Source organism: Stegostoma tigrinum, chromosome 24, assembly GCF_030684315.1.
Source record: "Stegostoma tigrinum isolate sSteTig4 chromosome 24, sSteTig4.hap1, whole genome shotgun sequence".
Taxonomy (NCBI): Eukaryota; Metazoa; Chordata; class Chondrichthyes; order Orectolobiformes; family Stegostomatidae; genus Stegostoma; species Stegostoma tigrinum.
In genome coordinates, this window is record NC_081377.1 from 6844974 (window position 1) to 6976404 (window position 131431).

The following is a 131431-nucleotide window of genomic DNA, read 5'->3' on the forward strand; positions in this document are numbered from 1 at the left end:
TGCAAAAAAATGGCTGTCTCACCTCCCAAATTAGTGGGGACAATATTTCAAGAAGTACTTCATAGGCTGTAGCACTTTGTCATCATCGAAAGGTCATAAAAGCAAGGTTTTTGTTTCTCGTTTGAATCATTATTACGTTATTTCTCCCTCGGCTTTCCAGTTTTGCAAAGCAGCATTCCATCAGGAAATGTCTTCAGGGATTGTAGGAGCTGCAGATGCTGGAGAATCTGCGATAACGAGAGCTGCATGCGTTCATCAAGCTCTCGTGATCTCACCTTCGATCAGAAAATATTTCTTTTCTTAGGCTTTAACACAGCTCCCCCAAACCTGTCCTACCTGTTTGTGTGGGTGCTGCCCTCCCCCAGGCATATTCTGACTCAGGTTACTTGGTGGTTTTAAGAGTACAGGCACCTCTGGAGCCCGACTTAAATGCTCGCCTTGATTTTGAGTTGTGCACTTTTAAATGTGCTGCTTTGAAGTTGTTCCTCAGCTGGTCCAGTGGAAGTGTATCGCAGAGCAGCAAGCATGGGTATGAGCCATTCAGTTTAACGACTGCACTATCTATTTCAGCTACTCTGTTCTAGTGGGGTTACAGTAAAACAATTCCCGGCTAGTGCTGCTGTAACATGATTACCATGTACACATTAAACTCCAACCTGGTTACTAGTGCGTTATTTTATCAATTCTTTTGTGGTGGAAAATTGTAAACTGTTCAAACGTTTGTTGGCGTGTAGTGGCTTCACTGGTTATTCAATAGATACTAAATGCCCTGGTTTACCAGACTTAAAGAGGCTCGAGTTTGTGGAGGTTAGGTTGTGCTGTTCAATATAATGCAAGGATTAGACGCAATCCCCGTGAATGGACAATGAGAGCTGAATAGTTTGGAGGGGGATCTGTCCGAGGTAGGTTACAACTCTGTACAGAGAGTATCTAGCACAAGTTGTTTGCCCCTGCTGTGACCTATGAGAACTTGTTATGAAGGATAAGAGGGACTGGATAAATATGAACTGATCAGAGAGTCTGTTTGTGTTTGTAAACAGTAAAATAATGCCTCATGAGACTAGCTGAGTATTTTTTTGTGTGGAGATAACTAACGTGCTGTGGGGCAGTGTCTCTCAATGTTATGTAGGAAATTCCAGAAAGCTTTCATTTAAAGTTCCACCTTAGTTCCACCCTTTTCGAATAGCTTGCCTGCTACCAATGCCTAAAGAATGCAGAATCGCCTTTTGGGATATGATTAGTTCTGCTATAATGCGTGTTTCATAACGCGATTGATGATTAGTGGACACTGTTTAATGCAAACTTTCTGCTGTACAGATATAGTGACATTTTGTAACAATTTCCCTGTAACATAATTTTCTATGATGATTTTCTATAGTGTGAGGTCGCTACAAAGAACACAACTACTGTGTTATAGGAGAACTGTACGGAGATGATTATTTAAAATAATGTTCAGGTACATAATTCTTTGACGTTTGCATCACAGGTAGACAGTGTGGTCAATAGATTGTTTAGCACACTTGCCTTCAGAGCTCAGATCTTTAGGAGTTGGGACATCAGGTTGAGGTTGTACATGACGTTGCTGAGGCCTCTTCTGGAACACTGTGTCTAATTCTGGATATCAGAAGGATATTAGTAAGCTGGAGAGGGTTCAGAAAAGATTTATCAGGATGTTGCGGGAATCGAGGACTTGAGATTAAAAATACACTGGAAATACTTGGACATTTTTCACTGGAGCCTAGGAGGTTGAGGGGTGACCTTAGTGCAGTTTGTAAAATGATAAGGAAAATGACAAGTGTCTTTTTCCCAGGGTGAGAGAGTTCAAAATCTAAAGGGGCACACTTTTAAGGTGAGAGGAGAAAGATTTTAAAATGACATGAGGGACAATTTTTTTTACACTGAGAGTGATTTGTGCCTACAATGAACTGCCAGAGGATGCAGATACAGTTACCACATTTAACAGACTCATGGACAAGCACTTGAATGGGAAAGATTGGGAGGGATGTTGACCAAGTGCAGGAAAATGGGACAAGATCAGTTGGGAAATGTGTTCGGCATGGATTATTTGAACCGAACGGTCTGTTTCCATGCTGTATGACTCTATGGCTAAACCAGTCAAGAAGGGTGTTTAATAAGCTGACCTATCTTGATAAAACCTCATCTCAAAGAATTCTGACTAAAGTAAAGAGAATCATGAATATCAAGTTTTATTTTTGTTCTTTGTGAATCACTGTTACTTTTGGATGCATTTAAGGAAGAGAATATCCCTCAGATGCAGGATTAATCAGTTATATATTCCAACCTATCTCTGTGAGAGCATTAGTAGGAATTGTAGCTCTGGATGAGAATGTGACTCAGGGGCCACTCACTAACTGATTATTCAAATTCTGTTGGAGCAGTTTCGATACATATTTATTTTGAGTTTGATTTCTGTGACAGATTAATTTTGTTTTTCTACAGTCATGTAAACATATTTAAAAAGCAAGCAATGTAAATGAAATGAAATTCCACTTGGAATTTTCCTAAAGGACAATAAAGTAAGAAGTGAAAATGAGCAGAAACTGTTAACAAAAATGAAAGGATGTGGAATTGGAGGCAACATGTTTCAGAAGATTAACCGAAGTTGCAGAATGGGTAACTCCTCAGATTGGCAAGTTACAGCCAGAGATGTGTACTCAGTGTTACATTATACTTCTGAATGAATCCGCTGAAGGAATAGAGAGCTAGGAGACTAAACCTGTAGACAATAATAAGGTAAGGTTGCATGGCATACAATATTGGCAAGAACCGGAAGTTACAAAAATGATTAAGATAGATTGTTACAGAGATCGCAGGAACTGCAGATGCTGGAGAATCTGAGATAACACGGTGTGGAGCTGGATGAACACAGCAGGCCAAGCAGCATCTCAGGAGCACAAAAGCTGATGTTTCAGCCTTGCTGCTCCTCTGATGCTGCTTGGCCTGCTGTGTTCATCCAGCTCCACACCTTGTTATCTAAGATAGATTGTTGTTTGACAAGACAATCCAACTTATGGGCTTAGATGCAAATGCAGAATTCTAAACACAGACAGGTCAGCTGCGATTATATTGGATGACGGAGAAGGCTTGAGGGGCAGAATGACATACCCCCAATCCTGTTTGACAGGTTCATGTGGAAGTGAATGGGCAAAATGTGAATTTGGCCACTTATGGACCCAGAAAAGCTCAGGTCCTTTTCTAACTGATGAGGTAGTACCAACTGTGGATGAACAGCAGACCCAGAAAGCTAGTGAACAGATACAAAAACAAATTGCTGACTGGGATGTTGGCCTTCATTTCGAGCAGTTGGAATGAAAAGGGGAGATAGGAAAAGTTTGATCAGATCCCACTTAGATTATTTCGATCAGTTCGGGCCACTGCATGTTGGAAGGGAGACAGTGGTTTCAGATGGGGTCTTGTGTATCATTATCAGAATATTCACTAACAGAGCTACATCAGTCCTGTGCTTCTTGTATTGTATGTGAAAGATTCAGCAGAGATATCCTTGAGATATTTAACTTGATTAAAGGATCTGATACATGAGATCGAGAGAAATGATTTCCTTTTGTGGAAATTCTTAGATCAGGTGCCATGAGAAGGTGTCATAGAGCAAGAAAACAGGGCCCTTGGCTCAACTTGTCCAAGAAGATCATGTTTGCCAGATTGAACCAGCCGCAGTTGCCTGTGTGTGACCCATATCCCTCTAAACCTTTCTTATTCATGTACCTGAGATAACAAGGTGTAGAGCTGGATGAACACAGCAGGCCAAGCAGCATCAGGAAGGCTGATGTTTCGGGCCCAGACCCTTTCTCAGAAAAGGGGGAGGAGAAGGGGTTTCTGAAATAAATAGGCAGAAAGGGGGAAGCGGATCGAAGAGGGATAAGGCATAGATAGGTGGGGTGGAGACAGACAAGTCAAAGAGGCAGGTGTGGAGCAAGGTGAGTGTAGGTGGGGAGGTAGGGAGGGGTAGGTCAGTCCAGGGAGGATGGACAGGCCAAGGGGGCGGGTTGAGGCTAGTAGGTAGGAGACAGGTGTGAGGCTTGAGGTGGGAGGAGGGGATAGGTGGGAGGAAGGGCAGGTTAGGGAGGCGGGGGCAAACTGGGCTGGTTTTGGGATGCGTAGGGGGAGGGGAGATTTTGAAGCTTGTGAAGTCCACATTGATACCATTGGGCTGCAGGGTTCCCAAGCAGAATATGAGTTGCTGTTCCTGCAACTTCGGGTGGCATCATTATGGCACTGCAGGAGGCCCAGGATGGACATGTCGTCTCAGGAATGGGAGGAGGAGTTGCAATGGTTCGCGACTGGGAGGTGCAGATGTTTAGTGCGAACTGAGTGGAATTGTTCTGCAAAGCAGTCCCCAAGCCTTCGCTTGGTTTCCCTCATGTAGAGGAGGCCACACCAGGAACAGTGGATGCAGCATACCACATTAGCAGATGTGCAGGTGAACTATTATCTCTTATTCATGTGCCTGCCTGTTACTCTTGGAATCAGATTAAAGTTGTTAGGAGTGGGAGTGGCTGAGTGTAGAGGACTGGCCAGGAAGCACAACTGTACCCAAAGGCCTGATGGAAATCTGCAACATTCAATCACCACAAAACCTCTTGAGGCTGTGAGACCCATTGAAAATGTAAAAATAGAAATTGTTGGAATTTTCTTTGACTGGACTTTGGAATGAAAGCAAGTAGTAGAAGTTAATATACAGAGCAGCTCTGACCAAACTAAACAAGAGAATGTGCTTGGAGGGCTAAATGGCCTCCTCTTGTGCATAGTTTCCTGTTAGGAAACATTGGAAAAGTTGGACGGGGATTACAATGACTGACCAACATAATTACATGTTCTCAAATTACAAAAAGAGTCAGAAGGCAGGTGACTGATGGGGACAGTGTCAGTCGCCCCAATCTTGTTAGTTGGATTTGATCTGATTTTTGATTTTGATTTTGATTTATGGTTGTTCCACGTACTGAGATACGGTGAGAAGAGTTGTATCGTGTACTAACCAGACAAATCATTCTTTACATTAGTATGTCAGGGTAATAGAACAGAATTCAGAATTACAGCTGCAGAGAAAGATCAACATTAACATTTGAGGGGTCCGTTCATAAATCTGATAACAGCAGGGAAGATACTGCTCACGATTCTATTGGTGCTTGTTTTTAAACTTTTGTGTCTCCTGCCCAATGGAAGAGGGTGGAAGAGAGTGTAATCGGGGAGGGGTCTTTGATTATGTTGTCTGCTTTCCTGAGGCAGCGGGAAGTGTAGACGCAGCCAATGGAAGGAAGATAACAAAGTGTGGAGCTAGATGAACACAGCAGGCTGAGCAGCATCTCAGGAGCACAAGAGCTGATGTTTCGGGAGGGAGGTTGATTTGTGGAATGGGCTGGGCTGTGTTCACAACTCTCTGCACATTCTTTCAGTCTTGAGCAGAGCAGTTGCCATACCAAGTGCGATGCATCCAGATACTGGTGCATTTATAAAAATTGTTAAGACTTGGTTGTTGAGAAATTTCCCAGGTTTTAAAGGGGCTGATAAAGATTGGGAAGAGTTTTAATGAAGTAACTGAACGGAGATTGTTTCCACTGATGGTAGGATGGAATATAAGAGTGATATTGTGCAAAGTTGCACCCAGGGTGCAGGTTGATCTAATGACCATTGAGGCTCAGTCACCAGCTTTCTGCATTTGTTCTCTTCCTAACTGCTCCTGTTCCTGCTTTGTCGCCCTTAGTGGAAATGATCGCTGTGAGCGGCTTTCAGAGCCAGGAGTATGATGAGCTGAGTCTTGAGGTTGGGGACATCATAAAGAATTCTAAGTGCTCAGAAGATGATGGCTGGTGGGAAGGAGAGCTGAATGGGAGAAGGGGCCGGTTCCCAAGGATATTCGTCAAGGTACGTGATATTCCAAAGAATAAATGACACAGCGGCTGGGGCCTGAACATGATGTAGGGAATGGTGAGTGCTTCTGATCCTGAGCTTGGAGGCCTGGGTTCAAGTCCCAAACTTCATCAGAGCTGTGTATTCCTGAACAAGTTGGCAAGAAATATTTCTCTGATATCGGGACAAATAAGCCAATGTCAAAATTAAAGTGAAAACTAAGCGTCGTGGAATGCCAGGAATCTGAATTGAAAACAGGAAGTGCTGGAGAAAACAAGCAGGCCTGGTAGCTTTCGGGGATATTGTTTCAAGTCCAACAAAACCCTTTTTTCAGAAGCTAAACGCTTGGATTGCATCATCTAGGTTTGAGTTGGCCAAATAAGTAGATATTACAAGAACCTAAAGAGTTCTTGAATTATCCGAGAAAAAAAATCAATTTGAAGAGAATATCCTGGGAAACAGGCTCATTCTCTGAAAGGAAGACTCTAAATCTAAAGATGGCTTGAATAAAACTTGACAGCTTTGAATTGTAAGTGTCTTTTGAACTGTCACTTTTTCTATTGACCCGTGGCCTCCTCCTTCCCTCTTGTCTGAAGGGGCTGGGTGCTTTGTGATGCCAGTCCCCAGTAAGTGGCCAATGAGCCCTCCATGCAAGTGGACATGTGATCTCAGGCAAGCTACTTAACTGTGTCTGTGACATCCAATGCCTTTTCCCGAATTCCACACACAGGTCTAAATGTCCCTCTTGGAACGGGCAGTTGACGGAATTCAGAGCAGGTACAGGACAAGTGTCAACTCCTTAACACGTCGCAGACTGTTACTACAGCAACTGCCCTTGCTGATTGTCAAGGCTTAGACCTGGTGCAAAGCTGGTCAGTAAAGGTTCAGGATCACAGTAAACCCTTACCTAATGTCCCCTGAATTGTGACAGATTTGAAGGGAGACTTCCATATCTTTGTCGGATTCAGAATACCAAGCTTGGTTAATATTGGAGCATAACCAATTTCATTAAATTAGTTCGTAGAGTGACAAGGAATCAGACAATTAAGCTTTGAGCCATTGAATACCCTGTCCACAATAGCAAGGAAGATGATTAGAAACCATTAAATATTATTTGCTGGTGGTTTGTAATAGAATCCCAGAGCAGCGAAGGAGGCCATTCTGCTCATTGCACCATGCTGGCTCTTTTAAAGAGCAGTTGAATGCATGTCACTCCTCTGCTCTTTTCCCAAAGCAAAGGATACTTTATTTATTTGGTCATGGGATATATGCAATGCTGCACTTATTGTCCATCCCAAAATGCCCAGGTGAAGGTGGTGGTGAGCTGTCTCTTGAATGGCTGCAGTCCATGTGCTGAGCGTAGACCCACAATGCTGTTAGGGATAGAAATCCAGGATTTTGACCCAGTGACAATGAAGGAACGATGACAAATTTCTCAGGGAAGATAGTTGTGCATTGGAGAGGAACCAGAGGTGCCAGCGGTGTGCCCATGCATCTGCTGTGTTACCCTCTGTCTGGTAGAGCTTTGGAATAGGAAGATGCTGTCGAGGGAGATGTGGTGAACTTCTCCCTTTCATGCCATTTCTTGAATTCTCCATTTGCAAGTTATTCTTTAATCTTGAGACAGCACATTCCAAATCATAGCAAAATGCTGAGTTTAAAAAAATTATTTCGGTTTCACTCAGAGTTAGTAAGAACTGCCGATGCTGGGGTCAGATACAATTCAGTGTGGAGCTGAATGAACACAGCAGGCCAGGCAACATCAGAGGAGCAGGAAAGCTGGCACTTTGGGTTGGGAGCGGGTTCACTCCAGTTTTGGTGTCATTCACCATACTGTTGTATTTCTTAGTGTACTGACCTTCCTGCCAATGGAGACAGTTCATCCTTATAACTTCTACATAACCTCATGCCTTCCTGCCCCCAACCCGTCATCAACCTATTCCCTCACGCACCTACCACACCAAACCCCTCATCCTCCTACCATCCACTCTCTCACTCTCCTACACCCCTCACCCATCTATTTCCCTACTCCCACACCCCACCCTTCTCTCAGATTAGGCCAGGCGTGAAAAGCAACAGCTAGTGTTGAGGAAAAGTGTGTGTGTGATTCTACAGCCATCCACCCCACACCTGTCTGTATGGTACCCTGGCTGGACCAGACTGCTTCAGCTGGGAGATGGCTTATCCCATGAACCCACAGGGAGGGATCGTCCTGAAGGTCACACCTGCGCCTGATCAGGGCCTGAAACAGAGTCTCTCTCCCCACTCAACCAATCGGAGCCTTGTCTTATTTGAGGAGTTCCATTGGCTCCACTGCTCCCCCTGTGGCCTACATGTCAAGATGGCTGATTTACGATGAGCTTGAAGTTTATTCCCATTCTGGTTAGACCAATTCAGGAACACCGCGCTCAGCTTCTGGCTACTGTTCCTCAGGAATGGCATTCTGGAGTGGATGCAGCACAGGTTTACCAAGACAATACCAAGACTAAAAGAGTTAAATTTTGAAGAAGGCTTTAATGAATTAGACATATCCTCCCTTGAGTATAGAAGATTAAGGATAATTTAAATAAGATTCCATAGTAATTAAAGGGTTTGATCAGATCAAAAAGAAAATTATTTCCTCTTGAGGAAGTGACCAAGACAAGGGCAATATTCTTAAAACTATATTTAGGCCTTTCAAGGTGTTTCAGCAACTGCTCCTTAACACAAAAGGAAATCAGAATACTCTTCATCTAAAGCTTTTTTAAAAATAGTTCATTCACAGGATGAGGCCATCGATGGCTAGGCCAGCACTAATTGCCTATCTCTAATTACCCAGAGGGCTTTGGGTCTGGAGTCACATTGAGGCCAGACAAGGCAAGGATAGCAGTTCCCATCCCTAAAAGACATTAGTGAACCAGATGGGTTTTGTTTCAAAGATTGACCATAGATTCATGATCATTATTAGACGCTTAATTCCAGATTTTTATTGAATTTCCTCCATCTGCTGCAGTAGAATTTGAACCTAGGCCCCAGAACATTACCCAGGTCTTTAGATTAACACTCAAGTGATAATGCAACTAGGCCATTGCTTCCTCAATTGAAGTGGATAATTGAAAAGTCCAAAACTGAGCTGGCTGGATTTTCAGTAAGCAAGGGTATTAGGGATTATAGTACTAATGCAGGAGGAAGGAGTTTAAATACAGAGCAGCCTTGGTCAAATTTGACAGCAGAACAGCTTGGAAAAGCTGAATCACCTCCTTTTATTGATGTCACACAGAAGGAAGACATTTGATCTTTCCTGTCCATTCTGGGAGAACGAATCAGCTAATCCCAAGCAGCAGCTCTTTGTTCATAACCCTAGATATTTTCCTCACTTCAGCCGATTCTCAAAATACCTTTGAAATTCAGATTGATTTGGGTAGTACATTCTAGAGAGTGAACATTTACTGTGTAAGAGCAGTTTCTCTTCGTGTCACGGTTGGTTCTTTCACCAGCTAACTTATATTTGGTGTCCTCTTTTTCTCACCCCTTCCATCAATGAACCTTCAACAACCCTAGCAAATCACCTCTCAACCTTTCCTACTCTAAGGGAAATAGACCCACGTTCTCCGATTTAGCCATGTAATGGAATTCCTCATTCATGGCTCTGTTCTTGAAAATAACCTCTCTAAGGTTTAAATACTTCTCTAAGGCTTACAAAGGGTTAAGAGACCTCTACCAGGCTGTTAACTTTCTCTGATTCCCATCCTTCCTAAAGTGCACTGTTTGCAATGGACGGAATCGTCCAGCTGAGGTTGGTGCTGGTATTGCAATGAGTTGAGGGAGGTAATAAATTCTCAGGAGACAACAGAGTTCGAGACACATGGTAATTTATTCATGCATTTCACTGGTACAATACAGGACTACCCAGGACCTGGCCTCAATGTGAGGGCCCAATCACCCCCTTAATCTTCAGCTCAAATTGGAAGAAAAGTCAATGATGTTCTAATTTTTAAATACAATTACACTGCCTTTTGAATATTTTTCTTGTAACATTAACATAGTGGCACATACTCCCCCCTCCCCTTATATACATAATGCTGGGTTCTTCAAATATGTTTCTGTTTCCAGTACATCATTCAAGTAGTATTCTTGCTGCTGTGATGTGGATGGGCCCTTTTGGTGTGTTGGAAACTGAACTCTCCATGGTTATTTGTGACCTTTTATCTCTCAACTGTATCTGCTATTTGACTGTAACAGAGTCTTCTTTGAGATTTCCCACTATTCCAACTCTCTTAGCTGTTCTGCTTGATAAGAGGAAGGGAGACCCCTCTCTATTACTCCAAACTAGTTTTAACCTTTCCTTTCTAATGTTTTGGGTATCTTTCTATAACACTTTGGAATCTATATCAACGATTATCTTGAAGAATCTTAATTAAAATCAACTTGCAGTGCTATAACTGATTGATTAGAAAAACCTATGAGAAATAACTAATTAGTAAGAAATGTTCTTATCTTTAGGGTAGCAAAGAATGTTGCACATTCAATCTTACTTAAACAGACAGCTTAACATAATGTTCCTTGCATTTGAATGCTATGACTGTATTTACAAAATGAGTCTTTTTAACCGCTTTCCCAACCTGCTCAACTACATTCATTACTTTCCATTCACTCAGCTGGGCCTAGGTTCCCGTGGTGTTTCGTACCATCTTCCTCAAAGATTGAAGTATTTCCAAGTTTTGTTCCACGGGCAAATTTTAAAACTATGCCCTGTGTGCACAAATCCAAGGATAATTGACAAATACCAAAAAGCTCCAAACCTTGTGATACTCCACTGAATGTCTTCCGCTGGTTCAAAAACAAATTGTTCACTAATTCTCTGGGTTTCCTGTCAATGTCTTTCAACTTCATATCCATGCTGCCTTAGCACCAGCTGTCCCATTGACTTCAGCCTATGCAACAAGCCAGTTATGTGATACTTGAACAAACACCAATTGGAAGACCGTGTACACCACATCTTCTCCAGTGCCCTTGGGGAGCTGGTTTCACTCAGTTGGCTGGATGGGTAAACAGAGTGAGCCAACCATGTCAGTTCCATACCAGCTGAAGTAAACATGAAGGGTTTTCATTCTCAACATCTCCCTTCACCTGAGGTATGGTGAAATCCCCACCAGTCATCTCTTTTTGATGTGCGAGCAGCCCTATGGTCTGGTAAGACAATGTGATACAGTGCAATTATCTTGATTGACTCTTCCTGTTACCTCACCAAAACTAACCTAACTGTTTTGATTAAACATGATTTGTCTTGAACAACTTTATGGCAATATTCCTAATTAAACCATGTTTGTCCCAGTGCCTGCTAATTTTGTCCCAAAGTAGATTCTTCCAGCATTGAGGTTGAACTATTTATCATTGCTGGTTTTATTCTTTCGTGGACCATCACTCATGTTTTCAGTTGATAGTCCTCAGGCATCATTCTTGTATCTGAGAATGACTGTAAGATCATAGCAAATCATAGAACCTCTACAGTACGGAAACAGGCCATTTGGCCCAACAAGTACCTCCTAAAAGCATCCCACCGAGACCCATTCACCTACCCCTGTATTTCCCATGTCGAACCCACCTAACCCAAGTATCCCTGGGCACGATGGGAAATTTAGCACGGCCAATCTGTCCAACCTACACACCTTTGGACTGTGGGAGGAAACTCAAACAGACATGGGGAAAATGTGCAAACTCCACACAGTCACCTGAAGCTGGAGTTGAACCTGGGTCCCTGGCGCTGTGAGCCACCGTGCCACCCAATGTTTTTATCCTCACATCTCTCAATATCCTTAGATCTGGGTAAGTGATCAACTTGAAGTCTTTTTAAGACCTCTGCTTCATTTCTGACCCATTCCGTATCACAACTTTGCCAACATCTTCTTTAATAAAGACAGATATACCACATGTTTTAGGTCCTTAATTAGCTCCAAACTTTATTTTACTGTTTGAATGCCTATAGATTCCCTTTCATGCTAAATGCCAGGGTCTCCTCACACTCTCTTTTTGCCTCCTTCCTCTCTAAACTTTGCCTGGATTTCAATTTATTACTCTTAAACTGACATCCATCACAAGCACCAATTTTCTGCATCATCCTGCGAGCTATCTCTCTTGTCATTCAGGGACCTCTGCCTGTGATTCCCGACCTTTTTCAGAGGCCAGCCCACTGTTACCTTACAGAGATATTGGGAACTGCAGATGCTGGAGAATCCAAGACAACAAAATGTGAGGCTGGATGAACACAGCAGGCCAAGCAGCATCTCAGGAGCACAAAAGCTGACGTTTCGGGCCTAGACCCTTCATCAGAGAGGGGGATGGGGTGAGGGTTCTGGAATAAATAGGGAGAGAGGGGGAGGCGGACCGAAGATGGAGAGAAAAGAAGATAGGTGGAGAGAGTATAGGTGGGGAGGTAGGGAGGGGATAGGTCAGTCCAAGGAAGATGGACGGGTCAAGGAGGTGGGATGAGGTTAGTAGGTAGATGGGGGTGCGGCTTGGGGTGGGAGGAAGGGATGGGTGAGAGGAAGAACAGGTTAGGGAGGCAGAGGCAGGTTGGACTGGTTGGACTAGGCCCGAAACGTCAGCTTTTGTGCTCCTGAGATGCTGCTTGGCCTGCTGTGTTCATCCAGCCTCACATTTTGTTGTCACTGTTACCTTACAATTTACCTGGGACAGATCAGCTCTTGTGACTTTTGAGCAGACAATGACATACTTCCAGTGCAACTAAGATTTGGACCCAGATACTCTAGTTCACAGATGGGGATATTGACACAAGAGCCCTACAGATCTGCCCTTAAGCTCCTGAAACTGCCCCTCTTTCATTGAAATATTGTTACTCCTGATCACTCCTTGTCCCTTTCAGTAGGTCATATAAACTTTATGATCACAAAGGAGGCAAACATAGTAAAATCATTTACATCTGTGCCTACAGATACATCTGTCTGCTCCCCTAACTATCCAATCCCCCGTCACTAATGTTCTTCCAATCTTCCTTGGACGCTTGTATTGCTGAGCCAGTTGTGGTGCCATAGGCCTGATATTAACTGCATTCCCCATCGCTCTCAGCAGCGTGCTCAGCTAGTTGCAGAGTGAGAGGCCCTTAGGAGACTCCTAAACTGCCTTCCAGGGCCTTCTGTACTGTCTGGCACTCACCCATTCTCTCTGCCTGCCAACACACCCTTTGCTGCAGCCTGGCCACATTCTGAAATTCCCTGTAGCTCTCAGCCATTCCGTCTAAGTGGCTAAATGGCACTAACTGTGACTCAAACTGTGAAAGCTTGAACCCTGACCTGCTGCAGCTGGTGATGCTTTCCACACAGGAGAACTGTCCTGGAGTTTTGACACACTACAGGGTGAACACTCCATGAGACAGGGGCTCCTACAACCTCTTCACTTATTAGACCAGAAATAAAATCGAAACTTATCAAAGGCAGCTTTTCATCTAATAACAACTTCCCTTGCAGGAAGCTAATGTTTGTGTTTTGTTTACATCCCAGTCTCGCACTGCTGTTCCGCTCTGAGCTCCTTCATAGAAATGGAGAAATAGGAGGTGTGTATGCCATTGAAGGCTTTGAGCCAGCTCTACCATTCAATATGCTCATGGCTGATCATTCAACTCAATCCCCTCTTCCTGCTTTCCCCCATATCCTTTGATCCCTTTACCCTTAAGAAGCATACCTGATACTTTCATGAAAACATTCAATGTTGTCGTCTCAACTGCTTTCAGTGGTTGAGAATTCCACAGGTACATCATTCTCTGGGTGTAGAAATTTCTTCTTATCTCCGTTGAAATGGCCTTCCTAACATCCTTAGGCTGTGAGCCCCTGGTTCTGACTCCCCATTCATCAGGAATGCCATCCCTATGTTTACATTGCCTCACCCCGGTAGAATTTTACAGGTTTCTATGAGAGCCTCCTCATTCTTCTAAACCCCAGTGAACATAGTTCGAACTAATCCACTCTCTTTTTCATACATCAGTCCTTCTTCAGATTTGTGCTTCTTACTTCTCAGCAGTTCAAGCACACGATCACCTTGCTAGCTGTTGTCCCATGAAGTCAAACAGCCTGAGACTCAACTTGACTGATTTGCCTGTGGTGTCACTATATGTGATTAGTGGAGCTAGCACAATATTTCAATTAGACATGAATTTGTGATCCTTCTGTTTACAGGTGCTTTGTCACAAAACCACATGCACTGATAAATTCCAAACTCAGACTGCTTGATTTTTTTGTTGGATCATGCTGTGTATGATTGGCCCAAATTAATGGCCATGTGTGTGCATGCACACACACACACACACACACACACACACACACACACACACACACACACACACACACACACACACACAAGCACACATGCACACACATACACGCAAATACACACACACGCACAGATACACACACATACACACGCACACACAAACACGCATGCACACATGCACACACACACACACACACACCCGCAGATAAGCACACATATACACACACACACACACGCACGCATAGCCACACACACATGTATACACACACACACATGCACACACATACACGCACAAACACACGTATACACACACACACGTATACACACACACACACATATACACACACACACACACACACACACACGTATACACGCACACACACAAAAACACCACCTTGATTCTGGCCATTCCATCTTGGGGGTTTCAATCTGTGGGTCTCACTCTCACAGAATAGGCTACTGTTACCAAACCTCCACCATTGTCTTGAGCTCTCCAGGAACCAAAGATAATTCTCGGTGGTGAGCAGCTTGGGAGAAAAAGGTTAGAAATATTACAACAGATGATATGTTTTTATTTCCTGTCCCTTTGCATACTTCGATTGAGTGTGAAACAATATGGCAGTTGGAGGGGGAAACAAGGGCTGCAGGAAGGTGTTTGTGGGGAGGAAATCTGGTCATCAAACCTCCAGCAATGTATCCAACCAGAATGGTAATCTATGTGAAATAACTCCACAGAGGCCGGTATCCCATCCGCAAGTCAGCCTTTATTTACCGGTGCATAGTACTTGACACAGCTTCAGCTCCCTCAGGGCCAGCTCTCAGGGTGAACAGAACCTCTGACACTAAGGCTGGGCCATTTTGACTGGGTGCCCACCAGGACCAAGAATATTGAGCCCATGAAGAGCCTGCGTAGTCCTAACAGAGTCCAGGATTTACTCAACCATTCCCATGGATGTGGGGGAGCTGCTAGTGGTAATTTTTGTCCATGTTGGCACTCTGGGCACTGCTCCACCATTGCAGCTATATTTACATCCAGTCCTGGCCACCAGGCATAACTTCTCACCCACATCTCCATTTTGGAAACTCCTGGACGGACCTGGTGGATTCAGCCAGTGGCCGGCAGCACCCTTTATTCAGGACAATCACTCCTGCTCCCCACAATAATATGCCATCCTCAACCATCACCCGGTCCGTCCAGGTCCAGAAAGGTTTCATTCTGGTTGTGATGGCCCTCTGGTTTCCCCCGTCACCACCAGCCGTTTCACTTTGGCCAGGACGGGATCACTCAGCCTTCAAAGTTTGATGTTGTCCACTGCGACTGGAAGTGTGTTCGGGAAATTTAAAATCATTATGGATTCTTCCTGTGGTGATATCACCAGGAGGGTGTATCTGCCAGCAGGAGATGGCTCAATGCGTCTGCATTTGCCACTTTGCCTCCTGGATGGTGTTCCAACTTGTTATCATACACACTTAGTATTCAAGCCCACTGCTGAATTCAGCCTGAAGCTATGAATGCCACTGACTTGTCCTCTTTATGTAAACCTGGCAGGGATTTGTGGTCCATTATTATTATAAGTTTACTTCTGTAAAGAACATAGAACATAGAACAGTACAGCACAGAACAGGCTCTTCAGCCCACAATGTTGTGCCGACCATTGATCCTCATGTATGCACCCTCAAATTTCTGTGACTATATGCATGTCCAGCAGTCTCTTAAATAACCCCAATGACCTTGCTTCCACAACTGCTGCTGGCAACGCATTCCATGCTCTCACAACTCTCTGTGTAAAGAACCCGCCTCTGACATCCCCTCTATACTTTCCTCCAACCAGCTTAAAACTATGACCCCTCGTGCTAGCCATTTCTGCCCTGGGAAATAGTCTCTGGCTATCAACTCTATCTATGCCTCTCATTATCTTGTATACCTCAATTAGGTCCCCTCTCCTCCTCCTTTTCTCCAGATATTGGTGAAACTTCTTGACTCCAAATATGATCGCCAAACCTTCCTTCTCTATCTGAGTCTATTATTTTCTGCATTAGCCCAACTCCTGGATGTATATGTTGCTGGGTATTCCTCTCCATTGGACTACCTAAACACTAATACTATCCCGATGCCATACGGAGAGGCATTGACATACAATGATCGCTTGGGATCATAGTGTGCCAACACCTCAGAGGACAGTAGCTGTTTCTTCACTTCCTTGAAAGCTATTGCTTGGTTACGTGACCATTTCCAAGTCTGACCCTTTTTTTTTAATTGAGAAGAGTTGATAAAAAAGTGCCAGGATGGAGGCCAGGTTATGTATGAGCTTTCCGTAATAATTCATCAGCCCAAGGAATGACCTAATCTCCAGGACTGATGTGGGGCCCAGGCACCTTTTGATTGCTCTCATTTTATCTTCCAATGGGTGTAATCCAGTCTTGTCGACTCTGCAGCCAATGTAGATCACTTGGGGTGCATGGAACACATCTTCCCCTTTTCAGGCTAATACCTGTCCACCTGGGAGAAATATCTAAGGACTATGAGCAAGTTCTCTCAATGTTCCTTATTGGTTTTCCCTGTTATTAGCACATCATCCAGATAAATAGCGACCTGGGGTAGACCTTGTAAAATGTTCTCCATGCTCTGCTGAAAAATGGCACAGGCTGACAATGCCCCAAATGGGACCCTGTTTTACTGGTACAATCCCTTCGGGATATTAATTGGAGCATGCTCCTGGGAATCCACACTCCACCACAACTGCAAGTACACCTGGCTCATGCCCAGCTTCATAAAGGACAGCCCCCCTGCCAGCTTTACGTATGAATCCTCTGTGTGAGGGATTGGGTATTTGTCCAGCAGTTTACCTATTGTGTAAAACTCCCCCAAAAGGCGAACTGAGCCATCAGACTCACAACTGGTATGAGCGGTGGTGCCCATTCTGCAAACTGCACTGGTTTGAAGATTCCTTCGCTTTCCATCCTTCTGATCTCTACCTCTACCTTTGCCAGTAAAGCAGGCCTTGCAGAATCACAGCATTGCTTCCTGGTCAACACACTAGGTGGCTTTGGCTCCTTTGTTAGTCTCTACACCTTCCTGATAAACTTGCAGGTACTTAATTAGAACTTCACTCAGGCCACCATTTTCTAAGCTAAATATGTTAAGCCAATCTTGGTGAATCTTTCGCAACCAATTTCACCCTGTTTGGCTTGGGCCCGGGTCTTTTACTACAGTCATTGGTAACTGAACCAGCTGCTTCTCTTTAGAAATTGGAACTGAAGTTGTACCCCTAATCAGCAAAGGTTCCCTGGTGTAGGTTCGGTCTAGTTGAGTTATTGTGCAGACTTAAGGGTTGAAGTCCAGAATGAATTCTGTTAAAAACTGGCTCTGCGATCATTGAAATGGCCACACCAGTATCGATCCCCATTAGAATCAGGAGACTATTTAGCCAGATGTTCATGTTGATTGGTTCTAGTTTGGATGTCGCTAAGCAATTTCACTGTTCCAACCCAGATGTAGGTGGATTTTCCAGGGTGTGCACACTCTTGGATACTGCCTAGGAATTCTTTTACTTAATTTAGGTCTAATGGGACTCTTTTTCTGTCTCGATACTACATTTCGGCAACAACTACAATGGTTTGCCAGCCCGGATTCTGAAGAAAGTTTTAACCATTTGGCCAAGGCTTGACTTTGTTTTGGGGTTTTGCTGTGGGCTGACTCAGAGTCCTTCTGATCAGAATATGTCCTGAGAGAAGCTGTGCAATTGCTTTCACTCAAATAGTGTTCCGCAAGCTCAGTCAGCCTGGCGAGGATATCCACTTCTGTTAGAATGCCCTACAACTCATACACCTCATGCGCTGCATTTTCCAATCATAAAGCCAGTTATTGTGCTTGTTTGAAGTCCAACTAGGCTTCAGCTAGTAGGCGCTTTTGCTTGGTTATATCATTAATCTCACTCTCATCACCACTGAAATAACTCCACTGAGGTTTGTATCCTGTCACTAAGTCTTCTTTTATTTACACATGGAAAGTCTTTGTCACTGATCCAGCTCCCTCAGAGCCAGCTCTCAGTGTGAGCAGAACCTCTGACGCTCCAGGTTATATCTGTCAGCCAGGGCTCCCTGATTGGGCCAGATTAACAGTCCCACTCTGGGAACTCATATTCTCTGAGGACCACCTGGTTGACCTCATGACAATCACTGCATCAAGTACAGCTTGGTCATTAGCAGATTTTAGTCGGTTTGTATTTGTTTATTAATGGGATGGTGGACACTACTGGTTGGGTCAGCATTTATTGCCCATCCTTAAATACCCTTGAGGAGATGGTGTTGAGCTGCCTTCTTGAACCAGTGCAGTCCATTTGAGACATTCAGAGAAGGAAACTGCCATCCTTAACTGGTCTGGCCTACATGTGACTCCAGACCCACAGCAATGTGGTTGATTCTTAACTGCCCTCTGGGCAATTAAGGCAAAAATGCTGGCCTGGTTGGCGATACCCTCATCCTGTGAATGAGTAGAAGAAAGTTCTGCTGCACTTGTCCTTTGAGGTGGGAGTGTCAGTATGTTTGGAACATGCCTTTGAAGGTGCTGTGATGAATTGCTGCATTGCACCTTGTAGTTGGAGCTCTCGTGGCTGCCACTGTGCTATGCTGGGACTGTTGGTAGATGAGGTGCCAACCAATATGGCGCGTTGTGTTGGATGATGTTAAGCTTCTGTCTGAAGGGTTTCAGATGCTGGATGTGTGTGCACGAGGCATCATATTTTATGTGCAGTCAGTCAACCCAGTTATTTCTCTTGGAGTCAATGCATTGTGAATGTAATTCAATGATGCAAAAGACTGGAGAACTTTAAATCTAAGCAAGATGTGCATAAAATGAACTGTTTCATGTTTCCAATAAGGACTTTTTTTTTGCCAATTTAATATGCAATTTGCTGGATCGAACCCTGGCTTCGAAACAGGTCCCAACCTCAGTCAGAATTCTGAGATTCTGGTGGTTGTATTTGCTCAGAGAGCCTCTTCAAACTGCACGCATATTCTTAGCCACAGTTTAACTCTCTTCCTATCGCAGAACATTTAATTTACCAGGAAACTATCGCTCATTCCACCATTAAATGCATCAGCAAAGCTTTCTGTTTAAGTCATTTTCAATGGTTTTAGGTCAAGTTGCACTCAGGTAGAGGACATGACAACATTCTCCAATAGGCTTCCCAAAGCTGATAATCGAATGTTTCTGTTGTCTTAGTGAATCTTCACCTGGTGAAGATTCTTAAACTCAACAAGGAATACATTTTTAATGAAACGAGAAAAACAAGAAACAGTTACATTGAATTATAGTGAATGATGGTCATCATAAAGACATTCACACCCACCAGCAAATAATGTGTACCATCTACACAATGGTCCACAGGAATTCCCTAGCCTTCTTTCAACAGTAGCCATGTTTTGTACCACCAGAATCATACAGCCCCTCAGGTGTGGGGGGCAGGCCTTTCAGCCCAACACCAACCTTCCAAAGAACATCCCACCTAGCCCTACCCCTCTACCCACACATTTCCCATGGCAAACCCACTCAGCCTGCATATCCCTGGATAGGAGCACAAAAGCTGACGTTTCGGGCCTAGACCCTTCATCAGAGAGGGGGATGGGGAGAGGGTTCTGAAATAAATGGGGAGAGGGGGTGGTGGACTGAAGATGGATAGAGGAGAAGATAGGTGGAGAGGAGAGTATAGATGAGGAGGTGGGGAGGGGATAGGTCAGTCAGGGGAGGACAGACAGGTCAAGGAGGCAGGATAATGTTGGTAGGTGGGAAATGGAGGTGCGGCTTGAGGTGGACCACCTCAAGCCGCACCTCCATTTCCCACCTACCAACCTCATCCCACCTCCTTGACTTGTCCGTCTTCCCCGGACTGACCTATCCCCTCCCTACCTCCCCACCTATACTCTCCTCTCCACCTATCTTCTTTTCTCTCCATCTTCGGTCCGCCTCCCCCTCTCTCCCTATTTATTCCAGAACCCTCTCCCCATCCCCCTCTCTGATGAAGGGTCTAGGCCCGAAACGTCAGCTTTTGTGCTCCTGAGATGCTGCTTGGCCTGCTGTGTTCATCCAGCTTCACACTTTGTTATCACTACCACTTTCTCACGGGTAATTAAAGATGGGCAATAAATACTGGTGTTGCCAGTGATGTCCACATCCTATAGCCAAATTTAGAAAAGATTTGTAAATATTGGTACCCTCCGCTGCACGCTAATTACTTACCAGTGGAGACTTTTGTGGTAAAAGTGGGAGTTGGAAACATGCAATTACTATATTCAGAATATCAGCAACTGAGAGTGTTCAGTACGAACCGAAGCTTGTGTTTTACAGGAAGTGGCATCTCAAGCTGTTGAATGTGAAAACTATACACGGCCTCGTTCTATCCGCAGAAGTAAGTACCGTCTCTTATTCAGGGTTTAACCGCAAGTTCCGAGAAGCCATCCATTATGAGTTGGTGAGATTGCCTGACAGAGGAGCAGGGGTGGGTTATACAATCTTTCGAGCGAGCTCCAGCATTTACGAGGATCAAAGCTAACATTGATCACAACACAACCTTCCTGCCTTTCCCCCCATCAGCTGGGCCAAAATCCTTGAACTCCTTCCTAACGGCACTGTGAGTGTGCTCATGCCCTATACAGCATTAACAAGGCAGTTTATCACCACTTTCTGAAACAGTGATATCCCATTAATACATTTGCAAATTTGAAAGCCTTTTTGAAAATTCAAAAACTTAAACATCCTTAAATCTTAATAATAGATAAAATTTCCATATCATTAGACACAATGGAGAAGTTACATTTTCGTGACAACTGTCAGATCCTTATGCCAATTTGACCTTGTAGCAAACTCCACATAGCTCAATGAAAAGCAGTTCCAAAAGAAGATCTTTCAGTGAAAGACTTTATAGAATGCTATAAACTGTTTTGAGAAAAAATGAAGTTATCAAGTCACAGAGTCATAAGGTATGGAAGCAGACCCTTCGGCCCAACTTGTACATGCTGACCAGATATCCTAAATTAATCTAATTCCATTTGCCAGCATTTGACCCATATCCCTCTAGCCCCTTCCTGTTATATACCCATCTGGGTGCGTTTTAAATGTTGTAATTGTACCCACCTCCACCACTTCCTCTGCCAGCTCATTCCATACACACACTGCCCTCTCAATAAAAATATTGCCCCTGAGGTCCCTTTGAAATCCTTCCCCTCTCACCTTAAACCTATCCCCTCTAGTTTTGGACTCCCCACCAAAGAAAAAAGACCTTGGCTATTCACTCTATCCATGCCCCTCATGATTTTATAAACCTCTGTAAGGTCAGCCCTCAGTCTCCGACACTCCAGGGAAAATAGCCCCAGCCTATTCAGCATCTCCCTATGGCTCAAACACTCCAACCCTGGCAACATCCTTGTAAATCTTTTCTGAATTCTTTCAAGTTTAACAATATACTTCCTTTAGCAGGGAGATCAGATTTAAGTGCAGTATTCCAAAAGTGGTCTGAACAATGTCCTAGACAACCATAATATGACCTACCACCTCCTATGGTCAATGCACTGACCATTAAAGGCAAGCATACCAAATGCTTTCTTCACTGTCCTGTCTATCTGCAACTCCACAATACAGGAACTTGGGGAAGCCATTCAGCCCTTCAAGCCTGCACTGTTCACTTTTTAATGAGATAATGGCTAATCCATGCCCTAGTTCCATCTCCCCACCATAGCTCTTGTAACCATTTTTTTGTTAGTCCAATAAATAAAAATCAGTTGGAAGACCTCCAGATTTCCACTACCCTTTGTGTAAAAAAAATTTCCTGCTCTCCACACCCATTGCCATTTCGATCTGATTTTAAGATTATCTCCCTTAATCTTAGACTGTCCCTCTCTCTTGAAAGGTCTCAATTATATCATTCCTTAATCCTTTTTAATCAAGTCCATGAAACCTGCCTTTATACGCCAAATACGTTAACCTTTGTAGTATTTTTGAATTGAATTTACACTGCACCGTCTCTGAAACCAATCTATTCTTTTTGATACGCAATTCCCAGCACTGTTTGCAGATCTCCAGATGTGATCTAACCAGATCCCCATAGAGCTATTTGTAACATTACCCCCATCTCTTTGTATTTTACAACTCTTAAAAAAGGCCACTGGCCTTTAAAATTACTATTTGTACCTGCCCTGTAGTTGTAGTGAATATTGTGCACCTAAGTCTCTCTGCTCATTCATAGATCCCAGCTTTCTTACCACAGAAGTTAGGCCCAAATGGTACAGCCATACATTTCCCACGCTAAATTCCAATGGCCACAGTTGTCTGCAACTCATCTAATCTATCAATTTCCTTTTGCAGTTTTCTGTTCCCACCATAAACTTTCCCTGACACCTAACTTAGTATCATCAGCAAACTGAGATCTGTGGATGTCCATCTAAGTCAAAGAGTAAGGCAATGTTCAGTATAGAATCCTGGGGAACTCTGCAAGTCGTATCCTGCTGATTTAAGTTTGCATTGTCAATGTTCTGTGCTCAAGATAATCTAGTCTGTGGGATCTGCCTTCATAATTAAACACCTTATAGTGCTGGAATCATTCCCTTGAGCTGACGTCTCTACACTGAGCTGAGCTAAATAAAAGCTGCTATATGTTCTGATTGCTATTAAGATTTTATGCAAGTGTATTCTGATCATGGTCGGGGTTTTAATTTGCAACAATTATCATTTTGTGGTGCTTAGAACATTTCAATTTTGAACACAAGTCTCTTTTGGGAACAGGATTTTGTTCAATGAGGGTAACTTTCATGGTTAGCTCAGTTAGCCAGATGTCTGGCTTAACCCAGACCTCTGATTACAGCCCACTGATACTGACACTAACTCTGGATCCATGGGAATGTGGATGGCTCTTAACTGCTCTCTGGGCAGTCAGAGATGGGAAATACAGGCTAGTCTAACCAGTGATGTTCACAAAAGGGCATAAAATGTACTCTGGGTGGGGGATTTCAATGCCCACCAGTAAGATTGGCTGGGCAGCAGTATTACAGATTGAACTGGTTGGGTCTTAAGGGACATAACTGCTAGACTGGGTCTGCAGCAGGTGGTGAGGGAAATGACATGAGGGACAAACATACTTGACCTTCTCATTACCAATCTGCCAGCTGCGGTGGCATCTGCCCATGATAGTAGCAGTAAGAGTGACCATCACACTGTCCTTGAGGAGACAAAGTCCCACATTCACATTGGGAATAACTTGCATCGTGTTGTGTGGCACTATCACTGTGCTAAATGGGACAGATTTCAAACAGGTCCAGCAACTCAAGACTGGGCATCCACAAGGTGCTGTGAGCCATCAACAGCAGCAGGATTGTACTCCAGCACAGTCTGTAACCTCATGGCCTGGCTTATCCCTCACTCAACCATTACCATCAAGCCAGGGGATCAACCCTGGTTCAATGGAGAGTGCAGGAGGGCGAGCCAGGAACAGCACCAGCCATACCTGAGGATGAGGTGTCAACCTGGTGAAACTACTAAACTGGACTACTCATGTTCCAAACAACATAAGCAGTAAGTGATCGATAGAGCTAAGCGATCCCACAGCCAAGAAATTTGATCTAAGACCTGCAGTCCTGCCACATCCAGTTGTGAATGGTGGTTGACAATTAAACAACTCACTGGAGGAGGAAGCTCCACAAATATCCCCGTCCTCAATGATGGAAGACCCCAGCACATCAGTGCAAAAGATAAGGCTGAAGCTTTTGCAGCAACATTCAGGCTGAAGTGCTGAGTGAATGATCCATCTCAGCCTCCTTCAATGGTCCCCTGCGTCACAGCTACCAACCTTCAGCCAATTCGATTCACTCCATGTGATATCAAGAAATGGTTGGAGACACGGGATACTGCAAAGGCTACAGGCCCTGACAGCATTCTAATAATAATGCTGAAGGCTTATGCTGTAATAACTGCCACTCCCCTAGCCAAGCTGTTCCAGTACAGTTACAATGCTAGTATTTGCCAGTGTGGAAAATAATGTGGAAAATTGCCCAGGACAAATCCACCCCAGCCAATACCACACCATCAGTCTATTCTCATTCATCAGGAAAGTGATAGAAGGTGTCAGTAACAGTGCTATCAAGGAGCACCTACTCAGCAATAACCTGCTCAGCGATGCCTTGTTTGAGTTCCACCAGGGCCATTCAGCTCTCGACCTCATTACAGCCTCGGTTCAAACATCGACAAAAGAGCTGAATTAGTCCCATCCAGCCATTTAAATTTCCCGCACATTATCCCGACTCTCTGTTTTTTGCTCCTTAGCCAAGCTCCTAACCAGGTCAATAATTTGACTTTAATTCCAACACTACTATCCTTTTAGGAAACCTACCAACCTTTCCTGATCTGATCTTCAGTCTCAGTCAGTGTGATTGACTGTTAGTTGCCCAGCAAGTCATTCAGTTATTTCAATTCACTGTCACAGGTCATAAACCAGGTTCATCACTGCACTTTTCGGACAACTAGGGATGGACATTAAATGCCCAACTTTGAATGAATATGAACAAAAAAGAGAAAGATAGTACATATAACATCGCAGGAGCATCCAAATCCACAACTTTAAAATGAAATGGCACATAAACAGATACTTTATGAAACCCATTATTCCATAATGAAGAAGTAATTTCTCTGTTTCCTATGACATTGGTCAAAGTAAGTACATTGGATCCGCAACTTGTAATCTGCCCAATCTTCTTTTAATCACTCTGAAGGGATCTCCCACACCAACCTGAAGAGGCAGGCATGATCTTAAATTAAAATTCAACCTGAATTTTTAAGTCTGACATACCAGCAGACCGTGTGCATGCTATTTGAGGTTGGGTGTGGTGAATTTAGCAGTAAAGACTGCTGTGTTCCAATGTTCCAACTAATAGATAACCAGTGGTAGAATGGTTGAATTAAATTCACATGTAACTTTCTGTTTTGTTTCTGTTACGTTGGTTCAGCGAGAGTTGGGCTGTAGTACGGGTGAATTAAGAGATTATAAGTCTTTCAATCGGTCTGATCCTTTTAAGCTGCTTTTGCATTACCACTTTTTTTTTTACTGAAACACCATGTATGTAGCACCTAAAATGCTGTAAGACCCTTCACTGTGATACAACGAGGTACAATGAGATACAATGAACGGAAATGTTTCCTTTGGGCTTCAGGACTTTGGAGCCTCTTCATCCACTCCTGCAGGCACTGAACTCACACCATTTGTGTTTGTATACAAATGTTCTCCCTCTGCCTATACATTCTGTGTGTGCTTCTCTCTCACTTCACTTAACAAAGAGGCTACACTCCAAAAGCTTGTGCTTTCAAGTAAACCTGTTGGACTATAACCTGGTGTCATGTGATTTCTGACCTTGTCCACCCCAGTTCAACACTGGCACCTGCACATCACAAAGTATGCGCTCTGATCCTAGACTGTCACAAGGGTAAACAACCTCTCTGCATTTGTCCTCTCAGGACCCCTAAGGAGCTTATATGTTTCAATAAGATAATTATTAATTTGAAGGCTATGTTGCCTTTGTTCTGGACTCCTCACAGGAGGAAACAATTTTGCTTCAACTTGCCTGTAAATCCCTTAATCATCTCAAATACCTTGAGTTTATCCCTCGATCTTCCATATTCAAGGAAATACAGCACTAGTCTAAGCAAGCTATCTTCTTAACTTAACCCTTTGTAGATCCTGATGCCAGTCTAGTGGATTTGTACAGTGCCTGCTCTCAAACCAGCATAAACCTATTGAGAGCCATCACTCAGATTTGAGCACAGTATTCCCGATTAGAGTTTTCTGTCACTGCAATAGAGCTTCCACATCTTTGAAATAAAGACCAACACTCTCTCAGCGCGTTGAGTTTTCTTTCTAGAACAAAAGAACAATGAAAATTACAGTACAGGAACAGGCCTTCAGCCCTCCAAGCCTGCACCAACATGCTGCCCATCACAACTAAAGCCCCTTCCCCTTCTGGGGACTGTATCCCTGTATTCCCATCCTATTCATGTAGATGCCCTTTAAAGGTCACTATGGTATCTGCTTCCACTACCTCTCCTGGCAGCGAGTTCCATGCCCCCAGCACCCTCTGTGAAAAAACTTGCCTTGTACATCTTTCTGTCTCTCTTCGCAAAAGCAGTCTACAAGAATGATTCCAGGAATGAGAAATTTCAGTTGTGAGAACAGATCAAAAAAGTTAAAACTGTTCTCCTCGGAAGGAAGAAGCTGAGAGAAGATTTGATAGAGGTTTTCAAAATCAGCAGCCGGCGGTATCAAATAGATGGGGAGAAGCTGCTTCTGCTCATAAAAGACAAAACAACGAGAGAGTGGATTTAAGGTGATGTGTAAATGAAGTGAGAGTGATATGAATAAACACTCGTGCACACAGAGAGTGGTTAGGGCCTGGTATGCACTGCCTGGAAATGTGGTTGAGGCATTCAAGAGAGGCATTAGATGGTTATTTGGATAGAAGTGATGGTAAAGAATATAGGGAAAGGACAGCACATTGGCACCAGGGAATAGTACCGGTGCAGGCACAATGGGCTGAATGGCCTCCTCTTTCCTGCAATAATTCTGTGAGGAGTTTTTATAACAGGTTCTGCACTTTTCACCCGAAATGAGGTGAACCACCCAGTTATAAAAACCAACATTTCCCTAACCAACCACTCAGGAAACTGAGTGACAGAATGGCCAATATCTGCATGGTATATGAAAGGACATTTCAAACCACCATGGGCCAATTGGTTTTAAAAGGGTGACCATGGATGTCAGAATTTGCCCCTCCTATAATTTCTGTGAATTTCAATGGACATCGGTCTGGCAGATAACAGGATGTCTCGACAGTTCAAGTCAGCCATGGTAGAGTCTATAGCATTCTGGCCTCTGAGGTATGTGCCATGGGTTCCAACCCCGTTCCAGTGCCTTGCAAACAAGTTGTACTGCTGCAGTGTTGTGATGTCTTTTGGGTAAGTAGAGGTTCTGTCTCTAAAGCTGCAGCCTCACCATTTGAAGTGGCAGTATTGCATACCATTGCATTATTTGGAAAAGAGAAGAGCAGTTCTTCACTTGTCAAAAATTTGTATGGTATGCGCATTCATCTTTCAATGAAGAACACTTAAACAGCTGATCTAGTTGTTATCACATTGTGGAACCTGGCTGTGTGCACACTGGTGTTACATTGCACAGCACTATCACAGTCATTCAGAGCCACTTCTTTGGTCTGAAACATTTTGTATTTATTTATGGAACATAGATGTCACTGGCCAGGCCTTCAATAATTGCTTATCTCTAACTGCCTTTGAAACAAGTGGTGGTAAGTACCAGAATGTTGATTGTGGGGAATTCAGTACTGGTAATGTCATTAAAATATGACAAGCCAGTGGTTCAACCCTTCAACCCATCGTGTCCATGCTAGTCAAAAACAACCACTTAAATATTCTAATCTCATTTCTCAGCACCAGGCCCAGAGCCTTGTATGCCTTGGCATAATAATTACACTTCTAAATGCTTTTTGATATGACACCAACCAGGACAGAGTTATCCCCCTGATTCCTATTGACTGCAGTCTTGGTGGAGCTCCTAGATGCCACACTCGGTCAAATGTAGCTGTGAAGTCAAGAGCAATCACTCTCAGCTCACCTCTAGAATTCAGTCTTTTGCCCATGTTTGAATCAAATTTGTGACGAGGTCAGGAGTTGAATGGCTCTGGTGAAGCTGAAGGTGAGCTGGCTGTCATAATGGAAGTGCTGTTTAATAATACTGTCAACAAGTCCATCTACCACATCTTGATGATATGCAGGCGAAACAGAAATTAAAGACTATTGCAGACTGCCCTCATTGAGCTGTTTGCTTTAGTTATGAAGCAGCCATTCTGCATTAATTAACAAAGACAAACGCTCAAAGTCAATCCAGAGCAAATGGAATACTGTAGAGATGGTAACCATGTGGGAACTCTCTTTTTGATAGTGTCAGGTTACACTGAAAGATGCTTTCTTGTTTGTTTCTCTTGTGACCTCCACATTTAAAGCCCTAGTTTAAAGCCCAGTGCTGCAGCTTTGTGACAAGTTTGAAATTCAGGTCCTGCTTCATTCCTGTCATTCATCCTGGTCATATCAATCATTTGGCCAGATTCAGATTTGAGATTAGGAATTCCATTGAGTCAAAGTCATGCGTGAATTTTTTGTGCATCCGTGTGAAATTCCCATACAAAAATAAAATGAACAGGCCCACAATGCAGTGCAAATTAACTCAAAGGCTCATTCTTAAGTATTAAATTAGGTACTGTGCTACACATCGTAGCCCCTCAAGCCTCAAGCTACTGAAGCAGATCATGCGTAATCTATATCGTAACTCATTTACATACTATTGCTCTATATCCCTCATTTGCTTACCCAACAAAACTTTTCCAGTCTCTGTCTCCAAGGTTCTAAATTGTCTCCCTGCATCCCAGACACAGTAAGAGCAGAGCTTCTACTAGCACCTTTTCGCTTGAACAAATGTCTTGACCATGGTTTTACTCCTGTTTAGCTGGTTTTTCTTTTGCTCAAGATTCCTCAGTTGTAGAAGCAGTTTCTCCAAATCTTACCAACCGAATCCTAAAATCCCTGCAGTGTAGAAACAGGACAGTCGGCCCATTTAGTCCACACTGAATCTCTGAACAGCAGCCCACTGAGACTCATCCCCCAACCTATCCCAGTATTTCCCATGGCCAATCCACCTAACCTGCACATCTTTGGACTGTGGGAGGAAAATGGAGCAAACCCATGCAGACACGGGGAGAATGTGCAAACTCCACACAGACAGTTGCCCGAGGGTGGAATTGAACCCGGGTCCCTGGTGCTGTGAGGCTGCAGTGCTAACCACTGAGCCAACCTGCCAATATTTTAAGCATCATCATAAGATCATCCCACAAACTTCTAAATACAAAGGATTGAGGCCTGGTTTCTGCAAACAGTCGTCATAACTATTCTTAAAACCCTGGTTTCTCATTTCAAGGGCACAGTGCAATACTAGTCTCCTTAGTAAACATTAAGGTCAAAGCAGAGATGTTCCTAAAGGGCAGGGAGGCATAGGATGCTCAGCCAGAGCTTGTCTGATCCATCTGTTTCTTTCTCTTTCTTTTGTTGTTTCTTTCATTTTCTTTCTCTTTGTCTTCACTCTTGGTCTCTGTACGGAGCCAGCGAGGTGTCCTCCCGGCCCAGACCTCCCCTGGGCAATCTCTCAGAAGGGTCTCTTGGTAGCCCTTGGCGGTCTCTCAGTGGGCGAACCCGGGCATATTCCAGGGGTAGCAGTGGTATCTGCAGCGGCGAGGGCATTGTGGCCCAATGTGGAAAGAGCGAGTGTTGAGGGAAGTCCCTCCAGTGTCTGTGGCACTATCGAGAATTTACAGCTGAGATCTCCCAGACAGCGAGCTAAGCAGAGGACTCAGGAAAGACTGTTGAAGTTTTAATCTTATTTGTTTATTTTTCTAGTTTATATTGAGGACTTTAATGTTAACTATTACCCTATTTCTTTATTTTTTTTTACTTCTTCCAAGAAGGCAATGCTTAACTTTTTGACCTTGTTTCTTTTATTACTAAGAGTTTTTGTACCTGGAGACAGTAGGAACTGCAGATGCTGAAGAATCTGAGATAACAAGTTGTAGAGCTGGATGAACACAGCAGGCCAAGCAGCATCTTAGCAGCAGGAAAGCTGATGTTTCGGGCCATCCAGCTCTACACCTTATAATCTCTATTTTTGTACCTTTGTAGCTAAGATGGTGCTGTGTGTTGCGACATGATACACTTCTCTCACGCTCCTGCACTTGAGTACATGTGATGATTAAATCTAAATCTAAATCTAAAGGTACTGTGGATGCTGAAGACCTGAAAGAGAAGCAGAAAATGCTGGTAAAATTCAACAGGTCTGGCAGAAACAGGGGCAATGTTTCAAGTCTGATATGACTAGTCACATTGGTTCCTAAGAAGGCCCATATCTGACTCAAAATGTTAACTCTGTTTTTCTCCCCACAGATGCTGTCAGACCAGCTGGGTTCCTCCTGCACTTTCTGTTTTGTTTCTCTACCAAACTCTGTGAGGAAGCTTTGGGGCAAAGTGCGGACGGGCGCCAAAAGTGTTAAAGTAGCCCTACCGCAGGCCACCGAGATTCTTAATCGAACCTTGTCAAATGGTGACAGCTTAACTCTGGGAAAACTATTGGAGCAATTGTAGAAGTGGTTCAAAACTGAAAGGGATAAATCTCATTCTAAATTGCATGAGAGTTGGCAGTTCAGATTGTGCTAACTTGTTTCGTACATCAGGTTAGTTGTTGCTGGAGTTCTCAACCTCTGCGTCAAAAGCTCATAGGACTTGCACTGGACAATTAAATAAAGATTTACACCAGTGTGGGACCGAGGGAATAGTTACCTAGACTCAGAGCATTAGCTTGCTCTCTGTCCACTTATCCTGCCTGATCCACTGTGATCTCCACCATTTTTTGTTTTCAGTCTAAGGGAGCTCTATATTGTTGGACATACCATTAAAATGAGACTCTGTCTCCCTCCAGCCAGCCCTCCCCAGAATAACCCCTCAATTGGATATCAAACGTTCTCCTCAGTGCCCTGGCCAATTTTTATCCCTCAACCAATATCAAGTGGATTATCTAACCATTCCTGCTCATGGGATCTTGCTTGGCACAGAATTGTTATAAAGCGAAAGTCGGCCCCCACCCCACCTCTCTGATAACTAAAACTGAAATGCCCAGAGAGGCTCACCTCACCCTATAATCTGTTAAAGGCAGTAAGAAATGATATAGCCTGCCTCTCACCCCTATCTGTTATAAAAGTGTGGTTAAATGAAATAAACTCCTGACACTCACTCTGTAATCAACAAGCAACAACTTACTTATTTAACTCCAATAATGAACAAATTAACTGAACTATTAACAAACCAAAATGTTTCCCTCCAGCTACTAACTATTCTCGAAAAGAACAAAATTCTAATTGTAAGCTGTTCCAATAAATACAAATCACACTTATATAAACCAAAATTTAAAAAAAGTAGAACTTAGTCTCTCAAAATTACAGCCAGGTTATGTCTTCTGGAATGTTCTGTGTCTTCTCTGTTGAGTGCTGCAGTACCTTTATTTAGATGATGCTTTCTCTAAGATGTGAGAGAGCTGATATCTCAGCAGATGGCTGTTTACTCTCTGCTGATTTTTGCAGCTGCCCCCGTCCGTTATATCTTGATGACGTGAATTTCTTAAAAGAAGATTGGTCCTGTATCATCAAAGATTTAAATTTACTCAGTTTTAGTATCTAAGTTAATAAGGTGTAGAGCTGGATCAACACAGCAGGCCAAGCAGCATCAGAGGAGCAGGAAAGCTGTCAGAGTGACTTGTTTTAATTAATTGGCTAAGTCACAACTTGTTGTCTTGATAACGAAATAAAACTGTGGCCATGCCTGCTCACCATCCAGCCTTTTGATACCATTGTTACAATTCAGGTGCTGTGCCTGCCTGCAAACCCACAAACTGCCCACAGACATTTTTTAAACCTTTGCAGTGGAAAGGCAGCACGGAGACGCGGGGATAGTGAGATCGATCCCAGTGAGGGGAGAGCTTGATCCTGGTGCAGGGGAGAGACCGATCCCGGTACAGGAGAGAGATCGATCCCAGTGCAGGAGAGATCGAGCTCAGTGCAGGAGAGACATCGAGCCCAGTGCAGGGGAGAGATTGAGCTTAGTGTGGAGAGAGATCAAGCCCAGTGCAGGAGAGAGATCTATCCCAGTGCAGGAGAGAGACCGATCCCAGTGCAGGACAGATCAAGCTCAGTGCAGGGGAGAGATCGAGCCCAGTGCAAGGGAGAGATTGAGCTTAGTGTGGAGAGAGGTCAAGCCCAGTGCAGGAGAGAGACTGATCCCAGTGCAAGAGAGATCGAGTTCAGTGCAGGGGAGAGATCGAGCCCAGTGTGGAGAGAGGTCAAGCACAGTGCAGGGGAGAGACTGAGTCCAGTTCACGGGGTGAGATTGTACCCTTGTGGGATTTAGAGCTTTTAACTTTATTTGTTATTTGCTACTTTATACTGAGAAGAGCTGTAATGTTGAACTTTTAACTTATTTATTTTAAACTTTTTACCTAAGGCTTTGTCCCTAGGTACCCTGTACCTAAGATGGTGCCATGAATGATGACATTGTACACTTTTCACTGTACACCTGTAACCCTATACCTGACTACACATGACCATAAAACGGAGTTTGCACATTCTCCCCATGATACATGGGTTCTCTCTGGGTTTGCTCTGGTTTCCTCCTACAGTCTAAAGATGTGCAGGTTAGGGTGGACTGGCCAGGCTAAATTGTTCCTAGTGTTCAGGGATGTGTAGATTAGGTGGGTTACAGGAGGATGAGTCTGGATAGGATGCTCCAAGGGTCGGTGTGGACTTGTTGGGCCGAAGGGCCGTTTCCACACTGTAGGGATTCTGTGCTTATGATTCAAAACCTAACTCTAAATTCTAAAATTAGGAATGCTCAAGATGCCAGAGTTGGATGAGCACAGATATCCCTAAGACCCAGCAAAATACCAGTAGGAAGTCGCTGGAAGTGGATAGTGTTGGTCAGATTGAGAAGGATGAAGACAGGTAGTTTACTGCTGTCACAGTCACTCAGGATGTCATTTGTGACTGGTAAAGGTGGATTCCGCACTGCAGCAAGGCAGAAATCCAATTGGAAAGATTCAAACATGGAGTGGTGGGAAAGATGGACAGATCTGGGAGACATAGGAGCAACATATTCAAGGATGTTAGAGAGAAAAAGGAGATTGGAGATGAGATGGTAGTTTGCAAAGATGGAAGGATCACCATTGGATTTTAGAGGACAGTTTCAGAACCGCAAACACGGTCTGTTGTGAAACAAATCTGTGCTTTTGGAAAGATGTTGTAAAAGTCGAGACAGAGTGTAGAAAAGATTTACAGGATGTTGCCAGGGTTGGAGGGTTTGAGCTATAGGGAGCGGATGAACAGACTGGGGCTATTTTCCCTGGAGTGTCGGAGGCTGAGGGGTAGCATTATTGAAGGTTTATAAAATCAGTGGAGGCATTGATAGGGTGAATAGTCAAGGTCTTTTTCCCAGGGGAGGGGAGTCCAAAACTAGAGGGCATAGGTTTAAGATGAAAGGGGAAGGATATAAAAGGGACCAAATGGACAAGTTTATCATGGTGTGTGTATGGAATGAGCTGCCAGAGGAAGTGGTGGAGGCTGGTACAATTATAACATTTAAAAGGCATGTGGATGGGTAGATGAATAGGAAGGGTTTAGAGGGATATGTGCCAAATGCTGGCAAATGGGAACAGATTAATTTAGGATATCTAGTCCGCATGGACTAGTTGGACCAAAGGGTCTGTTTCTGTGCTGTACCTCTCTATGATCCTAGAATTCTAAATGTTTCCATCTTATACCCTCTGCCAGGAGAATTCTATTGTCTGTTGGAATTTTCTTAGAAGCTCAAGATGTGCAATAGTTGAATATAAAGTCAGTACAAGTGGTGAACATTGATTGCTTACAAGATAGAACGGGATTAACACTGTGCAATGAGCATGCTCTTCCTCCAGGTCCCTGTGCTGTTTGATCTAATGTCATATTGACATAACTGCTTCTGCACATGCCCAAAGAGTAGTTTCAGCATATCCATCTAGTTAACCCTTTACTCCACATTGTCCAGTCAGAGGAATTGATGAAGTCACTACTAATCAGACAAAGCTTCCCAGCATGGACAGCCCCACCCTGGAATTTTCCCACTGTCCCAGAGCCAATACACGCCTTTATTGTTCACTCCACATTGGAATCTGAATAAGAGGGTAACAGGGAAAGCTTGAGGAACTGATGGGAAGGAAAGCAGACCTAGATCACCAGGTAGATTGGAACAAGGAATGGACGCTGTTCTTATTTAGTTAGTTGCTGTAGGAAGAAGTGCAAGAAGTCCAACTCAGGATAAATCCCTGTTTATTCATGAAACTACACCAAATTCATTTATTCCTGAGGCAGGAGTCCTTTGCTCCCATTCCTGTATCCATCCTTTTCAAAATCTATTGATAGGCACATTCCAAATGTAATGATGATGTGAAACCACAATCTGTCTATGAGCTGTGCTCCCCATACTCTTCCAGACTATAAGAATGTTTCCCTGGCAACTATTGCATTTGCTACCTGTCTTTTTATTTTGCTGATGGACCATGTCCACTTTCTAGTTTGGTGCAAACTAAGATTCAGGCAACTGATCTTTGGATAAGTTCAGGATATGGGGGATGGAAACTGAAAGCTCAGCCTGCAACATGTTGGGATAATCAGTTCAGAAGGTTTACAGCATCAGAAGAACTGAGGCAGAGACAGAGATAAACAAGGTTTGAAGGTAGAAGTAAACAGTCTAGTTGATGGAAGAACTTCCTGGTTACCAATTCACCTCAAGTGCAAATAGAATGCAGGACAGTCGTTGGCAAAAGTTGAGAATGTGAATGTGAATGGCAAGGCCAGCATTTAGAACATAGAACAGTACAGCACAGCACAACGTTGTGCCGAAATTTTACCCTCATCCTAAGGTCTCTCTAACCTCCGCCCCTACCTTATACTATCATCCATATGCCTATCTAATAGCCGCTTAAATGCCTCTAATGAGGCCGACTCCACTACCCGCTCCAACAATGCATTCCACGCCCCTACCACTCTCTGAGTAAAGAACCTACCTCTGACGTTCCCCCCTGTATCTACCTCCACTAATTTTAAAACTATGCCCCCTTGTAACAGCTGCCTCCACCCTAGGAAAACGTCTCTAGCAATCTACTCTATCAATAACTCTGATCATTTTGTACACCTCTATCAAGTCACCTCTCATCCTTTGTTGTTCTAAAGAGAAAAGCCCTAGCTCTCTCAACCTTTCCTTGTAAGACCTTCCCTCCATTCCAGGCAACATCCTGGTAAATCTCCTCTGCACCTTTTCCAATGCTTCCATATCTTTCCTGTAATGAGGCGACCAGAACTGGACACAATACTCCAGAGGTGGCCGAACCAGGCTTTTGTATAGCTGGAGCATAACTTCATGGCTCTTGAACTCAATCCTTCTATTCATGAAAGCTAACACACCATACGCCTTCTTAACAACTCTATCCACCTGGGTGGCAGCTTTCAGGGAACTGTGAACATGAACCCTGAGATCCCTTTGCTCCTCCACACTGCCAAGAGTCTTTCTGTTAACCCTGTATTCTGCTTTCAAGTTTGTCCTTCCAAAATGAATCACCTCACACTTTTCAGTGTTAAACTCCAACTGTCACTTCTCAGCCCAACTCTGCAGCCTATCAATGTCCCTTTGTAACCTAGAACAGCCCTCCGCACTGTCCACAAAGCAACCCACCTTTGTATCATCCGCAAACTTACTAATCAGCCCTTCCACTCCTCTGTCCAAATCATTTCCAAAAATCACAAATAGAATAGGACCCAGGACAGATCCTTGTGGTACACCACTCATAACTGAGCACCATGTTGAATATTTTTCATCCACTAGACCCTTTGTCTTCTAAGGGTCAGCCAATTCTGAATCCAATCTGACACATTTTCCCCTATCCCATGCCTCCTTACCTCTTACATGACCCTACCATGGGGAACCTTATCAAATGCCTTAATTTAATCCAAGTATACCACATCCACCACCCTACCTTCATCCACATGTTTGGTCACCTCTTCAAAGAATTCAGTAAGATTTGTGAGGCATGATCTACCCATCATAAATTCATGCTGACCATCACAAATCAAACTGTACCTATCTAAGTGATTATAAATCCTGTCAGTCAGAGCCCTTTTCAGTAATTTGCCCACCACTAACGTTTCCCTTTGACACATATAAGATTCTTAAGGAGCTTGACAGGGTCATGGAAGAGTCTAGGACTAGAGGGCATTGTCTCGGAATAAGGGGACACCAAATTAAGACAGAGCTGAGGAGGAATTTCTTCTTTCAGAAGATTGTGAATCTTTGGAACTCCTTGTCACAGGGAGCTGTGGGGGCAGCATGCTTTAGTGCACATGTGGCTCAGATTGATTCTTGATCAGCCGGAGAACTGAAGGTTACAGGGAACATGGAGGAGAGTGGAGGCGAGGAATGTTGGATCAGCCATGATCCTATTCAATGGTGGAGCAGGTGCAAGGAGGGTGATGGATGGCCTATTCCTGCCTCTCTTTCTTATGGTCTAGTTTCTAATTTTCCTGGGACTGAGTGGCTTGATTGGCCATTTCAGTGGGTGGATAAAATTGAACCACTTTGCCGTGGGTCTGGAGTCACGTTTAGGCCACACTGAATGAGAATGGCAAAAATTTCCTTCCCTAACGGAGATTGGTGAACGACCAGTAACAATTCAAAGCTTCTGTAGTGTTGAACAAGAATGGAAAAACATCAGGAGGATTCCCAGCCACATTGACTTTGTTTTGCTGAGCAATGATTCATCAAAGTTAATAATTGCAGCCATTCTGTCAGGCTGTGATCAAAGCTGGAATTTGGTAAACAATCTGAATGCCACATGAGGGATATCTTGAAACAGCAACTACTTCTCAATGGGGAAACAGATGGACGCTTCCTGAATGAGAGAAAAACTGCTAAATGACTGCTGCACTGTGCCAGGCTACCAAGAACCACAAACTACAGTGTTGTAAAAGTGAAACAAAGAAGACTTCATTCACTCCACCCAGCACCTCAGCCTACCTGAGGGAGCAACCTCCAACTATTCAACTCTGGCAGCTGTCGCAGCTGCTGAATCTCACTTCAAGTGCCAAATCCTTCGCTTCAGAAAAAATCTCCATGCGAATCAGATATTAGAGGCTGATTACGATTTTATCTCCTTATATAACTTTTATCATTACTTACTTTAAAACTTTGTATCTGAATTTGACTTTACCACCCCTTGCTTAAGTAACTTGATTAACTCACTGTTTATCTTGTTTAAAATATAATGCTGTGCTGCTGCTAGTTCTAAAATTCCAAACGCTCAGAAAGGAGGCATATGTACGTATGAGTTTGTACAAATGTGTAGCTCATGCATCATTCCAAGGGAATGCTTGGTTTGTGGATTCTGGTACTAAGAACACAGGTCATGGCGAGGGCTGAAGCCATAGCTTTGATTTTGCTCAAATTTGGTTGGAAAAATTTACTGCGATCCAATGTAGGATGAAGGCCCAGCAGAATGTTGTCTTTTTATTTCAAAATAAAACTTTATTCATAAAAATATCTTTACATAGTCACAAATGCAGTTCAGTTCTGTACTATAGCATATGAAGAAAGCAAACAAACATTGGAGATTTTGACTCCAACAAACAAACCAAAGGCATCTCTTACTTGACCAGGACTGTATTTACATGCACTTGAGGAGGCAGGAGCATCTGATTACTGAAGCCCAACAGAATGCTAGACGAAAAACTGTGGAGGGGTCAAATGAGGTTATTAGTAAGGTAGAAATTGGTGTTGCCTGAGTACACACAGCAAATGACATTGCTTTTGGATATTGCTACTGAGGGATATGATATCCATGAGAAACAAGTGAAAGTTTAAGTCAAGGGGACACCAGAGGTAATGGTGCAGGAGTGGGAGAAGGGCCATTATAATGATGCTCTGGCTGCCAGTGGATAGATGCCAGTGTATGGGGCTTCCGGCATAATCCTATACTACCCAATTCACAGTGAAGCCAATGAAACACTTTTGAAGGAGGGATGGGAAAGTCATGCTAATAGAAATTGGGTGAAGCAGAGAGAGCTGCGTTTGGAACATGAACACTGGAATGGATGGGTTCAGCACAACAGTCTAGTTTTGAGCTGTACTTCCTACATGTTTCTATGCATGAGTGGGTGGTGAGATTATTGTGGGCAGTTTGTTTTCATGAAGTAGCTTAATATTGCTGAGCTATGGTGCCTTATCAAGGTGTGACAACAGAAACACCAGCCTACTGGTCCAGGTGAATGGAGAGATCAACACAGCAGATTAGATCAGACCATTTGCAGGAAGTAACAGTATCATTCACAATCATCGATGACACTATAACACTGCCCAGGGGGTGGGGGTGTGGGGAGTCAGAATCAAGAACTACTTTATTGTCCATATGTGATTGGAGTAACTGTTGGAATGTGTTGCTGCTTCAGGAAGTCAGAAACCAGGCTATCAGTCGCCCATGGCGTAGTAAGCGTATATGAAAATGTGTTTCGAATATGTGAGTATGGGAAATAGACACGCAGAGAGTCAAGAAGTCAGTTGACTGGGTGAAAAAGGTAAAGCTGACCACAAACAATGTGTACATAGGGTTACAAGGAGAATTTAGTCAATTTCTTTTATTGTGGAGCAGTAGGGTGAGTTCTGCATCTCTCATTGCCCATTGATTGTTACAAGCCTACACAAGCCCTCTTGGACATTTTTAATTTTAAATAAGTTTTGGTTCATGATTTTTAATTGTTGCTGAGTACCTTCAAGTTGTGGTTATATTAGAGTTCAATGGCTGTGTATTTACAGAAAGCAGGGTCCGTTTTAGTGAGATGGCTTGACAGCTGCCGTTTGATGGAGAGTAACTCCATAAGTGTAGGTTCAAATCCCACACTGGCTGAGGTTACCATAAAGGACTGTCCTTATACCCTCTCCCCTAACCTGAGGCGTGGTGGCCCTCAGGTTGAACCACAACTGGCTGTCACTCTCAAGTGAGAGAACAGCCCTGTGGCTTGGAAGACTACAGCGACGTTACCTTTTATTTACAGGAACATCTTTAGGGTTTTATGCTGCAGTGTTTCTGGCGTGGGAGTTGATCATGATGTTCAACCATAAAAGAGGTTAGAAACCTCAGCCATGGGTCTGTGGGGACAGTCTGCAAAGGGTGAGGACTCGTCACTGGGGAGTACAGCACTGGGATCACAGTTTCAAAACAAGAAGCCTCTCAATTAAGACGGAGATGAAGATGAAATTTTTCACTCAACGAGTTGGTAAACTTTGGAATTCTCTTCTCAGGATATTTGCATTCTGCTCGCAAAAAAGAGCCTGAGCTTCAAGTTGCCTGCCACCTCAACACACCACCCTGTTCCCTGGCCAGCATCTCTGCCTCAGGCTTGCTGCAGTCCTCCAGCGAAGCTCAGTGCAAACTGGAAGAACAGCACCTTATTTTCCACTAGAGATCTCTACAGCCTTCTGGACTCAATATCAAGTTGAACAATTTGAGGACTTTAGCCACTTTTTCCCATGTCCATAGTCAAACCCCCCCACACACCATGGTCTATTACACGCCACTCATTGTTTGCTACTAATAACCCCCAGTTGTAGCTATTCATTCCCCTAGGCTAAATGTTATCCATTCTTCTGTCAATCCAACTGTTCTTCTCTCTCTTTGGCCTTTATCTCCATCTATGGTTTACTCCTGACCCCCTCTCCCCACCCTATCTTCTGCATAAAAACTGACCTTTTCCTTGCTATCATCGGTTCTCAGGAAGGGTCATTGGACCTGACACATTAACTCTGATTTCTCTCCACAGATCTGCTGAGCTTTTCCAGAAATTTCTGTTTTGGAATGTGTTTGAGGCTGACTTAACCAGGATTTCGATCCATAAAGGATTCTACATTCTAATGGAAGGTCATCAACCTGAAAAGTTAGCTCCAATTTTGTCTACAAACGTTGCCTGACCTGAAAGGTTTGGTGAGTCAGAGAGGAAAGTGGATTTAAGCCACAATCAGATCAGCCATGATCGATTAACTGACAGAGCAGGTTCAAGGAGACAAATGGCCTGTTCTGCTCCTATTCTCCTTCTTATGTCTCATTAATCCAAGCGGATCTCAGCACCAATCAAATGGTTCCAATGAGGTGAATCATTGTTAGTAAGGTAGAACAGGAGGCTTGAAAGTTAGCTGGATAAATCTGAAGGAAAGGTGTTAAATTTGTTCAAGGGAAATTACAAAGACATGACACACAGATTGGTTGAGCTGGATGAGGAAGGAAGGAGGGAGATGGTCTAGTGGTATTATTGCTGGACTGTTAATCTCAAGACCAGATAATGTTCTAGGGACCCAGGTTCGAGTCCCATCATGGCAAATGGTGGAATTTGACCTCAACAAACATCAGTCTAATGATGACTATGAATCAATTGTCAGAAGAGCCCACCTGGTTCACTAATGTCTTTTTGGGAAGGAAACTGCCGTCCTTACGTGGTCTGGCCTACATGTGACTCCAGACCCACAGAAATGTGCTTGACTCTCAACTGCCCTCTGGGCAATTAGGGGTAGGCCTAGCCAGCAAAGCCCTCATCCTGTGAATGATTGAAAAAAAAAGACTTGATTATTCATTTAGGCAATGGGCAGTCATTAAAGAACTATTATGTGACTTACAACAACAATGCTATTCCTCAGGATGCAAAATCTCACAGAGGTCCAGTCAACTGTGACCAACAAAGGAAATTCAGGATTCTTTATGATTAAAAGAAAAGGCCTATAAAGTTGCCAGAAATAGCAATAAATCTCAGGACTGGGAGGTCTATGAAACATAGCAACGGAGGACAAAGAAAATGATAAGGAAAGGAAGAATAAAACATTAGATGTCTCCATGGTTAGCGCTGCTGCCTCACAGCTCAGGGACCTGGGTTTGACTCCGGCCTCAGGTGACTATTGGTGTGGAGTTTGCATGTTCTCCCTGTGTCTGTGTGGGTTTGCTCTGGTTTCCTCCTCCAGTGCAAAGATGTGCAAGTTAGGGTGGATTTGCCACGCTAAATTGCCTCATAGTGTCCAGGGGTGTGCAGGCTGGGTGGGTTAGCCATGGGAAATGCAGAGATAGGGTAGCAAAGTGTGGCTCTTTGAAGGATCAATATGGACTGAATGGCCCACCTGCACACGATAGAGATTCAATGATATTATTGCAACCTAGTAAAAGATATAAAAAATAGACTGCAAAATCTTCTATAGTATGTAAAAAAGGTAACATTTGGCTAAAATGAAAGTGGCTCCATCACAGGTAGAGTCAGGAGAATTTATAAGACTGGAAGAACCGCGGATGCTGTGAATCAGGAACGAAAGCAGAAGTTGCTGGAAAAGCTCAGCGGGTCTGGCAGCATCTGTGAAGAAAATATCAGAGTTAACGTATTGGGTCCGGTGATCCTTCCTCAGAACTGATGGTAGTTAGGAAAATGTTGGTCTATATGCAGAAAATAGGGAAGGGGATGGGGTAGGGAATAAATGACAGAATAGAGCCCAAAGAGAGAGAAGAGCAGACAAAAGAGTTGGCAATGATCTGGCTGGGAGGGTAAATAGTTGTAAATAGGGACTGTTGGTGACTAACAATAGATGGTGTGTAATTACAGTTTGTGTGTTTCTGTTTAGGAGAATTTATAATGGGGAGTAGAGAAATGACAGAGAAGCTGTATCATTACTTTGTGTCTGTTTTCTCTGATGAAGATATTAGAAATCTTCTCCAATTAGCAATCTAAGTGACTGAGGATTTGCAAGAAAATGGAGCAATTAATGGGGTTGAAGTTGATAAATTCCCAGAATCTGATAGTCTATACCCAGGCTGTTGAAGGAGATGGCTGTAGAGATAGTCAATGATGTTGGTGATTATCTTCCAACATTGTACTGATTCTGGAATAATTCCTATGGATTTCAAGGTCACCCCACTACTTAAGAAAACAAACTGAGACAGAAAACAAGAACTACATACCTATCAGCCTTCCTTCAGTTGTTAGGTAAATGCTAGAATCTGTTCTGAAGGATGTGATAACCAGGCATTTGGATCGCTAAAGATCTGAATGGGCCGAGTCAACATGGATTTGTGAATGGGAAACTTGCTGAAGATTTTGGAAGGTATTACCAACAAAACTGATAAAGGAAAGCAGATAGATTTTCAGAAGGCTTTCGATGCATTTCCCCACAGGAGGCTGGTTAGAAAAGATGAAACTACATGGAATAGGAGGTGATGTATTATATGGGTTAATCTTTGGCTAACAGGTGGATGGGAATAAATGGGTCATTCTTGTGTGCTAAGTAGGACCACAAGGATCAGTACTGAGCCCCAAGCAGTTCACAATATGTCTCAATGATTTGGAGAGCAAACGTAATATTTCCAAAGTGTAGATTATATACCAAACCAAGTGGGAAAGTGTGTTGTGAGGAAGATGTGAACCAGGAAGGTTTCGACATGCTTGGTGAATGAGCAAGAACATGGCAGGTGGAACATAATGTGGGAAAGTGTGCTTTGGTAGAGGAACATTTCTTAAATGGTCAGAGGTTTGAAACTGTAGGTACACAAAGAGCTCTCTGTTCTTGTCAATAAGTCCCTAAGGGCTAACATGTAGGTGCAGCAAGAATTTTTGCCTTTTGTAGGCATGCTTGCTAGGCCAGTGGGTTTGGTTGCAAACATTTCATCACGCTGCTGGGTAACATCGTCAGTGCACCTCCGGTGAAGCGTCGGTATTCTGTCCTAATTGTTATTTATATGCCTCGGTTTGATGGAGTGGTTGGCATTACTTCTAGTTCTGTTTCTCAGTGATTTGTACACACAGTTTATGGTCGGGGTCAGCTCTGGAAATAAAGGATGAGATCAATACAGTAACGAGAAATGACCTTGCTTCAGAAGATTCTGACAAATTACGTTGCAGTACTTCGTTGAATGACTTGGAAAGAAGTTAGGATTTAGATTCAATCATAAAACTGCCTTGGAGGCGTTCTGGGACTGCATCCCAATGCGAGGGTATAGTCAGAGGAAGAATTGCAGAGATGAGGGTATGGGAGAGCCCTGTAAGAATGATTGCTGAACGAACCAGTATCTCTATTCCTTCCAATGGAGAGAACCCTAACTGCCATGCATGTGATTACAGAGCCGGTGGTGAAGAAGAAGAAGCAGAGATGGTGTGAAGTGGTCATATCGTACAGCCCTGTGAAATCAGAAGAGCTAGAGCTCAACCTGGGAGACGTCATTGAGATCCTCGATCAGGTAAGACCCCCTTTTAAATTTCCCAGTGAGCAGGATTGTCTTCACCAGAATCCATGGTGATTCTCTCTGTCGTGTTATGTCTATTAAGGGGACAGTACAGTATGGGGACAGACTCCAGCTGAGAGTATGAGTCCCGAAGGTTGTGTTGCCTGCCTGGTGCCATGGTTACATTCCCTGTTATTTTTCACGGATTTCAAGGTTCTTGTGTGGCAGTGGTTTCTGGAACCGGAAGTCAATGAGTCAAAGGGTCTGTCTCCGTGCTGTCTGACTGTATGGCTGTGTCACATGCTGATTAGATTGTTGGAACTGCTTAATCTTTGAGGAAGCATTAGTTAAGAACATCCCCATGGGGCTAGAAGGAGCAGAAAAAGCCTATTGGCATGAACTGAATTTGACAACATTTTTATTTATTAAAGAATATATCCATTCAGTGAATTTACATTAAAGTTGTCGGAGACTGACTCACAATTTTTTTCAGGGAGTTTGTTGCAGTCCGAGGCAGCATAATCAGATGCTGGTCTACCCCTTTCATGGTGTTGAAATTTGATCAGAGACCATAAGGACTGTAATGGTTCAGGGAAATGCTCACCAATACGACATGAAACTAATGAATGATGGGCAAGTATGTACCACAGAGGTCCTGAGGAGAGGTTAACGAAACATTGGGATATTTAGCTCACAGTGATGTAAAACCTTTAAGATCATGCACAGAGAAGATACTATTGGGCCCACTGCTTTTGTACTGGCTCACTGAAAAATCCAATTTGTCCAACCTCCAAGATTTTTCCTACAACTTTGCAAATAGCTTTATTCATTCACAGTGTGGGCATCATTGACTAGGCCAACATTTATTGCCCATACCTAATTGTTAATTGTCAGAGTTGTTGAGACCCTTTGGCCCAGCTTGCCCATGCCGACCAGATATCCTATATAAATCCAGTCCCATTTGCCAGCATTTGGCCCATATCCCTCTAGACACTTCAAACTCATGTACCCATCCAGATACCTTTTAAAGTTGTAATTGTACCCACCTTCACCTCTCCTTCTCACAGATCACTCCATATGCGCACCACCCTCTGCAAGAAAAAGCTGTCCCTTAGGTCCATTTTAAATCATTCCCCTCTCATCTTAAATCTATGCCCTCTAGTTTTGGAATCCTGCACCCTGGGGAAAAGACCTTGCCTATTTACCCTATACATGCCCCTCATGATTTTATAAACCTCTACTAGGTCACCCCTCAACCTGCAACACTCCAGGGAAATAGCTCCAGCCCAATCTGTCTCTCCATATAACTCAAATCCCCCCAACCCTGGCAACATATTCAAATTAGTTTCATGAATGCTTTCTAGTTTCATAACATTCTTCTTATAGCTGGGAGACCAGAATGAACATGGTACTCCCAAGGTGGCCAAACCAATATCCTATACAGCCACATCATGACCTCCCAACTCCAATACTCAATGTACTGACCAATAAAGGCAAGCATAACAAATGGTTTCTTCACCACCCTGTCTACCTATTACTCCACTTTCAAAGAACAATGAATGTACACTCCAAGTTCTCTTTGTTCAGCAACACTCCCCATGACCTTACCATTAAGTGTTTAAGTCCTGCCTTGATTTGCCTTTCCAAAATGCAGCACCTCACATTTACCCAAACTAATCTGCCACTCCTCGAGCAATTGGCCCCTCTGATCAAGATCCCGTTGTACTCCGAGGTAACCATCTTCACTGACCACTACTTCTCCAATTTTAGTGTCATCTGCAAAGTTACTAACTGTACCTCCTATGTTTATATCAAAACCATTTAGATAAATGACAAAAAGCAGTAGATCCAGCACCGATCCTTATGGCACACCGCTGTTCACAGGCCTCCAGTCTGAAAAGCAAGTCTCCAGCACCACCCTCTGTCCTCTACCTCCTACCTTCGAGCTAGTTCAGAATCCAAATAGTTAGTTTGCCATCTCTTCCATGTAATCTAACCTTGTCGATTGCCTTACTGAAGTCCATATAGATCATGTTCACCACTCTGCCCTCATCAATCCTCTTCATCGCTTCTTCAAAAAGATCAGTCAAGCTAGTGATACTTGACTTCCCATGCACAAAGCCATGTTGACTATCCCTATCAGTCCTTCCCTTTCCAAATATATGTGCATCCTGTCCCTCAGGATTCCGTCCAACAATTTTCCCAATACCAATGTCAAGCTCAGCAGTCAAGAGTTCCCTGGCTTTACTTACCACTTTTAAAAACACAGAACATAGAACAGCACAGCTCAGTACAGGCCATTCGGCTCACAATATTATGCTGACCTATTTTCCTACTAAGATCAAGCTACCCTGCATACCCTACATTTTACTATCCTCCATGTGCCTATCCAAGAGTCGCTTAAAAGTCTCTAAAGTATCTGACTCCACTACCACTGCCGACAGCACATTCCACATGCCCAGCACCCTCTGTGTGAAGAACCCACCTCTGACATCTCCCATATACCATCCCCCAATTACCTTAAAATTATGTCCCCTCGTAATAGTCATTTCCGCTCTGGGAAAATGTCTCTGACTATCCACTTTATTTGCGCCTCTCATCCAAACTATTTCTTAAATAGCAACACTACATTAGCCAACCCCCAGTCTTCCAGCACCTCGTCTGTGGCTATTGATGATGCAAATATCTCAGTAAGGGGCCCAGCAATTGCTTCCCTAGCTTCCCACAGAGTTCTGGGCACGCCTGATCAGGCCCAAGGGATTTATCTGTCTTAATGCATTTTAAGAAGCCCAGCACCTCCTTCTCTGTAATGTGGACATTTTTCAAGATGTCGCTATTAATTTCCCCATGTTTTCTATCTTCCATATCCTTCTCCACAGTAAAAACTGATATAGAATACTTGTTGAGTATCCCCCCCATCTCCTGCGGTTCCACACCTGGTGGCCTAACTGATCTTTAAAGGTTCCTATCCTCTCTATAGTTACACTTTTGTCCTTAATATATTTATAAAATTCCTTTAGATTCTCCTTCACCCTATTTGCTAAAGCTCTCATGTACACATTTTGCACTCCTGACTCCTCTATTAAATACACTCCTACTGCCTTTATATTCCTCTAGGGATTCACTCAATCCCTGTTGTCTATACCTGACATTTCCATCCATCATTTTCTTGCCAAAGCCTCAATTTCTGTAGTCATGAACGTTCCCTACACCTACCAGCTTTGCCCTTCACCCTAACAAGGACATATTATCTCTGGGCCCTTGTTATATCATTTTTGAAGGCTTCCCATTCCAGCTGTCTCTTGGCCTGCGAACATTTACACCCAATCAACTTTGGAAGTTCTTGCCTAATACCATCAAAAATTAGCCTTCCTCCAATTTAAAACTTTAACCTTTAGATCCGATCTGTCCTTTTCCACTACTATTTTAATACTAACAGAATTATGGCCACTGGCTCCAAAGTGCTCCCCCACTGACACCTCAGCCACCTGCCCTGCCTTATTTCCCAAGAGTAGGTCAGGTTTTGCTCCTTCTCTAGCAGGTACATCACTTACTCAACCAAAAGACTTTCTTGCATACACTTGACAAATTCCTCTCAATCCAAGTCCTTAACACTATGGCAGAGCCAGTCTATGTTTGGAAAGTTAAAATCCCCACCATAAGCACCCTATTATTCTCACAGATAACTGAGATCTCCTTATAAATTTGTTTCTCAATTTCTCACTGATTATTGGGCTGTCTATAGTGCAATCCCAATATATGATCATCCTTTTCTTATTTCCCAGTTTTGCCCAAATAAATTCCCCAGATGTATTCAAAGGAATATCTTTTGTAAGTACAGCCGTAATGTTATCCTTAATCAGAAATACCACTTTCCTCTCCTCTCTTGCTCCCCTTTCTATCCTTCCTAGAGCATCTATACCCTGGAACATTAAGCTGCCAATCCTATCCATCCCTGTGCCAGTCTCTGTAATTGCTATGATATCCCAGTCCCATGTTCTCAACCATGTCCTGAGTTCATCTGCCTTCCCTGTTGCAACAAAATCTGGAGTCTCAAGCATAGAAGTTTATATCATCTTTGTCATCTGATTCAATAGACAGATTAAGTTTAAACTAAAAATTCATCCAGCAGGAAAAGTGTTCCCTGCTTTGTCATCACTGACTGTTGTCTGCTTATATTTGGGATTGGAAGATTGCTGTGTATTCCTGATCATAAAGACACACTGCATTGTAAAAAACATTCTCCTCATCTCCTTGATAATAAAATGTGGGGCTGGATGAACTCAGCAGGCCCAGCAGCATCTCAGGAGCACAAAAGCTGACGTTTCGGGCCTAGACCCTTCATCAGTGCTCCTGAGATGCTGCTGGGCCTGCTGAGTTCATCCAGCCTCACATTTTATTATCTTGGATTCTCCAGCATCTGCAGTTCCCATTATCTCTGATACAATTCCTCCTCATCTCCTTCTTGCCTTTGTTGCTAATCTATGCCTGTGCTTACAGATATACCTAATAATGGAAACAGATTCTTACAATCTATTTTATCAAAACCTCTCATTCTGATAAACAGAATCTTGCTCAGTCATTACACTATGCCAAACTTCATCCAACTTATTTAAAAGTTTGTTTTTGCCTTCCAGATTGAAGATGGTTGGTGGATAGGAAGGAAGAATGGACAAGCTGGGAGTTTCCCATCTAATTTTGTCATGGAAATAGACAACACAGAAAGGAAGGCCAAGAGGTCCATTACTGAGTCTGGTATGAATCTTCAATTTATTGTGTTCAACAATCCAAGTGATAGAGGGTTCACTCTCATGATCAATATTCACTTAGATACAACATTGCTTGTCACTCCTGTAAGAGGATCCTGAATTCCTGATAATCTGAAGATCACCTTCACTCTATCAGATCTCGTGAAAGAAGAGAATGATGCTGAGGATGAAACAATAAGATCTCACATTCAGTCACTGGCTACTGTGCTCGTGTTGAGATTACTGTATGAATTTTATTTACCTTTAAGAGGCAGAACTCCTGCGGCAAAGTAAATACTGAATCTGCAAATTAATTCATCATGTTTAATGATTACGAATTAACAGTAATTTGATGTAACAATAATATTACTCAATTCAGACTTTCCTAGAAAAGTATATTCAACCTTCGCTGCTTCTTGTCTCATAGGAAACACAGTCGCTACTCTCCCCCTGACAGGCAGACCTTACAACTAGCAGCCCCTGAGCTAATCACCACTACTAACACTTCATTATCTTCATATCTCAACTTAGAGCGTCTGGTTGGAAAGGACGTGAGGTTATTCTGTCTCCCTCACTGTTGCAGGCATTAAGCTCCCTGCCCTTTTCAGTGAAAGAGAAAAGCAAAGTTTAATGCCTGAGCCTAGCCCTCCCCTCCTCTCTTGCCCTATCTTCCTCAGCTTTCTAAGTTAACAATTGGTTAGCCAAGACAACTAATATGACCGATAATAATGTATGCATCCAGACTCTGACACATTCTGCGGAAGGGTCACTGGACTCGAAATGTTAACTCTGATCTCTCCTCACAGACGCTGCCAGATCCGTTAAGCATTTCCAGCAATTTCTGCTTTTGCTTCTGATTTACAGCCCCTGCAGTTCTTTCGGTTTTCATCTAATGCTCTTGCTGGATTGCATATGGCAAATGGTCAGGTGGCTTCATCTCTGTCCATAGCTTCATTAATATATCCAGTTTAAAGCAATACAGCTCTTAAAGCAATAACTCTTACATTCTTGCATTTAATTTGAATAGGCAGCCTCGGGCAACCAAACAAATCTTAATTTGTCATAAGTAGCCTCCAACATTGTGGGGTTGCTTTGGATGAACAGTCTATGTTACCAGCTTATGGAATTGATGGCCTCTGAACACTGAGGCAGGAATGTGAACAACCAGTGAAATAATTACAGCAGTGTGATGAAATGTGGGAGAAGATCGAAAATATTCGTTAGTGTAGTTGGAGGTTGGAATACAAAATGTCCAGAAGATCACTGCCCAGATGAAAGGAGTGGGGTAAAATGATATAAATGCTATACAGGGTTCTAGATGATGTATTTCAACACAAGCACTTAGCGTTTGTGGGAAAGGGCTTTAGTAACAATTACCAGGCACTAAATCTGATTATGCTGAGAACAGTAAACGGAAGACCATCATGCTCCAGTTTCATGCCATTTCTTACCATAACCTTTCTCTCCTTAGATTTCGGTGCCTTGAATCAAAGTGGACCAAGCTCAGACATCCAGGTAAAACAGCAAGAGTCCCTCTGATAAGGAGAAGCAATAGCACTCTCAGTGTTGCAGTCAGCTTCTGGCAACCTACTCCTTCCCTGAATAATGGTGGTGGGGCCTGGTGGGGGAGCGTGGTTGGTTGGGGATGGGGAGAACGGTAAAGCTGTCACACTGAGGTTGAATTGTGCAGTTTTGCTATGATGTATCCAGCAGACAACACTCACATTTTCTAATGAAGCCAACATATTAACCTGTCATTATGTACTTACAACAAAACAACCAAGGAGCCATTAGTCTATTCTTACAATTTACAATTGGACCTTGGTAATGTACCAGCTTCCACAAGTCACACAGTCACTGACTCAAGTGTCAGGTGGTGTAGTGCGGATAAAGCCTGTGCATGGAAGGTTGGAGTGAATCCATGGCCTGGTGTCAACCAGTGTCCATCTTATAATACAGGCACAATGGGGGTCTCCAGTGATCCATAAATTGTACTTAGGCATTGAGAACTCTCAGTGCCTGGCCCAACCATCAACGGAATTGCTGAAGAGCCAGGGTTTCTTTGCACCAGCTTCCAAAGGCAACACATTATATTCAGTCCCTGTTATGCCTGACTGAGAAATTGCTAAAATAAAGGGCCATTGCTGTTGAAGCCTTTTGTCTCGCACTCATCAGCACAGGCACAAAAATGCCAAAGGGAACAACAAGTTTCGGTGCTGAATAGTTAACAGATTTGATCTGGTTTATTGAGATATTGCGAGGCGAATGCCTCAGGAGATATCGTCCCACATGCTTTCTTTTATTCAAAAAAAAGCAATGCCTGGATATATTCATTTTGCCTGCAGAGAACAGGACCTTTCATATGAATGTGTGTAGCTACTAGCAAGCATAGGTCTACCAACTTGTGAGCTCAACTGATAGTATTCAATTAGTTGTTAGTTGATCTTTAGCATATTTAGGACTGTTCAACAAATGCTATCCAACTGCAGAAGTGCAACTAACATTAGACATCGTGTTCTGAGTTTTGCAATGCAGTTTGGTTCAGTATGGTCAATATTCTGCCAGTTGTGAACAGTTCAAGAGACATGCAGAATATAGTTACTGAGATGTACTGGTGCTGAAATTCATAGAATTCCTACAATGTTGAAGCAGACCATATGGCCCATCAGGTCCACGTTGACCCTCCAAATAAAACCCCATCCGGATCCAACCATCCTACCCTATCCCTGCAACCCTGCAATTCCCATGGTTAATCCACCTAACGTGCACATCCTTGCATGTTATGAGCAATTTCCCATGGCCAATCCACCTAACCTGCATGTCTTTGGACTGTGGGAGGAAACCGGAGCACCCGGAAAAAACCCACGCAGACACGGGGAGAATGTACAAACTCCACACAGAGTCACCCGAGGGTGGAATTGAACCCGAGTCCCTGGCGCTGTGAGGCTGCAGTGCTAACCACTGAGTCACCAGGTGATTAAAGTACCCAGTACCCATTGGCTAGTTCAGAAATCAATGAGTTCTCTGCCACAATCTACTGCAAGCTACTTTCGCTGGTCAATGTAAATGCTGGGAATCCTACAGCTCTATATGCTGCAAGTTTGGCATCTTTAATAACCTTGTAAGTAGGCCTAAACCAATCACGCACTGACCATGTTTGGTACTAAAATAGGACACAACAAAGGTATACTACAACCAATCAAACTGGAGCTGGCGAGTAATCAGCACCACTTTCCTCCTTTGAAATTTGGCATTCTTGTGTTGGTCCTGATGAGCGTAACATAAAAAGCTTCAAATGTTGCTCACTGAGTAACTCTCAAGTTGTGAACTATCAAGTGACTATGAGTGAGGAATGTTTAAGACTGACAGTGTGCCAAAGAAATATGAAAAAAAACAGAATATTATTCAGGATTAGAGATAATGGAACTCAGTTGCTGTAGAATCTGAAATAACAAAGTGTAGAGCTGGATGAACACAGAAGGCCAAGCAGCAACTCAGGAGCACAAAAGCTGACGTTTCGGGCCTAGACCCTTCATCAGAAAATGGGGAGGGGGAGAGGGTTCTGAAATAAATAGGGAGAGAGGGGGAGGCAGATCAAAGATGGATAGAGGAGAAGATAGGTGCAGAGGAGACAGACAAGTTAAAGGGCTGGGGATGGAGCCGGTAGAGGTGGCTACCTCCCCACCTACATTCAACTTTACTGGCTCCATTCCCGCCATTTTAACTTGTCTCATAGTTGACTCTAGAAAATTATAATCCATTGTTAATTTAAGAAAAGTGTCAACATGTTTGCTATTGAAGCTAAAATGTCTTTTTTTTACATATAGGTCCCAACATTTAGATCAGCGCACCCAAGTGCAAACCTTGGGAATACTGGAGCTGGGAGACAACAGTTAGGTTTGTATCAGAGTATTTATACACAAACGCTAGAAGCTACACTTGCTGGTCTTTTGCTATTGTTAAGGGCTGGTGTGGTACACAGACACATTAATGAACATTGGCATGGAATGGAGGAGTGGTGGATTTTGTCTGAGATCAAGTTTGGGAACTTATCCTTGGAAATGTGGGACGGTGATTGGAACCCAAACACCTCAAAGTGAGACAGAGTCATCCAGCAGTTCCTGTGCAGTTGGCATCAGTATTAGATTAGATTAGGCTCCCTACAGTGTGGAAACAGGCCCTTCGGCCCAACAAGTCCACGCCGTCCTTTGAAGCATCCCACCCAGACCCATTCCCTTATAACCCACACACCCCTGAACACTACGCGCAATTTAGCATGGCCAATCCACCTAAACTGCACATCTTTGGATTGTGGGAGGAAACCGGAGCATCCAGAGGAAACCCACGCAGACACGGGGAGAATGTGCAAACTCCACACAGACAGTTACCTGAGGCTGGAATCGAACCCGGGTCCCTGGCGCTGTGAGGCTGCAATGCCAACCACTGAGCCGCCGTGCTGCCTCGGAGTAGGGTGGGTCTAGAGGAAGTTGTCTGGCTGAGGAGAAACTTAGGGACTGTTCATCCATCACAAGGCAAGCAACAGGAACTACCTAACCTGTTACCAGAGCAAGCCCAGTCAAACACATAGCTCTTAATAAAGGCAAAATACCGAGGACGCTGGACATCTGAACCAAACACGGAAGATGTTGTCGAAACTCATCAAGTTTGGCAGCATCTATGGAAAGAGAAACAGAGTTAATGTTTCAAGTCCAGTGGGAAGCAGTAGGGCACAGGTCTCTGGCACAGAGTCTGTCCCTGCTGCTCAGAAGGGAAGGGGGAAAAGGAGCAGAGCATTAGTCATTGGGGACTCCATAGTTAGGGGGACAGATAGGAGGTTCTGTGGGGACGAGAGAGACTCACGGTTGGTGTGTTGCCTCCCAGGTGCCAGGGTGCGTGATGTCTCTGATCGTGTTTTTGGGATCCTTAATGGCGAGGGGGAGCAGCCCCAAGTCGTGGCCCACATTGGCACCAACGACACAGGTAGGAAGAGAGATGGGGATTTAAGGCTGAAATTCAGGGAGCTAGGATGGAAGCTGAGAGCTAGGACGAACAGAGTTGTTGTCTCTGGTTTGTTGCTCCTGCCACGTGCTAGTGAGGCGAGGAATAGGGAGAGAGAGGAGTTGAACACGTGGCTACAGGGATGGTGCAGGAGGGAGGGTTTTGGATTCTTGGATACTTGGGGCTCTTTCTGGGGTAGGTGGGACCTCTACAAGCAAGATGGTTTTCACCTGAACCATAGGGGTACCGATATCCTGGGGGGGAAATTTGCTAAGGCTATTCGGGTGGGTTTAAACTAATTCAGCAGGGGGATGGGCACCAAAATTGTAGTTTGAGTATAGAAAAGGCTGACAGTAGGATGGTCCGAAATAAAGTTTCAGGGATGCAAGATGGCACCGGCAAGCAAGAAGTTGGTTTGAAGTGGGTCTACTTCAATGCCAGGGGCATCCGGAATAAGGTGGGTGAACTTGCAGCATGGGTTAGTACCTGGGACTTCGATGTTGTGGCCATTTCGGAGACATGGATAGAGCAGGGACAGGAATGGTTGTTGCAGGTTCCAGGATTTAGATGTTTCAGTAAGAACAGAGAAGATGGTAAAAGGGGCGGAGGTGTGGCATTGTTGGCCAAGGACAGTATTACAGTTGCAGAAAGGATGTTTGGGGGCTCGTCAACTGAGGTAGTATGGGCTGAGGTTAGAAACAGGAAAGGAGAGGTCACCCTGTTGGGAGTTTTCAATAGGCCTCCGAATAGTTCTAGAGATGTAGAGGAAAGGATAGCAAAGATGATACTCGATAGGAGTGAGAGAGACAGGGTAGTTGTCATGGTGGACTTCAACTTTCCAAATATTGACTGGGAACACGATAGTTCAAGCACTATAGATCGGTCAGTTTTTGTCCAGTGTGTGCAGGAGGGCTTCCTGACACAGTATGTAGATAGGCCAACAAGCGGCAAAGCCACATTAGATTTGGTACTGGGTAATGAGCCTGGCCAAGTGTTAGATTTGGAAGTAGATGAGCCCTTTGGTGATAGCGATCACAATTCTGTTATGTTTACTTTAGTGATGGAATGGGATAGGTGTATACCACTGGGCAAGAGTTATAGCTGGGGGAAAGGCAATTATGATGAGATTAGGCAAGATTTAGGGAGCGTAGGATGGGGAAGGAAACTGCAGGGGATGGGCACATTAGAAATGTGGAGCTTATTCAAGGAAAAGCTCCTGTGTGTCCTAGATAAGTATGTACCTGTCAGGCAGGGAGGAAACTGTAGAGTGCGGGAGCCGTGGTTTACGAAGGAGGTGGAATCTCTCTTCAAGAGGAAGAAGAAGGCTTCTGTTAGGATGAGATGTGAAGGCTCAGTTAGGGCACTTGAGGGCTAAGAGGTTGCCAGGAAAGTCTAAAGAGAGAGCTCAGAAGAGCCAGGAGGAGACATGAGAAGTTGTTGGCAGATGGGATCAGGATAAACCCTAAGGCTTTCTATAAGTATTTAAGGAATGACGAAAGTAAGATTACGCCCAATCAAGAATAGTAGTGTTAAGTTGTGTGTGGAGTCAGATGAGATAGGGGAAGCGCTAAATGAATATTTTTCAACAGTATTCACTCTAGAAAACGACAATGTTGTCGAGGAGAACACTGGGATACAGGCTACTAGACTAGGTGGGATTGAGGTTTACCAGGAAGAGGTATTAGAAATCCTACAGATGGTGAAGATAGATAAGTCCTCCGGGCCGGATGGGATTTATACTGGGATCCTCTGGGAAGCCAGGGACGAGATTGCCAAGCCTCTGGCATTGATCTTTAACTCGCCATTGCCTACAGGAATAGTGCCAGATGACTGTGGTTCCCCTGTTCAAGAAGGGGAGTAGAGACAACCCTGGTAATTATAGACCAGTGAGCCTTACCTCAGATGTTGGAAAAGTGTTGGAAAAGGTTATAAGGGATAGGATTTATAATCATCTAGAAAAGAATAAATTGATTAGGGATAGTCAGCACGGTTTTGTGAAGGGAAGGTCGTGCCTCACAAACCTTATTGAGTTCTTTGAGAAGGTGACCAAACAGGTAGATGAGAGTAAACCGGTTGATGTGGTGTATATGGATTTCAGCAAGGCGTTCGATAAGATTTCCCACAGTAGGCTATTGTACAAAATGCGGAGGAATGGAATTGTGGGAGATATAGCAGTTTGGATCAGAAATTGGCTTGCTGAAAGAAGACAGAGGGTGGTCGTTGATGGGAAATGTTCATCCTGGAGACCAGTTACTACCGGTGTACCGCAAGGGTCGGTGTTGGGTCCACTGCTGTTTGTCATTTTTATAAATGACCTGGATGAGGGCGTAGAAGGGTGGGTTAGTAAATTTGCAGACGACACTAAGGTCGGTGGAGTTGTGGTTAGTGACGAAGGATGCTGTAGGTTGCAGAGAGACATAGGTAAGCTGCAGAGCTGGGCTGAGAGGTGGCAAATGGAGTTTAATGCAGACAAGTGTGAGGTGATGCACTTTGGTAGGAGTAACTGGAATGCAAAGTACTGGGCTAATGGTAAGATTCTTAGTAGTGTAGATGAGCAGAGAGATCTCGGTGTCCATGTACACAGACCCTTGAAAGTTGCCACCCAGGTTGACAGGGCTGTAAGAAGGCATACAGTGTTTTAGCTTTTATTAATAGAGGGATCGAGTTCCGGAACCAAGAGGTTATGGTGAAGCTGTACAAAACTCTGGTGCGTCCGCACTTGGAGTATTGCGTACAGTTCTGGTCACCGCATTATAAGAAGGATGTGGAAGCTTTGGAAAGGGTGCAGAAAAGATTTACTAGGATGTAGCCTGGTATGGAGGGAAGGTCTTATGAGGAAAGGCTGAGGGACTTGAGGCTGTTTTCATTAGAGAGAAGAAGGTTGAGAGGTGACTTAATTGAAACATATAAAATAATCAGAGGGTTAGATAGGGTGGATAGGGAGAGCCTTTTTCCTAGGATGGTGACGGCGAGCACGAGGGGGCATAGCTTTAAATTGAGGGGTGAAAGATATAGGACAGATGTCAGAGGTAGTTTCTTTACTCAGAGAGTAGTAAGGGAATGGAACGCTTTGCCTGCAATGGTAGTAGATTCACCAACTTTGGGTACATTTAAGGCGTCATTGGATAAGCATATGGACGTACATGGAATAGTGTAGGTTAGATGGGCTTGAGATCGGTATGACAGGTTGGCACAACATCGAGGGCCGAAGGGCCTGTACTGTGCTGTAATGTTCTATGTTCTATGTTCTAAGCAGAGCAGAGTCCTGATAAAGAGTTACATCAGGTTTGAAACATTAACTCTGTTCCTCTTTCCACAGTTGTTGCCAGATCTACTGAGTTTCTCCAGCTTTTTCTGTTCTTGTTACACAGTTCTTAATGCTGAGGATGAACAGAACGTTTGTCAATGTCAATGGAGATTCCATAAGCCACATTTCTCTAGGGAGCTGCCACACTAAGCCTTCATTACCTGACAATGTCTTTCCTTTGGATCCTTGCTGTCCAGAGTGTCGCCACATTTCTCTAGGGAGCTGCCACACTAAGCCTTCATTACCTGACAATGTCTTTCCTTTGGATCCTTGCTGTCCAGAGTGTCAGTGGGATGGATAAAGATTGCCAAAAGGGTGGGGGCAAGGGGATTACTTGGCTTTATTGACAATGGATGGATTCACTGTTTTACTGATGAAGCTTTGTAACCGTTCCTCACTGGGTTCCAGGGAAATCACATCAGTTGTGCGAGCAGAGAGAAAATATGCCAGATTTTCAGAAAAGTCTCACCAATTAATGTAAGTTACCTCAGTTATAGGAGGAGAACAAGGAGATTGAAGGTAAGCTGGGTGGATGGAAGGATAAGAGGCTGGAGTAAGATCAAAGTATGTTAGCACATTGGCACCCACAGAAGTTCACATTTAAGTTCAGACTCTCCACTTCCACCATCTGGCAGTGTCTGCTGAAGCCTCTGGTTGGCACTCTATTGGGAGTTTTAAAGCATCAAAATAATCTATTGATTTCTGCTAATGAACAGCTGCAGCTAACGCACGTGTGGCGTGATGTATAATGTCTGTCTTGATTATTCACATGACTCACACTATTGCAGGAAGTTTACTCAGAAGTTGTACTATATATTGTTTCTTCCTCCTTTCCCTGGGCTGACCTTGAGGTACTAAACACAGATAGCTGAGCATTGTAGGTTGGCATTGTAGGTCTGAATCTAGTCCCATTCTCAGTTGACATGTGTACCTTCCAATATGGACAGTGCCTAACAAGCTTGTGAGAAAGACTGGCACATTTCCCCCTGCCCTAGCCTAGACACTGAGGTCAAATGTAACAACTCTGCTCGTAGCCTGGCCAGGATCACCTAACCCTGACATCAAGCGGAACCTGAGACTCTAATGGGCCGATCACCCAAAAGGGAAGTCAGACACATTGGGCAGGATGTTTTGAACCATGGGGATTCACCCCTCCCCAGCAATGCCCCGCAGCTTTTGGAAGGACACCCCCCTCCCACCATCCCCAGCAATGCACAGCAGCTTTTGGAAGGAGCTCCCCCCCCCCCCCATAACCCAATCATCCCAGGAATATCCAGCAGGCACTGGAGTACTCTGAGGAGGGTCAGTAGACTGAAGGTGGGACATCTACCCCTCACCCAGGAGGAAGTCCTGTCTTTAAGCCAATCCGATTGGCTGGTGGCTCAGGACCAAGAGTGCCATCAGGAGTGGCAGCCATTTGATGGTGCAGGAAGAGGCTCTGTAGCCTGCAGAGGGGTAGGCCAAAGATGTCTTTAAAAACAATTACCACTGGGCACAATGGGGAGCCTGGTAAAATGGCACTCAAAAGTAAAACCTTTATATATCCAAATTGGTTCATCATCTCCTTGTGTCCAGAAGGCTGTCAACCTCTCACCGGCGTAAGTAAAATTCATCAACGTAGTCAGAGAATCGTTCTGCCATTGTGCCCCTCCCCACCTCCCCTGACCTTAGCAACCCTCATCCTTGTTCCCACAAAGGACCATTTAGATTCTCCCATTATTTTAGGGTCTGCTTTGTTTTATGGAGTAATCTTGCTTTTCAGAATACTATAAAGCAATATTTGACTACATTGCAAGCGCAGAGGATGAACTTAATCTACGCAAAGGAGATGTCATCCTAGTATTGGAGAAGGTAATCGTTTTTCATGTATTATCGTATCAGAGCTTCAATGAAATAAATCACATACAATGCTGATAAACTCTGTAAACTTACTGTCAGAAACAACTGGATTTAAAGACTATCTTCAAAGACCCTTCTTGGCTTCACCAGCAGGTTTGGATCTCCAAGATCAGCTCAGTAGGGAAGGTGCTCTTAATTTGTGGATGGCATGGTTGCTCAGTGGTTAGCACTGTTCCTTCACTATGCTAGGGACCCAGGTTCAATTTCACTCTTGGGAGACTGTCTGTGTGGAATTTGTACATTCTCCACCTGTCTATGTGGGTTTCCACATTGGTGCTCTGGTTTGTTCCCATCACCCAAAGTTGGGTGTGCTGGCCATGCTAAATTGCCCACAGTGTGCAGGTTAAGCGGTTTACAGGGTTGCAGGGAAGGGGTGGGTCTAGGTGGGAAGCTCTTTGGAGGGTTGGTTTGGACTTGATGGGCCAAATGACCTGTTTTCACACCGTAGGGATTTTAAGTTGGAAAAGCATGCTTTTGTATTGATCAACAACTGTAAATGCTGAAAAAGTAGGCGTACAAATATTTCTCTTGCAACATGTTAGTTGTGTTCTTCTGTGACCTCATGTTATAGGGAAATCTTTATCCTGTACAGCATGAAGTTTGCTTTACCCAAACTGCATCCCCTATTCGTCAATGGCATTGCAGCTAATTCGCATTTAATGAAACATGCATTCTAGCAGAAATACCTTATCCACGGCCTACAGCATTAACACTGGTGTTGAGTTAAAATAAAAACCACAACTCGACACTAGAAGTGTCTGCAGTGCAACAAAATATGTTATGCACTTTGTGCAGGTTGAAATAAAGAAAGCAAACCGAGCAGTGGGTGGGTGAGCAAAAGGAGAATCAAAGATCTGAACTTTGAGTGGCTTCTGACTGGAACACAGCCTGGCAGAAAAGGGAGGGAGTTGCAGAGCATGGGAACAAATTTGTGTAATCAAAAGCAGGGCGCAGAAATGAGGAAAAATGATACGTATCAGGGCTGATAGACCAAAGGATCAGAACAAAGACATAGAGCTTGAAGCTATTGGGAGGAACAAGACCACCAAGAGGTTTCGGGATGACTTCATAGCTTTTGAAATTGATGTGTGGTGGAGCCGTTGCAATTAAAGAAAATTGGTGTTAACAGAGGTTCAGGACTGAGAGGATTTTCATCAGCTCTACACTCTTTACCTTTATTCTTTAATCTGATCGAACAAACTAAATTGTTCAGAAACTTTGCCACTCATATTCAGTGCCCAAGCTATGAACAGCCTCTCCTTTATGGCAAGGGCATTTGGGACAGGGGATGCTCCCGATTGTAAAGCAGAAAAAGTGAAAGCTGCATTGTTATCCCTGGAGGAGGTCAGCCTACTACGTGTCCAGTGACTTTAACCAATAATGTTAGTACACATGGCTATCTGGTAGAGCTGAAGCAACAGCACAGTATAATCTCACATTGCGACCTGGTTTAAGCAGTAACACCAATTTCTTACATTTACTTTGCACCTATCAGTAAAATGTCACACAGTGCTTTTCAGAAATATTGACACTGAACCCAGAAATGAGATGATAGGACAGGTCAGTAAAAGTTTAGTTAAAGCGGTCGGTTTTAAAATTTGCAATCCCAATGCTGCTTTAAAAATTATTTTCAAACTTTAAAACTTAACCGTAAAAGTTAAAAGCACACACAGGCATTAATTTATCCTTGTATAAACTAAAATGCATTTGATTTTGAGCTTGAGCTGTGAGTGTATTGGTGTGAATCAGTTCACAGTAAGTATTCTTACCACAGGAGCTAACTGCAGTGGTCAGTTCGGTGACAATTGCATTGAGTGTGAGGTTGTTGACTTACTCGCCGAACTGGCTTGTTTTCGTTCAGACATTTCGTCACCGTGCCAGGTGACATCATCAGTGGGGCCTCCGATGAAATGATGTTACTCTACCCCTCTTGGCATTTATACTGTCTGGTGTGTTATGGTGAGTAGTGTCATTTCCAGTTTTGACCTTATGAATTTATATATGGTGTCCAATTCTATATGTTTGTTGATTGAAGTATGGGTGGAGAACCATGCCTCTAGGAATTCCCGTGTGTGTCTATGTTTGGCTTGAGCTACTATGGTTACATTGTCTCAGTTAAAGCGATGGCCTTCATTGTCTGAATGTGCAGATATTAAGGAGTTTAAATGGAACAAGTTAACCATAGTAGTCCAAGCCAAACATAGACACACACGGGATTTCCTCGAGGCATGGTTCTCCACCCGTAATGCAATCAGCAAACATGTCGAATTGGACCCCATATACAAACCCATACGGATCAAAACCAGAAATGACAGTACGCACCATAACGAACCGGGCAGTATAAATTCCAAATGGAGTAGAAGAACATCACTTCATCGGAGGCTCTACTGATGATGTCACCAAGGATGGTGACGAAGCATCTGTAACGCGAGCAAGTCAGCAATCTCACCTACAGATTGAGCCACAGATCTTTGCTAAAACTTTATGCATTGACCATTTAAGTAGCAGTTTTTAATTCATTTCTGTTAACAGGAGTTGGAGGATGAAGGCTGGTGGGAAGGATATATGGATGGAAAGCAAGGAATATTCCCAGACAACTATGTGGTCCCTTATGTAGTAGAGACAGAGGTGAGTGTCCTTTTGACTGCTTCCTATGAGGTACTTAGGAATCCAACATGGACCTGGATGAATGAGACTATTGCATGGCATATTGGCTGGAAGTGCTGTATTGTGAAATAAAATACTGAGACACATAGGCAATGGGATTTAGCTGCAAGCACTTTTGGGCATGGAAAATATTGGGTATTACCAGACTGGAATGCTGAGATTCAAGAGGTCTCCAGTGCTGGACATCAGGGTTAATATTCATGAGGCCAGTGAAAACTGTCGAGAATGAAAGTCTCTGTGAAACGAGATTGAAGACTGAATCACTAACACTAGCAACAGATGTGTGAGGAAGTGGATCAAAACAGTAGGTGCTGGGGAAACCCAGCAGGTCTGGCAGCAACTGTGAAGAGAGAAATAAATGTTTTGAGTCCGATATGATTTTCCTCTGTTCTGCCAATTTTGTCTCTCTCTCTCTCTCTCTCTCCACAGATGCTGCCAGACCTGCTGAGTTTCTCCAGCACTGTGTTTTTGTATCAGATCTCTAGCGTTTCAGCACGTTTATATTAGTATGAAGAATGAGGATGAGGAGGAATCTGCAACCAGGTGGTGCAGGGGACTGGAGAGATCAGCTGTAGCAGATCAGCTCTCTCTGTGAAGAACGTTAATAAGCCACTTGGACATTGTCAACAACCCAGCAGATCCCCTCATTGGGACTGAGTGCAGAGCTTAATCATTTTTGATTCTCACAATGTGGGTGCCATTGATGAAGCTAGTGTTTATTTCCCATCTCAAGTTGAGCTGTTTACTCTCTGAAGTGACCAGTTAAGAGCCTTTCATGCTCAAGTACAGATTGTAAGAATTAAATACCCAGTAGTTTCTAGAGCACCCATGTTGCAGTTTTAGGGTCTGTTCCATCCTTCTTTCACAATGTTGTTTTTGCAGTTGTGTGTTAGAGCACTTTTGGTAAGAAATCTCGGCATAGGAGTTGGGACATTGTGTTGGGGTTGTACAGGACACTGGTGAGGCCTCATCTGGAGAGCTGCATCCAGTTCTGGTCACTCCCTTAGAGGAGGGTTTTATTAAGCTAAAGAGGATTCAGAAGAGATTTATCAGGATGTTGCCAGGTATGGAAGATTTGACTTATTCAGAAAGACTGAATTGGCTGGAGTTTTGTTCACTGGAGAGTGAAAGGTTGAGACGTGACCTTATAGAGTTTTAAAAATTCCTGAGGGGCATAGTTAAGGTGAAGGACAGAGGCAATAAGGTGTAGAGCTGGATGAACACAGCAGGCCAAGCAGCATCAGAGGAGCAGGAAGGCTGACATTTTGGGCCTAGGCCCTTCTACAGAAAGTGTCTAGGCCTGAAACGACAGCTTTCCTGCTCCTCTGATGCTGCTTGGCCTGCTGTGTTCATCCAGCTCCACACCTTATTATCTCAGACTCTCTAGCATCTGCAATTCCTACTGTCTCTAAGGTGAAGAATAGGTGTCTTTTCTCTATTGTGAGTGAATTTCAGATTAGCGGTTATATTTTTAAGGAGAGAGGAGAAAGGTTTAAAGAAGCGATGAAGGGCACCCTCTTTACATGGAGTGGATCATGTGTGGAATGAACTTCCAGAGGAAGTGGTGGATGTGGATACAGTTACAACATCTAAAAGACATTTAAATAAGAACATGAATAGGAAATGATTGGAGGGATTTGGGCCAAGCTCATGCAGGTGGGACTAGTTTAGTTTGGAATTATGATCGGTATATACTGGTTGGACCAAATGATCCTTTTCCATGCTGTACGACTCTATGATTCTTTTCCAAGTTTTTGAGAATGTCTACTTTATCCATGTTCTACTAAGTGTTCTGTAACATACGTCGAAGATATTAGAATGTGTCCTATTTTTCTGCTGGGTCTCCTTTCATTCTTTGACAGTTTGACTGCATCTCACATCCTTTCAAAAGTTAGAAGAACACAGCAAATTTGAAAAGAAGATCATGAGCCAAAGGACAGAATAATGAGCCAGTCTCAGTCACTGTAAGCACCCACACTTAGTAGGTGCATTCAACTGATTTTCATTCTGATGTTACTGGTTATAGTATTTTCAGTTTTCTGTTTTATGCGTTCCCTCATTAGTCCTGGTTACAGATCAGGAAATAAACAATGTGTAATACTGCTAATACCGCAAATCTGAAACATTCAACTGGCCTGGAAATAGGAATGGATAGAGGAGCAGAATTAATGTTACAGAATAGGATGGAATGGAATACTTTCTATTATACAATACTCCACAGTAGACATGCAGTGAAGCGGTTTTATCATGTCTGCCTCGAATGGCGCCAACGTAGATACAAGTACCTAGGTACAATTCTGGGATGCTAAAGAGGAATTAAAAGTAGTAGCATGATTTCACAGTGTTTAATAAAATAAGTCAGAAATAAGACATTGTTAAAAGACTGACATTACAGTCAGGTAAAACATTTCAAAAAAATGTGACATTGTAGCTCAGTGCAGAGCCTCGTCAAGGGTTCTGCCTGCCGCACCAGATCCCAGACAACAGATGTCCGTGTTCCACTGCAAGCCTCCGGTCCGGCACTCAGCTGCTCCAAGGTAAGTTCCAGTACTGCCTCCCGGACACTGGTCTTCACCTGGGACTCGCTGCCCACACTGCTCTGGGACTCACTGCCCACACTGCTCTGGGACTCGCTGCCCACACTGCTCTGGGACTCACTGCCCACACTGCTCTGGGACTCACTGCCCATACTGCTCTGGGACTCGCTGCCCACATTGCTCTGGGACTCACTGCCCACACTGCTCTGGGACTCGCTGCCCACACTGCTCTGGGACTCACTGCCCACACTGCTCTGGGACCCACTGCCCACACTGGTCTAGGACTCACTGCCCATACTGCTCTGGGACTCGCTGCCCACATTGCTCTGGGACTCACTGCCCACACTGCTCTGGGACTCGCTGCCCACACTGCTCTAGGACTCACTGCCCACACTGCTCTGGGACGCACTGCCCACACTGCTCTGGGATGCACTGCCCACACTGCTCTGGGACTCGCTGCCCACACTGCTCTGGGACTCACTGCCCACACTTCTCAGGGACTCACTGCCCACACTGCTCTCGGACTCACTGCCCACACTGCTCTGGGACTCGCTGACCACACTGCTCCAGGACTCACTGCCCACACTGCTCTGGGACTCGCTGTCCACACTGCTCTGGGACCCACTGCCCACACTGGTCTAGGACTCACTGCCCATACTGCTCTGGGACTCGCTGCCCACATTGCTCTGGGACTCACTGCCCACACTGCTCTGGGACTCGCTGCCCACACTGCTCTAGGACTCACTGCCCACACTGCTCTGGGATGCACTGCCCACACTGCTCTGGGATGCACTGCCCACACTGCTCTGGGACTCGCTGCCCACACTGCTCTGGGACTCACTGCCCACACTTCTCAGGGACTCACTGCCCACACTGCTCTCGGACTCACTGCCCATACTGCTCTGGGACTCGCTGCCCACACTGCTCTGGGACTCACTGCCCACACTGCTCTGGGACTTACTGCCCACAGTGCTCTGGGACTCGCTGCCCACACTTCTCAGGGACTCACTGCCCACACTGCTCTCGGACTCACTGCCCATACTGCTCTGGGAATCGCTGCCCACACTTCTCAGGGACTCACTGCCCACACTGCTCTGGGACTCACTGCCCACACTGCTCTGGGACACACTGCCCACACTGCTCTGGGACTCGCTGCCTATACTGCTCCGGGACTCACTGCCCACACTGCTCTGGGACTTACTGCCCACACTGCTCTGGGACTCGCTGCCCACACTGCTCTGGGACTCACTGCCCACACTGCTCTGGGATGCACTGCCCACACTGCTCTGGGACTCACTGCCCACACTGCTCTGGGACTCATTGACCACACTGCTCTGGGATGCACTGCCCACACTGCTCTGGGACGCACTGCCTACACTGCTCTGGGACTCGCTGCCCATACTGCTCTGGGACTCGCTGCCCCCACTGCTCTGGGACTCGCTGCCCACACTGCTCTGGGACTTACTGCCCACACTGCTCTGGGACTCACTGCCCACACTGCTCTGGGACTCACTGCCCACACTGCTCTGGACTCACTGCCCACACTGCTCTCGGTCTCGCTGCCCACACTGCTCTGGGACTCGCTGCCCACACTGCTCTCGGACTCGCTGCCCACACTGCTCTGGGACTCGCTGCCCACACTGGTCTGGGACTCACTGCCCACACTGCTCTCGGACTCACTGCCCACACTGCTCTTGGACTCACTGCCCACACTGGTCTGGGACTCACTGCCCACACTGGTCTGGGACTCACTGCCCACACTGTTCTGGGACTCACTGCCCACACTGCTCTCGGACTTGCTGCCCGTGTGCAGTTCCAGGACTCATTGCCCGTGTAAAGCTCTGGGAGTCACTGCCCATGTGCAGCTCTGGGACTCACTGCTCGTGTGCATCTCCAGGACTCACTGCCCGTGTAAAGCTCCGGGACTCACTGCCTGTGTAAAGCTCTGGGACTCACTGCCCGTGTGCATCTCCAGGACTCACTGCTCGTGTGCAGCTCTGGGACTCACTGCCCGTGTGCAGCTCCGGGACTCACTGCCCGTGTAAAGCTCTGGGACTCACTGCCCGTGTGCAGCTTCGGGACTCACTGCCCATGTAAAGCTCTGGGACTCACTGCCCGTGTGCAGCTCCGGGACTCACTCCCCATGTAAAGCTCTGGGACTCACTGCCCGTGTGCAGCTCCGGGACTCACTGCCCGTGTAAAGCTCTGGGACTCATTGCCCGTGTGCTGATTCGGGACTCACTCCCCGTGTGCAGCTCAGGGACTCACTCCCCGTGTGCAGCTCCGGGACTCACTGCCCGTGTAAAGCTCTGGGACTCACTGCCCGTGTAAAGCTCTGGGACTCACTGCCCGTGTTTGTGGCTGCTCCAGCATTCACCTCTGTGTATAACGGTGAGAGAAAGAAAAGAAAGAAAGAGAGAAGAAAGAAAAAGATCTGGTGGAGTAGAGGAGCTCTGGCAGCAGCATCATACTCTGCTGCCATCTTGCCGAAATGCAATCAGATTTATGATTTTTATGTTCAGTTAATGATCTTCTCTAAGTGGCTGACAATCTGCACGGTGCTCTGTCAGCCATTTCAATGAAACTGGATGGATTACAGGAAGTCTTGATCAGGCTCATCATGACTGACAACATTCCTGTTACACTGTAGAGCACGGCAGTCACATTATTCCTGTCATGCACTAATCCGTATGTTACAAATCTTTATACCACAACTGGTGGGTTTTACGTGTTACAAATAACAGAAGATCAGGTAACAAGCTCCTCAATAAGAATAAAAAGCAAAATAGATTGCTAAATTGTTATTTTATGGTTGCTTTCAAATACATGGGTGATAAGTTTCATACCAGCAGCTGGTAATGAGCTGGGAGCAAATCAGCAGCTGATTTTTCACCATTCTAGTTCTTATTTACCAATGTCAGCTCTCCTGCTTTTCAAAATACAATCACAGGAAGTGGGAGCTTCCTCATCTGCTCAAGAGAATTCCTGCAACTTTGGTTTAATGTGATCTAAAGGGGGCAGCATTCCCTCAGCATTGTGCCAAAGTGTTATCTTTTAATTTTGTGCTCAGCTCCAGGGCGGAACTTGAGCAGGGCATAAGTAGAGTTCTCCAAAAGCTGGATTATGCCTCATCTGTGAAGGGGTGTCGATGGTAGCCATGATGTGGAGATGCTGGCGTTGGACTGGGGTGGACAGGGTCAGAATTCACACAACACCAGGCTATAGCCTAATAAACAGGTTTATTTGAATTACAAACACTTGGAATGCTGCTCCTTCATCAGGTGAAGTGAAAATGGCCATGGAAAACATTTAACATCACTTTTTTTTGTCTGAGAACTTGGTCTCCTGCTAGAGGAAAGATGTGTTAAACTCAAAAGGGTGTAGAAAAGATTTAAAGGATGTTGCCGGGGTTGGAGGGTTTGGGCTATAGGGAGAGGCTGAATAGGCTGGGGCTATTTTCCCTGGGGTGTCAGAGGGGTGACCGTATAGAAGTTTATAAAATCATGAAGGGACTGGATAGGGTGAATAGCCATGGTCTTTTTTCCAGAGCAGGGGAGTTCAAAACCAGAGGGAATAGGTTTAAAGTGAGAGGGGAAAGATTTTGGAGGGGCCTAAGGGGCAACTTTTTCATGCAGAGGGTGATGAGTGTGTGGAATGAGCTGCCAGAGGAAGTGGTGGAGGTGGGTACAATTACAACATTTAAAAGGCATCTGGATGGGTGTATGAATAGGAACGGTTTAGAGACATAAGGATCAAAAGCTGGCAAATGACTAGATTAATATAAGATATCTGCTCAGCATGGATGAGGTGGACCTAAGGGTCTATTTCCATGCTGTACAGCTCTACGACATAATTACTCCAATTTACCTCTGTTTTAAATGCAGATGAGAAATGAGTTCCTTCCAGGTGTCAACAAAGAAGTGGATATCTGTAAGTAAAGCCCCCTTATTATTTATTTAAACTCAGGCAAGGCAGAAATATCCGAGTATATTCTGTCACATGTTGTGTGCAAAGGAATTCAATGACAATGTTTGAGTTGAAGCCCCATAACCAGCAACTATACCACTCAGTTCACCAACTAACTAACTAACCTGATTCGTCACTCTATAGCAAGTCCCAAGAGTCAATGCTGAGAACTGAAGGAGTTTGAGGATCTGGCAAAGAAAGCCCTGATACCTTATACTCCCACTGCACTGGAGCAGGAGCCCAAGCCTAATGCCCAGGAGAAAATTGAGTATCCATTAATCTGAGGGATGTGACCATTTTGAGCTATATGAATTCAAAATCAGCAGAAGCATTGCTTGATAAGATGCTGAATAAATCTCCCTCTGCACATCCATCCACCAATCTAGACAAGCACCAGCTAGATGTGGCGTAAAACAGCTCCAACACTTGTCCCCTCAAACATTCATAGGGTAGCCACAACACGGGTTAGACACTGAGCAAAGCTCCCTCTATGCTGTCCCATCCCATCAAACATTCCCAGCGCAGATATACATGTATTACAATGTAGAAAAGTGGGAGAAGCTGAACCAAAAGAGTTGTAAGATTCTTGAAAAGGTGATGACTGAAGAATGATGCTGATTGCAAGCTCAAGAGATATGCAACCTGGGTGTTTCACAACTGGAGTAGTAATTCGACACAACGGGATATGAGGTAATAACAAACTGAGCACCTGAAAGGTTAAGGGAGAATATTAAAAGTCAAAGGCACAAAACTGTAAGTGTATTTCTGAGTTGGGAAAGGTCTAAGAAGCTGCTATGCATAGAAATCTTAACATCTTTTCATATTAACCAAGATATTTTGGCTTAAGTTGAAAATAACATTATCCACTATTAATAGATTGTTGATCAATCAAGACAAAATGGCTAAGTGCCGTTTGGATTTTTAACAGAGCAGCCAGGTCATCAGTTTCGCCAAACTTCACACTCCCATGGCCAATACCCCAGTTTACAGAGGTATTCACCTCCTCCTCCTCCACACCCAGTACATCCCAAACACCCCACACCTCCCTCACAGAGACAATTACCTCCTATTCCCCACCCAATTCATTTGGCATGCTCCAAACGGCCAGGACTGTGGAACTGGTGAACTTGCTCCCCCGAAGGTAAGGTGCCTGTGAAACCAGATGACCACTGGTGTTTGACCATTCTTCTCATGTTTAATTCATGCTATTTGTTCACTTATGAAACTACATCACCTGCATAGAGACAGGAAGAACTGCCACTGCTGGAATCAGAGATAACACTGTGTGAAACTGGAAGAACGCAGCAGGCCAGGCAGCATCAGAGGAGCATTTTCTGAAGAAGGGTCCTGACCCAAAATGTCGACTTCCCTGCTCCTCTGATGTTGCCTTGCCTGTTGTGTTCCTGCAACTCCACATAATGTTTGTACATCACCTGTGTACCTTACTTCTACACTGAGGAAATCTACATCACAGTAGGTTGCATCTTATCCATCATTCTCTCCGTCAATGTCAACAAACCATACCATTATGTCATCTATCTAGGCCACTGCACTCTCTATCCCCAGTACCACATCCCGTGGCTAGACCACTATAGACTCCATCTACCACATTATACTCTCCATTATGCTCTCCATCTACCTCACTACACACAGTCTTTATGGCATCTTCTCTTTGTCTATTTCAGCCTGCCCAGTGTCTTTGACGCCATATGTGCACTCGAAGATTTTAGAGTAGATTTGTAGCTCGGGTTGTGGATGGTGTGGTTGGTTGACTCGCCGAGCTGGTTTATTGTTCCGCAGACGTTTCATGACCCTGCTGGGTAATATCATCAGTGCAGCCTCCGATGAAGTGCTGTTGTGTTTCCCCTCCCATTATTTAAGCTCTGGGGTCTGTCCGGCTGGGTTACCTTACCTCCAGTTTTCCTTTGCAATGGATTGTATACAGGGTCTAGCTCTACATGTTTAAAGATGGCTCTCTTAGTGGAGAACCAGATGCCAGACAGACACCAGAATCCTCGAAGCCTGGTTCTCCACTCAGAAAGCTGTAATAAACACATAGAGCCAGACCCCATCTACAGTCCATTGCGAAGGGAAGCCAGAAGTGAGGTAATCCAGCTCAACAGACACCAGAGTTTAAATAGCAGGCAGGAAGACACAGCTTTTTCAGAGGCTGCAGTGATGATGTTACCTGGCACAGATGTTTCAATCTGCGGAACAACAAACCAGCTCAGCGAGCCAACGAACCTCAACAACTGTACGTTGTGCCTACGCCTAACATGACTCTCCATGCAAAGGATCACGTCGATGCTGAAGACACTATGGCAGCCCATGGAACTGGAATTCTCGCCAGTTTTCTTGTTGGCTTGCACACCTTTCAGTGAATGCAGTCTGCTTTGTGCTGGGGGAAGGCTACAATCTGATCTCAGCCACTTCCTCCCTGCCTTGCCAGCTGTGACGGAGATCAGCTGGCTGTAGTAAGGAGCAGTGCCAGCACATCACCATCTACAGCAGCCCATCTGAAGTTGCTCAAAGGATGTTGCCATGCAGCCAAACATGTACGGAACAAACCCCAGACACAGGGCGAAACACATTCTTACAATAGTCCAACAGACGCAAGATCTTAAAATGAGGATGAACAATAATACCATCTTAAAGGGGATGCAGTATAGGGGTTGTCACTGGAATTGGAAAACCACAGAGCTGAACCAAAAGCAATGAAAGTTTCAAGGAGGAAAGCACTTTCGTAGCATTGGTCACTATGTCCTCAAGGGACAGGGAACTGGACTGGATAAAGGATCTCCTCCCAGGACCAGAAACCTAACTTCCACCAGGATTAAGGGCCTAATTCACGTTGAAAGGAAGATTGTTTAGTTTGCAGGTGGCACAGAATGCAGAAAACATCAGTCAGTAATTAGACTTCCAGTGTATTATTATGGAGCACTGGGACCTGCAGGAAGGTGCAGAGGGTTGTGGGTATCACAGATGCACAAAGTATTTTGACCTACTTCTGAGTGAGATGACAGAGCCTCTGGGAGAATTCAAGGCTGCTGCTTTATATGGCATTGCTGGGCTTCGACAGGAATGGTGTGGGTTGTGCGGCCCGGTTGCACTGTGCTCAGGAAGCTGCACGAAACCACACAGCACGTGACTAAACCTGTGGGCTGTAAGCCAGCCTGCTCTAGGCTGCAGTTCGCAAGCTCACACGCCACTCTGCAGCAAGACGTGCCACGGGATCCTGGGCGAAGGCCTTAAGTTCGGGTTTGTACTGAGCGTGAGCGGGGGTAGAGGGGAGGAGTGCTGGCGTTGAGGCTGAGGAAGTAAGAACTTGCATCTGAAACAGGAACTTATAAGATCCAAGGAATTTCCTCCTCAGTTTATATTTATGAAACATTAAGGAGCTGGGACAGTTCTAATCTGCCTCTCCTAAGTTGGGGATGTGATTTAACTTAAGATATGTCCAGCTATAGCACTCAGAATCCACGGGCGCCACATTCAAATCGGATTCTGATTACACTGTCCTTTCGCACCTTTGTTTCGTCTGTACATGAGATGTGACCTTTGTTTGGCAGTTGGCTCCTCTTTGAGTTTCTACCTCATTTTAGCTTCTAAACCCGACAAACATGGCATCAGCGAAGAACCTGGAATGGATCCACTGGAAAGTTGACGACCGAGGTGAGTGTAGAAAATCGTACTAACTGTGAGTGTGACTGTGAAGAGCAGGGAGGGGGTGGTTCAAAAAAGGCCTCGCTTGCACTTCAGCTTTTGTCTGTAGTGTTGTCTGATGCTCTGTCGGCACGATTAACCAGAAGTCTACACTTGAGGGAATGCCTTATAAATGGAGCTGTCTGCAATGTATAAAGGCTGATCTTTGATATGTTTTCCGCGAATGTTAGCTCCTGGACACAAGTGGATTTGTATCGATTGTTCTGCCAACTATTCTAACTGCTGGGACCAATCTGCTCATTACTGAACAGCACAAAGCAAGTCCTCAGTTTGTGCCACCGTTTGGTGGGCGATAGTGAGTTCACAGCCTCTGTCACAACGAAGTGAACTGAAACTGAAGTTGGCAGAGATGTAAAACAAGCCCTACACTATCAGATAAACTCAAGGAAGCACTTATACTCTATGGTTTGTTGGCCAGTAGTGGCAAGCTCAGATTCGTATTCTGTATGTCTTGGTCCAGAGAAATTCACCTTACTGCAGGATAGACAAGTAAAGCCAGGAAATGACTAGCACTGATCTGAACCAGCCCTGTACTGAAACAGGACAGCTATCCAGCCCACGGCCCCCCATTTCCATTGAGGATGAATGGATCCAATTGTGAACAGTTCTGGTCTTCACCCTGGGCCCTTCTGCCAGGGTTGGTTTGCAGTTCTTGAAATTACGAGGTGAAAGAACCACTCGCTGTGGCCCACATGGGCCCAAGCATCAATTAACATTAGGTAAAAGAGCAGGTAGCCAAAGGGTTCAATCTTGTCATATATTGGCTAAGTGCCAATTTTGTTGAGTTTCAGGGAGGGTTTGAATGGTGAAGCAAGCTCATAGGGCCAAATGGCATCCTCCTGCTCCCAGTTTCAATGTTTCTCTCAGCAAGGCCTAGTGAGATTTCTCACCATATCATCCCCAACTCGCCTCATTAACTACCCACCCTGGCCTCATCACCAATGCTCTCGTCCAGCGAAAGGATGATCCAACTACTTGTCACACCCAGAAGAAAGCGCCACTGCCAGGATATCTCAGATTGGCATCCATGGCACTGGTGCCATCTTTAAAAGGCCACTGTGCATCCGGACAAGCATTGACAGTGCGGAGCTGCCCTGTGGGGTTCATGATGTTTGCCATGGACATGGCACTGAAAGGGGAACTGGCATGTCACTTTGTCAACGGAGACCTGGTGGTCCTGGTGGATGGTATCTTGCAAAGAAGGGTGGTTCTGTTCCCCAGGACCAGCAGTGGAGACCATGGTACCAGACCATGTCTGGTGTGAGGTTACTAATCCTGATTAGTGCCACCTCAGCCATGTGGATGAATGCCCCGTGCTGTAGGAAAAAGGTCATTCCACTTTGACTGAGTACCAACTTGCCACCAGTGTCTCCCTGCTCCCTCATATTCATCCACACATCTACAACATCTTCCATCACACACCCCAACCCCAGCAGTCCACAATAGGACACAAAATAGCATGACAAGTGGTGGGCTGCCCAACATTCAACTCCTCAGCCCTATTGAGGAGAGGATCCTGACCCTGACCACCCGAAACAGCTACCTGACCATGTCCCAACCCCCTGGATTGGTATCGGACAGTGGCATTGACACATTGTGTCGGGACTCCCAGAGGGAAGGGCCTTTCCCTTGACGTGACTGAGGACTATTGTCAACCATGACAAGCTTCCTGGCCTTGTATCTGCATTAAATGGCAAGGAAAGATATGCGCACTGTGGTAGATCTGGCAGTGGGGTCAAAGGGCATCAATGCAAGGCAAGGCAATGTGACACAGGAATGCTGAAAACATCTGGGTAGGCCCCACCCTGATACAAGATTTTAGGACTCTTCTCTCTGTCGGGCTTCTGCTGAAACTCACTCATACCGTTGTCGGGCTCGTTTCTGGTTCTGAGGAACGGTCACTCGACCTGAAATGTTAACTCTGACTTCTCTCCATAGATGCTGCGAGGCCTGAGTTTTTTCCAGCAAACAGGTGCAAGAGTAGGCCATTTGGCCCTTCAAGCCTGTTTTATTATTCCTTCTGCAAATGGCCTACTCTTGCACTGTTTTCTGGTGTTCCTGCTTATCCTCAATTTTGTTTTTAATTTGTTTGGCACACAATGCTATATCCAACTCCATTTTGACATCAAACAAGGTTTTGAACTTGACTGAATTCTATGGCAGAGAGTTCCATAGGCTCACTACTAGCTCGGTGAAGAAATTTCTTCTCATCTCAATTCTAAATGGTTTATCTCGATCCTTAGTCTGTGACCCCTGGTTCTGGACTCCCCTGCCTTGAGAAACATTCTTCCAGGATCTAGTCCTGTTAGAATTTTATAGATTTCTATAAGATCTCCCTTCATTCTCCTGAAAGTCAGTGAATATAATTCTAACAAATTTAACCTCTCTTGGGTTCCTGAATTTGGCCGAAACACTACTACAGTCCCATGTTGTTCCTCCCTTTACCTGGACTGAGGCAACCCCAAGCTTTTCTACTCAGGTCAATCTGTGGGCTCTGTTTCTGTTGATTCCTCAATAGTTGTGACCATGCCTTTCTCCAGCTAAGATGCTCATGCAAGGGAATATTTTCGGGCTTTCTGGTAGATCCTGAGGTTGCACTGGGTTGTGCTACTTTGCAGTGCCTTGCCATGTTCCTTCCCCTATCCTCACCATGCTCTGCTTCAATTGGCCACCGACCCTCATGGTGTCTTGATGGTTACTCCCCCTCCATCTCTGTCAAAGAGCAATAATGGGAGCTCAAGAGTTTCTTCTTCCGGCCAATCGCTGTTGTTACTGTTGCCATGTTCATGTGTCCATTGACCTGCTCCCTGAAGACTGGCGTACTCACCTGGTAGTCTTCCTATAGCTGATGGTGTGGGATATCATTGTTGGAAGCTGCTTCAAAGCTGTCTGCATCCAACAGAGTTTTCTCTGCTACTGGGTTAGGGATGTTGCTTTATTTAAGGCCTCTATGAAAAACTGGAAGATATTGAACTGTTTAGATGTTTCTAGAATGAGCAGTGGTTTTACTAAGGGAGAAAGCAACTTGTGTTTTCTTGGAAAGTGAAGTCAAGGGCTTAATGTGAGCTTTGGCCCACTTGCTGACACAGAAAGTCAGTGACTTTGGGGGAAAGGAAACGGCTGAGCAAAGCTTCTAGAGTGCTACGACATAGGGGTAATTACTCCTAATTGCTACAAAAGTTGTCTTTGAAAGAGATTTTGTGGCCACGTGTTTAAGGCTGCCTTATGGACTTAGTTTTTTTGCTGGGAGGCCAGAATGAAGGAAAATCTCCAAAACTACAAAACCTCCCTCCTTTTGTTGGTGGGCATATTTGACAACCTGATCACATATCTGCTTCTCAGTATTTCATCAATTATTTAAACCCTGAGAAGCTAATCACTTTTAAAGACCTAATAGCAGTTTGATTTCTACCTGAACCAAACTATGTTTCGAAGACCTTCCATCAGTCTACAGCTATCAATAATTCAGGTTTGTCAACAAGAGATCCAATGGACTGTGAGACCAATCTTTGGTTTTCAGACTCGATTAATATGAGTGTTTTTCTTCCACCCTCATCAAATATCATCTCTACATGGTCTTTGTGTGCTTTGTGTCGTGCTTGTGTTGCACGGCATGAGGGCTCAGTGGTTAGCACAGCTGCCTCACAGCACTGGGGACCTGAGTTCAATCCCACCTTTGGGTGCATGTCTGTGTAGAGTTTGCATGTTCTCTCCCTATCTGTATGGGTTTCCTCCCATAGTCCAAAGGTGTGCAGGTTGGATGGATTGGCCAAGTTAAATTGCCCATAGTATCCAGAGATTTGAAGGCTAGATGGATTAGTCATGGAAAATGCAGGGTTACAGGGATGGGATGGGTTGGGGTGGAATGCATTTGAAGGGTTGCTATGGACCTGATGGGTTGAATGGCCTACTTCCACATTGTAGGCATCCTAAGAGTTAGTATAGTTCAATATCTGGATGATAATTTAGATATAAACCAGTTTTGCCACTTGTCTTTAGAAATTAGCTTTGATTTATAATAACTGAACGATTTTTAGAGGAAAAGAAGTCTAGAAGAGTTCTGGTTTAGCTATTTCATAGGATCTGAGAGAATTGAGATGGTGGCGCCAGTACTGAGTTTAAATCATGTGTCACCTTGTTTTTAGAAATTGGTTTTACTTTATAACAAATAGATTTGTAGTGAGTTCATGAACAAAACCAGTCTCTCAGTAAAAGTACAAAAGGAAATCGATTGGCTGATTGGTGATTGAATCAAAAAACTGTGCCTTCATACAGCCTATTGCCTTCAATGAAGTGCCCACTGGGATGTGAAGGCAGACCCTGGATGGGTACAGGAAGGCTGGTCACAGCCACTACATGGCATCCAAAAGAGGGGAGATGGCTGCTTCTGGATCAAATTTCAATTTTCCCTTCTGATTTTTAGCAAAGTGCTCTGTGCCCCAGAAATCCTCTATTATTAGGATCTTCTGGGAAAAGCTCTTCAAATGACTGGGAATCGTCTGCTGTATGCTAATGGATCAATGTGACCCCCTGATCTGATCCTCAGAAAAGGAAGCCTTGTGCTCTGCCACATTGTGCCAAATGGCCTCTTCTCCCACAGGATTGACCATCCACTTTGGGAGCAGGAAATACTTGGTACTGATGGACTCCTTTGGCATCACCATGGTCTTCTGCCTATGCTTGTGTGTGAGCGAGCATCTTGAAACCCTGTGGTTGAGAAAATGTGCTGACTCCATTCGTTGGTCAGATGATAAAATCTCATTCCCATCTGTTTAATGGCTCCCATTGTCTTTCTGGGCTACACAATGTACAGTCGTCCCTGGACTGCAGGAGGTCCGATGGGGGCTTTCTCATGCACTCCTATGATTGTTCCATCTCGCATTAGCTTTTCTCTCAGAGTCATAGTTGTAATCGTCGGCGAATCGGAAATAGTCACTTATGAGTCTGTTCTCTTTCGTGGGAGCCCTGAGTGTTTCAGTTGAAATCAGCACAGCTAATCACAATGTTCTGTCTAATGCCAAAGTACGCATGGAAAACCTTCAATATCTGATCAAACATTACAGAGTCCTCAGTGACTTGTTGTCTTGTCAATATATTGGCAGCAAGGCTTCTCACTAAGTATAGAATATGCCGAGCTGTTCCCTGCCTGGTCTTTTGGAAGACACCTGAGGTGATTCTGACAATGTCAGGCCCCAGTGTGCCTCTGTGCGGCCTAGTCCAGGTCAACCTGAAGGTGGAATGGCTCAGGTAGCCAAAGGGTCAAATTCACCACTTGTGTGAAACTTGTGGCACATTGTGTCAGGCATGGAGCTAAAATGATCTTTGCCAGTTTCACAAACTGTCTGTGGCTATTTGTCACCTGATTTTTCTTGCCACTGCTTGTATGTATGTGCTGGTTTTCCCCTGTCCCTGCAGCGTGACTGCTCTGGGCTCTGTAGGAATTGCTTATCGCTGGATTCTGCCTCTTCAGAGATTTGCTCACTGCTGCAGTCTGTCTGCCGCAGACTACTGATATCACCTGAAGCAGGAGTCTGTCACTGCTGCATTTACCTCTGGAGTATTCTTGCCCTGAGGGTTTTCTCACTGCCTGATGTGAGGTTTCACTTCTGGCTAGTGTCTATCTCTTCTGTGTTGAGGATTTTTGCCATGTCTCATCGAGCTACCTCTGCAGTTTTAGTTTGCTCCTTTTTTGTCTGACTGCTGTTTTCTCTCCCCATTTCGGTTCTGCGTTGCAACATGACTGCTGTTGTCCTTTGTTTAAGTTTTTGTGCCATTGCGGCGAGACGTGGATACTGACCTTTTTATCCAAAGAAAGATTTTTTTCTCACTTATGGCTGCAACCATGTTGTAAACAAGGTACAATTCTTAGTAGCTGGTTGAATGATATACATAATACGCAGAGCAGAAACGGAACCCTGCTTGGTCAGCTAAGAGTATTGTGTTTGTGATCTGATGTCATTGCTGGCAACTTCATCAGCTGGCTACTTGATAGCTGCTTCCCTTGGACTACAGCAGATACATTTGTAAGCACTAAGTGACTATCTGTCAGGACAACAGTGAAGGTTACAGGAACGAAACTCAAGCTTAGATGGTGCAATTGAGAAATTGACAGATCGTATCCATACAACCTCTGAGAAATTTCCGTGTCACCTGCAATTAACAAGCGTTCAAAATAAACACCGGCTGAGACATTAAATTGCTATTTCAAAGTTTAGTTCAACAGGAAAAAGAAGTTCTTGAGAGTTTTAGCTTTTTGGAAGTTACAATTTTAAGGTGTTAGTCACTCCTGTCATAATGGAAGAGCTGCTTCAATCAGTTCTTCCAGCTTCCATCACATCAGGGTTGGTCTGAATTGTAAGTCAATGACTGCATCTTTGTTCCATGGTCTTAATCTAAATTCAGGAGAATACAAAACCAGAATATGGAACCATAGCTGAAAAGATCAGCATTTGTTGCCAATCTACCTTTGAACTGAGTGGCTGGCTATACGAGTTCAGAGGGCTGTTCAGAGTTAACCATATTGCTGTGGGTCTGGAGGCATATCTGAGCGAGACCACATAAGGAAGGCAGATTGGAGCAAGCAGGAACTGCAGATGGTGGAGTCAGAGATAACACAGTGTGGAGCTGGAGGAACACAGCAGGCCAGGCAGCATCAGAGGAGCAGGAAAATCAACGTTTCGAGTTCTTGAGAGAAACAGTTAGGTTTTTCCACCAACTGATGTGATTTTTTTTATCACCAATCCTGAGACTAGCTTTCAATTCCTAACTTTCCTCACTGAATTCCAATTCCATGTGCTGCTGAGATGGGATTTGTACCCAAGCCTGTCGCCTGGGCTGTGATATTAGTACCACTGCACTATCTCCCTGATGGCAGTGTATTCACCCAGATGAAGGTGACCCATTATCTTTTACCAGCTGTGCACTTTCTATGCGCGTGAGTTAGCATGCACATGAACAATGGCAGGCAAGTATGTGACAAGAGGGAGTAGTTTTATGGATGCTACACAAATATACAATCCTGTTGTTGGACTAGAAATAAAACTCTGTGGATACTGGAAATCTGAAACGAGCAGAGAGAATGCTGGAGAAACTCAGCAGGTCTGGCAGCATTTGTGTGGAGGGAAAGGCAGTTAATGTTTCAAGCCTGGTATGAATCTTTCTTGTTATCAAATTGCCTTTCACTGCTCTGGGTAATATGTGTTACATAGAAAACCTATTTACTGCGATTGCTATGTTTCAAGGTCCTCGCTCACTCTAGCACCCCCAGATTGTGGTTACAGGACAAATGACAGCTGCAAATAACTCATGGTGTGATGTTACTATAAACTACATTGTAGTGAAGTGCCAAGTGTGAGTTGCAGCACTTCCTGCTGTGGCGTTGCCTGTTCATGTTAACAATGTATGAAAACATTACCAAGAAGGAGGATGTGTGAACGAGGGTAACAGACAGTCAGAGGCTGAGCAGGGGAGCAGTGGATGCTGGGCAGAGGAGAATGTAAGAACAGAGGCACTGGGCATAGGACAGAGGACAGCAGCTATTACCGTCTCTGCCCGATGAGCTTTGAGATGCACACACTATCCCAAAGATCACAAGACAGTTGGCGGGGATCGGCTATTACACTATGACAGAAACTTGCAGACAGAAGAAATAATTCTCGCAGAAGCAATACACATGCAGAAAATCAGAAACATCACACAGTGTGTGGGTAAAATCAAATTCTGTTAGTGAATATGTGAACAAGTAACATGATAAAAACTCCCCAGCAAACCCCCAACAAGGCCAATGGTAACTGCTCCAGTTTGTTAAAGTGAACCGTCTCTACGTATGACATGATTTACAAAATAAAAATTAATCATTGCTTACCGGTCCCTTCTTTTCTCTCTCTTTTCTCCCTTCCAAAGGTGCTAACCCTTCAATGTCTTTCTCTGATTCTGCACAAATTGAGCATTAAACTGCTATGAGCATCCCAGAGAAAATTGGGGAATTGGAATAAAAATAATTACTTGTTTAAATTGTTTAGAAAAATTTCTATTGGTTATAAAACTTTTGGAATAGGGAAGAGGCTACTTGACTGACAGTAATGAGTCACCTAATCTGATATAAAAGAGTCTACTCACTTTCCAGTTATGCGAGGAGGCAGTGTTGATGTCCACTAGTGGGATCATCAGAGTGACAAAGAAGGAAGACTATCTGAAACTTGTACCCCTTGTGTTCATTCTCGCCCGGACAACTCACTCTCCCCCTGGACAGCTCAGTCTCCCTCTGGACAGCTCAGTCTCCCCCTGGACAGCTCAATCTCCCTCTGGACAGCTTACTCTCCCTCTGGACAGCTCAGTCTCCCTCTGGACAGCTCAGTCTCCCTTTCTCTGATTCAGCGTGTCTCTCTGTTTCTTTGACTTCCTTCCTTTTTTGGCTCCTATTTGAGAAAACTTCTCAATTAGTGTTTGTCCAATTGCATTCTCAGTATTTCCCTCTCCATACTTCTAGATTATTTTGATTTTCTAGGAAACTGACTGTATCACAAAACAAATGATTAACACATTTGTGAAATTCAAATGTGTGTTATTTCACCAGATGTGTTAATTAATTGCAATTAAATAAGCTGCTCTTGTGTGTGTATCTTACACTGTTGAGGCTTTGCCTGGCAGTTAAATTGCTTTTAAATCATTTGACTTGATGTGTAATATGCTTCATTACTTCTAACATGTTTTACTGTTTTAAGTTAATTAACCCACGGAGTTAATCAATCCCTGATGACTAACTGATTATGAGAACATTAACATTAAAGTGACATTGTAAACAGTGACGGAAACATCATCCTGATGAGGCCAATCATGACTGAACAGTCAATAAACAAGTAGCCTACATGTTACAAGACAAATGACAGGAGCAAGTAGTCTACAGGTTGAATACATGGTCAACAGTCGTAAATTAGCCTACAGTGCAAGAGGCAACCCTCAATATCTTTGTTCATTGCAGCATTGGAGACTGTTGAAATTGCAGTTTGCAGTCAAATCCCTATGCAGAAGCCAGTTTAACTCACTTGTGCAATGTAAACCATCAAAATTTGTTCCAACTCAATGGCAAGCTGTCAAAGGCATATTGTTAAGATGCCCACAAAATTTTATAGTTTAAATTGGGACACAGCTGACCTCCTAATAGAATTTTAAAGGTTGAAAAGCATTCAGAGCTTTGCTTTCTAGATTTAATCGAGTTTAATGCAGAAAAGCAGCCCATTGGCCCAGACCCAAAACGTCAGCTTTCCTGCTTGTCTGATGCTGTTTGGCCTGCTGTGTTCATCCAGCTCCACACCTTGTTATCTCAGATTCTCCAGCATCTGCAGTTCCCACTATCTCTCCCCAATTAAGATTCGACCCAAACAGGGCGGTGCAGCAGGACTATATTTGAACTACAATAAAGGCCATCTGGTATCCTGCCAGATATGTATACGTAAAGTGGTTGACAGATGAGAATTTGGCAATGCAATGAAGATGGTAAACAATTGTTTCACCCTGTTAATTTCTTTGAAAACATCAGTGGCATTAAACCATTCGAAATATTTGCAAAATTTCAAATAATCTGTCCTCGTGGAAATGATGATTATTTGTTATCGGGCCAAGATTGACACTGCGGCAAAAATCAATATACCATCCCTGCAAAATCTAAAAAGACAATTGACCACAACCATTGGAAGAAGCCATGATGTACCTACCAATGTAAAACTTTCAGCATGCAAATGTTCACAATCCCAGGTTCAGGACCAATTGTACTGGAGTGTAATCCACCAGGACATTGCAGATGTTCCATATTGTACAGACTGCTGGATCAGTAATTGCAGGAAACTAGCGAGCTGTGACCTCGCATGAGTCATAATCCATTGACTCAAACAAAGATCAGAGACACAACAGAAACTGCGGTGAAGATTCACAAAAAGCTTGCAGAACTGAATATGAAAGAAGATTGGAACAGTTCAGTTTCCGCTGAATTAATCATTCTAAAATCAGAGCTTTCTGCTGTAGAGATAAAAATGAAAGTTCGAGCGGAAAAGGTTTAACAATTATTTCAAGAAAAATCCAAATTTGAGAATACCATCTTTGAGATTATTAAGTCTTTAGAAAATGCCTTCACTCAACTCGCAAAAATGGAAAAGGTTCTGAAACAACATTGATAAAAGGAGAGACGAGTCTGAAGTTCTTGTCTTGCACTGATCAGAAATAGTGTGTCGGAAAACAGATGTGAAAAAAACATTCACCGATTTATACAGCACAAGAAAGTGATGATTGGTTGGCCAATTATAGACAGTAGGTTTGTGTGGCATCTGTCAGCCTTGAGAGACCATGGATCTGCGCCTAAAGAATTTTGATTCAGCTGCTGATGGTAGTGCAGTGTCTGGTGTGGCTGTACAGTAGGTAGTTAACTGTCAATCTTCATTCTCAGAGCAAGCAGGTAAGTTCTGATTGGGCTGGGTTTTGCCATGGGACCACAGCAGAGATTGGTAGTGTTCAAGACACTTTTTGTCATGAAAATGGGGCAATGTATGAAGGAATTCCCTTGGCCTCAATAAAACCGCGATCTTTGTCTTCAAATATGTCCTGGTCCCAATAGCTTTAGCTACTTGACAGTTTTAGCAATGTTTCAGTTTTGTATTACCAATCATATTTTTAGATCTGAAAGAGAATGAAAGGAAGCAGGATGAACGATAGCTCTGTATCGTTAATCCAATGACAAGATTTATCGGTTTACAGAAAGTTCTGGAGCAACTTTCAGATAAAATAGACCAGGCTCAGCAGGAACAGCTGCAGAAACATCACTTGAGCTCAAAGCTATGCTAGAGACAATGACAGACCTACAAAAACAGCTGAAATGTACAGTACACACAACAAAAAGATAAATGTTGTGCCGACCATTGATCCTCATGTATGCACCCTCAAATTTCTGTGACCACATACATGTCCAGCAGTCTCTTAAATGACCTCAATGACCTTGCTTCCACAACTGCTGCTGGCAACGCATTCCATGCTCTCACAACTCTCTGCGTAAAGAACCTGCCTCTGACATCCCCTCTATACTTTCCACCAACCAGCTTAAAACTATGACCCCTCGTGCTAGCCATTTCTGCCCTGGGAAATAGTCTCTGGCTATCAACTCTATCTATGCCTCTCATTATCTTGTATACCTCAATTAGGTCCCCTCTCCTCCTCCTTTTCTCCAATGAAAAGAGACCGAGCTCAGTCAACCTCTCTTCATAAGATAAGCCCTCCAGTCCAGGCAGCATCCTGGTAAACCTCCTCTGAACCCTCTCCAAAGCATCCACATCTTTCCTATAATAGGGCGCCCAGAACTGGACGCAGTATTCCAAGTGCGGTCTAACCAAAGTTTTATAGAGCTGCAACAAGATCTCACGATTCTTAAACTCAATCCCCCTGTTAATGAAAGCCAAAACACCATATGCTTTCTTAACAACCCTGTCCACTTGGGTGGCCATTTTAAGGGATCTATGTATCTGCACACCAAGATCCCTCTGTTCCTCCACGCTGCCAAGAATCCTATCCTTAATCCTGTACTCAGCTTTCAAATTCGACCTTCCAAAATGCATCACCTCGCATTTATCCAGGTTGAACTCCATCTGCCACCTCTCAGCCCATCTCTGCACCTGTCAATGTCCCGCTGCAGCCTACAACAGCCCTCTACACTGTCAACGACACCTCCGACCTTTGTGTCGTCTGCAAACTTGCTGACTCATCCTTCAATCCCCTCATCCAAGTCATTAATAAAAATTACAAACAGTAGAGGCCCAAGGACAGAGCCCTGTGGAACCCCACTACTGTTCTATGTTCTATGTTCTATGTTCTAAATGATGATACACAAATCATCTTTCATAAATAAATAATTTAGGGGAGGAGACAGCCTAGTTTTTTATTGCTGGGCTGTTAATCCAGAGGGCCAGGTAATGTTCTGGGGACCTGGGTTTAAATCTAGCCAAAGCTTTGGTGGAATCTGAATTCAATAAATGTCTGGAATTAAGAGCCTACTGATGACCATGAATCAATTGTCAATTGTTGGAAAAACCCATCTGGCTCACTAAAGTCCTTTAGGGAAGGAAATTGCAATCCTTATCTGGGAATTAGGGATCACCAAGAAAAGCTGTTCGAGCCGGAAATACCCTCAAGCTGTGAGGGAATTTTTTAAAAACCAGCAATTTTCCTGCAGTGAAAAATCTCAAGTGGGCCATAGAAGAAACCAATCAGTCACAAACAGCAAATGGAAGAGGTCAAAGAAAATTAACAAGGACAAAAAAAACTGTTGAAGAGGCCAGACTGTTATTATAGCTGCTTATGAAGGAAAAAAAAATTATACTGGACCAACAGAAAGCTAAAGCTTTGATAGAATTGGAAGGATCTAGAGCTGAAAACCAGAAACATTAAAATAAGCTGAAAGCTCTTAAGGAGCAAACTGGTAAATGCAAAATGATTTGAACCACACAAAATAACTTGAGAAACGAGATCAGTCACGGCTCATCTGAAGTATATTCTGCCTGTATGCGTCAGGATATGCAAATTCTGGGACATTATTAACGGCCCCTCACAGACGAGGATAACTCTGTTCCACTCTCAGGGTGAGTCTGTCGGTGGCTGTATAGACTGATGTGTTTCCTGCAGACTCTGGGACAGACATTGGGACAGAAGGTGGTCATTGGGAAGGGGTGGGTGGGACGTTGGTGTGGAAGGCGCTCCTTACACATTTTTCGCTTGTCTTCCACATTTTCCCGAGAGCCTGTCTCGAAGTGCTCAATACCTTCAAGTCCCCTGTGGTAGCTACAGGGAATCTCCCTTCTGTCGACGTTGGAACCGTTACCACCAAGGTCCTCCTCAACCATCCGCTCCCGACTCACAACGGGACTTTCAGCCACAGAGGGGGCATCACGGACATGATTTTCTGTGACAGCTGCAGAAGAAATGCACAGAAAAGAAAGTCCGGACTAGCAACTGCAATACATGAAAACCTTCACAACACAAACGGGAACAACAGATGAGATTGCCATGGCAATCAGTTAGAATTAGAATTAAGCTAATTGTCGCGTGTACTCAAGTACAGAGTGTACAAAGTCACATTCTTGGTCCCACCTGAGGTACAAAGGTATCTAGATACAAAATCTTAGGGTCAAAGTAGGGGAGGTGTTGGGCTTGTGGTATTATCACTAGACTGTTAATACAGAGACCCAGATAATATCCTGGGGACCCAGGTTCAAATCCTGCCACGACAGATGGTGGAATTTGAATTCAATAAAACATCTGGAATTAAGAGCCTAATGATGGCCATCCATCAATGGATTGTTGGGGAAAAACCCATCTGAGTCACTAATGTCCTTCAGGAAGGAGACAGCCATCCATACCTGGTCTGACCTATATGTGACTCCAGATCAATGTGGTTGACTCTGACCTGCCCTCTGGGTAATTAGGGATGGGCAATAAATGCTGCCTAGCCAGCAACACCCTCATCCCATGAATGAATAATAAAAACAGTTAAACATTACAGTACTTCTTAGCGTAAAGTTAAAAAATAAAGAATTAGAGGTGGACCTCATAGTGTATAAGTTCCCTGATTGGGGCTGTTAACCTGATCCAATCAGGGAGCCCTGACTGACAGACATAAACAGGAGTGTCAGAATATTCCGTTCAGTCTGAGAGCTGGATCAGTGTCATGCATTAAGGACGTGTAAGTAAAGGGTGACTCTGTGATGGGATACTGGCCTTTGTGGAATTATTTGGGCCTGCAGATACTTCATGTTGTGCTATCCCATGAGAGCTTGCTCTCCCCCATGCTCGGGCAAAATATCCATCACACAAACTTAGCAACTTATTTCTAAATTATAGAGACTGATTTGTTACTGTGAATAATTAGCCGGTCTTTATAAAAAGGTCGGCAAAGCCTTTAAGAGTTTTCACCTTGAAGATCACCATGTGTAGTGTGGACCCAATGTTGTAACACTGCCGAGCAATCTCTACAATCTGTACACCAATCAGTTGGTTTTTCAGTAATACCTGAACAGGTCATCATGAGCCTTACTGGGCCCACTGAGTTAATCAGTCACTGATGACTATTAGACCATCATCACTAGCATGACAGTTACCACATACATGACAACTGAGGGACAATAAGTATCACACAAACATTGGCAATTTCTTCCTTACTACGCCTACCACTTTGAAATTCTCTCCATTTTCTATCTACACCGTCAGCTGTGGTCTGTTCACCTTTGAGTCATTCAAGTGCCTTTCCAGAGTTTGGGCAAGATTGAAGATGTGTCATTTTACAAATGAGACATTGTGCTGAGGCCTCATTTACCTTGTTGTTTGTCAGAGCATACTGTGAACAAACTGGCTCCCTCTTCAAAACATCTTTCACTGGCTGCTGTGGTAGATATTTTTAGTCAATCTGATCAGAGATGACATAACATACCTCTGGAGCAGGCGGGACTTGAACCTGGGTCTCCTGGGCCAAACGTAGGGACGCTATCACACAACCACATGAACTCCTTTAACTGCTGTTGTATATGGTCCTGTACGGGTTAATGTTTGCCTGAATGCTGTAAGTACTGCCCACAGTGATAATACTGTGGGGAAGTGGTCAGAGTAGAGAAGGAACTTATAGGAGTTGTGAGATAACAAGGTGTTGAGCTGGATGAACACAGCAGAGCAAGCAGCATCAGGGAAGGAGGAAAGCTGACGTTTTGAGTATAGACCCTTCTTCAGATCAGGACTGGTGTGCTGCTAACCATCTGAAGAAGGATTTACTTTTAAACTGTAAATTGTTGCAGTAATGTAATAAACGTCATTTATTTATTCAACAAGATTCTTTTAGTTAGACCAGGAAAAATGAATATCTTGATCGCTTTGGGTTTAATTCAAACTACAATAACAGTGTTGTACACACCGTTTTGACTAACCTGTTTGTGAAAAGTGCTATGTAAAGAATTAGAGATAACAAAGTGTGGAGCTGGATGAACACAGCAGGCCAAGCAGCATCTTAGGAGCACAAAAGCTGACGTTTCGGGCCTAGACCCTTCATCAGAAATGGCTTTTCTGATGAAGGGTCTAAGCCCGAAACGTCAGCTTTTGTGCCCCTAAGATGCTGCTTGGCCTGCTGTGTTCATCCAGCTCCACACTTTGTTATCTCGGATTCTCCAGCAACTGTAGTTCCCATTATCTCTGACGTAAATAATTAGCTTCTTTAATTTGGTGGTTTAAATTATTTCCCTGTCACTTTAAGCTGCAACTGTATTTTTTAACTTCTCACTTTCCTGAGTGATGGTCACTGTCTCTCCCTCTTCCTGTTTGTTCCTCTCTCACTCACTGCCTCCTCTCTCTGCAGATGAGAAGGAAGAGCCCAAGAATGAATGGTCAGAAACTGTGGTCAAACCTGGGCCTCCCAAAAAGGTGCCGCCACCTGTAAAAGTGAAGCCAGTGTTGTCAAACCTGCCCAATAAGTAAGTGAAGCAATGCAGCATTTACGGTGAGGCTGGTGCTGTCAGTACCGTCTCCGTTTCAACTATGGACTCAGTCACCTCTCTATACTTGATCAACACCATCTCTAGATAATGGATAATGTCATTTTGACATTTTTTTATAAACCAAGTGGATAGAATCAGAACCATAGAATTCCTACAGTGTGGAAACAGGCCTTTCGGCCCATCAGGTCCACGCTAACCTTCAGAGCATCCCACCCAGACCGTCCCTCCTAACCCACCTAATCTACACATCCCTGAACACTGCAGGCATTTTAAGGACATGGAACATAGAACAGTACAGCACAGTACAGGCCCTTTGGCCCACGGGTTGTCCCAACCTGTTACCCTACTGAGATCAATCTACCCCGCATACCCTACATTTTCCTGTCCTCCATGTACTATTCAAGAGTCGCTTAAAAGTCTCCAAATTTAGCATGGCTATTTCACCTAACCTGCGCATCTTTGGGCTATGGGAGGAAACCGGAGCACGCAGACATGGGGAGAATGTGTAAACTCCGCTCAGACGGTTGCCCGAGGGTGGAATTGAACCCGGGTCCCTGGTGCTGTGAGGCTGCAGTGCTAACCACTGAGCCACTGTGCTGTCCATGGATAACTGGGCATTGTTAGATTTAATCCGAGAAACTCCAGGTCTCAGATCATATAACAGGGCATCATAATTGAACATCAGGCACAAAATGAACATTCATATCTCAGACATTTTTAGACGTTACCTTTAATTTTTCTCATCCAATACCTTGTCTTCATACTCATCACCATGGTGAGTTCCTTAACTGCACTGTTTCCTCTTGCCTCGCTCCCTCCGTGAGTGTCCCCATTGTCAGCAATATGACACCTCCATTTGTGATCATCTATATCCAATGATTGCATTAGCAATCATGATGCTGCTTTTTGCTTGAGATCTAAGTTTTACATAGAATCCCTACAGTGTGGAAACAGGCCCTTTGGCCCAACAAGTCCACACCAACCCCTACAGCATCCCACCTGGACCCATCCCCCATAACCCACCTAACCTACACACCCCTGAACACTACGGGCAATTTAGCATGGCCAATCCACCTAACCTGCACATCTTTGGACTGCGGGAGGAAACCCGAGCACCTAGAGGAAACCTGTGCACACACAGGGAGAATGTGCAAACTCCACACGGACAGTCACCTGAGGGTGGAATCGAACCCGGGTCCCTGGCGTTGTGAGGCAGCAGTGCAAACCACTGAGCCACCTTCTTGGGTCTGCGTCTGAAATGTAACCTAGAATTCACAGATGTTAGGAAGCTGTGAGGAAACTGGTGCCACTTGACACCAGCATAGAGTCATAGAGATTTCCAGCACGGAAACAGATCCTTCGGCCCAACCAGCCCGTGCTGACCAGATATTCTAAATAAATCTAGACCCATTCACCAGCATTTGGCCCATATCCCTCCTATTGATATATCCATCCAAATCCCTTTTAAATGTCGGAGTAAGTTACTGCAGATTCTGGAATCTGTACCGAAAACAAAAAATGCTGGAAATCACAGCGGGTAAGGCAGTATCCAAGGAGAAAGGTCAAATCAAATTAACATTTTGAGTGTAGATGACAGTTCATCAGAGCTGACATGAAGTGTGGAGGCACAGCATTTATCCAGTAGTTTGGAGGGGAGAGATGCAATGTGCTGGGGGAGAAATGCTGTTGATTGTGCAGACTAAGTAATTGGGATGTGAGAATGGTAGAACAATGATGTGTGTAACTGCCAGACTGGAAAGAACAGGTGGTGGGAAGAGAAGAGAGAACATGGTGATAGAGAATGTATCAAGTAAAGCTATAAGAAAGGGAAGAAATGGGAGGCAGGTTCACAATCTGATAATGTTGAATTCAATATTAAGTCCAGAGGGTTGCAAAGTGCCTAGCCTGAAGATGAGATGTTGTTCCTTCAGTGATTCACTGGAGCATAGCAGCATGCTGAGGACTGTGTTACAATGACCAGCTAAAGGGAGGCCAGGGTCTGGAGATGTTCTAGAACGGTCGCTCAGTCTGGGTAGAGTAGGTTACGTTAGGTTCATCGAATACAATAAACCAGATTGGAGGAGGTGCAGGTGAAATGCTGCTTCAGCTGGAAAGTCTGTTTAAGCATGACCCCAAACTTACTCTACTCTGGGGAAGAGACCTTGGCTATTCACTCTATCCATGTCCCTCATTATTTTATAAACTTCTACATGGCCACCCCTCAACAGCGACAGCAGCCCTCCAAGTAGAGAGCACATGCACCCAATGGAAGGGATTCTAATTAGCAGCCATTCCCAATCCATAGACTGTCTCAGACAATCACTTCAATAAACCTGATAATAAAATGTGAGGCTGGATGAACACAGCAGGCCAAGCAGCATCTCAGGAGCACAAAAGCTGACGTTTCGGGCCTAGACCCTTCATCAGAGAGGGGGATGGGGGGAGGGAACTGGAATAAATAGGGAGAGAGGGGGAGGCGGACCGAAGATGGAGAGTAAAGAAGATAGGTGGAGAAGGTGTGGGTGGGGAGGTAGGGAGGGGATAGGTCAGTCCAGGGAAGACGGACAGGTCAAGGAGGTGGGATGAGGTTAGTAGGTAGCTGGGGGTGCATCCCTAAACCAGCCCAGTTCATCCCCTCCCCCCACTGCACCACACAACCAGCCCAGCTCTTCCCCCCCACCCACTGCATCCCAAAACCAGTCCAACCTGTCTCTGCCTCCCTAACCGGTTCTTCCTCTCACCCATCCCTTCCTCCCACCCCAAGCCGCACCCCCAGCTACCTACTAACCTCATCCCACCTCCTTGACCTGTCCGTCTTCCCTGGACTGACCTATCCCCTCCCTACCTCCCCACCCACACCTTCTCCACCTATCTTCTTTACTCTCCATCTTCGGTCCGCCTCCCCCTCTCTCCCTATTTATTCCAGTTCCCTCCCCCCATCCCCCTCTCTGATGAAGGGTCTAGGCCCGAAACGTCAGCTTTTGTGCTCCTGAGATGCTGCTTGGCCTGCTGTGTTCATCCAGCCTCACATTTTATTATCTTGGAATCTCCAGCATCTGCAGTTCCCATTATCTCAATAAACCTGATGCCTGGTTGGATAGGTGACCTGGTGCCAACTTCTGTAAATTGATTCCAGTCTTAACCACACATGGCCAATACACGCTACAAACACCTGATAAATTATACACTGACTTCACAAACATGAACCTCAATATGCTGGCCTGGAGTTACTCTTTATTCCAGCCAAATGTTTGGAGTGATGCTTTTAATCCTTCTCACACTATGTCTGGTGACTGACTCCTATTTCTGAACAAATTCTGAATTTATTTAGTCATCTTTTAATTCTTATTGGTGCTCCACATCACGCAGCTCAATAGGATCAATGTCTCCAGGCATATAGTCCCCCAAAAAGTGCCTAGTTGTCAGTATGGAAGTGGTGGATATGCTGAGCAATCATTTGTGTCAGTATTTGCAGAAGAGAAAGTGGTAAGCGTGCCATGCACATAAGGAAACAAATGAATTAGGGTCAAGAGGTTGAAGCCACAAGGGGTCTGAGTATTGCGGGCTACGGTACAATGAATGGCAGAATCAGACAGGAAGCCTGGTAAGGCTCACCTCAACGTTGAGATCACCTCACTCCATCTTTTTTGCCTTTCACAAGCAGTGTGGCAAGATTCTTACAAGGCATTATCAAGATGTCAGTTGACAGGGATTAATGTCTTGTTTCATGCTTTGTTAATGCCGCAACTTGCTCCATCAATATTCAGGCTCCTATTTTACCAAAAGTGGAGGAAAAACATGGTTAACGTTTCAGGTCCAGTGCCACTTCTTCAGAACTGCTGGCAGTGAGGAAAAGGTTGGTATTTCTGTAGGAAATGGCACGGTGGCTCAGTGGTTAGCACTGCAGCCTCACAGCGCCAGGGACCCGGGTTCGATTCCAGCCTCGGGTAACTGTCTGTGCGGAGTTTGTACATTCTCCCTGTGCCTGTGTCGGTTTCCTCCAGGTGCTCCGGTTTCCTCCCACAGTCCAAAGATGTGCAGACTAGGTGGATCGGCCATGCTAAATTGCCCTGTAGTGTTCAGGGGTGTGTGGGTTATAGGGGAATGGGTCTGGGTGGGATGCTCCAAGAGGCAGTGTGGACTTGTTGGGCTGAAGGGCCTGTTTCCACACTGCAGGGAATCTAATCTAATCTAAAATGGAGTGGGGAGAGAGGGTAAGGAGCAATGAGATAGAACCCAAAGAGAGAGAAGAACGTTTGTATAGACAAAGGACTAGGTTGAGGTCAGCCTGGGAGAATGAATAGCTGTGTCATAGCAGACCACATGATGACAAGGCCTGGTGTGTGGGTTCGGGGTAAAGACCTGGGAGAAGGTGCTTTGACCTAAACTTATTGCAGTCAACATTTAAGTCCAGATGCTGTAGGGTCCCCCATCACAGCATATATACTAACCTTCTTCCCGGCTAATATCAGTTCTGAAGATGGATCACTGGATCCGAAATGTTGGTTCTTCTTTCTGTCCAGAGATTACTGCCAGACCTGCTGCTCTTCAGGCTTTTTGTTCCCATTTTACCAATCTTTCCCAGCAAGTAGGAGTTGAGAAAACCAGACAAGGAAGCGGGCACCTGGCGGATTCAGCTCACCTCTCTTTCTAATTGTCGTCTGTGCAGCGTATAACTATGTCCACGACATGATTAATGAGTGCCATGTGCATGCATCTTTCCTCCACGGACATTGGCATCTAGCATCTGCTCCACCGTGGCAACCATTCTGGGGCTTCTACTGTTCGCTGACAATGTGCTCCGGAATTGCAGACTCACCTTGCAGGGGGCACCAGCAACCAGTGTTGAAAGCCTGCAGCAGGGACACAGGTTATGGGGATAGCATCCAGCTCAGAGGCTAGAGCAGGCTACATCTCAGTGATGCTTATGTGCTGTCTTAGCGCTCGCTCACTTAGTAGCTGCATGCATCCTTGCCTGTTAGTGCAGACCAGGCAGCAGTCCCCGCTGCAGGACACTGACATCTTACCGTGTGTCAATGTGTTAAGTCGATCCTCCACCTCACTCCATGTGCCAGCAGCTTACTGAGCAAGCACACTGCACGGGAAACCATCTCTCTGAGTTTGAGGGGAGTGGCCCTCAGTGATGGAGGTACCCTTCATCTGGGGAGGTGTTTGAGGGGAGTGGCCCTTAGTGATGGAGGTACCCTTCATCTGGGGAGGTCCCAGCGCAATAAGACAAGGGCAGCCTCCCCATTGCAGTCCAGGGAATTTGATTTGATCACGTCCAGTCGGGGTGGTCTCATTCAGGGGCTCCATGACTCTGCAGGCCACGGAGTGGTCCATTGTCTCTGCAGACAGCTGGGGCTGGGGAAATGACCAGGCACCATTCAGGAATCTGCAGTGTCTTGTCTGGGACTGTCTGGCACGTTGCTTTAGCAAGACGTTGCTGGGGTTGGAGCATTTGAGCTGTAGAGAGAGGCTGAGAGCTTTTTTTTCCTGGAGCATTGAAGGCTGAGGTTTATAAAGGTTTATAAAATCATGGGAATCAGCATTCCCACAGGATTGGCCTTTATCTTCTCCTGCAAGATCCAGGATTTTATTTTGTTTAATCAAGAAATATGTGTGTCACTGGCTAGGCCTGCATTTATTGCCCATTCCTAATTGCCCAGGGGGCAGTTAAGAGTCAACCACATTGCTGTGGGTCTGGAGTCACATGTAAACTAGACCAGGTAAGGATGGCAGTCTCCTTCCCTCAAGGACATTAGTGAATCAGATGGGTTTTTCCAACATGGATTCATGGTCATCATTAGATTTTAATTCCAGATATTCTTTCGTATTGAATTCAAATTCCATCATTTGCCATGGGCAGATTCAAACAGGGCTCCCTGGAACATTACCTGAGATTCCTAGGATTTTCTCCTTGCTAGGGGTCAGGGCACAAATATCAGGCACACTTGTACCCATACAGCTCTCTCTGCCCTCTTAGGCACTGGCCTCTCCTGCAATAAAGCAGAAAAGGCCTGAGGTCTACCAATGGACTGAGAAACAGCACAAAGGTCACACAGCATTCGTGGTGTGGAAGGTTGTGAGGCCAACAAGAGCAAGTGGGGGAAGTTAGTGCACCATATAGTGAGAGTGGATGAGCATGGGTTTCGGTGGGAGATGGGTGCAGCAGAAGAGGTAGTCTGGCACTCACACTGGCAGAGAAGAGAAGGTCAATGACCATCTTCAGCAATGGTGCTTTTCCCTTCCCCCTCTGGAAACAGCACTGACCTGGGAGTGACCTCAGATAAAGCTGACGTGATTCAATGGCACAGCTCCTCTGGCCTGCCCTGATCACCTGGTTCTCCTGGACGATGTCGGAAACCAGAGTGCCAACTGCCCCTCCTCTGACATGTTCAGACTCTGACCTTGACCAACCAGGCAGCTTCAGAACACCAGCGCTCCCCCAGGTGCTCAACAGACTTTGAAATGTAGCACGGGCAGAGGGGTTACTGGTGGTTTGGTGAATATTTGCTGAGAATATCTGCTGTGGAAATAGTGCATGGTCAGGTGGGGCTGAAATCAGAAAGAGAGATGCCATGGGGCAAGGTAGATAACTAAGGAAGTGGGTTTGATAAGATAGTGTGAGAAAATAAACGAGGCCGTGGACAAGAAAAGCCCTTCAAAAAAACTTGACATGACTCATACTCAGCTAAGAAATCATGAGGTTTACCCCAAGGACTAACCCACATTAGTGACAGCAAAATACCAGTAATGTTGTAAATAATGATTCTACCCAGTGACAAACACTCCGGTCCAGGCAGTTTCCATCCAGGGATTTAGAGGAAGCAGATCAATTGCAGATTCCTAGTTACAATCTGCCAACGTCCTCTTAGTTTAAGAAACGTTCCTTTAGATTAGACAATTGCACACATCACTTAGATTCAAGATAGCTGAGAGGGTTGAAGTAGGGAATTATGGAACAGTTTGTCAAACATCTATTGTTTGGAAATTCCTAGAGTTTACATTTAAAGGTAGGGCGCTTGCAAACCTTGGTGTTTTTATCAGCTAATCAGAGGCAGGCAGCATAAATTTATAAAAGGTAAATCATGCCCAGCAAGCCCGACTCTTGTGATAAGCAGCTGAAGGGATGGACAGGCAAGTGTTTACAGTTTTTATTTAAATGGATGTTCGTGCTAGTTATTTGGCCTTCTGGAAGGCATCTGGTAAAATTCCTCATAGCTTGAATTGAAGATTTCTAATAGGCATTCAATAACATGCTGCATTGTAGGTTACTTCTTATATTGTGTGGGTAGGTTGGGGTAAAGTATGGGACAATATATCAGCATGGGTAAAGAAAATTGCTCACTGAGCCAGGATAAATGGTCCCCTTTCAGGATTACAAATTGTGTCCAATGGAGCATCACCGGGATCAGTGATGAGACAGCAACTGGTTGCTATCTCTAGTAGCTTCCGAAATTGGTCTCAGCCCAAACTGATCCATCACTAGTTGTCTGGCTACTTGGGTACTTCAACGGAACAAACAGAGGCTTGTGGTGAGATTGGTTAGTGATAGCCTAGCCTATGAGGTGCTGACTTTGGTTAGACATTGGTCACAGCCAGTGAGTTTCAACTGAGGAAATTGATTGGGTGAAGATCTTAACCCCATCCAGTTTATCGGACTGCTTTTAACACCGCCTTCCCACTGCATTGTGAAAGTTCCCTTCTCAAGATATCTCACCAATGGTCTGTTGACCCAATTTATGCTAAACTTCAATGACCTCCTCAAATAATTTATTCCAGACAAGTACATTCAATAACAGTAAGTTTTACCTAAAGTAATCCTTTTGACAAGTTAAAACAAAGTTATATTACAGTGCTGCGTCACAGCATGGTGGCTCAGTTGTTAGCACTGCTGCCTCACAGTGCCTGGGACCTGGGTTCGGTCCCAGCCTTGGGCGACTGTGTGGAGTTTTTTCGCCATGTCTGTGTGGGTTTCCTCCAGGTGCTCCGGTTTCTTCCCACAGTCCAAAGATGTGCAGGGTAGGTGGATTGGCCATGCTAAAATTGCACGTGGTGTCCAGAGATGTTTGGGTTAGACATGGGAAATGTAGGGGTATGGTTCTGGGTGCACTGCTCTTTGGATGGGCAGTGTGGACTTGTTGGGCTGAATGGCCTCTTTCCACACTGTAGGGATTCTATGAATCCAACCAGACCCAGCATATAACAGCTTTTCAAATAGGGCATTGTTACACGGTGGTAGTGTCTCTAAACTCAAGTCCTTCTTGCCCCGGAGGTGTGTAATTGTGTGTCTGAGCAGGTTGATTGAAGTAACTATGAGACCTGATCACCCAGAATCCGCTGTGCATGCACCAATTCTGCTAAATTGAAAAATGACAGATGGAGTTCAATCTGGATGAATGCAAAGTATCGTATTACGGCACAACAAGCAGGGCAGAACTTGTACAATTAATGGTAAGGCCTTGGGTAGTGTAGTAGAACAGAAGGACATGGGGTTTCAGGTATAAAAGTCTTTGCAGTTTGCATCACATATAGACAGGGTGGTTAAGAATACGTTTAGCATGCTTGCCTTCATTGCTCTGTCCTTCAAGTACAGGAGTTGGGATGCCATGTTGAGGTTGTATAGGACATCGGTGAAGCCTCTTCTGGAGTACTGTGTCCAGTTCTGGTCGTCCAGTTATTGGAAGGATGTTATTGAACTAGAGAGGGTTCAGAAGAGATTTACGAGGATGTTGCCGGGTGTGGAAGGTTTTAGTTATAAAGAAAGGCTGGATGGGCTGGGACTTTCTTCACTGGAGTGTAGGAGGTTGACAGGTAATCTTATAGATGTTCAGAAAATCATTAGGGATGTAGATAAGGCTATTAGTATTTTCCCTAGGATAGGGGGACTTTGAGATAGTGGGCATTGTTTTAAGGTGAGAAGAGGGAGATTTAAAAAACACATAAAAGGCAAATTTTTTACACAGAGGGTGGTTCATGTGTGGAATGAACTTCCTGAGGGAGTGGTGCGTGTGGGCACAGTTACAATGTTTAAAAAAGACACTTAGATAAGTACACGAATAGGAAAGGTTTGGAGGGATGTAGGCCAGGAGCAGGCGGGTGGGACTAGTTTAGTTTGGGATTATTTTCAGCATGGACTGGTTGGGCCAAAGGATCTGTTTCCATGCTGTTTGCCTCTATGAAAAGATTTGTATCCTACATTAACTCCAAATTCTCCTGCCCCTATCCGAACTCCCAAGTCCTGTTCACCTCTTGGCTCTGTACCAGCTGTCCTGCCCTGGTTCCTCATGAAGAAGTGACTGAAATTTTAAATTCTACCTGCATGTTCAAACCCACCATGACCTCACTACATTCTGTAATTTCTCCCAGCCCTACAATCCCTGGAAACGCCAGACCTGACCTCATTGTAACTTAATCCACTGTAACATCAGTACCAGGCTTTCAGCTTCTTCAAGAAATTTCAAATATACTGCCTTAATTTAGCTTTTTGTCCCTAGTCCTAACATTCTTTTATATTGTTCAGTGCCTGTTTTTTTTCTGATTACAATTATTTGAAGCTCCACAGGATGTCTCACTTTGTGAAGGCTGCTATCTAAATGCAAGTTGTTGCCTTCTTAATTAGACTGTGCTGCACAGGTGTGTAGCAGATGCAGTTTGTTATAAAATATGAGGAATTATAATGTATCTTAAATGGTAAGTTATCAGGTGGATTAGGGAAGGAAGGAACTATAGAACTTAGAACTGTACAGAATAAAAACCAGAAGAACTTGGGATGCTGTAAATCAGGAACAAAAACAGAAGTTGCTGGAAAAGCTCAGCAGGTCTGGCAGCATCTGTGAAGAAAAAATCAGAATCAACGTTTTGGGTCCAAAGACCCTTCTGAAGAGGTGCTAAGCTTTTCCAGCAACTTGTGTTTTCATTCATAGAACTGTACAGCACGGGAACAGGCCCTTTGGCCCACAAATCAAAATCTGTTGATCCACAGAACTTTCGAATTGTCAAAAAATACACAAACAAAGAAAGCAAAAGCCAGACTTCAATTCAAAACTTCTATGAAACTTTCGTTCAGCTGCGTTTAGAGTGCTGCATGTCCTTTACTGTGCAGGACAGATTCACAGTGGATACATGCGATGTGGATGTCACTGACTGGGCCAGCATTGCTTGCCCATCCCTAATTGCCCTTGAGAAGGTGGTGCTGAACTGCTTTCTTGAACCGCTGCAGTCCTTTTGGTGTAGGTAGAACACACTGCCGTAAGGGAGGGAGTTCCAGGATTTTGACCCAGTGACAGTGAAGGCAAAGCAATATATTTCTGAGTCAAGATAGTCAGTGGCTTGGAGGAGAACTTGAGGGCGGTGGTGTTCCCATCTATATGCTGCCTTTTAACTTTGAGATGATCATGACTATGGGTTTGGAAGCTGTTATCTGAGGAGCCTTGGTAGGTTTTTAGAGTGCATCTTGTAGATAGTACACATTGCTGCTGCTACTGAGCGTCGGTGGTGGGGGGAGTGGATGCTTGAGGGTGTAGAGCCAATCAGGTGGGCTGCTTCGTACTGGATGGTGTCAAGCTTCTTGTGTGTTGTTGGGGCTGTGCTCATCCAGGCAAGTGGGGAGTATTCCATCACACTCCTGGCTTGTACCTTGTAGATGATGGATAGGCTTTGAGAGGTCAGGAGGTGAGTTACTTGTATTCCCAGCCTCTGAACTGCTCTTGTAGCCACTATGTTTATGGGGTGAGTCCAGCTGAGTATCTGGTCAATGATAATCCCCAGGATGTTGATAGGGGCAAATTCGATGATGATGATAACATTGAATGTCAAAGGACAATGGTTTGATTCTCTCTTGTTGGAGATGGTCATTGCCTGGCCCTTATATCACGTGAATGTTACTTGCTGCTTATCAGCCCAAGCCTGGATACTGTCCAGATCTTGTTGCATTTGAACATGGACTGCTTCAGCATCTGAGGAGTCACGAATGGTTCTGAACATTGCACAATCATCAACAACGATCCCCATTTCTGACTTTATGGTGGAGGGAAGGTCATTGATGAAGCAGCTGAAGATGGTTGGGCCTAGGACACTGCCCTGAGGAACTCCTGCTGAGATGTCCTGGTGCAATGGTTGATCTCCAACAGTCACAACCATCTTCCCTGCGCCAGATATGAGTCCAACCTCTGGAGAGGTTTCCCACAGTGACTGAGAGTTTACTGTGTGGCATCCCTCCTTTGGGTATATTAGTGATCGCATGGATTGCAAACAACCTCAAAGACAAGATGAGGGAGAGAAAGTCACACAAAAGGATGTTCAAAATTAACAGCAGATTTATATAATAATGCTTTATTTTACCTTGTAAAAAAACGCAGAGGCAACGAGATGTTGAACAGATGATGATCACAAATGCTGTCATTACAGAGTTAATGAAGAACATGCTCACCCTCCACAAGACTGGAATAAACCAGCCAGAGACAAGGGCACTGATTCAGGTAAGATTGTCTGTAGCAGAATAACAGTGCACATAACTGAACCCGTAGTACAGGGTGGAATTGGAGCACTGCTTACTGTTAAACCCAATCAAACTGCCCCAGTGAACACTACCAAGCACAGCTCAAGGAATCTTTGCCGGAACGGGATAGAGAGGTCTTCGCTCTGAATCAAACCTATATTGGATCTGACCTGCTATCCTGTGATGGTTTATACATACAGGGTAAAGTAAGGAGATGCAGTGGGTGAGGTAAATGGGTAAGGGGCATGAGGTGGGTGAGGTAATTGGGTAAGGGGCATGAGGTGGGTGAGGTAATTGGGTAAGGGGCATGAGGTGGGTGAGGTAAATGTGTAAGGGACATGAGGTGGGTGAGGTAATTGGGTAAGGGGCATGAGGTGGGTGAGGTAAATGTGTAAGGGACTTGAGGTGGGTGAGGTCTATTTCCGACATACAACACTTTGAAAGTGTTTCATTTGCTGTGAAGTACTTTAGAAAATCCTGAAGTTATAAAGGTGCTATCAGAGTCAAAGCTTTGTTTTGAGAGTTACAATCTGCTCTGTTTGCAGTGAGCAATGCTCCTGAATTGACATTTCGACTGATACAGTGATGGGAATGGAAAGGACAGAAGTTCCGTAGCAGCTTTTATATTGAGCATTTCCCTGTTATGGGTTCAGTTTAAAACCACTTCTCTGTATCGCTGTAAAGTGAGTGTCAGCAGCCATACGCTGAAAGTGATTCAGATGACTGTGAGTCATCAAGCAGTCAAGTTAAGGCTGGCCTGGAGAGGAAGCACAAAATGTAGACTGACACTTCAAGATGGTCCTTAAGGAGAGTTGCTCTGCCAGTGGTGTGATTCTTTGACTGAGACACTAAACTTATGACCTGTCCAGTCCCAGAAGAGGAGTGGTGTCATAGTAATGGCGAAAGATGGCACCTGAGGATTGGCGACTCTATCATTGGTTGGGTCTGGTGCTGATGGGAGCAGCAAACCAGTGGCAGAAGAGCTTCACAGCAACATTGAGGTGGACCCAGCAGCAAGAAATGTAACTCTGACGCTGGTGGGTCCTGCACGGGGGTGAGGGCAGAGGAGAATCAACCCTCCGGTGAGAAATGGTGGCTTCATCATTGGCTGGTTCCAGGGTGGAGGGTGGTGGGACCATGGGAGACGCAGCATGACAGCAAAGGCGACCTGACTGATGGACTGTTTTAAGCCGTATCTCTCTTTTTTTCTCTTATTCTTAAAACTATTCAAAATGGCACCAGATCACAGCAACACTGGAAAAGCTAATCACTGTATTTTGTTGCATTTCTCACTGTAAAATACACGTAACAATGAAATCATTCACTCATTCATTCATTAATGACACTGGGTGAATAGCCCAGAGGCCCGGGTTAATTCTCTACTGGGAGGTGGTGGGGAGTGGGCGCAGTCGCTGGTTCATCTCGCTCTGAGACCACCGGTGGAATTGAAATTGATAACCCAGTTCTGGAATTGAGCTTGTCTTCAGTAGTGATATGTGGTTCTCTTGTCTGGTCTGTGTGTGACTCCAGGCCCACTGCAATGGGGTTGCCACTTAACTGCCCTCTGAGATGGCCAGGCATGCTACACATTTGGAGATGGGCAAGAAGTGCTCACATACCGTGAAAGAATAAAGAAATAAAGTGTGACCGCTCCTGACCAAGAGGTCCTATAGCTATATTAAGAATAAAAGGGTGGCTAAGGATAGAATAGATCCCCTCAAAAATCAGCATGGCCGTCTATGTGTGGAGCCATAGGAGATGGGGGAGATTTTTAATGAATATTTTTGGATGAATTAGAATCATGGGTGCTAAGGAAATAAGGGAAACAAGTGGGAAAGTTTTGGACTGCATGCATATTACCAGAGAGAAGGTGTTTGCAGCCTTAAAGCAAGTGGATAAATCCCCTGAGCCTGATCAAGACTGTCCTTAGACATCGTGGGAGACTGGGGAAGAAATTGCAGAGGCTCTTACAGAGATTTTTGCTTTGGCTTTAGCCACTAGTAAGGTTCCTGAAGACTGGAGGGTTGCTAATGTTTTCCCATTGTTTAAGAAAGCTGACAAAGAAAAGCCAGGGAACTGCAGGCCAGTGGGCCTGACATCAGTGGTAGGCAAGTTATTGGAGAGGATACTGAGGGACAGGATCAACCAACATTTGGGATAATCTGATTCAGGATAGTCAGCGTGGATTTGTGCGCAGGAAGTCATGTCTGACAAATCTTTTAGAGTTTTTCGAAGTGGTAACCAGGAGGATAGATGGGAGTAGGATAGTGAATGTTATCTATATGGACTTTAGTAAGGCTTTTGACAAGGTCCCGCAGAGCAGGTTAGCCATGAAGGTTAGGTCACATGGGATCCCGGGAGAGCTAGCTAATTGGCTTCAAAATTGGCTCGATGGTAGAAAACAGAGGGAGATGGTTGAAGGATGTTTCTCAGACTGGTGGCCTGTGACTTGTGGTGTGCCAAAGGGGTCAGTGCTGGGACCTTTGTCCTCAGTAATCAAGGGCCCAAGCAATACTTCACCTGCACTTCCCAAAATCTAGTCTACTGCATTCTCTGCTCACAATGTGGTCTCCCTCTACATTGGGGAAATGAAGCATAGACTGGGTGACTGCTTCGCAGAACATACTGCTTGCAAAAAAGACCCTGAGCTACCAGCTGCCTGCCACTTTAACACAGCACCCTGTTCCCTGACAAATATCTCTGTCTCTGGCTTGCTGCAGTGCTCCAGCAAAGCTCAGTACAAGCTGGAAAAACAACACCTCATTTTCACTTGGAGACCCTCTAACCCTGAAGCAGGGACACTACCACTGCACCACAAGAACCCTTTAAACATGGTCTGCAGATATTTTCTAACCAACCTATTCAGAGGTATGTCTGAAGCATTGAGTTGAGTGGATGGTAGATTTCAATGGATCATCTGACTCTGAAATCAGGTGACCTCTTAGACATGGAGAAAAGGACTGTGCTCCCAGTTTTCATCTGATGCTGGATAATATTAAACTGGGGTGAATTAAAACCTGTTCTCTGACCCCAGAAGACTCTGAGTTACTTTGTTTCTGTTCCCTCCCCTCAGATTCGATGACCTTCGACATGCTGGCTGCATCCACAGAGAAGCTGACACACCTGACAATGGACAGGCCCAAAGCCAAAGGGCGTAGACCACCCTCTCCTTTAGTGGCGACATCTAACGTGAGTCTTTCATTTGCCTTTTGCGCCTGAACAGCTCTCGTCACTTGCTTGAGGGAAAAATCCCAAATCTCAAAGCAAGTTTTAGGAGGGAAAGCAATAAAGACACAATGGATCCCAAAGGGAAAGCAGCCTTAAAATAATAGGACTTTACCAGATACACGAAAATGCTTCTGTCTTCGTCCAGTCTCTGGGTAGATGTCCTGTAACATTGTTCTGTATGAAGAGCACGCAATGGAACTTGTGGCCAGGGTTCTGCCCAGCCTCTGTTCACACAGAGAATTTCCATTCTCACTAATTGCAAGGACACAGGTACACAGAAATAAGGAAGTCTTGCTCTAAATGTAAATGACTTCGCTGAGACCACACTTGCCATACCATGTGCAGTTCTGGTCTCAACATCTAAGGAAAGATGCATTTGCCTGGGAGGTAATAGGAGATAAGGTCAGGGCATGTTTAGTTTGGAGATGAGGAGAAATTTCTTCACTTAAAGGATCGTGAATCTTTGGAACTCTCTACCATAGCGGGTTATGGATGCTTCATTGTTGAATATATTTCAGGCTAGGATGAGAGATAATGGGAACTGCAGATGCTGGAGAATTCCAAGATAATAAAATGTGAGGCTGGATGAACACAGCAGGCCAAGCAGCATCTCAGGAGCACAAAAGCTGACGTTTCGGGCCTAGACCCTTCATCAGAGAGGGGGATGGGGAGAGAGAACTGGAATAAATAGGGAGAGAGGGGGAGGCGGACCGAAGATGGAGAGTGAAGAAGATAGGTGGAGAGAGTATGGGTGGGGAGGTAGGGAGGGGATAGGTCAGTCCAGGGAAGACGGACAGGTCAAGGAGGTGGGATGAGGTTAGTAGGTAGATGGGGGTGCGGCTCGGGGTGGGAGGAAGGGATGGGTGAGAGGAAGAACAGGTTAGGGAGGCAGAGACAGGTTGGACTGGTTTTGGGATGCAGTGGGTGGAGGGGAAGAGCTGGGCTGGTTGTGTGGTGCAGTGGGGGGAGGGGACGAACTGGGCTGGTTTAGGGATGCAGTAGAGGAAGGGGAGATTTTGAAACTGGTGAAGTCCACATTGATACCATATAGCTGCAGGGTTCCAAGGCGGAATATGAGTTGCTGTTCCTGCAACCTTCGGGTGGCATCATTGTGGCACTGCAGGAGGCCCATGATGGACATGTCATCTAGAGAATGGGAGGGGGAGTGGAAATGGTTTGCGACTGGGAGGTGCAGTTGTTTGTTGCGAACTGAGCGGAGGTGTTCTGCAAAGCGGTCCCCAAGCCTCCGCTTGGTTTCCCCAATGTAGAGGAAGCCGCACCGGGTACAGTGGATGCAGTATACCACATTGGCAGATGTGCAGGTGAACCTCTGCTTAATGTGGAATGTCATCTTGGGGCCTGGGATAGGGGTGAGGGAGGAGGTGTGGGGGCAAGTGTAGCATTTCCTGCGGTTGCAGGGGAAGGTGCCGGGTGTGGTGGGGTTGGAGGGCAGTGTGGAGCGAACAAGGGAGTCACGGAGAGAGTGGTCTCTCCAGAAAGCAGACAGGGGTGGGGATGGAAAAATGTCTTGGGTAGTGGGGTCGGATTGTAAATGGCGGAAGTGTCGGAGGATGATGCGTTGTATCCGGAGGTTGGTAGGGTGGTGTGTGAGAACGAGGGGGATCCTCTTGGGGCGGTTGTGGCGGGGGCGGGGTATGAGGGATGTGTTGCGGGAAATACGGGAGACGCGGTCAAGGGCGTTCTCGATGCTGCTTGGCCTGCTGTGTTCATCCAGCCTCACATTTTATTATCAGGCTAGGATGAACTTGGTCTCTTGGGAATCCAGGGACATGGGGCAGTGAAGTTGAATTGATGAGAAAGATTATTCATGATATTATTGAAAAGAGAAAAATGTTGCTGAAATTGTTTATCTCGCAGTCACCAGGGCAAATGCCAGACTTCACACAGTCAGCACAACCTAAATGATAGTAGGAAATGTTGCTGATTGGTTAGTAAGTCAACTCTGACTAATGTAGACGATGCTGTGAAGAAAACATCAGGGAACTATAGTCTCCCTGTGCTACTGGATATTTCAAGTAAAAGACACAAGACACACACATATTTGTTTAATTTGTAGACAGTGGGTCATTGTGAATGAATGTATACCACTTCTAACAAACCATGTTATGAGCCAAATTGATTATCTGACTGAAGCTGACATTTTCACCAGGCTGTGGAGGGCCGAGAACCAGGGAACAGTCTTGAAATAAGGTGGGCCATTTAGGATAGAAATGAGGAGGAATTCCTTTACTCAGACAATAGCGAATCTTTGGATTTCTATACTCCTGTACCACATTCTGAGTTTTAATTCTTCATGCCTAATTTGATTATCAATGTATGAGATGTGGGCATGTTACAAATTTGATTCTTAGGCAGTTGGTAGGTCGTAATCTGAGGTGCATTCGACACATCACATTCAACAAGCTTTATATTAACCTGATTCAAATCATTAAGGATTAAAACTTGGGGCAAAAGATTGCACAATAAATGACAGGAACCCAGAAAGTACTTGAGATCAAAGGGACATCAATGTGCACTTGCATGAGAAACTATAGAGCATTGTGAACACAGGCCAGTCCATCACACAAACCAGCCTCCGATCCACTGGCTACATTTATATTTCCCACCACCCCAGGAAAGCACCAACATAAGCAAAGACCCCTCCAACCCCAGTTATATTCTCTTACGCTCTTGGGCAGAAGATACAAAAGTTTGTTTTCGCATAAAAACAGTTTCAAGAATAGCTTCTTCCCCACTGTTGTCAAACTTTTGAACAGATGTCTCAAATGTTGATCTCTCTCTCTCTCTCTCTGCACTTTCTCTGCAGCTGTAACACTGTATTTTCACTCTGTTCTGCTACCCTGATGTACTTTGTATGGTACGATCTGTTTGCACGGCATGCAAAACAACACTTTTCATTGAATCTTGGTACACATGACAACAATCAATCAATCGATCCGATTAATCAATCAGTCAGATCCCTGAAGGTAACAGGGCAGGGAGATAAGATGGTTAAGAAGACGTGTGGGATACTTGTCCTTCTTCGCCAAGGCTTAGAATGCAGAGTGAAGAGGTTATGCTGGAGCTGTGCGAAATATTCGTTCGGCCAGAACTGGAGAGCTGCATTTAGTTCTGGTCACCACAATATAGGAAGGCTGTAATTACATTGGAAAGGATGTAATGGTTTACCTGGATGATGCCTGGACAAGAGGGTCTGAGCTATGAAGAAAGATTGGGTAGACTGGGATTATTTTCCTTGGAGCAGCGAAGATCGAGAGGGAACCTAATAGAGGTGTGTAGGAATATGAGGGAGATGGATGGGGAAAAGGAAGGCACTTTTTCCATTAGTAATAGGGTCAAAAACCAGGGGATTAGCTTTAGGTAAGAGGGAGACAGCTAAGAAGAGAATTGAGGAGAATTTCTTTCACTCAGTGTGGGGTATGAACTTGGAACTCATGATTTGAAAGGATGGTTGGGTCAAAAGCACTTGTAACATTTTAGCAGTATTTAGATTGTCATTTGCACTGCAGTAGCCTAGAAGGCTATTGGCCAAAAGCTGAAAAAGGGGATTAGAATAATCAGATCTTTGTTGACAAATGCAGACACAATGGGCTGAATGGCACCTTCTGTGCTGTAAATGCCTACGAGTTGATACAGGAATATTTGGGAAAATAGCATTAAGCCATGATTTATTTGAACTGGGAGTATTTCCCACCCTTGCTGCTAACCCCTTTGTTCCTATTGGTCATTAGTGGAGCTAATGGCTGACTCAGAATTGCTCAGCAAGTGCGTTCAGTAACATTTAACGATGGATATTTTGTTTTGGGTTTTTTGAGCTTGGACTATTATAGCTTCGTCACAAACCTTGGCCAATCAAAATCAACTTGACAACCAACCAGCGCAATTGTCCCCTTCAGAGCAGTGTGTTGCAATCATATGAAATTTGGCATTCTTGCATTTGTCCTGACAAACGTAAGATGAGAAGTTTGCAGCCAAAGTGTCTCCCATTTCATCAGACACAAACTTACTGAATCGTGGAAAAGATTCTTACGATCTCCTCCTACTCTGACTTCTTCTTTTCTTAAAGTGTTAAATAGTGATATTGAAAGCGTGACTGTAAATGGTAATAACCGGAAACGAAGTTCTGAACAGGAACCATGCAATGCCAAATAATGTTTAGAATGAATTTTGATGTGTTTTTCTTCTCAAAATGCCCCCTCATTCTATGAGAAGTCTCCGTCAAAGAAGTCTCTATAACCTCTTATACTGTCAGAAGTTACCAACCTATTTCTCACCCTCCCCCGACTCCAGTAGGGTCCCAATACCAATCGGCTTCGGAGGGGGCTTACAGAGAGATTAGAAGCTGCAAGGCCAAAGATGATCTGGAGGAGGGGCTTGGCTCAGTAACACTGACTATATGTGAATAAGCATTTCTTAAAAAGATTTCTTACTCATTCACTTTCTCATTCCTCATTTCTTTTCCCCTTATATTTCCTCCCTGGGAGAGTTGGAGAAATTTGTTGCTGTTTCAGGCCTCCCTCCCAGGTTGGGATTCTGGCAAATTGGCACACAAGCCAATCGTCTCCCTACACAGGCACAGGGAATGCACAGAGAATTTAACCTGGCAGTACCCATCACAGGATGGGCCAGAACCCTGCCTCTGTAGGTCTAGCTACAGAGCCACACTGGCACAGACCTTGGCATTGGACAGCCCTTCGAGCTTGTCACCACATCACCAGAGCACAAAGTGGCACTGACCACCATTAGTCCAAGGCAAGTCACAGCATCCAGCTGAGGTCAGGCAGCCCTACTTGCTCTATCAGGTCTGGAGGACCAATTTAATAATCCCAGTCTGCTGCTCCCACCTCTCTGCAAATTCCCTTTCTCAATCATTTATTAAATTCCCATTTAAAAAAAAAATTCATCCCTGGTACATGGACACCTCTGGCCGGACCAGGATTTGTTGCCCAGAGGGCAGTTAAGAGTCAATGACATAGCTGCGGCCACGTGTCAGCCAGGCTGGCTAAGGATGGCAGTTTCCTCCCCTAAAGGGCATTAGTGAACCAGATTGATTTTTCTGACAATTGGCAATGGATTCATGGGCATCATTAGACTTTTAATTCCAGATTTTCTTTTTATTGAGTCAGTTTTCACTATCTGCCACGGTGGGGTTCGAACCTGGGTCCCCAGAACATTGCCTGGGTCTCAGGATTAACAGTCTAGCGATAATACCACTGGATTGTTTCTCAATCTATTTCAGACACAACATTGCAGATTGTAACAACTCATGACCTGAAAAGAAAATCTCCTCATTTCCTTCCTGGTTCTCGAAGTAATTATTTTTGAGCCCACGTCCTCTTGTTACTGAGCCTCCAGTCAACAGAAGCAGTTTTGTCCTCTCCACTTTATCTTAGCTCTTCACAGTATTGAAACCCCAAATAAATCTAACCGTAACGTTTCTCTGCTTTAAGGTGGACAATCCCAATTTCTCAGCAGACTGTATGTAAGCGAGGTCCCACTTGTCTGGTCCTGCTCTGAGAAAGCATGGCTTTTGATTGATTTCTCTTTGTTTCTTCAACTGCCTGTAGCAAGATGTCAAAAGGCCAGCACAGCTCGCAACAGCAGCTAAGTTCACACATGGGATCACCCAGCAGTCAGAACAGCCCTCACTGAAAACACACAGGGCAACAGCTGGCAAACCAGCAACAGGCTCAATAAATTCAGCAAGCAACCCTCAGAGAGAGGCAGAGAGTGAGGACAAGGCAACTACACTCGTAGCATTGAGAGCGGAGGTCCGAAGTCTCCAGCTGAGCTTCGATCTACTGAAGAACCAACATTTGTAAGTAATGTTCGATTCAGAAATGTTCTCAGACTCATTACATCTAACAGGGGCAGCTCAGCACCATCAAACTGCAGAGAGAGATCACCACCAAACTGGGGTTAGGAGAAAGAGGGAACGTCTTCACACCAGGGACGGGAGAGAACATCATTAAGTTGGAACGAAATGAAGATAGTGGGAAATGCCGATGCTGGAGAATCTGAGATAACAAGGTGTAGAGCAGGATGAACACAGCAGGCCAAGCAGCATCAGAGGAGCAGGAAAGCTGACGTTTTAGGCCTTGACACTTCTTCAGAAATGGCGTACATTTCTGAAAAAGGGTCTGGACCTGAAACATCAGCCTTCCTGCTCCTCTAATGCTGCTTGGCCTGCTGTGTTCATCCTGCTCTACACCTTGTTGTCTCATGGTAAAACATGGAGATGTGGAGCTGATGGAAATGGAAATGGGGAATTGCTGACAGAGTGGAGAACAGAGTGTGACGCCTAGTGTCCCAACAAGTATAAAACCGATTGATGCAATACTGCATGGTGTCGTACTGACCAGTGTGATACTGCCCAGTCTGGTATTGTGTAGCGTGGTCTTGCTCAGCGTAGTGCTGCCCGGTCTGGCACTGCCCAGAACGGCACTGTGTGGTCTGGCACTGCCTGGTCTGGCACTGCCCAGTACGGCACTGCGTGGTCTGGCACTGCCTGGTCTGGTACTGCCCAGTATGGCACTGCGTGGTCTGGCACTGCGCAGTATGACACTGCGTGGTCTGGTACTGCCTGGTCTGGCACTGCCCGGTCTGGCACTGCCTGGTATGGCACTGCCCGGTGATGTACTGACTGGTGTGGTAGTAAATCTGTGCTGAGTGCTCTCATTTCAGTGAGGTAGCCATCATTTCTCAGAGAGCTGGTGTTTGATTGCTGTGCATTGATCACAGGTGGTTAGTTCAGACATTGAGCTGGTGGAGGGTGGGCTCAGCCAAGATATCACTCATAACCGTCTGGCCACTCTTTGAGACGATAGCCTCGGGCAGCTGCCAATCCATACCAGTGTATAGAGACCAGCACCATCACAGGGACAGCAATTGGACAGAGAGAATTAAGGAAGTATTTGTGTTTTGTAAGTTACTTCTGTTTGTTTTTATCTGTCAGAGCGGGAACATACTTAATGAGACTTTGGGGTTTTTCTCTTTATGCTCACAGGAGAGATATAGCAGCTTTAAAAGAAGAGATAGCAGAGGAGCGGAACAAGCGAAACACACTGCAGGTAAATATCCTGCTAGAGGACATGTCTCTGAATTATGACAATATCTGGTTAAATTGAAAGAGAGAAATGATTCTAATGGGAGAGCCCAGGACAGGTGAGTACTGAATTCAATTCAGAGTCAATGACCAGCAGGACTTCCTGACACAAAACGCAGCGAAAATCTGGAACTTTCTGTCAAACAGCTGATGAAGCCGGGGATCAATCCAAAGTGATAAGGGAATTTGAAGTGTGGAACAAGAAGGAGTAGCAGGGAGGAGGCCATTCAGCCCTTAAGCCTGCACCATTATCAAGAAGATCATGGCTGATCCAATTGTGGCTTTAACCACACTTCCTTGCCTGGCCCTGACAACTCGTGATTCATTTGGAGTTCATTAACTTGAATTTTATTTGATGAGTGAGCCTTCATTGCCTTCTTGGCACGAGATTTTCAAAGATTAGGAACTGTCTGAAAGAAGGAATTGCTCCTCATATCCACATGAAATGAGAGAGCTTTTACTTTGACACTCTTTTGCCTGGAACCTCCAGTCATAGGAAGGACCATCCTCTCTGTGCCCACTCTGTTGAGCAGCCTCAGAGTCTTCCTTATGTTTCTATAAGATCTCCTTTCATTCTTCAAAACTCCAATAAGCATCAGGCGCAAGCTGCTCAAACCTTTCTTCTCCAGACCACACCTTCATCGCAGGAATTAACCAAGTGAACTTTCTCTGAACTGGTCCCAGTGCAAACATATCCCTTTTTGAGATATCAGGCCAAAACTACATACAGTGGTCTCACCCACGTCCAAGATTTCACTACTTTTATACTCCATTCCCTTCGCACTAAAGGCTACCATCTGTTTGCCTTACTAATTTCTTGCTGTGCCTGCAAACTAACTTGTGATCAGACAGGCTCCTCTGTACCACAGCATTCTGCAATCCCTCACTGTTTAAATAATACTCTGCTGAGTGGTGTCCCTGTTCCTATTTTCATACAAGTAGTCAGAATCAGTTCACAAAATAACTTGTCAGAATTTATTTTTCTGTGGACTGACTGTGAATCTCCTTCCTTTAGAAGCTTCACTTCATTGGTTGTTCCCCGCTTGGTATGGTAGACCCTTACTCACCCCTAGCCTGGCCGTCCCACTCTCTCACTAATGCCCCAAGGTCCATGACAGACTCGGTGACATTGCTTGTCTGTGCTGTCACCTGCTGGTGAGTTTGAGCAGTGCACATTTCAGGGGGCACCGTTGGTTCAAGCAGAGTTGTCTGGGTGACCCGAGTAGAATTCCTAGGGAAGTCTGCTATCTGGGGCCCAGCTTGCAAGCACAGTCTGAAAGGTGAGCCCAGAAATATCTCTATCCCTGGCAGCTCACTGGGGAACCTTTTGAGAGTTTTAGGCTGCAAGAAAATACACAGTTCAAAATGGTCAGAAATCCTGTATCACTGGAGTTTTGTTAGCAAGTTTAGAAGATTGGTTCAGCATGTTATTCTGATACTAGTCATTTCCAAAGTTTTCTGGTTTCCCCCTTCACCTGCATTGTTGTTTGAGCCATAGTTTCATTTAAATAGAGCCAGGAGTCCATTTAACTCCATCACCCGCTAAGATAGTGTCAGCAAGCACTCCTTCAGCCAGTGTTAAAGTCAGACGTATTCAACCTGAGGATACAGCAATGCAGTGGTTATGCTTGTAAACTAGCAATCCATCAAAAACGAGTTCAAATCTCATGGTAACTTGAGATTGTGAATTGAAAAGATATTTGGCAAAATAGAAAGCTGGTGTCAGTAAAACGAACATGTCCGGTTGTTCGTCAATGTCCAGTGGGCAAGTGTTGTCCTTCTTTGGCCTGTATTTGACTTTAGTCCGACGTTAACAGCGTTACTTCTGTCACACCCCTACCAAACTGTCATATCAAACTGGGCAACCGATGAGTATCTCATTTCCTTCTGACTTGCCACTGTTGGCTGAGACAAATCTGAACGTTTCTCGTGTTGAGGGGTCACCTTTTGCGGGGATTGTGAATTCATTTCAAACTGATGAACACTCTGTTGGTTATACTCGCAGTGCCATTGTAGAGCCTGCGAGCGGCACTGCTGAGCAGTGCCTGCTATAGTCTAGACAAACTCAGCAGCAATGTCTGTATCTATCTCTGGGGGCGCTAGTGAGAAGAGGGGCTGGTGGAGAAGATCTATAACCTGTAGATACTCTGATACCAAGAATTATTGCAATCCAACAACAGTAAATGAAACGTATGTTTTTGATCTGATCTGGTGCATTAAAATATTTTGTTTTGTTTCAGGCAGAGGTTGAAAAACTGAGAGGAATCACAACTCTACAAAAGCACTGAGTTCAAACCTTGTCCCCACCCCTGATTCCTGGCCCCAGCCTGTTACCGTCCCTCTGTGAATATAAAATTCAATGTCCTGGTCTCAGATCAGTTTGGAGTTTGACAAATGTAAAGCCTATCCGGGCAATGTGGGATTGTTTGCTCTGCGCATGTCGTATCGAGTGGTGGTGGAGGCCTATGCAATCTTACCGTCAAAAAACATCAAGACACAGAGCCAGACAAGAAACCACCAGCTTGATACCATTGGGCTGCAGGGTTCCCACGCAGAATACAACTTACTGCTCCTAATGTGGACTTCACAAGCTTCAAAATCTCCTCTGCCCCCACTGCATCCCAAAACCAGCCCAGCCTGTCTCCGCCTCCCTAACCTGTCCTTCCTCCCACCTAGCCCCTCCTCCCACCTCAAGCTCCACCCCCATCTCCTACCTACTAACCTCATCCTGACCCCGTGACCTGTCCGTCCTCCCTGGACTGACCTATTCCCTCCCCTCCCCACCTCCCCACCTATACTCATCTTTACTGGCTTCATCCCCACCTCTTTGACCTGTCTGTCTCCTCTTCAACTATCTTTTCCTCCATCCACCTTCTATGCACTTCCTTCTCTCTCCCTATTTATTTCAGAACCCCTTCCCCCTCCCCATTTCTGAAAAAGGGTCTAGGCCTGAAACGTCAGCCTTCCTGCTCCTCTGATGCTGCTTGGCCTGCTGTGTTCATCCAGCTCCACACCTTGTTATCTCAGATTCCAGCATCAGCACTTCCTACTATCTCTTATTAATTTACCTGCTTTGCACAGCCAGAAATCTAACAAGTATGCTTAGATAGGGTGGCTCAGTGGTTAGCGCTGTTGCCTCGCAGTACTAGGGACCCGGGTTCAATTCCAGCCTCGGGTGACTGTCTGTGTGGAGTTTGCACATTGTCCCTGTGTCTGCGTGGGTTTCCTCCAACAGGCCAAAGGTGTGCAGGTTAGGTGTATTGGTCTTGGGAAGTTGTGCAGGCTAGATGGGTTAGCCATGGGAAATGTGGAGTTATGGAAATAGAGATGCCCTTCAGAGGGTCAGCATGGATTTAATGGGCAGTATGGCCTCTCCCCACACTGTGGGATTTCTATGTGAAAGATCTGGCCTTTTCCATCCCCAGGGTGATCCTGCTGAAGCCCCATCTTTTGGAAATACACCTCCTTTGTCATCACTCCCCACATTAGAGCCTTCCTTTTCAGACACCTTTCAGATGACCAGATCACCAGCCTTAGATGGTGTTGCAGGATTGCTGGCTGGTATATTGGGTGAGAAACTCCAGTGTTCCTTTTCAAACAATGACAGTGGGTCTTTAACACTCTCTTCAGCAGACAGGGTTCCATCTCATGTTGCATCAGGAACATTAGCCTTAAATCAAAGCTCAAAATGCTGGAGAGGGCGATGACGCTAAAAACAACAAGCTGGCCGTTATTGCCTTGCTGTTGGTGGGATTGTGCTCTGCACAAATTGGCTGCTGTGTCCAATACAAGGGGAGGCAATGGTCTTGTGGTTATATCGCTGGACTATTAATCCAGAGACCCAGATAATGTTCCTGGGATCAAATCCCACCACGGCAGATGGCAGAATTTGAATTCAATGAATATTTGGAATTAAGAATCTAATGATGACCATGAATCCATTGCTGATTGTCAGGAAAAACCCATCTGGTTCACTAACGTCCTTCAGGGAAGGAAACTGCCATCCTTACCTGGTCATACCTATATGTGACTCCAGACCCATAGCAATGTGGTTGACTCTTAACTGCCCTCTGGGCGATTAGGGATGGGCAATAAATGCTACCTAGCCAGCGACACCCTCATCCCGAGATTGAATAATAAAAAACTGCGACTACATGCTGAAAGTTTACAGATCCAGGTTAATGATTCATATCTGAGGAGTTCTTCCCCATCAAAATGCATCTCTTAATCAGAGATCCAAGCTGCAGAGGCGATTTCTGATATTTACGAGAGCTTCCAAATAGCAATTGACTGAGAGGTTTTATGAGAGAGCCTGAGACTGTGATAGGCGCTATAAAAACGCAAGTCTTTCTGGACCAAATAATTTCAATCCTCTGTCCCAATTATTCATCAGCAATTCCACTGTATTGCCATCTGGTCTTGACATGGGATCCATTGCGCCTGTGGCCTGCAGTCAGGTGTCAGAAAGGAACCTGTGACATACTGCGGTGATAATGGGAACTGCAGATGCTGGAGAATCCAAGACAATAAAATGTGAGGCTGGATGAACACAGCAGGCCCAGCAGCATCTAAGGAGCACAAAAGCTGACGTTTCGGGCCTAGACCCTTTATCAGAGAGGGGGATGGGGTGAGGGTTCTGGAATAAATAGGGAGAGAGGGGGAGGCGGACCGAAGATGGAGAGAAAAGAAGATAGGTGGAGAGGAGAGTATAGGTGGGGAGGTAGGGAGGGGATAGGTCAGTCCAGGGAAGATGGACAGGTCAAGGAGGTGGGATGAGGTTAGAAGGTAGATGGGGGTGCGGCTTGGGGTGGGAGGAAGGGATGGGTGAGAGGAAGAACAGGTTAGGGAGGCAGAGACAGGTTGGACTGGTTTTGGGATGCAGTGGGTGGAGGGGAAGAGCTGGGCTGGTTGTGTGGTGCAGTTGGGGAGGGGACGAACTGGGCTACACCCCCCACTGCACCACACAACCAGCCCAGCTCTTCCCCTCCACCCACTGCATCCCAAAACCAGTCCAACCTGTCTCTGCCTCCCTAACCTGTTCTTCCTCTCACCCATCCCTTCCTCCCACCCCAAGCCGCACCTCCATCTCCTACCTACTAACCTCATCCCACCTCCTTGACCTGTCCATCTTCCCTGGACTGACCTATCCCCTCCCTACCTCCCCACCTATACTCTCCACCTATCTTCTTTTCTCTCCATCTTCGGTCCGCCTCCCCCTCTCTCCCTAATTATTCCAGAACCCTCACCCCATCCCCCTCTCTGATAAAGGGTCTAGGCCCGAAACGTCAGCTTTTGTGCTCCTGAGATGCTGCTTGGCCTGCTGTGTTCATCCAGCCTCACATTTTATTATCTGTGTCATACTGCTTTGTGTTCCTCCTGTACTTCACCTAACAACCTCCTTTTCACAAAAACATAGAGCGAGGAACTCTCAAAAGGAAATGACTAGGGGTTGTGGGATGGACGAACCTCCCCTACACACTGTGTCTAGAAGAAGTTGAGGCTTTTCAATTTTCTAACATGCGAGGTGATTGCATGGACCCAGCAGAAGCCTGAGCTGACAGACAGAGGCAGTTTGGGATCAGAGAGCATGTTGACAAGGTTGGGAGCTGGAGAAACACTTGACAAAGTAACATCTCGGAAGAGTACAGGACATTCCCCTGAATGTTAGATCGCTTTTTAAGTAGTTGAAAATTATTTGGATGATGTCTAGGTCTGAACACATGCAAAACACTGGAAATTGTATCGAAGAAGTGCCTGATTTCTATGCTTTAAACATTGTCACTGAAACATAGAAAGTAGGTGCAGCAGTAGGCCATTTGGCCCTTCAAACCTACACCACCAGTCCGAACAATCATGGCCGATCATGCAATCTCAGTATCCCATTCCCACTTTCTCTCCATATTCCTTGATTCCTTTAGCTACAAAGGCCATGCCCAGCTCCCTCTTGAATATATCTAATGAACTGGCCCCCAACAGCTCCCTGTGGGAGAGAATTCCACAAATTCACAAATCTCTGAGTGAAAAAAATGTAAACTCACCTCAGTCATGAATGGACTACCTTAGTCTGCAACCTTAGACTACTTCTTAGACTGTGACCCCTTGTTCTGGACTTCACTAAGATCAGGGACATTTTTCCCACATCTAGCCTGCCCAGTCCCATCAGGATTTTACATGTTTCTGTGAGACGTCCCTTAATTCTTCTAAATTCCAGCAAGTGCAAGCCTAGTTGATCCAATCTTTCTTCAAATGTCAGTCCAGCCATCGCAGGAATCAGTCTGGTGAACCTTCGCTGGACTCCCCCAATAGCAAGAGTGTCTTTCCTCAGACGAGGAGACTGAAACTGAACATAATACTCAAGCCTCACAAAGTCCCTGTATAAATACAACAAGACATCCTTATTCCGATGCTCAAATCCTTTCATTATGAAGGGCAGCATGCCATTAGCTTTCCTCACTGCCTGCATGACAACCTTCAGTGACTGTTCCACCGTGATACCCGGTCCTGTTGTACCTCACCTCTTCCTAAACTGCCATCATTCAGATAATAATCTGCCTCCCTGTTTTTGACACCAAGTGGATAACCTCACGGTCATCCACATTATATTGCATTTGTCAAGTATTTACCCACTTAGCCAGCCTGCCCAAGTCACCCTGCAGCCTCTTTGCATCCTCCACAGAGCACACGCTGCCACCCTGCTTCGTGTTATTTGCTAATGTGGAGATATTGCATTCAATTCCTTCATTCAGATCATTAATGTATGTTGTGAACAGCTAGAGTCCCAGCACTGAACGCTGCGGCACCCCACTCATCTCTGAAAGGGACCCATTTATTCCAACTCTCTGCTTCCTGTTGGCCAAACAGTTCTCTATCCATGTCAATACATTACCTCTGGTATCATAAGCTTTAATTTTGCTTAGATCTCATGTGTGGAACTTTGTCAAAAACCTTTTGAAAGTCCAGATACACAACATCTACTGATTCGCCATTGTCTACTCTACTGGTCACATCCTCAAAAAATTCTAGAAGATTTGTCATTTTAGATGAGACCCATCAAATACTGCATCATACAACTATATACAATATCTGTACAGTTGAGAAATGTATTCTTATAACATATAGAATCAGAAATACCACAGAAGGAAGCCATTTGACCCATAATGCCGATGATGGCTCTAAGTATACACTCATTGTTAATTGTGTTATGGGATGTGAGTGTCACTGAGCACTCATGTATTACTATTGGCCTGGAGTCACATGTAGCCCTGACAAGGATGGCAGCTTTCCTTCCACAGAACACCCGAGTGAACCAGATGAAGAATTACAACAAGCAATGATACTGGCTTACAATTTCAGAATTACTGATGAGTTGATGAACTGGAAGCAACGGCAGAGAAGCAATAAAGAAAATAGTTCCAATGATAGTTTCAGTCCATGCCTTGGATCAGGCAGAGACCATTGTCGATGAGTAGAAATTAGTAGACTCGGAATGGGCTTTCAAGGGAGACTGATATGTAATGAAACTCTCTAAGCAAGTCTTATTTAAAAATTATACTGAACAATGAAATCCTTCTCTTTGGTAATCCATTCATTCATGATATAATCCTTATGTTTTGCTGGCTAGTTTTAAGCTAAGTAAAAATTATTGAGTTACTGATAAAACCATTTTAATTCTACTGTTCAAGTCTTTTACATAATTCAGTTCAGTTGGCTGGATAGTTGGGTTGTGTAGCAGAGTGATGCCAACAGCGTGGGAACAGTCCCCACACTGGCTGAGGTTACCATTGAGGACTCTCCTTCTCAAACTTTCCCGTTGCCTGAGGTACGGTGGCCCTCAGCTTAAATCTAATGGGAGAGCAGCCCTGTGGTCTGGCAAGACTATGGCGACTTGACTGACAATGTACAAACTGTTTCTGAATAATCTGGAATATGAGGATAAAATGTAGTTGCAGAAATTAGACCTGGTAATGAGACCCAGACTCCCTAAGCAACACCTTCCAAACCCAAAACCAGCAGGGAATGTGGGAACACTGCCATCTTCATGTTCCCCTCCTAGCCATTCACCATCCTAACTTGGAAATATATTGTGGTTCTCTCACTGTCACTGGGTCAAAATCCTGGAATTCTCTCCCTAACAGCATTTAGGGTATACCTTCGAAAAAAGGACTACGGTTTCTCAAAAACGCAGTGCAGGGCCATTTTCTCAAGGACATCTGGGGATGAGCATTAAATGCTGGCTCAGACAGTGATGTCTACATCCCATGAACAACTTTTTAAACAAATCAATCTAAATTCTATCAGCTGACAAGCTGGGTTTTAAATGGGTGTCCCTAAAACATCAGCCTGCTCCTCAGGATTATTTTTCCAACGGTATCTTCACAATTCCATCTATTTCTCCTCAGCTCCTCTACTCTTTGGCCTTTGGGTTGTTTTTTTTTTGAATTCCTTGAGTTAAAAATAGGCCTCAATTTGACATAATTGCCAACTTGCAGTTTATGAAACCTTATAATAGAGCAATTGTGGTGCATGTATTTTAAAATTAGGCATTCGGAGGAAGCAAAACCCAGTATAAAACTAAGCTGTGGGATCAGATCTCGTCACTGCGCTGGTTCCTGGCAGAAATGCTGATGTCAACATGAGCTGGAAACAAGCCACACTGGGGTCGTCAGGACAACAGCATTACGGGAACATGGTTGGGAGAAGGCTTAGTTCCAACATGACTGCTTCCAATTAAGGGAACAAGGAAGCTGGGAATTTTTCATTCCAAGAATAGTCAACTGCAGTTTTTCTTTAAAAAGAAACAAACTAAATAGGCCTGCATAAACAGGAAATTCCCCACACTGCACCCCTCTCCTCCACAAATATTCCGTGCTGTGTCGTGAAAACACGACCAGGATTTCATAGAATTCCTACAATGTGGAAACAGACCCTTTGGCTCAACAAGTCCACACCAACCCTCAGAGCATCCCACCCAGACCCAAGCGACCCCCCAACTAATCTACACATCCCTGAACACCCTGGGTAATTTAGCATGGCCAATACGCCTAACCAGCACATCTTTGGACTGTGGGAGAAAACTGGAGCACCCAGTGGAAACCCACGCAGACACAAGGAAAATGTATAAACTCCACACAGTCACCCCTGGGTGGAATTAAACCTGGGTGTCTGGTGCTGTGAGGCAGCAGTGCTAACCACTGAGCCAATTTCTGGTTAACTTTGAAAAATTGGGATCAAGCTATTTGGGACTGAGTAAGGCAAATGGCCGTTTATCTGCAGAACTCTATCGCCATTCAGTGAGGATCGTTTTCAGGTGGCCTGCACTTAACCAACAAGTTGGCCTTCTTCTCACATCTGCACCTCCCTCCGTAGGGTAATCTTTTTGGAAATCTGAAAATCCTTTTCACACTAATCCTCGGTAAAATGGCACAAAGGCCAGGATACTGCTGACGCAGCAGATAAAGACAGAAGATGTCATTTGAGAGGCAACTTTGCTCAACCTTCCCTGATCTAAAGAAAACAATCCCAGCTTCCATGTCTCCACGGTCTTGGACTGTTCCAAGTTAACAGATGTCAGGTTGACAAGGCACAAGTCAAGAGTGGGGTGGAATGCTCCCCACTTGCCTGGATGGGTGCAGCTCCAACACTCCAACCCTCAAGAAGCTCGGGACCATCCAGGTAAAGAAACCTGTTTGGCACTCATAGAATCAGAGAGTTGTCCAGCATGGAAACAGACCCTTCGGCCTAACTCATGCATGCTGACCAGATATCCAAAATTAATCTAGTCCCAATTGCCAGCGTTTGGCCCATATGCCTCTTCCCATTTGTGTACCCATCCAGATCCCTTTTAAATGTTGTATTTGTACCAGCCTCCACCACTTCCAGTGGCAGCTCATTCCACACACACACCACCCTCTGAGTGATAAAAAGTTGCCCCTTATGTCCCTTTTAAATCTTTCCCCTCTCACCTTAAACCAATGCCCTCTAGTTTTGGACTTCTCTACCCTGGGAAAAAGACCTCAGTTATTTACCCTATCCACGCCCCTCCTGATTTTATAAATTGATTGGCACTCCACCTATCAGCAGAAATGTTCAGGCCCTCCACCACTGACGCACCATTTATACAATGCACTGCAGTGACTCACCAAGCATCCCTTGACAGCACCTTCCAGCCCCATGATCTCAACCACTAAAAGGACAAGGGACGGCAGATACATGGGAGCACCAGTGCCCACATGTTCCCCTCCAAGCCACACATCATCCTGCCTCAGAAACGTACCGCCGTTCCTGCATTGTTGCTGAGTCAAAGCCATGGAACTCCCTTCCTAGTGGCACTGTGGGTGTATGTACACCAAATGGTCTGCAGCAGTTCAGGAGGCAGCTCACCATCACCTTCTCAAGAGCAATTAAGGGCAGGCAATAAAAGCTGGTGTTGAATCAGGACTGACTCATAATCCTGGACGAACAGCCCGAATGATCACTCGCAGCCTAGACACATTTGTGAAAATGGTTCTGTCCACTTTGTGTGGAGGGCCTGTAACTCAGGAACATGACAGTAATGTAATGGTTATGTGATTAGGTCAGTAACTGAGTAGCTACAAGTTCACACCCCACCACAACAGTATGAGTAATTTAATCATTTTATTACCTTTATTTCGTTTTATTAGATGATAAAACCTGTTGCCGTTAGCTGATCTGAGCCGAGATGTGATTTCAGTCTCACATTGTTGATTCTGAAACAATCTAGAAGGTCATTCAGTTGTCACCAAACTTCCAGGGCAAAAAGCTTATGGAAATAAAGAGAGAAAAAGCTGGAAATGCTCTGCAATGTTATGGGGACCATGTTAGGAGCAGCAAACATGGCACTCTGAAATGGAAAGCAGCACAATAAATTGATCGAGATAACAAGGTGTGGAGCAGGATGAACACAGCAGGCCAGGCAGCACCAGAGGAGCAGGAAGGCTGATGTTTCAGGCCGAGACCCTTCTTCAGAAATGGCCCAAAATAGAGCCGAAACATCAGCCTTCCTGCTCCTCTGGTGCTACTTGGCCTGCTGTGTTCATCCAGCTCTACACCTTGTTATCTCAGATTCTCCAGCATCTGCAGTTCCTACTATCTCTGTGACAATAAATTGATCGTTTGTTTGCAGTGAATGCTTGGCACCATGGACGGTGAGCAGAAAGAAAATAAAGGGTCGAGTGGTACAATGCCTTTGTTTGTATGGGAAGGCGCCTTGAGAAGGAACACTGGGGTAATTTATTAAAGGAATGGACTGTGGTTTGTAGAGTGAATTGCCCTTGTGGATCACTCAAAATGAAGGGGAGAGAAGATGTATTTGGTGGTGACATCATTCTGGAGGTGGTGAGATCGCGGAGGATGATCCTTTGAGTACAGAAGCTAGAAGGTGAGGTAAAGTGTAACCCTATTGTTATTCTGGGAGGGGGGGTAAAAGGGTAAATGCATTTGAATTGGGTCCGATTGAGTGTGAGGGTCCTGTTAGCATTGTTTGGGGAATAAGTAAGATCTATCAGAAACATTGTTGTGGATGGTGGTATCAACAGAGATAGAGAAACTAAGAAAATGGAATGGACTCCATATTGGAATTAGGGCAGGAGATGGTTTAGTTGCAGTAGCTGTGGAGGTCAGTGGGCTATAATGAACTTTAACTGATAGCCTTCCCCAGAAATAATTATAGTCAAGTCCAGAGAATGGAAGTGTTGGAGTTCAGGCTTATGAAAGCAAGAAAATGGTGGAAATTAAAAGCAAGGTTGATGAAGTTTTTCATTTCTGGGCATGATCAGGACATGAGACTGAGGCAGTTATTAATGTAACAGAATAAGGATCGAGGGATGGAGCAAAGATATATCCTAGCAAGGAAGTGAATAAACCAAGCATTGGTGGCTGAGGATAGCACAAAATGGATAGAAAAGGTCTAGAACACAGCTTGGGTTAGTAGCAAACCAGAAGATTAGGAAATTTTAAAATCCAACAAAAGATGAGCAAAAAAAAATGAGAGAATATAAGCTATGAGGGCAAACTAGCAAGTAATATAAAAATGGACAGTAAGAGCTTCTTTAAATATATGAAATGGAAAAAAAAGGTCAAAGGCAACATTGACCCCTTAGGGAATGACGCTGAGGAAATAAAGTTAGGAAACTAAGAAATGACAGAGGCTTGAATAAATACTTTGCATCAGTTTTCACAGGAGATCGTATTCCAGAAATATTAAGTAATCAAGGATCACAAAGAGGGGGACAGAAGACTCTATCACTAGAAGCTAGCAAAGCTAAAGACTGGTGAGTTCCAGACTTGCTAGGATGCACCCTAGAATTTTAAAAGAAGTAGCTCAGACATAGTGAATGTATGAGTTATGATCTTATAAGATTCCTTAAATTCTGGAAATGTCTCTGAGAATTGGAAAACTGTTAATGGAACATGTTTATTCACAAATAGAGGGGGCCAAAGCAAGTAACAATAGGCCAGTTAGCTTAACATTTGCCATTTACAAAATGTTAGAGACTATTACAAAGGATGTAAGAGCAGAGCATTTAAAAACACATAATAATATCAAGAACAGCTTCATCAAGAGGAAATTATGTCTGACAAATTTATTTTATTCTTTTGAATTGTTTGCAAACTGGATAGATAAAGGGGAAACTGTAGACATAATGTATTTGGATTTCCACATGATGTTACAAAAGTATATCTTTATAAGGCTTTGGTTAGGCCGCGCTTAGAGTATTGCAGTCAATTCTGGCCACCACATTACAGGAAGCATGTGGAGGCTTTGAAGAGGGTGCAGAAGAGGTTTACCAGGATGCTGTCTGGATGAGAGGATATGAGCTATAAGGAGAGACTAGAAAAACAAGGGTGTTTTCTCTGGAGTGGCAGAGGCTAGGGGTAAATTTGATACAATAAAATTATGAGATGCATAGAAAGAGTTGACAGTCAGTACCATTTTTTTTCCAGAGTGCAAATGTCAAATACTAGGGGGCAGGCATTTAAGGTGAGAAGGGGTAAGTTCAAAGGAGATGTGAGGAGCAAGTTTTTTTACACAGAGTGGTAGAAGTCTGGAACGCACTGGTGGAGGCAGATATTCTAGGGGCACTTAAGGGACTTTCAGATAAGCATATGAATGTGCAAGGGATGGAGGGATATGGACCAAGGGTAAGCAGAACGGATTAGTTTAATTTGATGTCATATTCGGCACAACAATGTGGGCACAAAATCAGGATGGGCTGACAATTGGTCTGAGAGTCCAGGCTAATAGCCGCTTGATATGATTGTGTGGTACTGCTGAAAAACATAGTGTATATAGTATCTGCCAGAGATACCCTCACTCTCACTGTTAGATTTTCCTACTTAGTCCCTCCCAGACTGCAAGTAAATAGCGGCACTGTTGGACTTGATCCTTAGGAGCAGTGCAATTTGGAAAGTGGGCAATAGGAAGGCTTCGCTAACGAAATAGCATTACTTCTTTAAATTGTAGGATAAAAGATGAAGCTTGCCCACAGTGGAGGTCAGTCTAACCACAGCACCGTTTCTGGAGAATGTTGGTCAAAGTTCATACCAGGAGCCGAGACCCAGAGAATCACAGCCTGACTGGTGCCAACTTGTTGGGATGTGGAATGCATTCCCTGAGGGTACGGGGGAAACACTATTCGGTGGTGTGAACACTGTAACTTGTTAATTTTTCTGAACTTTCGATTATGGGCTGAAATGGAATGAGGAACATTTTAAGAGCCAGGATTTATTGACAGTTTGCCATACTTTTCCAAAATAAAGTTACCTGAACCTCATTGTGAGTGCAGTTTACACAGCTGCTTGTTCAAGCACAAGCTGGTGAGAATGCAAACCAGTCCCAACTTTAATAGGAACAAAGCTATAGTAACCTTTAATAGCAAACATACTAATCCTTAATCCTATTTGGCCCCTTAAGATTACAATACATACCGAGCCTCTTGTAGATTTACACATTCAATCTCTCTCCGGCTGTGTCTCTGGGTCTGTGAAGCTACTTTCTTCCTCTCTCTCTCTCTCTGGATGGTTTCTTTGCCTTGCTGGTCTCCTCAGAAAGCCTCAGAAGGTTCAGAGACCAATGCTAAGAGATTTCAAGAGAATGGTCTGAAGGTGAACTTTTTTTTAATTCCCTCACACTACCAATGTACAACAGTAGTGCCTATTTTCTCCTCATTACACTTGCATTGTGTGTGTATGTGTATGATGGCTAGGTAAGACACTGTGTACAAAAATACCTTATTCAATATTTCCACCACCAGGAAAGCACCCATGTGGCCAGTGAACCAGTAACAAGCAAAGCCCGATAAGGGCAATGCTTACATGAAGAAAGTGAAGAGGAAGGGCAGAGATTAAACCAAAATGGAGTTAAAGGGGGGAATAAAGCACTCCGTTCCCTGCAGAGCTCACCTTTCACTAAATACATCGAGGGTATTGGCGGACAGCACACATTCCTTCGCCAAGGACGCTTGGGTTCAAACATTGTCACAGAACGCGGACAGTCAGTAAGCAGGGATGACCTGCTCCACGGCCCACTACCTGGACCCATAGATAGCCAGCCCGACCAGGCTCGAGGACAGAGACACTAGGAACTTCTGTGACCTGCCCGTGTTCCTCCGCACCAGGTGCCCAAAGATCATGAGCGTGGGGCTCAAGTACAATCAACAACACAGCAAAAGGTTCTTTAGGTAACTAAAAAGGGAGTGCAAATGCCAACAACCAATAGACACATGGTCTATGGTCTCCCCAGCAAAAAGCAAGCAGTTGAGCTGGGAGTTTCTGAACCACTGCAATCTGCAGTCATAAGAGACTGCTGCGTGCAATGCCATCCAACCCAGATTCCTGAGGGAAAGAGGGAGGACTCCTGCAGAGAGGGCCCTCCATGAACCCTGTCTTTATGCCTTTTCAGATGGTTTTTTGGAACTTTCTATCATTCTGGCCAATCAATGAGATACAGTTAATAGTTTAAAACAGTGTCAATCATTTAGATGGCTCGCTACTGTTAGTTTCTTTGTGTAGCAGGACCTGGTGCCTTTCTGTTAATGCCCTCCTATGTTTAGTGGGTAAATTATCGGGGCTATGTTTGCCCAGGATAACTGTTACCTTTTACATTACGCTAACGTCATTAGCACCTGAGTGCTGTGTTTGCACTGTGTCTGATGAGTGGGTTTTGTGACTTCAGAGTTTTACTTGGCCAATCTACCCAGCATCCCTCGCTGCTTGGCCAAGTTAGCAATCAATCTGCGTTTTAGCAGCCAGGATGCTGCTATACTAGTTATCGATGACAAAAGCTTTCTGTCTGCCATTGGTTGGGATTGGCTCCCAGGTTACTGAAGAGCTTGTGGATTGTGAATGCTTGGGGAGAAGCTGTTGGCTTTCTAAAAGGGCTGGAGATGTCCCTATAGTCCTGGCAGTAAAATCCATTCCAAGCCTGAAGAAAGCCACTTTATTTTTATATCCTTAACAGTTTCCTTAAGCGATCGCTCTTAGCTAATAGGCTGGAGACTTTATCAATGTGAGCCAGGCACCCAGTACCTCCTGGTAGTAAATGAAAGTACCTGGAGAAGGAGGACCAGGGAGCCACGAGTCCTGGCAAGCTCCGAGGATTCTCTCAGTGAACCCTTGCCACCAGTCTGCACATCTGACATCCATTTCCAAAAAATTCATTTTTGGGATGTGGATGTCACTGATTCGGTCAGCAGTTATCACCCATCGCTATTTGCCCTTGAGATATCACTTTGAGCCACTGTGCTCCACGTGGTGTACTAACAATGCTACTATGAAGGCAGTTACAGGATTTTGATCCAGTGACTATGAAATAAGTATATTTCCAAGTCAAGATGGTGTGTGGCTCAGAGGGGAACTTGCAGGCGCTGGTATTCCCAAATATTGGCTACCCTTACCTTTCTAGGCAGAAGCCATCATTAGGTTTGGAGGGTGCTGTCTGAGGGTCCTTGGTGAATTTCTGCAGATAGTACACACTGCTGCTACAGAGCATTGGTGATGGAGGGAGTGGATGCTTGTCAATCAAGTGAGCCGCTTTGTCTTGGATGACATCAAGCTTCTTGTGTGTTACTGGACGTGCGGCCATCCAGGCAGGTGGGGTCTTCCATCATAAAACAAAGCATGGAGCTGGATGAACACAGCAGGCCAAGCAGCATCTTAGGAACACAAAAGCTGATGTTTCAGGCCTAGACCCTTCATCAGAAAAAGTGCTCATAAGATGCTGCTTGGCCTGCTGTGTTCATCCAGCTCCACACTTTGTTATCTCGGATTCTCCAGCATCTGTAGTTCCCATTATCTCTATTCCATCACATTCCTGGTTTGAGCCTTGAAGATTCTTGACAGGTTTTTGGGGATTCAGGGGGTTGGTTACTCACTGCAGTATTCCTAGCCTCTGACTTGCTGTTGTGTCCTTGGAATTTATGAGGCGAGTCCAGTTCACTTCTGATCAATGGTAACCCCAGGACGTTGATAGTGGGGGATTCAGTGTTGAATGTCATGATGATTAGATTGTTTTTTTGTGGGAGCTGGTCATTGCTGGCACTAGTGTGGCACTTCTTTTAAGTTTGTCTGTTATGCACATGTAGGGCCAGTTTGTAAGGGGGTTGGAGCTTTAACTAGTAGAGTTATATATTGATGGATGATATTTGTTTGTAGTTAGCATATATGTATTTTAAATAAATAATAACTCTTGTTAAGTACAGAAACTGCTCCGTGCTTTCTGTCAGCTTGGGTCTGAGAATCAGGTAAGTTGGGGAATTCTGCATTCTTTTTTAAACCTTTAACTGTACCAATGGCAGGGCCTAATTTGTAGCATTCTACTCTCATGAGATGTGACTGCATTATGTTTTAAAAGCAGATGTGGAGGAAGCAAAAATTGGCAGAGTCTTTCATAGGAGGGAACAGCAAGAGGTGAGACACTGGGATTAGCCAGTACAGGTGTGATGGCCCAAATGGTCTCTTTCCTGAGAAAGAGTAAGACTCTGGTGGAGTTTAGATCCCTGCCAATTATACAGGATTATGTCACAGTATGGATGAGTTGGGAACTGACAAGTCATGATGCTCAATGTATCATGATTGGGGCAGAATTGTGTCTCTAGCTGGTCGTTTCCTGATCATCGTTTTTGTACGTTTGTAATTTAGCCAAAGTTCTGCTAATGCTGGTTTCAGGCTTCCCTCCAGGATTATGTGGCAAAGGGAGGATTGAGGTGTATTGGTTGAGTGTTTGCCACAGTAGGCCATTAGATGGGTGATACTTTTCCAGTCCTTTCTCATATGACTGGAAAAGCGACGACCTGTCCTGTAGCAGTAGCTATTTGGCTCAGAAAGTAGCTGTTCCAATCAGCCCAAGCTGATAGCCAATTGGAGTTCGTCTTCAGGTTGGAGATTGTGAGATAAAGTAGGCCGGAAAGCCCATTTGCATTGAAGATCTTAGGGCTCCGAGTGACATTTTATCAGACACATTTTGTTACAACTATATTAATTGGAGTTTATAAGAATGAAGGGGAATCTCATAGAGACCTATAAAATTCTAACAGGAATTAGACAGGGTAAACAGGGAATGTTCCTGATGAACAGGGAGCCCCAAGCCAAGAGTCACAGTCTAAGAATATGGGATCAGCCATTTGGGACTGAAATAAGGTGAAATATCCTCGCACAGAGAGTGGTGAGCCTGTGGAATTTTCTGCTTCAGGAAACGGTCAAGTTCAAAACACTGAATCCTATTAAAAAGAGGTTGATTATTCTTAGGGTTACGGCAATCAAAGAGCACGGAGAGAAAGCATAGCCGGTATACTGAGTCCAAAGTTGTGCAGGTTAGGTGGATTGGCCATGCTAAATTGCCTAGTGTGCAGGGATGTGCAGGCTAGGTGGGTTAGCCATGGGAAATACAGGGTTACAGGGTGGGTCTTGGGTGGGCTGCTCTTTGGAGGTTTGGTGTAGATTTGATGGACCAAAATGGCCTCCCTCCACACTGTAGGGTTCTATGATTCTATGAGTTGGTTTGTCAGCCAAGATCATACTGAATGGCAATTCAGGCTCAAAGGCCTGCTCCTGTTTTCCACATTTCTATTTTTATATCTCTGCGAGGTAGCAGTTTCAATCATACTCAGCAATTATAGAAGCTACACTCTCACATGGCTGCAAATTGCTCGGCTGGCCTCTGTTGTATAAACCAGTAAGTACTTGGGAAGGTGAACTGACTTCAGGAGATAGACTTCACACGTCAGGATACAAAAGGACTGCTCCTGGGGGGAGCTAGGCAGTGTGTTTAAGTTCTAAGTTTGCTATTTGGTTGTTTTTCTGATGATAAACTCATCTAGCAAATAGCAATGAGTTCTCACTCTTAAGTGGTGTCTGCTGTGTCACAACAGACTGTCATGTAACTCAAATGTAATATAACCAGCTATTAAGCATTATGTAATAACCCTACTCTATTTAAAAGGATCAGCTTTACTTTTGCCATTGATTTCATGTTGCAAAGTGAGGAAGAGCATTAAAATGGAAGTCAATGTTCCCCCGGTGAGTGGTAATGACCTGGACCCCTCTCTCTATAAAGGTGATGGAAGCAGGGACAGTGATGGTTTGAAAGGAAAATGAGACAGCCACTTCAGGGAAGTGAGCCTGCAGGGATAGAGCAAGGACTGACTGCTTTGCTCTAGGTTGAATGCTGTGCTGTACATTCATCAGCTTTAAGCAAATGAGCAGCAGCACATACTTGTCACCTAATCCAACAGCAGTAACAGGGTGGATACTTGTGTGTCTATTTACTTGTTCGACAGAGAGCCAGCATTAACTAAATGGGCCAAATGGATTCCATCTACCACTGCATACCTCCAGATATGGTGTTGAAACTGAGTTGCAACATACTGTAAAAATACGTGAATTCCAATCCCTCCCACGGCCATGGCAAGCTGAAAGTGTTAACAGTGCAAAACGTTTGCTTTTTAAATTAACATGTGGAACCATTTGGCACAGATCCCATCTCCAATTTAAAATTGAAGGCCCCAGAGGTATGAGTAGTTCAAACTTTTTATGTGAATGTAACCTTTTGAATCTGAACTGACACACAGAGGAATGTTCTCACAGTGTGTTTGTGTGTATGCGATTTTTGTCAGAGGCTAAAGCTTATTATATGTGTGAATGAGTACGCACGTGAATGTGTACGCAAGTACATGTGCATCGGTAGCTGTGTGTACATTTGCTTCCCAGAGGGAGCAATCAGTAGAAGACGTAAATAATACTCGGAAATGAACGTACTTGTCCTCCGTTTTGAAATCGTCAAGATGAATTAGACTTGAATGTGTCATTTGCCATTCTTGCAGGGTTTTCCCCCTTCCGAATTGTATGTCTGTATATTTGCGTTGTTGTGTCCATTCATACCTGTGTTTGCATAGATCATAGAATCCCTACAGTTTGGAAACAAGCCCTTCAGCTCAACAAGGCCACACCGATCCCTCAAAGCATCCTATAACCCACCTAATCTACACATCCCTGAAAGCTATGGGTAATTTAACATGGCCAATGCACCTAGCCTGCACATCTTTGGGCTGTGACAGGAAATCCACACAGATACGAACAGAATGTGCACACTCCACACAGACATTCTCTGTAGGTCTGTGTGTATCTGCCCTATCACTATCTCCATCCAAATATGTCTAGGCATAATTTAATGCAAGTTATGGGGATCCCAAGCATTCACCTACCTCCTGGAGATCCAGAGTTAGCCCCTTTTCAGGAAGGCCTGCCTTGTCAATCGGGCAGTTAACCAGGCAGCAGCAGGCCACGGGCTTAAGGAGCTCTCAAGGACAGGGGCATCTCACTCGCCCATAGTCATAGTCGGCTGCCATTGCTCAGCAACGCCACCAGAGGGGACGGTGGTTGCCGGTGACAACGCACCCAATGGAAACCCAGAATCTCTAAGCAGCACAGGCCAGAGGTGAGCAATGATAGAGGATGTGGTCACAGGGCAAGGGTCAGCAGCTGGATTTCACGAGTTAAGTTGTTAAACGACTTTGACAGTGCACAGATCATTCCTGGTGGTGGTGGGCTAAGAATTAAAAATAAAAGTCACAGTGACTTGGTGGTGGAAAAATCGTTCAGTTGTGAGCAATAACACTTGTAGGTAGAAGAGAAAACGGGGAGAGGGGGGGAGCAAAACAACCCTTGTGGCACAGTTGTCTGTGTCCCTATCTCTGAGACAGGAGGACCAGGTTAAAAATTGACATCTCTGATCAAGCGGATTAGAAAATATCTTCATTCTACTCTAGTTTGCACAGCTTTGAGATTCACCAAAGGCTAAGAACAGCCACCCTGACAGTCTCTGCCCCCCCCTCACCTTTGCTGGTTTGCATTATGCTCGATAGGCTTTGCCCATAAACTACTCAAATTAGTCGGGTGATCTACAGGTGGTGGTTAACAGATGGAAAATAAAATACCACAGGTGTTTTGGTGATAAGGAAAGGAAAACTGGTTCGGTTGTATGCAAGAACACCTCCAGATAAAGAAATAGTTTGCTTTCCAATCTGCCCACCAGACCTCGCCCATTGATGGGTGGCAAGATGCGTTAAAGCTCCTGAGTGTGAGTATGAATTGCACGTTACCGCCCTCTCCTGGCAACAGCAGAAGCTGTCCATGAAGGTTGAAACCAAGGACCCAGTTAGGGCGGAGGTGGTGGAGTGATGGTGTCACCGCCTGCCCCCCCAATTAAAGTGTTGCCTCTCACCAAGCCTGCCATGATGGAAGTATCAAACACTGACCTATACATCTCAGTATTGCAGTATCACTATAACCCCCCCAAAACCTCCCTACTTGCATCCAAAGATTCCCACCCACCTGGCACCCTGCTGCCCACCTGGCATTCTAACCAAATCCACCTGAATCTTACACCCCCCATCACCCTACTTGCTCCCCCATCTCACACAACTGCTTTCCTCAGTTACAGGCAGTGTGGTTTTGACACCTTTAAACAATTTAACTCATGAAATACAGCAGCAAACGACAAAAATTAAAGGCTTCTCCTGGCCTTCATCACCACTCCCGTGCTGATTTGATTTGACAGGCTTGAAAACCCGAAGACAGTTAAGTGGAAATCCGGAATTCCCTCTCCAAAAGGCAGTGCGCATTGGGAATCAATTAACGTTTTTGAAACAGAGATTGAAATGTTCTTGAAGAAGGGTCCCTGGACCCGAAACATTAACTGTACTTTCTCTGCACATATGCTGCCAGACCTGCTGAGTTTCTTCAGCAATTTGCATTTTTGGTGTCAATCGGTTCTTATCAGGGAGCCGTCAGAGAATGTGTTAGGGAGCCAGATGGCTGAAGTGTTGAACCTAAAGATCAACCATGACCTAATTGAATGTCTGTGCAGCCTTGAGGAGCCGAATGTCCTGCTTTCTGTCCAGGGCAAGGTTCACAATATTGAGACAACTGGATGCTGTCATTGGAAACGTTTGTGTGTGTGAGGTTCCGAGACTGAGAACAGTGGAAGAACAGCATACTCCCAGAAGCTGCAGTCATGAATGTGCACAGGTCTCCATCTCTCTCAATGGCCGACCTCAGTGACACTCCAGAGGGTTGCCTGAAAAGGAATACTCAAACCTTTTACCCAGGTATTCTTCCCTTATGGGACAGAAAAAAGACAGGGAACCGACTCAAAACTTAATCAAACAAACGCCCCTTATTTGGTCAACACAGGAAACTACAGGTCACACATGTCCTGGCTGCAGTTTTAACTGAAGTCAGAGTTGAAACTAGCTTGACCAAAATTCCCAGCATGCTTGATTGTAGCTCTTAACCAGTGTACTGCTGCTGGCCACCTAACATTTCTAATACATTACATTCATTTCCTCATTTTGCCTTTTAAACACTGAGTGAGATACAGTATTTGGGGCCATTAGGAGGGGTTAGATGTACCTGATTGAAGTTGGCAATGGTTAGGATTATTGGCCAGCCTTCTCATACTGCCTTGACACATGAGAACCAGTACGAGTACTAATTCAACGTAGTTTTTGTTAGGCAAAACAAAATATAACCTGAAGCAATGGTGACAGTTGCAAAGGACAGAATTATTAGCTTACAACTTGGAACACACAACATCTAAATCAATGCATCACTAAACATTTCAACAAAACTCACATGGGCTTGAAACTGTTTTGAGTAACATTGGCATGTTCCTGGGAAAATCTTTTAGCTCCCGTTTTAACAAAGCTCTTCCCTCACACAGGGTTCATTTACCTCACAGACAGTAATGGACAGATCCCAAATTCATACAAATGTCCTGCAGTGTAGCTGCAATGCATTAGTTTACTGGAAACAATTCCTAGAGTGCAATGGTCATCTGATCAAAGGTCAAGCCAAATCAAGGCTTCTCATTTTGCTTCTTGAATTATCTTGGCATACGAGTTTATATTAAAGTCTACAATGTAAGCTTAGCTACATAAGATGAAAAAATTTTGCTGTCTGTCACAGTTAGATGCTTCACTTTAGTCAGGCCCAGCTGCACATTATCAAGGGAATTTTAATGATCAGTCGACCAGTTCCTTGGATAATGTGGCATCTTACTTAATCGGCCCTCAGTTGAAAGATGTTGAAATGTTTTTAAAAAGTGATCATATGCAATTTCTTCCTTCTGTTGGTGCCTACCAGCATTAATATATGTGAAAGAGAAGGACAAGAACATAGACACAGTGCTGTGGTCAAGGTGGGATATTAATGCTAGAGAACAACATGGTTCCCAGCTTGGAGGCTACAGTATCAAGGAAGTAAGGTATAAAAAAATTAAAACATTTCTCTGTGTGTCCCATCAATCAGTCCCAGGACAGGCTAAGCACAGATTTGTTATAGGATAAACCTCCTCTGCACATTCATTATCCCAGTTCAGACTGCCATTTCCAATTCCAACTCCACATGAGCTTTTGCAAGCATTCTCTGTGATTGGCGATTTACTGACAAATTAAGAGAGAGTTTAGTGCAGGGTCTCCCTTTGGACTGGATTGGGATTGTTCAAAAATTAAACAGATAGACTCCCAGAAAGATACAGAGGGTTATTCAGGAAGCATGCCTGGCACAGCAAGGTGAAAGAATTACACTCCTAATCCCTG

The 131431-nt window shown here is 44.6% G+C and overlaps 1 protein-coding gene across 1 annotated transcript; it reads left to right on the forward strand.

Moving 5' to 3' along the window:
- The first annotated feature begins 407 nt into the window (after positions 1 to 407).
- On the forward strand, positions 408 to 112854 carry sh3d21 (SH3 domain containing 21). The gene is made up of 16 exons (XM_048558265.2): positions 408 to 529; positions 5741 to 5901; positions 20495 to 20555; positions 43003 to 43118; positions 47741 to 47858; positions 49323 to 49366; positions 51679 to 51748; positions 57919 to 58007; positions 60588 to 60683; positions 67144 to 67189; positions 86322 to 86436; positions 97873 to 97943; positions 101037 to 101152; positions 106780 to 107030; positions 108219 to 108282; positions 110558 to 112854. The coding sequence occupies exons 1-16, from the start codon at positions 526 to 528 to the stop codon at positions 110603 to 110605; spliced, it is 1470 nt and encodes a 489-aa protein (XP_048414222.2). The 5' UTR covers positions 408 to 525; the 3' UTR covers positions 110606 to 112854.
- The last annotated feature ends 18577 nt before the right edge of the window (positions 112855 to 131431 follow it).

Bases quoted from the DNA above. Each gene is read 5' to 3' on its own strand.
- sh3d21 (XM_048558265.2), top strand. The intron at 51,749-57,918 runs GTTTGTATCAGA...CTTGCTTTTCAG, and splicing joins AGCTGGGAGACAACAGTTAG to AATACTATAAAGCAATATTT. The intron at 86,437-97,872 runs GTAAGTGAAGCA...CTGTCATTACAG, and splicing joins TTGTCAAACCTGCCCAATAA to AGTTAATGAAGAACATGCTC.